This window comes from Crinia signifera, chromosome 7, assembly GCF_055691185.1.
Source record: "Crinia signifera chromosome 7, ASM5569118v1, whole genome shotgun sequence".
In the NCBI taxonomy this organism is placed as follows: Eukaryota; Metazoa; Chordata; class Amphibia; order Anura; family Myobatrachidae; genus Crinia; species Crinia signifera.
The window spans coordinates 123,686,267-123,830,445 of record NC_139223.1 but is presented as its reverse complement, the minus strand read 5'-3'; the positions used below and the strand labels follow the sequence as shown (position 1 = coordinate 123,830,445).

At 45.6% G+C, this 144,179-nt stretch overlaps 1 protein-coding gene, 1 long non-coding RNA gene and 1 pseudogene across 2 annotated transcripts; 1 reads left to right on the top strand and 2 right to left on the bottom strand.

The window, feature by feature from the left end:
- Positions 1-28,213: 28,213 nt before the first annotated feature.
- On the bottom strand, positions 28,214-118,290 carry SLC11A1 (solute carrier family 11 member 1). Its single transcript, XM_083153706.1, has 15 exons — positions 118,086-118,290; positions 76,580-76,680; positions 70,842-70,964; positions 65,819-65,938; positions 62,511-62,617; positions 53,530-53,600; positions 52,739-52,806; positions 48,710-48,865; positions 44,327-44,485; positions 43,331-43,417; positions 40,832-40,951; positions 39,012-39,161; positions 38,823-38,896; positions 34,552-34,705; positions 28,214-28,480 (listed from the first exon to the last, which is right to left on the bottom strand). The coding sequence occupies exons 1-15, from the start codon at positions 118,105-118,107 to the stop codon at positions 28,370-28,372; spliced, it is 1,623 nt and encodes a 540-aa protein (XP_083009832.1). The 5' UTR covers positions 118,108-118,290; the 3' UTR covers positions 28,214-28,369.
- Positions 118,291-132,339: 14,049 nt separating this feature from the next.
- On the bottom strand, positions 132,340-132,501 carry LOC146025477 (U2 spliceosomal RNA; annotated as a pseudogene).
- Positions 132,502-134,749: 2,248 nt separating this feature from the next.
- Positions 134,750-137,539, top strand: LOC146019541 (uncharacterized). The gene is made up of 2 exons (XR_014450595.1): positions 134,750-134,871; positions 137,208-137,539. It is a non-coding gene; the product is annotated as an uncharacterized LOC146019541 (long non-coding RNA).
- The last annotated feature ends 6,640 nt before the right edge of the window (positions 137,540-144,179 follow it).

Here is a 144,179-nt window from a genome sequence, read left to right as displayed (position 1 = left end):
GTCAATGGGGGCAGAGTGGGGGACATACAGTGAATGGAGGCAGTGATGGGCATTCAGAGAAGGGGGGGGCAGGCTGTGGGACATAGAGTGAATGGGGGCATGTAGGGGACATTATGAATGGGAGTCATACAGTAAATGGGGGCAAATTGGGGGACATACACTGAAGAAGGGTCAGGCTTTGGGACATACAGTGAATGGAGGGTCAGGCTTTGGGACATTCAGTGAATGAAGGCAGTGATGGACATTCAGAGAAGGGGGGGCAGGCTGGGGACAGAGTGAATGGGTGCAGAGTGGGGAACATACAGTGAATGAAATACAGAGAAGGGGGGCAGTCTAGGGAATATACAGTGAAGGGGCAGGCTGTGGGATATAAAGTGAATGGGGGCAGAGTGGGGGACCATTCTGATGTGATTAATGATTCAAATAATGTTAGGCTGAATGGTCGGCCCCTCACATTTTCACCTCACCAAAACTGGACACCCCTGGTGTAGAGTGATAAACAACCAGCCAATCAGCTCCTACCTGTCCTTTTTCAAACTCAGCCTGTAACATGGTGGGTAGGAGCTGATTGGTTGGCTGTTTATCACTCTCCACTTTCTGGAAATTGATCCATCTGGCCCTCAATGTCCTTATGAGGTGGTAGAGTGTGCTGTGTCAGTGGCGTAACAATGGGTCCGCAGACCACGTGGCGGCTTGGGTGAGCCAGCATTGGTGGGGAACGCTGGGTCCCGGATACTCTTGCGCTGACAGGCAGGAGTGAGAGACCAGCATCACAGGGGAAAATCAGTGCACCTCCTTTCGCAGGTGACGGAGGCAGAGCAGGATTTGCATCTGTACCGGTTACGTCACCTGCCTCGGTCAACGATGCCTGCTGTTGCTGAGTTTCAGCACTGCACAGAGGTTAGGAGCATGGCTGCTGGGACCTGTCAGTGCTCCTCCAGTCATTGACCAGCACCCAGACAGAAGAGTGCAGCACCACAGCACAGCAGAGAGTCACACATGGTCATGCACTTAAAGTGGCTCACCTCTCTCACTCTTCTCTTCCTGTAACCACAGTCCCCCGGCAGGGCTTAACCCCTTGAGTGGTGGGTTTTCCTGGGGCAGGACAATCCCACCAGGGCAGTTACCTTCTGGAGCAGCCCCTGATCCTGTGGGGCTGCTGCTGCTGGCTTCAGCTGTTTGCGGCCACTTGGAGAGGTTCTAGGCCACCTGGGGGGGCTCGGAAGCACTTGGGTTTTTGGGAGCTAGGCTGTTTGTGAGTTCGGGCATTCGTGTGTTGCTGAACTCGGCCGAACCTCCTCCAGCGATATGTGTGTGTGTGGGATGGGGATTGGCTACAGGGACGGGGGGACGATTGATGACAGGAGGGGATGGTGGTGCGCCAGTGGTTCACCGCTGGAGGCACCACTGTTGCAACCTTTCTTTACAGTGGCATGCCCGGAATTTTCTTGGGAGATCCTGTGCCCGCAGCTCAGGCCAAGAAATTTACGGGCACACCACCAAAGTGGTTAATGATGCAGTTAGTCCAGTCCTGCCTCTCTTGCCGCCCATCTACTTTTCCTCACCAGGCACCTCCCAGATATAAAATCCTCAGTTATGGTATATTAGATAGATAGGGTGAGATTTAATAGGATTAGAGATTCAGAAAGTGAGAGATTTGGTGAGAAATCTCCAGTTTTTTTAAAGCGGCAATCATTTACACTGCAAAACCAGTGTGATTTTGCAGTGTAAATGATTGCCACTTTAAAAAACCTGGAGATTTCTTACCAAATCTCTCACTTTCTGAATCTCTTATCCTATTAAATCTCACCCGTGGTGTCTAGATCGACACTGGAAAAAGGTTGACACAGAAAATGTCAAAATATGAAGGAGGGGGCTGCGGTGCTGAGGGGAAGGATGGTTAGAGGGTTGGAGGAGATTTTAAACTAGGCAATGGGGGGGGTGGGGGTAGCTAGATACTAGTGAGAATAATAGGATTGGGGTCAAAATTCAATATGGGGGAGGAGGAGGGGGGGAGGAAATAGTTACAAGCAATGTCCGGGGTAATAATAAGGGTAATATCATGGGTAATTCCCAGGGTGCTCCAGAAATATATTAAGTAATAACAGTTATCTTACCTCATTACAGCTTTTAGATACAGATGACCTTAGGGTATGGGAAGGAGTACACGACATAGGAAGAAGTTTCAAAACTGTAAATAGGTCAGGCAGTGGGCATGGTGAGGAGGGCTGTAGAGAGTCTACTGAGGGGGAGGTGGGTACGAGGAAGTTAGTAAGGAATACAAATAAGTCCAGAGGAGAAATGAAACACAATGGGCAGTATTCAATGAGAAAAATTCGCCCCGTTTTATGGCGAATTTGTGCTTTTTTCGCCTTGGACGGAGAATTTTGCTCTCCAAAAGCGAGCAAGCCTATTCAATGTGAAATATTCGGCGTCTTTTTAAGTGATTCTCGCCGTGTAGCAATTCTCCATCTTTTCATGGAGAGCTGGAAAGCTAACTTTTAAACTAAAAGGTTTTTTTTTAATTTTGGTGTAAAAAAATCAGGTTTTTTTTTCTGTGAAGGGGCATGTTATTTTTATTCATGTGCTTATAGCACATGAATATATATTTAATAAAAAAAAAAAAAATATTATTTTTTTTTTTTTACACCGAGCAGCCAGCAGGGGGCCGGAGCGCTCGAGCCGCTCATTAGATATTCATATATTCACTGCATCCGATCATTACATATGCACGATCGGGTGCAGTGAATACTGGGTCCCCCGCTGGCTATAGGGGGGGGCAGCTTGTGCTGCCTGGGTCCCGGGGAGCCCCCTCCCCTCCACATATGTTCTGGGGCATCCAGGGAGACTTTAATCTCCCTGGATGCCACCGTCCCACGGCTCCCTGTCAGCTCGTCCGCTGCAGGGGTTAAGACTCGCCGCCACTCGCGGCGAGTCTTAACCACGTTGAATAGAGCGAGCAGGAGAGGCAGCGAGCCCTCCGGAACACGGCGAGTGCATGGCGAGAGAAAAAATCTCTCGCCATGCACCGCAAATTTTTTTCATTGAATACTGCCCAATGTTAGGGACGCAAATAAAAATAAACATAAATTAAAATGCCTACTAGCTAATGCAAGAAGCTTAGCAGGTAAAATCGGGGAACTAGAAACTGTGGTCACTAGGGACTATTATGACATTATTGGTATTACAGAAACATTGTGTAACGAGTCGCACAACTGGGCATTAAGCATGGAGGGATATACACATCACAGAAAAGATAGGGAAAATAGAAAGGGTGGGGGTGTGTGCCTATATGTAAAAAATAACTTAACATCGTGTGAGAAAGAAATGAGCACAGGTACAGAGGAAGATTACACGGAGGCCGTGTGGGCAGAGATAACTGACAATAACAAAAAAAACGAATAATAAAATTTTAATAGGGGTATGCTATAGACCTCCGAACATAAACGAAAGGGACAAGTCTCTTCTTTTAAACCAAATCAAACAATTATCAGATCAGGGTCAGGTATTAATTAGGGGGGATTTCAATTTACCTGATATTGATTGGAAAAACGAAACATGCAAAACAGTAAGAAGCAGTGGGTTTCTAAGCTTAATTAAAGACCAGTTTATCACACAAACGGTAGAAGCTCCAACTCGTAATAAGGCATTATTGGATTTGGTATTAACAAATAACATAGATCTAGTTTCAAACACAAAAGTAATTGAACATCTAGGGAACAGTGACCACAATATGGTTTCACTGGAAATCAACTTCAGTAAAATACATCATAAAGGATCGGCAAAAATACTAAACTTCAGAAAAGCTAACTTCGAATTATTCAGGGAAGCCCTAAAAAGAATTGTGTGGGAAACGGTTTTTGAGGGGGAAAATGCTGAGGAAATGTGGGATACTCTAAAAAATGTACTCGAATCATTAACTATTAAATACATTCCTAAAGTAAATAAGGGTAAATTCAATTAAAAAAAAGCCACCATAGTTTTACAAAAAAGTTAGGTGAGTAATCAACAATAAAACAAGAGCATTTAAATTCTATAAAATTAACTTAAATGAGGAGGCGTTCACCAATTACAAAGAATCAAACATAATTTGCAAAGGGGCAATCAAAGTAGCTAAAAGGGATTATGAAGAGCGCATAGCCACTGAAAGTAAAACTAACCCCAAGAAATTTTTCAAATACATAAATAGTAAATGTATAATTAAGGACAACATAGGCCCACTAACCGATATCACTGGAAAAAGTTTTACAGAGGATAAGGGAAAAGCAGAACTGTTAAATGAGTTCTTCTCATCAGTGTTTACTAAGGGAGAGCAGACTGTGGAACGCACACATACCACAAATGGGATGAACAAGCCGGACCTCAATATTGATTTCTATAACGAGGAAATAATATTGAGGCTCAGCAAAGTCAAAACAAATAAATCACCTGGGCCAGATGGGCTTCATCCTAGGGTACTAATGGAATTAAGGGAGGAATTAGCTTCCCCTCTACATTATGGCCCTTATTCTGATCGGTGCGGCCGGATCCGAATATGCGTCCAGGACCGTGCGTGCGAAACCCCGCCTTCCATACGGATCGCCAACTCCGTCCGTACGCGGTAAGAAGCTGGCTGAACGGACCGCATGTGTATTTTTCACGGAATACGCCTCCTCCATCTCAGGGAACCTCCCCCATCATTCGATGGTCGCAGACCATCGAATGCAGGACCGAGTGGACCACCAGCTCCCGCAACCTCAGACCACACGGACATTTTTCCGTGCAAAAGCAGGGATCTGGGCGGGCAGCTGACATCCGGCGATGTCATATGTCTGCCCCCTACACGTGCGTCACGGCCGCATTACCATACGTACGCCCAGCGTTTGCAGGGGAACACCCATGAAACGCGGGGCGTATGCATATGGTAATGAGCCCAAATAGCCCTTCACGCCCCTCTCCACCCCCTGTTCGGAGTGTTCACATTTCATGCGGGATTTGGCCGTACGCCCCGCTCGCACATGCGCAGAGACGCCTCTGCACATGCGCAGACACAAAACATCGGCGGCACGAACGCACGCAGATATTACCGCACCAACCAGAATTAGGGCCTATATCTTTGTAATTCACTATCATCAGGAAAGGTACCAAAAGACTGGAGAAAAGCAGAGGTAGTGCCATTATTCAAAAAAGGAAAAAAGGAGGATCCCGCGAATTACAGACCTACAGTATTAGTTTAACATCAATAGTGGGTAAACTATTTTAAGTTTTTAAGAGATGGTATCCAGCAATATTTAGACCTTCATAGTTTACTCAGTAATAACCAGCATGGGTTTGTGAAAAATCGTTCATGCCAAACTAATCTACTTTGTTTCTATGAAGAGGTTAGCAAAAACCTTGATAATGGAAACGCTGTAGATGTGATTTTCCTAGATTTTGCTAAAGCCTTCGACACCGTACCACACAGGAGGTTGATAAATAAAATGGAGGACCTGGGATTAGGGGCAAATATCTGTAGATGAGTAGGGAACTGGCTGTGTAATAGAGAACAAAGAGTGGTCGTGAACAGTGCAGTTTCAAATATGATACCAGTACTAAGTGGAGTGCCACAGGGTTCGGTTCTAGGGCCCATTTTATTTAACATTTTTATTAACGATATTGGGATGGGGTAACAGCAATGTATCCATCTTTGTGGATGATACAAAACTTAGTAGAGTTATTAAATCATCAGAAGATGTCACCACGCTTCAAAATGATCTTGACAATCTAGATGAGTGTGAAAAAAAGTGGAAGATGAGGTTCAATGTGGACAAATGCAAGGTCATGCACCTTGTGAGACCTAACCAGTGTGCTAGTTATAAACTAAGCGGGGATAAATTGGTTAATTCAGTACTCCAAAAGGATCTAGGAGTCCAAATAGACAACAAACTAGGGTGTAGTGCTCAATGTAATATAGCAACAAAAAAGGTCAACAAAACTCTAGCATGTTTTAAAAGGGGCATGGAAACTAGGTATTCAAAAGTAATTATGCCTCTGTACAAATCATTGGTTAGACCGCACCTCGAATACGGAGTACAATTCTGGGCTCCACACTATAAAAAGGACATCATAGAATTAGAAAAAATCCAAAGAAGAGCAACAAAGTTTATTAGGGGAATGGAGAATTTAATCTACGAGGAAAGGATTTATCAATCTGGGAATATTTACACTAGAGAAGAGACGTTTAATGGGGGACATGCTCAATATGAATAAATACATTAGGGACCAATATAAGGAACTCTCAAACACCCTTTTTTCTGCTAGAAAGGAATCTAGGAAGAGAGGGCACGAGTTCAGATTAGAAGAAAAAATATTTTGTTCATCTAGTAGAAAAAACTTCTTTACAGTCAGAACAGTTAAACTTTGGAACTCTCTTCCTGAAGAAGTGGTGTCGGCAGACACTATAAATACGTTTAAAATAAGGTTGGATAAACATTTATTGGTTAAAAACATCCGCGGGTACGAATAAGTAACATAATCTTTCTTTAAAATATCGGAACATACTATACAACAAGGGATAAACTATTATAAACATAGGTTGAACTAGATGGACGCAAGTCTTTATTCAGCCTCACCTACTATGTTAATGCTATGTAAATGAATAGGTAAACATGCATTTTATTTGGTGTCAATGTCAACATCTGAGCATGTAGATTTCAATTACTGTACCGATTTCCTAGTCATTCTTAAACTGTCATAAATGTAAAAAAAAAATTTGTCCAATCTAGCTGGTTGGAACAAAGGGGTAGATGTATGAAACAGTGATAAGGGAGGAGAAGTGATAAAGTGCCTGGTACTTTATCACCAGCCAATCAGATCCGAAGACTGCCCACACACTAGAAAGATCTGCGATCATAAGATGTGCGCATAAATTAGCCTTCAAATCTTATGTCCGATCTGGACAAAAGATTTCAGGCAAGTGCACATCTTTACCAAAGATTTTTCTTAAGATCCCGTGTGCGTTCCTATGGATCTTTTGTTAAATCTTCTGATCTTTTGTGCAGCACGTAAGATAAGAAGATTTAGCAAAAGATCCACGGGAGCGAGCATCGGCCGATTTTCGACCGATTATCGGTAAATATCGGCCGATATATCGGCCGATTTATCGAAAATTGGCCAATCGGCCCAAAAATCGTTCTAGTGTGTGGGCACCTTAACTGTCCTTTTTTAAACCCAGTCTGTAACAGTCAGGAGATGATTGACTGGTGATAAAGTACCAGGCACTTTATCACTTCTCCTCCCTTATCACTGCTTCATAAATCTCCCACTCAATTCTGGTAATATCTTAAAGACCATTTGTGACAGTTTTCCAGCATTTTAAAGGAAATGATCAACTTTTAAATGTTCACATAAGTTACCAGCTTTTTGTTCCAACCAGCCAGATCAGACAATAAATCTTTAGTTGTATGATCAGTTTAACAGTTCCCAGTCGGATTCCATGTGTAAGAAAAAGTTTAAAAAAAAATAGAAAAATACCTTTTGATTGTGTCATCCATTTGTAGGCAAGTATGCAGCGCATGCATGTGAAGATACACCTTTATGCGTAGCTTCCTTTTCTGAGCCGAACAGTTCTTTGCTGGATTTGACTTATTTTGGGTGGGAACTGGACTATGAGGGTGATTCAGACCGGATCGCCCAGCTGAGAATGGTCAGGCTGGTGATTATTGATAGACTGCACCTGCGTACGGCGCCTAGTACACATGTGTGAGGCCTTCCTGCAATAAAATCTTGCTAAATTTGTATTGCTGCCGTATGAAAGTTGATTGACATGGAGCCGGCATTTAGGGGTGAAAACTTTGCCATTTTCTGGGACTGTCATGAAAAATGCAAGTGTACCCAGGTGTTTTATGGGCAGTCATATGACGTCAGCTTCAGCACTGATCAGCCTGTTTCTATCTCAGCCACCGAGTAATTCCTGGGCCACGTACAGACTGCACACACTGGAAAAATCTGTACTCTTTACCTAGAACGGCGCCCATCGCGCCCATCGCGACCATCGAATGCACTAAAAAACGGGTGCGATGCGATGCCCGCGATGGCCGCGATTTCCCATAGGGACCAATGTTAAAAGTGAGATTGGACGCGATTTTAGTGTTCAATGCCTCAATGCCCGCGATTTTTACATAGGAAACAATGTTAAATGGGCCACAGAGCCCAAATAGTCACCGTGAAGTCTGAAATGGCCCCCACAATTGTTAACGCCACCCCACGATCAACGTCAACCCGAAGCGTGGCGAGCGCAGCGAGCCCGCGAGGGGCAGCGGTACGCGTCCTCCGACCTTTTCATACCCCCACTATCCACGTCGGCGTGGAGTTGAGAATAGAATAGTGTGGCGAGCGCAGCAAGCCACCGAGCCCGAAGCGTGGCGAGGGGACGCGGATACCTTCACAGTTATACGCGTCCCCTCGCGGGCTTCCCAGGTGTCCATGGCGACGCGGACACCTGTGAAGCCCGCGAAGGGACGCGTTTACCTGTGAAGGTATCCGCGTCCCCTCGCGGGGCTCGCTGCGCTCGCCACGCTTCGGGCTCGGTGGCTCGCTGCGCTCGCCACACTATTCTATTCTAGTGGGGGTATGAAAAGGTCGGAGGACGCGTACCGCCGCCCCTCGCGGGCTCGCTGCGCTCGCCACGCTTCGGGTTGACGTTGATCGTGGGGTGGCGTTAACAATTGTGGGGGCCATTTCACAGTTCAAGGGCACTATTAGGGCTCTGTGGCCCATTTAACATTGTTTCCTATGGCCAAATCGCGGGCATTGAGGCATTTAACAGTAAAATCGCGTCCAATCACAGTTTTAACATTGATCCCTATGGGAAAATCGCGGGCATCGCGTCGCACCCGTTTTTTATGTACCCGCGATGCCCGCGATTTTTTACCCCCGACGCCCGCGATGCAAATCGCGGGCGCCGTTCTAGGTAAAGAGTACCGAAAAATCATTAGATGGTGAGAGGGGCTTGTGAACGGATTTGCAGCTCATCGCCAATCCAGCTGATTTTCACAAGCCTGCTAATGTGGCTCCTCGTCGCACTCTGCTGGGAACAGACGGTATTAAGAGATTACATGTTGTGGGATAAATAGTATAGTATATATAAATTCTGTATTGCATTATTTTATTGTATAATCACATTTCAGGCTTGTTTGCATTAATATCTTTTATTTCTCTCACTTGTAAATATATATTTAAATGTAAAAATATATTTTATTTTGCAGAAAATATTTTAACAAACTCATATGCTTTAGCAGTCAAACATTATGTGTGGCATTGCAATACAGTGTACCAATATATGACCTAGAGCAGATCTGATATTACCAGGAGAACAATACTATGAATACTGCTAATGGTGGGTGAAGGAGGTCCCGGCAAAAAATATGTTTTCTCAAAGCTACATTATGGGGGTATGCAATGTGCCGACGCTATTTCCTATGGGGGACATAGCGGCCGCTTCCTATTCAATGCTCTCCTTAACGACAGCATTGATGCGGGATCACGGCAGAACAGGCCCGACTTCAGAAGCTGTCGGGCCCGTTCTGCCGATAACGGCCGTGGATTGTCAGGATCCAGGCCGCAGATCAACAATCCACGGCCATTTTCGCGGCCACGCCCCCTTTGCACCCATTGGTTGATCTAACCGCAAACGGGCCAGGATCACGGCTGTAGGCAGGGATCGACAGCCGTGATCTCAGATTGCATACCCCCCTAAGACTCAAGCAATTCCATGGGCTTCATTCAAACCAGTTACAGATTCATATGGTATCATGGTATCTGGCTAGGTCGACGCAAGCAAAAATGTTGACATGGAAAAAGTAAACACATAAAAAGGTTGTCATGCATTCGCAGGAGTGAATGTGTAAATTCTGCAGATACTGAAGTGTGCAAAAATCTGCAAATGTCACCTGGATGTATATGGAAACGCTTTGCAAATCCCAGAGGCCAAACAAAGATGCAGGGTGAGATTTAATAGGATGAGAGATTCAGAAAATGAGAGATTTGGGAAGAAATATCCAGTTTTTTTAAAGCGGCAATCATTTACACTTCAAAATCAAACTGGTTTTGCTGTGTAAATGACTGCCGCTTTAAAAAAACTGGAGATTTCTTCCCATCATCCTATTAAATTTCACCCGCAGAATCCATGGTTGTGTAGGGAATAAGATGCCGAAAACATTGCAGCTGGGTATGGGGCCTCAGTTGTTGTTATATGCCTATGATTTTGCCATTATTTGCCACTACCTCCTCCAAATGGTCCTTGGCCATTAATCACTTTGCCAATAAATCCTCTCTTTGACTTTCCTAGCAAGATAATCACAATGGCATTAAATAGTTTGCCTACAGTACATCTCTAAATCAGGCAATAGGACTGGATGCAGAGATGGACATGTACTTAGTTGTGGAATAATTCCAGACACAAATATACAAGATGGCTCAAGGCCCCCAAACCCCCTGGCCCCCCAGCATCGCGCTATCCTTTTAGGGGCTCTGTATGTGTCCTGATCCTAACCCTTCCTTACAGCATCCCCCCCCCCCCAAAAAAAAAACGACCCAAACCATCCCCCTGTAGCCTGACTATGTCTCTCAACACCCTGCGCCTAATCCCTGCACCTCACAGCCTAAACTGGCCCCCCTTCCCACAGTATAATCCTAACTCCCCTACTGTCCACAGCATAATCCTAACTCCCCTACTACCCATAGCCTAGCCCTAAATCCCACTAGTGCCCAAAACCTAATTCACCCCCCTCTTCCACAGCCTGACCCTAACCTGGGATGGTGGCTGTCGAGATTCCGGCGTTGGCACATGACCGCATCCCGTGCACAGAGGTACTAGTGATGTTTTACAGTGCAGTGTAACTGCTAGAGGGGTCATCAATATAATGTAGTGTATAGATTTATTTCTATTTTGTACACATATTTTATGATTGGCAGCCATAAGCACTGGTTTTGCCCAGTATGTTGATTGTAATTAATTTGAATTGGTCCTGAACCACCAATCCGAGGCACCCCTGTAAGGGTCTCAAGACACCCCAGGGTGCCACGGCACACAGTTTGGGAACTATTGGAGTAGAGAATAGGTGTTATGTGGCTGTAATGGGTTGGTTGGTTAATAGCCTGGCTGCTACATTTTGTACCACCTGAAAGCAGCGCAAATGGCAATCATCCACTCCACGAGCTCAGCTAGACAGACATTTACTGTTGTTATTGGGTTATCAGTACCTGAAGCAAAGGACAGGTACAGTTGCATATAATCTGTATAGTAGTGGTAAACCAGGCCATTACATCTGATTATTTCACCTGTGGTAGCATGTACACTGCAGAATCCATGGTATATAGTATAGGACCCTGTGGGACACTACATATCAGTGGCACTGCTGATGAAGAGAATCCTCCAGACAACCAGCTAAGGACTGTGCCATATTATAGTCCACAGAAATCCCCCCCCCCCCCAATTGGGGATATGTGCTAACCATTGGTGAATTATCTCTAAATCAGACACACTGACCCCTTCCACCAAAGGGAGAAAGTGCTGGAAAGAGGGTGAGAGAGCTGATAAGTGAGGAAGACAGAGAGAGAAGGAGCCATATTTAATAAAATAAAGAATCTTTAAGCGTTTCATTTTTTTTTCAAATTATTTTCAATTATTCTATGCCGATATCAGCACCATATGTAATTTCTAGCTGAATCAGAATGTCATATTATGCATATCAGGCACTGTTAATGCCCGATTGCACGTTACAGCAGGTCACTCGAAATACATTCTGGTCAGCTGTGCTGTACAGGCACCCTGAAGATAATTGTGTATGCCACCATGCTACTGGGTGCAGAATAACATCCTATATAACACCATCATCCCATGCATCATGCAATTGTATGTGACAGTGGTTCCCAAACTTTTCCAGGTCAAGGCACCCTTTGGGTCTCCATATTTTTTTCAAGGCACCCTTAAGCCAAAAAACTTACCGAAGTGTTCCCTTTTTTTAAAAAAGTAGTTGGGACAAAATAATGCGATTAGTATTAAGATCAGGAAAAAGGTACTTATTATCAATTTGTTTGCAAAAAAGGATGGCTGGGGGCCAAACATCGCCAGCAGTGAATTACTGGCATTGTTTTCGGTGGCAGTTAGTTCACCTCCTCTATTTCAATTTTGAACTGTGCCGCAGCCACCTCTCTGGAGCCGCTACTGATGGCGTCTAGACATAAGATAAAGAAAAGCCATGTTTTGCAGAAAATCTGGCTTTTCTGAGCTTCGGGCTATTCACAGAGCAGGTTACCGTGGAGAAGTTCTTGACTTCTCCAGTGAGGAAATTAGATCTGCGGTTTCTACTTTTCCATGGTGTTTAGATTTGCCATCACAGGATGGCAGAATCTGCACATCTGTGCAGAAATTGCAAGCAAGCTAAGTGCTTCCCTGCTCTCTGCCCAGCACCCAGCTGTAGCTATGCCCCTTTCCTCCCTGCAGTGTTTCGGGACCTCTGGCCATGGAGCATGTTCAGTGGGACCCACCAGCTGAATCCAACACCACGGAGCGGGACAGCAGGAGAAGGGAGCACAGCTGGAGCCCAAGATACCACATCACATTGTCGTATACCTCCCAACTTTCTGAAAATGTCCAGTGGGACCCCATGCCCGGAATTTTGGGGCATGGCCTATAAATCACGTTACTCCTGCAAAGAGATGGCCCCGTTTTCAACACTCTGGGGGCATGGCCAGCGCTGTGTGCACTCCTGGCCATGCCTCCAGCACCTGTTTGTGGGAATAGAAGGAAAGCTGAAGAGGAATTCAAATATAAATTAAATATACCACATCAAATAAGTAATACCCAGATATTGTTATTAATATGTTGTGTGGTATCCAGGCCACAGATTTTTATGTCTTGGTACAAGCAAATACCTCTTGTACCTGGATTTTACTTATTTGATGTGGTATATATTAAATGTATCTTTAAATGCACTATGGAGCGCCCCTTCTTTTCTCTTTAAGAACACACTTTTAGGAGTTTTTTCTGGCTGACTAGCGAGGCTGCGAATTTCACAGCCTTGCGTCCTCCCCCCCCCTATCGCACGTCGCGATCCCCCCACGCAGGCAATCAAATAGATGTTTTGCGTGCAGGGACAAAATCATTTGATGGTGGGCAACCATCAAATGATTTTGCAAGTGCTCTCAGATCTGAGGTGTCTCAGATCGGCGGGCACCTTGTGCTGGTAGCGGGCGAGCAGCTGATGTCTGCTGCCCGCCCTCCGCGTGATTGGGGAATTACCATGAGAACGTCCAGCGATTTCATGGGAATGCATATGAAACGTTGGGTGTTCTCATGGGCAAATCCCTTCCGCCCACTACCCCAGACCCCCCACTGTTGTGTGCGAGCGTCCGGCGAATAATCTATTTGCCGTGGCCTCTCGCACACAGCGCCTGCACATGTGCAGAAATGACTATGCGTATGTGCAGCCGCAAAAAATATGCAAATGCGCGGGGGACAGATTTAATGAGAATAACCCCCTTAATTCAGCAGCTGCACCTGCATAATAGTGAACTCACTGCATCCACACAGTGCAGCCACGGCTCCAGCGGAGGAGGTACAATAACTGCCTCTCATACTTGCGGCTTACCTTGCACTGCTGTACTTCTAATCTAAACCAAGCTCAGCCAACAGCACAGGAGGAGGGGTGACGCCTGTGATGTTCTCCTCAGCAGGAAGCTATCACGGGCAAAGCTCTCTGCCAGAGTCTTCTCCTCCTCCCCCCTTCCTGTCCGGAGGTCGCACAGCTGACAGCGGGCGCCCGTAGCGGTGTCGGGGGTGAGAAGCCGTGACCTCCCCTTGCGGCGCTGCACTCTCTGTAAGTTTTGGAGACTACATGCATCCCCCTGCCGCTAGCTGACTTCCTGCGCTGGCTAACTACTGTATGCTCACTGACCAGCCCGCTAGCACAAACATATAGGAGAAAGGAGACATGTGGCTGCCAGGCATCCTTGTTAGGGCCACCGGCCGCGGCACCCCTAAGACAGCACTGCGGCGCACAGTTTGGGAACCACTGGTATATGCACTTGCCAATGCAGGATCATTCTAATGTGCACCAGCCTAAATCATGGGAGCATTAGCTCTGATAAGAGCCTTCTATGGCAATAAGTAAGAAGTAAATTGATCTCATATGATCTGCGTACTATGTAGTACCATCCTCCACATGAAGGAATGCCACATAAAACTGATGGCTGAATGAGCACAGAGGTGGCATAAACCACTGAAGGGTTCTGGGATGCTGCACTTTAGTTAGCAGGTTGTTAAATGATGTGAAAGGCTGAGCCAATGGCATTAAGGGGAGGTGTAGGCAGGCTAGGAGTGAGCAGGAAGTGGTGTGATGATTATCTGCCTCTCTGTGGATTTTCCCATCCCTCCCATCCCTATATCTTTTCCTTTCGGTGGTGGTAAAGAACGGTCATTTGTGTAGATGTATAGGGCCAGATGCACTAAGCTTCAAAAGTAATGAAATGGAGAGTGATAAACAGCCAGCCAATCAGCTCCTACCTGCTGTGTCACAGACTGGGTTGTAAAAATGTCAGGTAGGAGCTGATTTGGCATGAGAGTTGTTTATCACTCTGCATTTTATCACTTTTGAAGCTTAGTGCATCTGGCTTATAAAATGTAGATAGTGGGTGATCTCTCCCGACATCGATTGTCATTAAATGTAAAAATGGAATGGAGCGCTCTATGGCCTTTACATACCCTCCAACTGTACCGATTTTGCCGGTACAGTACCGTTTTTTAACAGTCTGTACCGGCAAATTGCAGTTGTACCGAATGTACCGCATTTTCAGTGGTCACATTCGCTGCATAATGTAGCTAACCTTCATCTTTTCCCCGGCTCCGTGGGCTGCCTGGATCAACAGACTGCGCCGGCTGAGCTATCCCCTCTACTCCCCCTGTTTACCCCGTTACCAATAGTACAATGCGCGGGCCGGTGACGTGCGCCATGACGTCACGCGCCGGCAACGCGCACCTGCCACTCATGGGAAAGGCGCGAATCAACTGCATCGCTGACTGAGTGAGGGGTATGGTGGCCAACCCCGGCGCTCACCGGACACAAACTGTGGGGGATCATCTTGCACGGCCGCCAGCGATATCATCGGAGGTCGGAGTCAGCTGCCAGCACACACTGTAAGTGAAGTGCAGCAAGTGTGGCTCTGGCTGTAACTTTCCCCGGCTCCGTGTTTTGACGAGTGACTCTTCTAAAATCGTGGTGTGATGCATGACCTGCTGCAGCTCATGTCACATGTTGGTTTGGTGGGCTGCTGGCATATTAAATAAGTATATTTAATATACTTATTTATTAAATATACTTATTTAATATGCCAACAGCCCACCAAACCAACATGTGACATGAGCTCAGGTGCTGGGCAGGGTGCTCAGCCAGGCTGCACACAAACTTTACTATTGTAAGTATAGGAAAGGAGGCTTTACCACGCCCCTTTCCCAGTGGGCACGCCCCCTTTCACAGTGGTAACGCCCCCTTTCCTATTGTGTACCGAATTCTTCCCCTCAGATGTTGGAGGGTATGCCTTTATTTAGATCTGACCGCAGTACAAATTTGTTTGGAAAATGGGCAAAATCATGGGGGTTATTCTAGTCCATTCTTTCTGACAAAATCCTTCTTAGATGGACAAAACCATGTGCACTGTGGGTGTGGCAGATGTAACTTGTGCAGATAGAATTAGATTTGGGTGGGGTTTTTCTTCAAAGTGAGATCTATATTGAAGTGTAAAATCATGCAGTCAGTATTTTCCCTGCACAGAAACAAAATAACTCACCCAAATCTAATTCTCTCTGCACATGTTACATCTGCCCCCCTGCAGTGCACATGGTTTTGTCCATCTAAGAAGGATTTTGTCAGTAAGAATAAACTAGAATAAACCCCCATGTGCACTGCAGGTGGGGCAGATGTAACATGTGCAGAAAGAGTTAGATTTGTGTGAGTTATTTTGTTTCTGTGCAGGGTAAATACTGGCTGCATTATTTGTACACTGCAATTTAGATTTCAGTTTCAACACACCCCACCCAAAAATAAAGTCTCTCTGCACATGTTTATACCCTCCAACGTGACCCATTCCATTAGGTACAAAATGCTCTGTTTCTGGACTTCCTTGCCAGTCACAGTTACAGAGGTGGGACTGCACCATTGTCCAATATTCAAAAAGGGGGTCCACACCTACTGCCACCTCAAACATCACTGCCTGGACCCACTGGCAGTTGATGTGCCCCCCCCCCCCCCCCCCTCTTTGAATTTTGGACTGTGCTGGAGTCCCACCTCTGTAACTGGCACTGTTAGGGAAGTCCAGGAATAGAGCATTTTGTACCTAATAGAATGGATCATGGAGGGTATGATGTTACATCTGCCCCACCTGCAGTGCACATGGTTTTGCCCATTTTCCAAACAAATTTGTACTGCGGTCAGATCTGAATAAAGGCCTATGTAACAAAATTATATACATGAGTGAACACATGCAATATAAAATGATGGGTTGAAATAATGTTTAGACTCCCTTTGGAGTTTGTTTGGAGTCCCCGATGTGATTACCTATCTGTCCCTAACTTGAGAAGCTGGCGGGACAGCTCGGCGGCTGCAGGTTGAATGATAGCCGCGGCTTCTTAGTTCCATCCGTGTGTGGCGGATTGCAGCTTTGTAAGTGCGGCCAGCGTCCCATCACAGAGTCCTCTTCAGTGACTGCTAGATTTTGCGGTGGGGGTTCTCTCCTCTGCTCCAAGGCATTTCATGCCACTTATGTAGCGCTGGAATGGGGGGGATTGGACAGCAGGTCACTCGACGTGCGCAGCTACTCCAGTAAATCCCTGCCAGCATGAAACATTTAGGTTTCATGCTGGCAGGGATTTATTGAAGTAGCTGTGCACGGCGAGCGACCTGCTTTCCAATCCTCCCCATTCCAGCACTATAGGTTTCATGGTGGCAGGGATTTACTGGAGTAGCTGCAGCATTATAATAATAATTAAGGTACCGCAGCAATAATCTCTGATCCCTGCTGCGATCCCTCCGGCATCCCCCATAGCTTACTATGTATCAACATCGCGCAGCATCGCTTTGTGTCCCTGGGCTTCCACCATTCTGATATGGCTATTGCCTATGGGATTCACACCCTAATTACACCAGGGCAGTGCGGTCGTTGGGTGGTCAGCACTAACTGCCCATTCGCAGACACACCTCCCCCCCCCCCCCCCCCCCCCGGCACCTGGCGTGTGCAGGATAATCTGTGCGATAGGAATGTATATTACAATACAATACTGGGGGTAATAGTATACCCAGATATCATTGTATATGCGATCCCTAATAAATGGGCCCCTAAGTAGCTGAAAATTGTATTAATATATACGGAAAAAATAAGTGCAACCGATTGCTCTATTGGTTGAAGTTAGGAATAATGATGCTAAGATAAATACACCTGAGGTGTATTCTATATATACACAGTGATGACAAATCCATGCAGAGTAATGGAAAGGTACTTCTCTTGTACTGTATCTTTATCTTACATAGTGACATAGTAATTAAGGCTGAAAAAAGAAAAAGATGTTAGTCCATCGAGTTCCACCTATCTAACTTGTAACTACTGACCCTTGCCAAGGCAATGTATATATGTCACATATAAAAACAGAAAAAGTCAAAAAAATTATGTAATACAATAATAAAAATCGATGGATTCCTAAATTCCAATATATAAATGGAAGAAAATGTATGGGTGGAGGCTTTGCCAGAAAGACGCAGGTATCGGGCCTGTCTGATGGTATCTTTATGGTGACACTGGTTCTCTGGATAAAACCAGAGACCAGGCTCTCGTATGTGTGTCCAATGGCTGTTAGGCGCCGAGCGCCGGCGGCATGTAGAGGGGCTCTGCGACGCGTCCCGGCCGCACGTCCCGACGTCACGCCGTCTGGTTGCTTGGCAACCAGGGACGCCAGGAGACGCTACGGCCGGGTGCAGCTCCCGTCCCCCGCGACGTCACGCCCGGGGTTGGCCGGAAGCCTGCAGGACCCGGCACCCGGCAGCAGCATACAGCGTCGCCGTTGCCTAGCAACGGACGCCGTCGCCGGCGCAATGAGGCCGGCAACAGTGCAGACCAGCACATCCAGCCCCTTATTGGGCAATGGAGGTGGGGATGGACGCCCACTTCCTATTTAAGGGCTCCCTATCCCTCACAGCCCCGCCGGTGATAGCCCTTGTCATAGTGGTTTCACCTGCCTGTCCTTCCTATCTGGTCCCTGGGAATCGCCATCTTGGAGTTCCCAGCAGTGGTTCCGTTCTGCCCGCTGATTCCTGGTCTCCGTGAGTACCCCCTTTCAGGGGCTGGTTCTGGTTCTTTTATCCGTGGCCCATCCCTGGGCATTTTGGTTTGTTGTTGCTTATATTCTCCTAAGTAGTCACTGAGAAGTACCTCCAGCGGTCCGCTGGTATTTCAGTTGCTTGTGTGGGTGTCGCCTTACCGGCACCTGGTTCTGTGTTCTGTGTTTAGTCCGTCTCGTTAGTGGTGTGCCTTTTGCGTGGTGTTTATTATTGTGTATGCGACTCGGTCGCTGGTGATTGGTGACTAGGTCGCTGGCGCTTAGCGGCGTAGTTAGCTGGCAAGTTGCCATTTTTCTGTTAAACTGTTAGTTAGCCCCTTAGCCAGATCTCCTTTTGACCGTACCCTTTGGAGGTCCCAGCTCCTTGTACCACCATAACTCCTGGCTGCACCGGAGTTAGGGCGGGCTTAACTCGCCCTTCCAAACGTGGCGGCTACAGGCGAAGCCTAGTTCTAGCAGGAGCTGGTCACCTAACTTTGGGGGTCAACAGAGGCAGAGTAGGGTCTCGCTGTGGCTGTTCTAAACAGCAGTCCCGGCTGCGGGTTCACTCCCGAAACCATAACATTATCACCGGCCATACTAAAACCAGGAAGGGAGTACAGTGTGTCAGGGGTTAATTTTGGTAGGACTTACTATGAACCCTACTACGCCCAATCCAGCTCAGGCTTTTGCCAACCAACTACAAAACCTTACCCAGATGGTACAAGATTTGTCCTTACGTGTGAAATCCCAGGAGGAGGTGTCCCGAGCTCCCTCAGCGGTGACCCCCGAGCCTAAGATGAACCTCCCGGACCGGTTTTCCGGGAATCGTAAAGATTTTTACAACTTCCGAGAAAGTTGTAAACTATACTTCCGTCTGAAGCCCGGGTCCTCTGGGTCCGAGCAACAGCAAATAGGGTTAGTAATCTCCTTACTCCAGGGGGATCCCCAAACCTGGGCCTTTGGCCTCAAATCGGACGATCCAGCACTCCGGTCACTTGACGCCTTCTTTAAATCACTAGGATTATTGTATGACGATCCCGATAGAGAGGCCTCAGCCGAAAGTCATTTACGGGCCTTAAAACAGGGTAGGAATCCGGCAGAGGCATACTGCACGGAGTTCCGCCGTTGGTCCAACGACTGTGGTTGGAATGACCCGGCCTTACGCAGTCAGTTTCGGCAGGGGTTAGCAGAGGCAATCAAGGATAGCCTCATCCAATACCCTGCACCGGAGACTTTAGACAAACTTATGGAACTTTCTATAAAAATTGATCGTCGGCTCCGCGAGCGGAAGTCCGAGAGAGGCTCCGTGCTTCGACCTACCTCGATTGGTTACATCCCGTCCGAGGAGGAAGAAGAACCCATGCAGTTGGGGGCTTTTAGGATTACTCCTGACGAGAGAGCCCGTAGGATGTCCGCGGGTCTTTGTCTCTATTGTGGCAGTAAGGGTCATGTGGTGCGCACTTGCCCGAATAAGTCGGGAAACGCACGGACCAAGTGAATTGTGAGGGGGTTCACCTTGGTCTTCAGCTTATTTCCTCTCGTAACGCACTACTAGTACCGGCCAGTATCAAGGTAGACGAGACTGAGACCCCTGTTTCCGCCTTCATCGATAGCGGGGCAGCTGGGAATTTTTTGGATGTCTCTTTTGCAAGTAAGTTGGGTATTCCTAAGTTTGATCTGGATAAAAAGCTTATCATGCGAGGGCTGGATGGGGATCCTCTTCCCAGTGGTATTATCACGTGTCAGACGCCTCCGTTATTATTTCGAGTAGGGATCTTGCATGAGGAGATGATCTCTTTTTATTTAACCTCCTGCTCCTCGGTGCCAGTTGTTTTAGGATATCCCTGGCTTAAGAACCACAATCCTCAGATTGATTGGCAGGCTGGAGAGATTACTCGTTGGAGTGATCAGTGTTCTGGGTCTTGCATAAAATGTCCTATTCAGTTGGCAGCCGTCTCTCTGGAAGGAATTCCTGCCAGTTACTCAGACTTTGCCGACGTGTTCTCCAAGGGTCAGGCGGACGTGTTACCACCTCACCGTCCATATGACTGTGCCATTGAGCTAATGCCGGAGGTTCAATACCCTAAGGCCAGACTCTATTCCCTGTCCGGTCCTGAGACCCGTTCCATGAATGAGTACATTCAGGAGAATTTGGCCAAGGGGTTTATCAGACCATCTAAGTCCCCTTTGAGCGCTGGGTTTTTTTTTTGTGTCTAAAAAGGATGGATCCCTTAGGCCCTGTATAGATTACAGGGCTCTTAACAAAATTACGATCAAGAATACATACCCGCTCCCATTAATTTCGGTCTTATTTGACCAGTTACGTTCGGCAAAGATTTTCTCCAAAATTGATCTCCGGGGAGCGTATAATCTTATACGCATAAGAGCCGGGGACGAATGGAAGACAGCCTTCAGTACCCAAACAGGACATTATGAATACCTGGTGATGCCCTTCGGGTTATCTAATGCACCGGCTGTCTTTCAAGACTTTATTAATGATGTCCTCAGGGACTTTCTGGGGAAGTTCGCAGTTGTCTACCTAGATGACATTATGATTTATTCCAGTACCCTAGAAGAACATCGTTTTCAGGTGCGACAAGTCCTGCAAAAGCTCCGCGAAAACAATCTCTTCGCCAAACTGGAGAAATGCGAATTCGAAGTCCCCGAGGTATCTTTTCTTGGATATGTCATTTCTACTGACGGTTTTCGCATGGAACCAAAAAAATTGCAGGCAGTCTTAGAGTGGGTGCGACCCTCTAATCTCAAAGCCATCCAGAGATTTCTAGGGTTCGCAAATTATTATAGACGGTTTATTCGGTCCTTTTCTGATGTGGTCGCCCCCATCGTGGCCCTTACCAAGAAGGGAGCTGATCCTACCAACTGGTCTCCACAAACTGAGTGGGCCTTTGAGGCACTTAAACAAGCCTTCTCTACAGCTCCAATTCTTAGGCATCCTGATCCGGAGCAACCCTTCGTTGTTGAGGTAGATGCCTCAGAAGTAGGGGCAGGAGCTGTTCTATCGCAGAGGGATTCCAATTCCTCGTTTCTTTTCCCATGTGCCTACATGTCCAGAAAATTTTCTTCGGCAGAGGCTAACTACGATGTGGGTAATCGGGAGTTGCTGGCCATCAAGTGGGCCTTCGAGGAGTGGAGACACTGGTTGGAGGGGGCAAGCCACCAGATACTGGTGATTACCGACCACAAAAACCTGCAATATCTCGAATCTGCCAAACGTTTAAATGCCCGTCAGGCTAGGTGGGCGTTATTTTTTACGCGCTTTAATTTTATCATCTCTTATAGACCAGGACCCAAGAATGTCCGAGCGGATGCCCTCTCCCGCAGTTTTTTGCCCAGGCAAGAGATACGGGTTCCTTCGGTACCCATTCTTCCACCCTCCGTAATTCATTCCGGTCTTACACAGACGCTTAAAGACTTGCTTCTCCAAGCTCAGGAGGAAGCGCCCAGTCAAAAACCCGTCGGGCGCCTGTTTGTTCCACAGGCCTTGAGAAAAGAGGTATTGGCTGAATTCCATGAAAGTAGAATTGCGGGACATCCGGGTGTTAAAAAGACGTTGCAACTCCTTTCGCGTAGCGTCTGGTGGCCCGACATCTCCACAGACGCTAAGGACTTCGTCTTGTCTTGCCCCGAGTGTGCAAGACATAAAGTTCCCAGGATTGCTCCGGCAGGGCAATTAGTGCCATTGGCAATTCCATCCAGGCCATGGTCTCATATTGCCATGGATTTTGTGGTAGACCTACCCACGTCCCACGGGTTCCAGGTCATCTGGGTGGTTATTGACCGTTTTAGTAAAATGGCTCATTTTGTTCCATTACCGCAATTACCAACAGCCAATGGTTTAGCCAATTTGTTCTTACTTCACATCTTCAGACTCCATGGGCTGCCCTCCGACATTGTATCGGACCGGGGTCCCCAATTCATTGCACGCTTCTGGAAGCTCTTTTGTGCAGCACTTAAAATTAAGCTTAGTCTGACTTCAGCTTACCATCCCCAATCGAATGGCCAGACTGAGCGGCTCAATCAATCCTTAAAGCAGTATTTACGCTTGTTTGTTTCCAAGACACAAAATGATTGGGCAGATTTTCTGCCTATCGCCGAGTTTGCATATAACAATGCTTATCACTCTGCTACTAAGACGTCTCCCTTTTTTGCCATCTATGGAGTTCACCCCAAGGCCAATGCCCTCGGTCCAGAAACCTCGGTAATCAGATCTTCCACGACGGCTCCGCTTAGAGAGATCTGGAAGCAAGTTCATTTAGCGCTCAAGGGTGCTATATTTCGTGAAAAGGTCTTTTTAGACCGTTCGAGGCGGCCTTGTAACTTCAAGGTGGGCGATAGAGTCTGGTTGTCAACCCGAAACATTAAACTTCGACAGCCGTCTGCCAAGTTTGGGCCGAAGTTTATTGGTCCGTATGTCATCTTAAAAAAGGTCAATCCGGTGGCCTTTCGGTTACAAATTCCCAGGTCTCTTAAAATCGCCAATACGTTCCACTCTTCCCTCCTTAAGCCGGCCATTTTTTCCAAAAAATTTCCGCGAAGGATACCGCAGAGGAGATCTCCAGTGGATGTCCAAGGGCATTCCGAATTCCTGGTGGAGAAAATTTTGGATTGCAAAAGATCTCGCGGCTCTATACGTTTCCTCATCCATTGGGAGGGCTACGGACCAGAGGAAAGATCCTGGGTCGCTGACAGGGACTTGCATGCTCCCAAATTGAAAGCAGAATTCTTCCGGAATTTTCCCCATAAGGCTGGTTATAAGGGTTTGTTAACCCTTCCTCGAGGGGGGGGTACTGTTAGGCGCCGAGCGCCGGCGGCATGTAGAGGGGCTCTGCGACGCGTCCCGGCCGCACGTCCCGACGTCACGCCGTCTGGTTGCTTGGCAACCAGGGACGCCAGGAGACGCTACGCTACGCTAAGCCTGCAGGACCCGGCAGCAGCATACAGCGTCGCCGTTGCCTAGCAACGGACGCCGTCGCCGGCGCAATGAGGCCGGCAACAGTGCAGACCAGCACATCCAGCCCCTTATTGGGCAATGGAGGTGGGGATGGACGCCCACTTCCTATTTAAGGGCTCCCTATCCCTCACAGCCCCGCCGGTGATAGCCCTTGTCATAGTGGTTTCACCTGCCTGTCCTTCCTATCTGGTCCCTGGGAATCGCCATCTTGGAGTTCCCAGCAGTGGTTCCGTTCTGCCCGCTGATTCCTGGTCTCCGTGAGTACCCCCTTTCAGGGGCTGGTTCTGGTTCTTTTATCCGTGGCCCATCCCTGGGCATTTTGGTTTGTTGTTGCTTATATTCTCCTCAGTAGTCACTGAGAAGTACCTCCAGCGGTCCGCTGGTATTTCAGTTGCTTGTGTGGGTGTCGCCTTACCGGCACCTGGTTCTGTGTTCTGTGTTTAGTCCGTCTCGTTAGTGGTGTGCCTTTTGCGTTGTGTTTATTATTGTGTATGCGACTCGGTCGCTGGTGATTGGTGACTAGGTCGCTGGCGCTTAGCGGCGTAGTTAGCTGGCAAGTTGCCATTTTTCTGTTAAACTGTTAGTTAGCCCCTTAGCCAGATCTCCTTTTGACCGTACCCTTTGGAGGTCCCAGCTCCTTGTACCACCATAACTCCTGGCTGCACCGGAGTTAGGGCGGGCTTAACTCGCCCTTCCAAACGTGGCGGCTACAGGCGAAGCCTAGTTCTAGCAGGAGCTGGTCACCTAACTTTGGGGGTCAACAGAGGCAGAGTAGGGTCTCGCTGTGGCTGTTCTAAACAGCAGTCCCGGCTGCGGGTTCACTCCCGAAACCATAACATTGGCAATGTCTACCTCTGGCTTTTCAGTAATTCACTGTTCCCTTCCTCTAGGCAGTGTGCCTAGAAGAAGGGAACAGTGAATTCCCGAAATGCGTGGATTCCCGAAAAGCAGACACTGGAGCGTTGGAGAGGTGGACACTTTGCCATTGGACACACATACCAGAGCCCAGTGAATGGTTTTATCCAGAGAACCAATGTTTTCATCACTGTGTATATATAGAACACACCTCAGGTGTATTTATAATAATATATATTCAAATGATCTTTACAATTATCTGCCGGATCAGATAGACATTAGCTCTTAATTACTATTACAGAGGATTACATCCAGATGTTGCAAAGATTTGTAAAAGTAAAACATACAGAAATTAAAACACAGAAGCTAGGTGGAAAAAAAGAAAATGAAAGAAATCTCAATGTGGAAGGTTAAGAGACCATTTGTACCCCCAGCATCCATTCAGTCTTCTGAAATTAATTTATTATCGATATCCTCAAGTTAAAGCCAATCTCTGACACATCATGTAATTGCAAAGTTCTGTTTAAAATCTATACAAATTATGTTATTTACTGTACAGGAGCAACCTCCAACTATTCATTATAACATTTGCATTTTAACTTTTTTTTTTCTATAATGATATATGCAGTTTCCACCACCTTTTTTCTTTTCTTTATTGCAACCCCCTTCCCCAGATAATAATAATAATAATAAAGCCATATTTCCACAACAATTGTTGAGTAAAGCTGGGCACACACTGCAATGATCCCTCGATCCAGCAATAGGTCAAACTGCTGTACATCATATGTTGTCACATCACTTGATTAATATAACCAAACATTGTCATGCCATCTGATGTGCAGAATATCAGATGGGACAATGCAATCACACCAGTCAGATGATGGATTGTGTGCGCACAATACAAGGTGGTTGCGCAGAGTGGTTGCAACCAGGTACACTTATTGCACTAAAATCTCCTAGCATGTACCCAGTTTAAGAGATTTATTAGCTTTGTTGTCTAAATACTGATTATACTCATGCCAAACACTAGATTTTTTTTCTTTTTGTCATGTTTTCTAATAACTTCATTAGTATTGTCGTTGAATTTTGTTGTCCTGATTATTTTAGAAAAGGTGCACACGCTCTAAAACTAATAATGTAGAATGACATGAAACTTTCCCATGTCAATTAATATAGTTTCCCCACTGTTTAGTATATGAATTGTATTTTTGTGGATTTCACCTTTTAAATGACGCCAAAGTAAGCGGAGTCTCTGGATGGGTTTATAATATTATTTTTGTTTCCTTTTGCTATATGTCATTATTTTCTTTAGTATCAGTTATTTAAACAAGTTTGGGATACAAACATTTTAGACCCTCTCAGTTTGTTCCCAGAGAGGCTATTTATCCAGGTTTTTCTCCGCAGGTAATTAATTAATAATTTATTTTATTTTATTGATTATCAATTTTTCAGAGTGCGGAATAACAGGCATATTAATAGAATACACAAAGGGTCTTATGTACTAAGAGTTGAACAGTGATAAAATGGAGAGTGATAAACCACCAACCAATCAGCTCCTGTCATTTAATAAACACAGCCTGTAACATGGCAGTTAGGTGCTAATTGGCTGCCACTTTATCACTCCATGTTATCAATCACTTTTAAAGCTTAGTACATCTGGCCCACAATAAGGTAGAAACCTGAGTTTATTTTCATCTATAATCGTAGAGTATTTTGATGGTCTTTTATTGTGGTGAAACATCAGCAATACACATAATGAATTATTAACACCCCTAACCATCATATTGGCTACACCAAAGTGCATTCAATATGTTCATGGCTTTATTTGCCATATTCTCCATTTATGATTTCTATGGCCATGTTTGATGTTCCTACTTGCCAAACTACTACTCTGATACACAGCACAGATCAGTAATCAAACAGCAATTACAATTATTAATAAATTGACCCTTCAATCAGGTAAGCTGGAGGGGAGTAGTGTTCCAGGATAGGACCACATCTGTTTTGAAAGCGAGAGAAGGGGGTTTATTTACATGACAGTTCTTCTAAAGGCCTCTAGGCATTACCAATATATTGCTGCAATTTTCCAGTCCCCCCTCGATGGCCAGGTTTGGAATCGGGAAATTAAGCATGTTTAAAAATGCAGATTTGGGGGATTTTTAAAATGAAGAGATTCCCTGATTGTCCAGCATATCATTCATCATCGATGGCCATCAATCAACTCTGGGAAATGGGGCTCAGATTTATAGGGCCTTTAGGTATTATGAAATTTATAATCAGTGGTGGATTTTACCCCCCCCCCATGTTAAATCCACCACCAGTGAGCCAGTTGCAGTCTGTGACTGCATTGGCTGAACTGTGACTGGCAGGTACTTCCTATTGAAAGTGTCACCTGCCAGTCACCCACAAGGCAGGCAATCCCATGGGAGGTCTATTTTCCCTCTGGGATTGCCAGACTTGGGATGGCCATCGTTGCCTTTGCCATCGATGGTTGCCATTGATGGCAAAAGTGCAACTGGCCATCGATGGTGTATAAGTATGCAATGGATGACCATCAATGTTTTCACATATCGATGGTCATCCATTTGCTTTGAAAGATTGGCCTGTGGGCCAATCAAAATATGGGTGCGGGGCTTCACTGGTGTTGGGGGCGGAGCTATGCTGAGAACTATTTGACATCGGCCATAAACCATCAATGATTTGTAATCATCGATGGTCGATGACCATCCCTATGCCAGACCAAGCTGCGGTTAGCACAGAGCATGCTTCCTGTGGGGAGACACTACCTGCCTTTCAGGCAGCCCTACCCAGCATCTATGGGCAGCAGCAAATGCAATTCATAGAAGCTGGCTTTTTATGCATGCACAGCCCCACTGCCGCTTATGTGCATGCCCCAGTTACTGCAGCTGCCAGATCCATTGAGCAGGTGCTAGAAACCAAATGTTTGCCAGGGCTCTCCTTACTCATATTGCAGGCAGCATGGGCAGCAGCAACCCACCTCATCCAAAGAGGTAGAAGTCTCTGCTTTTTATAATAATCATTTATATCTCTCCACATGTTCCTTGAAGGGAATTTGAATACTGTTTGGAGTAGAGATGAGCGTGTTCGGTTTTACTTGGATTTACTTGGTTCTTATTACAAATTATCAACATTTTGGATTTGTCTGATTGGTTATAGGTTGTCATGTGTTTTGGATATCCAATAAGATCCCTTTTTGAGATTTGAGGAAATATGAGGAAAATCGAACCCACTCATCTCTAGTTTGAAGAGGAAACCAACATTGTGATAGCTGGGTCATGCAGTATGCAAGGAACAAGTGACATCACTGAGTCATTTTTATTCAGACCACATAGAAGTTTAATCCTTTGTGCATCATGCCTCATTAATGTCACTGAATATTGGCTACTACTACAGTTTGTGGGTGATAGATACACATTATCCCCTGTTAAAGGTGACATATACAAATGAACCATGGTTAGTATTGACAGATACATGTTACCAGTAACAGATACAACTTTACATCCCGGTATTGTTGTTCAACAGATGATGCTCAAATCATGTCAGTGAGGTGAGATGGACTTTGCCCAGGTGCCATTCCAGGTCTGGATTTATTCCCTTTACTTGGCTCTGCTATAGAAATGAAACTTCTCTGTGTATAATCTCTCTCCCAACCATGCATTATAGTCATGTGTAAGACATTGTTGATTTTACGGCAGGATACATTGTGCAATCAGTAGTGTAACTACAAAATATTCAGCCCCCAGCCGGAAAATTTTGGCAGTGCCCTCATCACCCCCAACCCCCTCATCACCCCAACCCCTCATCACTAAACTATGATGTTATGACATTACAATATATAATTCCAAAATGTGAAATGATCACCATTGGATTATCCCGTAATAATGAATATGTGCTTGGTAGAATTACTTTCTCTTTTGGCTCAGACACACACACACACACACACACACACTATCTGTGGACTAGGGCAACACCAACTTTAGTTTGACAATTTTCTCCCCAGTGTGACTTGCAAAATAAGCGCTGGCCACAAGAGGGCAACATTGTTGGCATTGAGATATCCAAATCTAGGATACCTTTATTCAGACAATGTTTAACATTTATCATGGCTATTTGTACAAGTTAGACACATTCTCAAGTTATTTTTCTGAGGTCTAGTGGCAGACATTAAATATACAAAGTTCCATGGTTTTAGGTTGTCACTGTACCCCAGGGGGGTTGTAGTAATCCTCTGGAAGTCCATATGCAAACTGAGAATGCCTCCCACAGGACAGGAATTCAGCACCATGGGCAATGCAGCAGGTCCATAGCTGTGGAAGATATTATTGATAAATGAACTATTACATAAAATTACATATTGCAAGTTATTCACACAGTGGATATTATTTATTTATTTACAGTTTCTTATAAAGGTCAACATATTCCGTTGCGCTTTACAATTGGAAACAACAGTGATTAAACAAACTGTGTAGATACAAACCGACATGGAGGTAGGAGGGCCCTGCTCGCAAGCTTACATTGTATAAGGATAATAGGAGGGATACATAAGGATAGAATTCCATAGCATGGCAGTCCCACCAGATTACAGGACAGTCCTGATGGGATGCAATTAGATATAAATGCTACTGGAGGTTGTGTGGGGGTCCTGAATATGATAAGCTAGCCTGAAGAAATGAGTTTTCAGGGAACGCTTGAAATTTTGGAGGCTAGAGGAGAATCTTAGTGTGTGTGGAAGGGCATTCCATAAGGTGGGTGCTGCCCGACAAAAATCCTGCAAGTGTAAATAGGAGCGAGTAATGAGTGTGGATGAGAGACGCAGATCTTGTGCAGAGTGGAGAGGTCCGTGGGGATATATTTTGAGATAAGCAAAGAGATATAAGTCGGTGTAGTCAGAGTAATGGCCTTATATGTAAGTAGAAGTATTTTATATTGAATGCGGTAATAGACAGGCAACCAATGGAGGGACTGACAGAGCAGACCAGCAGACGATGAATGTGTAGCCAGGAAGATCAGCCTTGCAGCTGCATTCAAAATGGATTGTAGTGGTGAGAGTCTTTTCTTAGGAAGACCGGTAAAGATGGCTATGGATTAGAGCAGGGGTTCTCAATCTTTTTTGCTCTGGGACCCTATCAGACAATAAAAATAATTACAGGACCCCAGCAAGTTACTGCAGAAGGTCATCACATCACATGTTTAGGCAGCAGACAGCAAATACATGGCAGCAATGTGGAGGCACAAAATGACTACTTGACAGATTAGAAAAATCATCAGCCTAGTGGTCAGCAACATGGAGTCGTGACTCCATGCTGAGAAGGTCAGGACCCACTTTGGGGTCAGGACCCACAGTTTGAGAACTGCTGGATTAGAGTTTTTGCAGTGTCTTGTGTAAGGTACGGACAAATTTTGGATATGTTTTTTTTAGATGCATGTAACATGATTTAGAGACAGATTGAATGTGAGGAATGAAGGACAGTTCAGAATCGAGGATGACCCCTAGGCAGCAAGCTTGTGGAGTATGATTAATTGTTGTGTGGGATATCAGGTTTGTAACTACTCTTGGCTGGTGGGAATATAATTAATTTTGTTTTGGAAATGTTGAATTTGAGGTGGTGAGATGATGATATCCAATATGAAATGGCAGAAAGACATTCAAAGACATGGAGCAATACTGATGGTGACAATTCCGGGAGGAAAGATAGATTTGAGTATCATCAGCGTATAGATGATACTGAAATCCAAAAGAGTCCAAAAAAGTTGATTAGTTTTCCAAGTGAGGAGGTACAGATTGAGAAAAGCAGAGGACCTAAAACTGAGCCTTGTGAGCCGGACAGAGGTAGTGAGGAGGAGGTAGAATCAGAGAAGAGAACACTGAAAGCGCAATTAGATAGGTAGGAAGAGAACCAAGAAAGGTCTGTGATCTGAATACCTAGGGATTCTAGTGTTGTATGAGAAGAGAGTGGTCGACAGTGTCAAAGGCAGCTGAGAGATCTAGAAGAATAAGAAGTGAGAAACAGATTAAGCAGTGGCCAGATCATTGACTACTTTAGTCATTTCTGTCTCTGTGGAGTGTTGAGAGCGAAACTCTGACTGAAGTTGGTCCAATAAGTTGTATGAGTTAAGAAAGTGTGTGAGGCGAGTGGAGACAAGTCTCTCAAGTAGCTTGGAGAGGTATGGGAGCTGAGAGATAGGACGGTAGTTAGAGAGACAGTTTGGGTCAGAATTGTTTTTTTTAGAATGGGAGTAATAAGTGCATGCTTGAACAGAGAAGGAAAGATACCAGTAGAGAGAGAGAGAGAAAGGTTACAGATTTTAGTTAAGCTTGGGATAAGCACAGGAGACAGAGCTTTTCTGACTTGTATAGGAGAGTTAGTGGAGTAGGAAGATGAGAAGAGTGTGGATACTTCATTCTCACTTGTGGGGTCAAAAGAGGAGAAAGTGGCAAAGGGCTCAGGAAAGGAAGTAAGCAAGTCACTGGCTAAGAAGAGCATGCCATTTCATCTTGGATTTTAGCAATCTTTTCCTTGAAGAAGGAAGCAAGCTCTTGCGCACTGATATTGGAAGGTGGGGAGGGTGAAGGAGGGTAAAGAAGTGATTTAAATGTATTAAAAAGTCGCTTAGGGTTAGTGGCATGAGAAGATATGAGAGATTGAAAATAAGTTACACCACTGACGTTCAAATCTACGTGATCGTTTTTGCAGGTGCCTTGTTAATTTAGAGTGCCACAGTTGGCTTCTAAGCCTATGTGGTTTGTGAGGAGTAGCTGGAGCTGCTTCATCAAGGGCAGTTTGTAGAGTCTGGTTCAGGTAGGTTACAGCTGTCTCAGGACAGGCAAGTGTAGAAATGGGTGAGAGCAGTTGTTGCAGAGATGTAGAAAGTTGTTGAGAATCAATAGCATTAGTATTTCTGCGGGTTAGAGGAGGCTTGCTTGATTTAGGCATTATTGAGTTTGGAGAAATGGAGGAGGTTGAGAAGGTCATAAGGTTGTGATCTGAGAGAGGGAATGGAGTGTTAGTAAATTCAGAAACAGAGCATAGCCTAGTGAATAAAAGATCACGCCCTTCCATCCTGCTACTTTTTCTATTTGCAAGCTATTCGCAAAGGTCAAACCTTTGGAGCCTCTCATGGTATGTTTATCTATCCCGGGAACACTCTGCATACTACCATCCTAGGCTCCATCGCTACCACTGGGTAATGGACGATCCTCTTGACCATTCCATCCCTCATTGTAATTTTCCATCTTGTAATTTTTTTATCCATTGTCATAATAAATCATTTTGTGAGTACACCTAGTGTGCCCAAGGTCCTTATATACAAATTTTCCATATGTAGTACTAAGAGATACCTATTCATTGTCAGGAGCTGGATGGTGCACATTGCAAGTATCCAACTTGCTGTGGATATTTAATTACCAGAGTAATCAAAAAACCTGAGGTCACCCAAGTGCATAACCAGTGGGCAAACAGTGAGAAAGCAGCAGGGCATTCCACTCGGGTTTCTCTTCACAACCCCGGACCTTTTTTCCACAGGAAGTCACACAACTCCAGGATCAAATGCTATAGGAAGTTCTGGGGGCAAGCAATAGCCTTCATTAGGATTGACTTGGTCCCTGGTGTGTTCGCACTGGGGACTGCTGTATTTGTACTGTGCATACGCATATTTGCATATGCACATGTGCAGGACTGTTGTGCAGGCACCTTCGGCGACTTGCATAGTTGTCGTGGTGCTCGCACAGGGGGAGCAGGATGGAGGTGGGCAGGGGGCATTTGCCAGAGCCGGCCTTAGGCATAGGCCAACTAGGCAATTGCCTAGGGCATTTGGAATGCCTAGGGGCATCAGCAGCTTCTGCTGATTAAAATGATATGCAGCATGCCTATATTCTGTGTGTGAGTGAGGCTGTATCTGCATATGAAATAGTGTATTCATGGAAATCACTGTAACATAGCATTCCGTATGCAGGTACAGCCACAGTCGCTCACAGAATATAGGCATGCCACATATTATTTTAATCATTGGAAACTCCTTGTGTGTGCTGGTCATAACAATGCAAATAAGACGAATTTTCAGCAAAAAAGGCACCCAACGTTAGCAGAACTGGCCAGGAGCTGCATGGCCTATTGAGTCAAGATGTATGAGGAAACATCTGTATCCAAGCAGAGGCAGAGGTCACAGTGTTAGCGGCTGTGCGAGTGCTGTCTGCGGGTGGGTTGGCTGTGCAATAGTGTTCGGCATATGTGTAAGGGGCATTATTTGTGTCAAGTATAAACGCATTATTAATGTGCGACATATGTGTGACAGGCATTATGTGTGTCATGTGTATAAGGGCATTAATAATGTGCAACATATGTGTAAGGGGCATTATGTGTGTCATTATGTGTATGAAGGGCATTAATAAAGGTTGGCATAATGTGTAAGGGGCATTATGGTTATAAGGACATTAATAATGTGTGTTATGTGTAAGCGGCATTACTGTGTGGTATTATCAGGGATGCTGAGAGAAAGGGGTAGGGGGTACAAATTACCCAGGCCAAAGTGTGATGGAAGGGCCCAGTGGGGGCCCCGGGCCCCCTCCCCTTAAGTCAGGAGCAGCTGAAGCTCTTATCCTCTGCCCAGCACACACTGCTTTGTGCTGGGTTGCAGTGTGGCCATGGAGGTGCTTAAAATACAATATTTTCTCAGGATTTTTTTCTAAGGGTATAATGTGAATAATGTGAGGAAAAATGTATATAAGGTAAAGTGGTACTACTGTGTGATGTAACGTGAATAAGGGACACCATCGCATGATATAATGTGAATAAAGTTGCACTACTGTGTGACATAATGTGAATTGGGGGTACTATTGTGTGGCCATGCCCCTTCCCAGCAAAAACACACCCCTGTTTGGGCTGTGCACCAAATGTGTGCACTGTTTCTATTTAAAATATTGCGGGTAGGAGCACCAAAATGATGACTGCTATGATGATTGTTGATGGTACTGGGAAAGGGGAGCAGGGTCAGAGGCGGAACTAGTGGCGGTGGTAGGGGGCACCAACCAAAATCTTGCCTAGGGCGTCATTTAGGCTAGGGCCGGCTCTGGCATTTGCATGCGAATGCCCTGCATTTCCTGGGCATACTCAAGAAATGATGGGTGCGCCCAGAAAAACTCTGGGCGTCCCCATGCGAACACAGGCAGATGTCACAGGACGCCGCAAGTCTAAAGGCCCCCTTACACTTGTCAACTTATTGTCTCAACAAATTGAACCTGATTGACTCGAGATTTATCCTATGTGCAGGAGGTTCAATCTCTTCCAATCTCTTGGTTATACCCAATGGCACAGGATTGTGGATTGTGTCCTACACATCAGGCACATAAGATTTTGTCAGACGGCACATCAGATCTTGTCAGATAAATTGACTCAAATTGGATGAAATCTCACAAAATCTCACAAGTGTAAGGGGCCCTTAAGTCAGCCCAGACTTACTTAGATTTGTGAGCAGTGAAAAAATCATTAGATGGTTGGCGGCCATTGAATGATTTTACCCCCGTATGGTGTCCTGCGAATGGATGCTTATGCAAAACATCCATACTCAAAGCTGCAGGGATGGCCAAAGCGCGAGTTGTTTTGGGATGTTCAGGGGGCATGCATTCCCATGCTCGGCAGCAATGTTAGAAGGCTCGCCAAGCAGGGAATTCACTCTGCTTAGCGAGCCAACCAGAATCACCCCCAATGTGTGTATTCTCTTGCTATCTAGTTCTTACTGGCAAATTCTGAATACTTACTTGCAAAATCTGCATGTGTAACAGGCTCATAAGTGATGATGATCAGGCTTCATAGAGAGACAGCTATGCGGACATAGGCCCTTATTCAGATCTGAGTGCAGTACAATTTTGTTCTCAAAATGGGCAGAATCATGTGCACTGCAGGTGGGGCAGATGTAACATATGCAGAGAGAGTTATATTTGGGTGGGTTGTGTTGAAACTGAAATCAAAATTGCAGTGTAAGAATAATGCAGCCAGTTTTTACCCTGCACATAAACAAATTAACTCACACAAATCTAACTCTCTCTACACATGTTACATCTGCCCCCCCTGCAGTGCACATGGTTTTGCCCATTTTGAGAACAAATTTGTACTGCGATCAGATCTGTATGGAGTGGGTTTACAGGTGCCAAAACTGAATATTGTTCTTCTACAGTGATAGATTGTGAGCTTGCGAGCAGGGCCCTCCTACCTCTTTGTCGGTTTAGACATTGTTTTCTATTGTAAAGCGCAACGGAATTTCCTTTGCTAATATAATAAACTGTAAATAAATACAGTGACATTCATTGCTTTATTGGTAGACATATATATACACACACATCTTCATATACAAACACACACACACTTTTTCTTGTTCTACTTACCAAGTACAATGTGAATATGCCATAAAATAGTATAATTATGGCAATAACTACATACAGGGCAATGCTGTCCACAGTTGGGATGTATACAACCACAAAATACAGGTTTATTGCGATGATCAATACGATGAGTAGAATAGAGACCACTTTACTAATTCTGCAGGTGGAAAATGTACAAACATGAATCAGCGATAGAAGAAATATAAGCATGTGAAATTGTGTACATATAAGTGGCTAGTATCACAGCTGGGAGGTGTAGCACTTGAAAGTTAGCAAATGTTTTCAAATGGTACGGAAACATGTTTTATATTAGCCCTTTGAGTGCCAAGTGAATTTGTAAAAAATATTTTTATTCATCATAATCACCTGTAATGTTTATCTTATATAGGAAATATAAGCTTTTTTTAGATAACATTTTTGTTAGGAACCTCGGATGTACCCACCGAACTTGGACCCTACCTCTGTTTGTCTCTCCCCGTAGTCGATGGATGGGTGCAGTGCTAGGCTTCACCTTTAGCAGCCACATTCGAAGGAGCTGGTTAGGCCAGCTCCAACCCCGATGCCCCCAGGTCTTATGATAGACAACTCGTCCACTGAGACGGAGAGAAGACAAAAAGGATGAACTAAATGAACCTGACGGAACAGCGGAATACTCCCACAGGCAACAAACCTCCGGGGAGAAATCCGGGAGCAAAGCCCCACAGGACCCACGGGAATGCAACAATGCACAAGATGGAACCAAATAACCCGAATACTAAATGTAACAATAAACAGGATGGTAACAGTGGTCTAAATAAACCAACGGAGAAATGAACAACAATGCACAAGATGATACCACATAAGTAATAAATGCAATCAATCCCTGACTTATCTGGAAGATGGGAATCACAGGGAGCACAGAGGTTGAGCAGGCAGGAAAGCTGAAACTTGGAAGCTGGCTGAGACGCTGCACAGGAACAGGCACACAGGAACACTCAATAGCTGGGCACTGGAACCGGGAACAGTCTGCTAGTGACAACACTACACAGAACTATAACCGGCGTCTCTGCCCAGCATGTCATTAGCAGTGAAATCAGTCATAAGATTTACATATGCCATATGTCCCCTTCCGCCACTCCATTCCAGTTCGCTTCTTGCAAGAAGGAGCAAGTGCCAAATATTAGCAAGCAAGCATTGCCACAAAATGCATGCATTCTCTTTGTGGGAATGCACAATGAGCATTTGCACAATGTATGCTACTCAAGCTGGTGTCAGTTCAACTTGGCTGTTCAACTCCCCATTCCCTCTTTATCAGGGTTGGTGACATTTGCATTCTGGACAAAGGAATGCCGACCACCAGATGCAAACACTCAGGACTGGTTGAGGGAATTTTGCAGAGTAATGGCTATATGAACGCTTCCAAATGGCTTTGCCCCGAACGGCCGTATTTTCGGCCCGAGAACTTGGGAAATTTCTAAAGCTGACTAGTTTTCAGGTTTCATATTTGGCTGCTGCGTTTACCAGCAGCGAAATACGGATGACTCTGAAGCATCTCACTGATCAGTCAGATTTGTGCGATGCTTCTCTGTGTAAAAATGAGAAAGAATAAATAAAGAAATAATTTTTATAAATGGCATGGGGTCCCACTCCACGAGTATAACCAACCCTTGGCTCTTTGAGCTGGTCCTGGTTCTAGAAATGCAAGGGGGCAAAATAACTGTATTTAAGAAACCAGCACCAGGCTCTTGGACCGGACCTGGTTACAATACTATGTGGAACAAAAAGAGTAGGGGTCACCTGTAGTTTTATAACCAGTACTGGGCTCCAACAGCCATCAGAGTAATGCCACATCCGGAGGATACTTTTTATATAAGGTCCCCCGGCCAAAGCATCAACCTGTGGCTGTCCCCAGCACCCCTGGGCCAAGGGTGCCGGGATGACAGTCCAATAAAGAGTTAAAAATAGAATAAAAAAGCATTGGGTTCTGCTGTGGAACAACAAATCCCAGCAAGCCTCCCACACCACAGTTATTTTGTCCACAAAGAGAGGGGTTGGTCATTCTTATTTTTACACTGATCCATGCATGCTTTAGCAAATACAGATGAAAAATTTTGTATTTTCCATTCATATTTTGAGCTAAATTCATGGACAAATAAAGGCAAATCAGCCAAATTTGTCTGTTTGTAAATAAGCCGACCACTGGCTCGAGGCTGTGATTAAGATTGAATGGGTATAAAATTCATTCTTAACCATTCGATCTTACTAAATTTCCCTAGTAGAGTTTATTTTGTAGGAAAGACCTTCACAAAAAAAATCTTCAGTGCTGCACCAAAGATCCATCTGATCTGAAGCCGTCAGGGGTCCATGATAGATATGATAAAATCTGAAGTGAATAGAGTGAAAAGTTAGCCCAGGATCTGATCAGATTCCTGGGGGAGTTCAAGGGAAATCTGAAGAGAATTATAGGGTGACATTTAATAGAATGCAATTTTATCGCATTTTTAGAAATCGCACCATATCGCCGCAAATCGCAGTTTTAGAACTCGCATTTTACCCTAGTAATCCGCATATTTAATGAAATGCGAATTCGCTGGGAAAAATTGCGATTTGGTGCGATTTGTGCCGATTTTAGGTCATGGAAATGTGCACATTTTCAGTCATAAAATGTGCACATTTCAAAACTTGCGATTTTTGGTGTGGCATTACCCTGCTGACTGGTTGGGCCCGTGCTGGTTCTTGAAATACGGGGGATCCCTACTCATTTTGTCCCCCGTATTTTGGGAACCAGGACCGGCCCTTGAGCCTGGTGCTGGTTTTATAAAATCCAGGGGACCCCTATTTGGTTTGCCCCGTGATTTTATGAAACCAGGACCGGCTCTTTGAGCTTTTTTTTCCCCGCACATTTAGAGAGTGCGAGTTTGCAGAAGAAAATGCGAAAAACGGGACTCTGCGCACCGTATTAAATGGACGATTTGAGAAAAAAATACCATTTTGCCATTTTGTTTCCTAATTATCGCAAAAAATCCAAAATCGGACTCTATTAAATGTCACCCATAGTTCCAGATACTGTTGGTGAAATTTAATAGGACTAGAGATTCAGAAAGTGAGAGATTTGGTAAGAAATCTCCAGTTTTTTAAAACGGCATTCATTTACACTTCAAAATCAAACTGGTTCCTAACGCGGCGCCCATCGCATACCATCGCATGCCTTAATTAGTGGTATGCGATGGGACCCGATTTTTGGATCCTAAGAGCCGCACTGTACAATTTTAAAATCGCATCGCATGCCATTAAAATGGCATGCGATGCGATCGATGCGTTCAAAGCGATGATTTAATTGTACATGCACCCTGATGGGTGATTAGTATGTTATATGCACCCCCATCGTTAACGCCACCGCCACTATTAACGCCAACCCAAAGCGTGGCAAGCGCGGAGAGCCCACGAGGGGCGGCGGTATGCGTCCTCCGACCTTTTCATACCCCCAATATCCACGTCGGTTTGGAGTTGATTATATATAGTGTGTCTAGCGCAGCTAACCACCAAGCCCGAAGCGTGGCGAGCGCAGCATGCCCCGCGAGGGGACGCGGAATACATGTGAAGTTATCCACGGCCCCTCGCCACGCTTTGGGCTCAGTGGCTCGCTGCGCTCGCCACACTATATAAAATCAACTCCACGCCGACGTGGATAGTGGGGGTATGAAAAGGACGGAGGACGCAATCAAAACGATGTAATAAGATTAAAATCGGTGGCGCCTTGCTAGGAAACAAGTACAGATATATTTTTTGCCAGGGGGGAGCCAAGGTACATGCTCGTCGCCAAGGAGTTCCATTTAAATAGCGCGTCAGCGCTACCTGAATCCGCACTTCCGGATAGCACTGGCCACGCTTTTCTCTTCTGACAGACACTAGAGGTATGGCAGTACCTCTAGTGTCTGTCTCCTCTAAGGCGGCGGCCATTTTTAGAGAGGCCTCGCCTTACGTTCGTGCCTTTAGGAAGCCGGGGTGTGCTGACAAGGAGGTGGCCAGCGGCTGCGATGGTGACGGCTGCGGCAGCACGTGCAAGATGCACATAGCCGGCCCAGCCAGTACATAGTCATACCGGCCTGGGGGGCATGTGGCACCCTGCCCCCCGGCCCAGCACCTCCCTGGTGGCTAGCAATGGTATGGTTGCTTAAGAGCTAAAAATGTATCAGATATTGAATTACCATCACTTTTAAATCAGAATTACATACAACTTAACTTTTTAAAAGTGGCATTTGCATTAAAGTCAGTAATCTTTTGTTGGGACTCACATGCTATTTGTGAAGTCGTGCATCAGCGGGCGCATGCTGGTGAATGTCAGTATAGGGAGCAGAGCAAACGGCAGCTGTAAAGCAACAATGAATTCATGTCAGTGTGAGAGTAGTGTAAACGGTCACTTGCATTTCTATCTACAGTACAACCCCTGCACAGGGGAGCCCTGTACTGTGAGCTCTCCTTACCAGAATGCTTTGCAAAACATTTAGAAAATCATTCATCCCCGTCAGGTGCTCCACATCTTTAAATGCGGCCACAAAAACAGTGGGTATAATGGCACAGGACCTGGTGAACAGTACACGGTAGAAACGGGACCATTTCAGGTTCAGAAAACCCTAAAAAAAAAAAAAAATTATATTTTCCAGTAGGTGAAAGGAAGACAGGCCACAAAAGGAAAAGCTGTCAACACAAAGCACAAACAATAGATACATAAGAAATCAGTAATACAAGGTTTATTTCCAGGGGAGCCCATTAGTATTCGTACAAAAATGATTAATTGTCGGTAGTTACCTAGAAATTGTAAAGTGACAGTATGTCACATCGTGCTAATACTATATTACATCAGGAATACACCCCCCACATCATCCCAGGCACTCACTCAGTGAGTGTGATAACACCAGTTATAACTAGAGGATGTTGAGTTCTACGGATTTCGACTGAGATAATGCGATTATTATTACCATTTAGTGCAGGGCTGGGCAACACCGGCCCTCCAGATGTTAGTGAACTACACATCTTAGGATGCTTTGCATTAGTTTTGCTATGTGGCCATGCTGAAACTGATGTAAGGCATGCTGGGATGTGTAGTTCACTAACATCTGGAGGGCCGGTGTTGCCCAGCCCTGATTTAGTGTGATGAATTAACATGATTTGTGCAATGCTATTAAGTGGTTATTCAGGTGAAGAGAAAATGTAAAGCTGGCTATATACTTATACAATATGGCCCTTTTCCACTGATTTCAATCCATCGGCCGATAAAATGTGTGAAAAGTGGCAAGTCGTGTGTTTTACCTGTAAAGCGCATACATACATACATACATGCGCTGATCAGGAGATCACTATAGCTGCCACAAGGATTTCTCATATCTTGTGGCAGTCAATACGTAAGTGCCATACGCTCCTAGATGGCCAGTAGCCGAGTTATCGCATACTAGGCTGCATTCCTATGGGGGGCTTTAGGACTGTAAATAAAGTAAATGGAACTATTTTGTTGGTTCAAAATAACCATTTGTCATCACCATATTTTATACTGAAACACTATATTTAGGGTCCGATTCTGGTTCACATTGTGTGAACCAGATGGTCGGGGTTTGCACATGCGCATTTCTGCACATGTGCAAACCCCGACTGCAAACTCGCTGGGCAGTTCGCAGAGTGGAGGGAGTAAGGGTGTGGTGGTGGCGCTGGGCCATGGGAATGCCCAGAATTTCATGGGTGTCACCATGAAATGCTGGGCATTCCCATGGGTACGCGGGTGGGCCGATGCCTGCCAGGGGTGGGTGGCTGACGCCACATGACATCAGTCACCCACCATCTCTTTGTCCCAGCGGCCGCAAATATAAGTCGGTCTCAACTGACTTATATGTGCAAAGGACAGGGGAAAGCATTTGATGGTCGCCGCCAATCTAACAATTTCTCCTACTGCGGGCACATGCCAGGGGATGCAACGGTGGGGATTCGTGGGGCAGCGTCACAGGGACTCAGTAAGCTGAAAGCTCGCAGTTTACGGAGTCAATCAGAATAACTCCCTTAATCTATTGCTATTATACCTACATGTGCAGAGATGACCGACAGGAGGCGGAAGAGAGACTGAGCTACATTTGGGTGGTTGAGGGAACTAGACGTTATGGATAACAAATAAATACTACCCCCACACGCAAACAAGGTTATATAAGTATCAATTAAGTCAATCATTAAGTGCAATAAGTATTTGTATAATATAAATGATAGACAATATTTAACAAAGGAAAGATGACATGAAGCATAATAACCACAATAGATTTACCTCCATCACAAACTGTCCAGCATAAGTCCCAGTCATGGTGGAACTCTGCCCAGCAGCCAAGATGCCCACAGCCCAGATATAGAGGGCAGCTGGTCCAAAAAAGCAGCCAAGAATAACTCCCTGTCCAAAGACCGGAAACCAGGCACAGTGGGGTTACATGTTGGTGTTGTGATGATACAATGAAGCCATTTTATTGATAGAAACAATATCTTCAAATTAAAGTATTACTGAGGCACGAGTGATCTAAGGATCTATTTGCTAAGCTATGGGGAGAGCTCCTAACTGCAAAGTTATTGGCTGTGTGGGTCTATGTACTAAGATTTATACCCCTTATACACCAGAGCCGGGTTATTGCCGCTCCAGTCCGGGCCGAGGATTGGTGTAAAATGGGTAAAAACATTTTTAAAAATTTTGCGGCATCCATTCACCTCATGGACGGAGGCTGGGGGCGCACGGAGGCTGGGGGCAGCCCAGCAGCTTGCCTGGGTGCTGCGCTTGCTCCCAGCGTGTCAGTCGGCGGTGCAGGGGTGTCGGTCGGCGTTACGGGGTTGTCAGTCGACGGGTTTCCCGTCGCTTGGAGATCATGTCATCTGCAAGCGCCGGCTCAGGGCCCGTCTTCACCTGCATCGCCCTCCCTGCATAATACCAGGGGATGCCGGTGGAAAAGGGAACAACTGCCGTGTCGCACCTGGGTTCAAAAATCCGGGTAAGACCCGGCAGTTTTTGTGTGAAAGTGGTATATGAGATATTAAAGTGGAGGGCGATAAATTACCAACCATTTCGTAACTCTGTCATCCTTCAAGCAGGGGTATATGTACTAAGCATAAAACCCCATACACACTAGAAGAGGATATAGTAAAATATATCACCCAGAAAGATTTTTTTTTTACAATACTGTATCTTTTAGTATATCTTGTGATATGTACACTCAATATCATTAACAATGCATGGGAGGACCCCTGCCGTCGGCTAAACATGCAGGTCAATTTGGCTACATTGCCAACAACCCACATGTTCAGTGGGTTCTGGTGACATCACTGAACAATATTGTTTACTGATTTCGTTCAGAGTCTAGACTGAATATCGGCCATCCGCGGCAGATATTATTAACTATATTACCGGCAGCCCGGGTCACCTGGTTGGTATGGGGTTCGAATGGTAGATAGAACTGGTAGATCTGGTCCATTCGCTCCCCTACACATTCGCACAGGGGAGTGATGTTTTGCGAATGAAATTTCTGGAAACAAATGACAACTGACCATTTGCTCCTAAACATGGAAAACAGACAAAATGTTCATTCAGACAAACAGGTTACATCAATTTATGCAGATGACTGCTGTTGTCCATTTTCCATCTTTTGGGATGAAATGGTTGATTGTAATTTGTTCCCAGAAATTTCAAGATTTTTTGTTCGCCTTGGACGGAGCATTTTGCTCTCCAAAAGCGAGCAACCCTATTCAATGTGAAATATTCTCCGTCTTTCTAAGTGATTTTCGCCGTCTCTCTCCGTGTAGAAATTCTCCATCTTTTGATGGAGAGCTGGAATGTGAACTTTTAAACTAAAAGGATTTTTTTTTAAATTTTGGTGTAAAAAAATCAGGTTTTTTTTTCTGTGAAGGGGCATGTTATTTTTATTCATGTGCTTATAGCACATGAATATATATTTCATTTTAAAAAAAAATATTTTTTTTTATTTTTTATTTTTTTTACACAGTGCAGCCAGCAGGGGGCCGGAGCGCTCGAGCCGCTCATTAGATATTCATATATTCACTGCATCCGATCATTACATATGCACGATCGGGTGCAGTGAATACTGGGTCCCCCGCTGGCTATAGGGGGGGGGCAGCCTGTGCTGCCTGGGTCCCGGGGGGGCCCCCTACCCTCCACATATGTTCTGGGGCATCCAGGGAGACTTTAATCTCCCTGGATGCCACCGTCCCATGGCTCCCTGTCAGCTCCCTGCCGCGGACGCTCGTCCGCTGCAGGGTTTAAGACTTGCCGCGAGTGGCGGCGAGTCTTAAATACATTGAATAGTGGGAGCAGGAGGCTCCGGAACACGGAGAGTGCATGGCGAGAGAAAAAATCTCTCGCCATGCACAGAGAATTTTCGTCATTGAATACTGCCCTTAGTGCCTAACCCTTGCTGCTTAACCCTATTGCTCCCCCCTCCGCAGCCTAACCCTAACAACCAATCCCCTAATGTCTAAAACTACCCCCCCCCCCACAGCCTAACCCCAACCCTCCCCTGCATACTTACATTCAGGATGCCGACAGTTGGGATTCCAGCATTGGCATTGTGAGTTGCGTCAGGTTTCAACACCCATCATCTTACCAGTGTCCCGAATGCTGACATCCCAAGTGCCATGATGCCAACTACATCCACATTAAATGCATAATGTATTATCTTATACAAGTCTATTGCTAGATCTGCCTAGCTCGGCGGCTCTGTGATTCTAGCCATGTATTTATGTCATCAGCAGACTTGTATATTTGACTTACCCCTGTGTAGATGTCCACAGACAAAGATTCGTTGTTAGGGGGGAACACCCCAGCGTGTGGGCTACTGCTGTTCAGACAGACATCAAGCTGAAACACACAATCAGTCATTGCCTACCTGCTTCTATAGCAGAGAAATATCTTATCACATGGGAATTCCACAATTGCTTTTCAAATGTATTGTTTCTCGCTCCTGCTCAGATCAGTCAAGTGATAATGTTTTGCAGTGGCAAATAAGTAGATTCTTATTGGTTGCCCATAGCAACATCCCATGTGAAATAGAACTAACATCTTAGCAAATCTCTTCCTATGTGTGCAAAGTTGTATGTATGTATGTACAGTAAATGTGTATGAATAGACGTATGTGTGTGTGTAGACATATAAAATGACCACCTTCCCCTCCTGATTTTTTAGCTGTCTAAAGAATTGTACCCTATTACATCTCGCCCATAATGTGGTTTAACTTTTCCTCATATTAAACAATTGGTTTAAGTATGCTCCGGTCAAAGGGCCAAAAAACCTAAGTAACCTCTGCACAAGTCAATGACACAGCAGAATAAGGGCCGTGTAACAGCCCCTGTATTCATAACAAACTATTCTTGGGAACATTCTGACATTTATAATTGCTTCATCTTTTTGAGTCTCTCTGCAAACAGATTCATATATGTGAGACTTTTATTTCTTTTATTTTTGATTACAACAAAATGACTTGCCTAAGGCAATCTTTGCATGTTATTCTTAATACATGTTTTGATTCATATTTTAAGCACTGTAACTTACTCATATTAAATTTATTTTACTAAGATTAATTACTGTAATTCTTATTGGATCCATTTTGCCTGTGGATTCTGTTAATCCATGGTAAACATCTGTTCTGTAAATTGGAATAATTTTGAATCCATGCAGACAGAGCTTCCTGTGCATCTGACTCAATAATGCGGCTGGGTGGACTGAAAGATTGAAAGAGTGGTCATTTGGAAGCTATTGTAAAGTACTCACTGCATCCTGGTTGGTCTTGTTGTAAAATGCCTCAGCAAATACGGACATCACAAAGAGATTAATGATGAAGGACACAAGCAGTGCAATGGTGGACTCGATCAGGAAGTACTTATTGGCTTCTCTCACTTCATGCTTCTTTTGCCGGTTAATATCCCTAGTCTGAGAGATTATAGAGCGTGAATCGGCAGTAGACAAGAAGAACCCCTACACACTCACAACAGGTCTTCAGAACACTTGGTCTATGTGTAAATGTGATATACACGGTCCGGGTAGGATCGTTTACTCCAGGGAATTGGTACACAATGGATGATTATGGATTTACGGAGACAGGTGCAGTTGAACAAGGTTGATTTTATTGCTTACCATTAAGCAAAGCAAACAGCTTCCACCTTACAGGCCTACAATTGAATGGTTTCCAAAAGGTCAGCCCTGCAAATTACCATAACCAGTAGTAACTATCGTAGCATACAAAACTCAAAATAACAATGGTGTCCTATCTAGCACACGTTAGCCTAAATAAAAATCTTGGCATAAATTTGGCTATATTAACCAGATAACTAGTACGGGTTTAACTAACACTGAGGTCACCTTTAAACTATCAAGCAATCAGGGAAATACTCTGAAGAACCTCTTCCTTCCTGACTGATGTCACCTCCGCCCGCAGGCTGCTGTGTGCGGCTCCGACACCTGCCGCTGCTGCCGGGTTAAGCCGTGGGGTTCCACACACTCCTGCTCTGGCTTCAGCCCGTCTCCTCCTTCCGCTCCACGTGAGCTTCCTCCTCAGTTCCCTGCGGCTCAGCCTCTTCTGCGCCAGCCACCTCTTACCCCACTTCTTGTCACCCTCGGCATTGGCACCTTGAGAGGGGTTAACCCCTTCCCTGCATTTTCGTGGGACCCGCTGCAGGGTGCCACATAAATGTGGCATTTCTCCCCATCTACAACCATTCAGCAACAAGTGGAGATGCTATGACTCCGAATCAGAGCTGTACTTAGGGTTCTGGGCTCACCAGGCCAGGTGAAGGACTTGACACCCAGCATCAACCATATGATAATTTTTGCTTATAACTTGACCACCTGTATGGTACATCTTGTTGCAGATCTTGTCCATAAATATGTACAGTAAACTATAGTAGGAGTGGTAAGATACATCAAGGGAAGGTGGGACGATAGTTAAAGTAATAGGAAGGTATGGGTATTATGAAGGGGGAAAAAGGCAGGCAAGGAAGATGTAGTAGGATAGGGGAGAAAAGAAAGGTAAGACTGAGGAGCAAGATATGAGTAATTTTGGGATATATACACACATCAAGCAAATTGTATATTTTATCAATGTATATTATTTAAAACTATGGGCCTAATTTAGAAGGTATTCAATTTCACAAACACACTCAGAGAACGCCATTACTCCATCCCTAAACACTGGTTTCCTGTCAATCAAACTGTCGTGATTCTGCATCTTCTATGCGAATGGATATTTCTTTGCTAATTCACCCTATGCCAAAAGACAGCACTTATCTGGGATTTTATTTTTCCTGCCACCGGGCAGGTGAAACAAAATCCCAGATAATGCCGGTTTTCTGGGACAATTGGATTACTGCCAAAGGACCAATTATCCATGGCAATTTACTGTAGTTAACTGAATTGGTACTTGTGTAGTTTCACGGCGGCAGTTACGTCGTCAGCGTAGCATCCCTGTCAGAATCAGTGTAGTGTTCCCACGGCAAGCGTAGTTAGTGTAGTCAGTCAGAAGTAGCATAGTTTTCCCACTGCCGCTTAGCATAGCCAGTGTCCCTGTCAGAGCCAGTGTTCCCGCACCCAGTGTAGTCAGTCAGTGGTACGCAGTTATCATAGTCAGCAGCACATTGTGTCAGTTATGGCTGCCGACAAATTAACTAATTTTAACCTGCCGCAAACGGAGGAGTCGTGATTTTTTTACAGCGTCACCACTTTCTCCCAGAGACAATGCCATGTGCAAATGGGCATCGAATGAGACTGAATGTCAAGGAGCGGATGTGGCGCTGCCACATTTGAAGCTGCGGCAAGAAGGTTAGTCTCCGGGCCGCACAGTGGTTTCAGGGATGCCATCTCACATTTATGACGCTTCTATGCTTCGTGTTTTCTTCGGCGGAGGAGCTAACAAGTTTCACATTTTGTGAGGGCCACCTCCTAATTTCAAACAAAACCACCTTGCTGAATAATAACCTTGTGCGGGAGGCCTGCACCCTGGATTTATTGTCGCAGTACCAACGCCAGATTGGCGGTCCGGACAAAATAGTGGAGGTGGACGAGAGTCTCTTTTGACGCGTCCTGCCTCAACAGTGGTTGTTTGGAGGCATATCCTGAGACACCGGTGAGTGTTTTGTAACGCTTGTGGCCAGCCGTGAGGCCAGCACCCTGATGTCCGCCATCAACAAGATACATAGAACCGGGTACCACTATATATTCCGATGGGCATGTATAAACCACAAGTATCATTTTGGGGACCCGGAGACTGGGGTTCATACCCAAAACATCGAACGGCTGTGGGGATCTTGCAAGTGGTGGAACAAAAGGCAAAGATGCACTGCGCACCAAAATCTGGACTCATATCTTCAGGAATTTATTCTTGGCGCAGAAAACCCTTTCCAGCGTATTCTATATGCCTAACTCTGCTCCCAACGGCCGACAAACCAGCCGACACAAATGCAGAAACTGAAGGATAACTGTTTTATTATTTTCTTTGTCTTGTTATTTGATATTATTGTACTTTGTTAAGTTTTTTTTTCTTCTTTATTGTTCACTAAAATCCAGTTACCAGTTAACACATGTCGTCATTACTGTCTCAGATGTATGATATGGCAGGTGTGAATGTTTTCTTTAAACACCTCCCTTATCCACGCCAGCCTGAAGCAGCGAGCCCCGCGAGGTGATGCGTTACGCGTCCTCCCAACTTGTTCATACTCCCACTATCCACGTCCACCTGGAGTTGATCTTATAAAGCGTGGCGAGCGCAACGAGGAATACATGTAAAGTAATCTGTGTCCCCTTGCGGGGCTCGGTGCGCTCGCTACGCTTCGGGCTCGGTGGCTCGTTGCGCTCACCACACTTTATGAAGTCAACTCCCCGCCGACGTGGATAGTGGGGGTATGAACAAGTGCACAGCTCTGTGCTGCCCGGACACAGGTGAGGTGGCGATTCGGGGCGGCGGGGGTCAGTGCGGGGCGGCGGTGGGTTCGCGTTAAAAGCCCATTGGCGATGCCCCCCGCCGCAGTAACCCGGCGGGGGATGCTTAGAGCATCCCGAAATGCGGTAAAAACCCAGATAACGGGGTTTTTACTGCATTTTTACTTTAGGGAATCTCCCCCTTTATCACAGGACAGAATAAAAAAGGACACTGAGCACATTGCAGCAATCTGGTTAGAATAGGTTTAGGCATTTAAAATAAGAGGGTTAGGCCGCTGGGTGGTGGAGGGCAGGGTTAGGATGCTGCAATTCTCGATTGAAAGCATTTACAAATTTGAACTTTGATAGAAGGCAACATATATCAAATAAAACTGGAACCAGTGACATCATGAGATTATGAGGGTCACAGTTAAGAGTATTACTATTATTCGGTAAGCCTGGACCTTACTGGCACTATGGTGGTAACCAATTATAGTGATGGCCGGTTGGGGCTCTAGAACAGGGTCAGCAAAGTGATGCCACGGAACAATAGCTAATTCTTGGTCGGGAATCACACTGCTCCTAGGCTGCGCGCAGCACATATGAATTTGTTCAGCCTAGGGTGGGTCTACATGGTCACACACCTCAAGGCATTATGGCAAGTGTTGGGCCCAAGAAGTGTCATCACTTGGGCCTGAGCTTACTCTTGGTGGGCATGTGTGCAGTACCCCACATTTATAACTCCCACTACATCTAAGAGCAATAACAAATCTGACACTGATGCAGAGAATCAATGCTCATCAGAACACGAGCTATATACAATAAGCCTAATACATTAAAGAGGAACTGCACAAGGCAGGATGGATACAGCCACTGTGTAGGCTTACAGCTATAATCTTTGAATCCCTATTGATTCATTATAGCCCCATAAACAGCAAAGCATAACATCTGCTTGCATAATTTACCACGTGAAAGTCCAAAGTTTTAGCTGCGTGTCACGGTTTCTCTTATTGACTAGGTGCCCAGTTTATTGCGCTTATCCTGTATATTGCTTTCACTTCTCTCTATTCTCACGCTCTGGCTAATGATACCCTCAGACACCTGCATGATTTTTATTATTAGACCAGGAGAAAAATTCCAGAACCTATAAAAAATCTTATTCAAATCAAGCCATTCATTGCTGCAACTTACAGGATATAGGTAAATAGTCCAAATATATGTAGACAGTACATTCAGGCACATTACCTTGACAAGAGAAGAGTGCAGGTATATGTTATGTGGCATGATAATGGCACCTATGATCCCAACAGCCTGGAGCAGCTCAGGTCTACCGCAGCCAGAACAGTATGGATAGAACATTCCCGTTACCACCTCTCTTTGGTCAGGATTGACCACCACATACTGAGGAATAAAGCATACGATGGTAGAATTATACAGATGTCCTCAGGATTCGGGTTTGTTTAACTATGAGCATTTTAGAGTTAAAAACATGAATTTTATTTGATGGAATTTATTATGTTAACAATCCATAAAACTGGTATTAAAATATAGAGAACATGTTCTACTAGTTGATGCAACCCAGTGTTGAGTAAGATATTGCAAAGCATGTTATTTTCCAATGTGGGGCCCAGTGGTGTAACTATAGAGTGTGAGGGGATGCAATTGCTATGGGGCCCTGAGTCTTAGGGGGCCCGGCAGCCCAGCAGGCTATCCCCTGCACCCTTAACCCTTTAGTTATGCCACTGCCTTCCCCGCGTATGGTATCCCATGTGTACCTGCTCCGGAGCTGTCTATTGTGGAGAGTGACGCGAGATGATGATAATGATGTCATCATCTCACAAGACCGGAGGTAGCTCCGTAGCGGTGCGACTGATGGCGGGTGCCTCTCAACTACCTCTGTGATTCCCCGCATCCTCCTCCTAGTGAGATCTGCAGCGGCAGTCCCGGTGAGTTAGTGGCACAGTCCACAGTCAGCCCCCTTCTACACTGCTCTTTGCGCACATCAGGTTTTGAGGGGAGACGGCCAGCGGAAGCCGTCTTTTGTGGTTCAAATCTTACAGCAGCAGGGGCATAGTCTACTATATTTAATTAACCCAAACACACAGCTCACTGCCATTTCCCCTTCACAATATTGGCTTCTCCTAAAAGTGCAGCAGAAGCATGCTGCGAGTCCCTCTACTCCTCCAAGGCCTCCCAGTTCCTGATGATTCTGTCCCCCCCCATGCTTGTCTCCATAACCCCCTCTGCCTGTCTCCATACCCCCTATGCCTGTCTCCATACCCCCCTATGCCTGTCTCCATGCCATCTCTGCGCCTGTCTCCATGCCATCTCTGTGCCTGTCTCCATGCCATCTCTGCGCCTGTCTCCATGCCATCTCTGCACCTGTCTCCATGCCATCTCTGCGCCTGTCTCCATGTAATCTCTGTGCCTGTCTCCATGCCCCCTTTGCCTGTCTCCATACCCCCCTATGCCTGTCTCCATGCCATCTCTGCGCCTGTCTCCATGCCATCTCTGCGCCTGTCTCCATGCCATCTCTGCGCCTGTCTCCATGCCATCTCTGCACCTGTCTCCATGCCATCTCTGCGCCTGTCTCCATGTAATCTCTGTGCCTGTCTCCATGCCATCTCTGCGTCTGTCTCCATGCCCCCTTTGCCTGTCTCCATACCCCCCTATGCCTGTCTCCATGCCATCTCTGCGCCTGTCTCCATGCCATCTCTGCGCCTGTCTCCATGCCATCTCTGCACCTGTCTCCATGCCATCTCTGCGCCTGTCTCCATGCCATCTCTGCGTCTGTCTCCATGCCCCCTTTGCCTGTCTCCATAGCCCACTCTGCACCCATCTCCATGCCCCCTCTGAGTCCATGTCCATGTCCCCTCTGCGCCCGTCTCCGTCTCTATGTGTTGATCTGAGTTTATGTGTTTATCTGTATTTGTGTTTTTTTTCTTAATGTGTTTATCAGGCTGTGACCATGGGCATAGTTTGTAATGGGTCTTGCAGTGTCTTGCATAATGTGTAAGGGTATTACAATGTGTCACACATTGTGTAAGAGGCATTGCAGTGTTTTGTATATTGTGTAAAGGCCATTGCATATTGTGTAAGGGTATTATGGGGTGTCGCATATGGTGTAAGGGTATTGCGGTGTGTCACATTTTGTGTAAGGGGCATTACGATGTGTTGCATAATGTGTATGGGGCCTTGCGCTGTGTCTCATATTGTGTAAGGGTATTATGGTGTGTAGCATATTCTGTAAGGGGCATTACAGTGTGTAATATAATGCGTAATGGCCATTGCCGGGGGGGGCCCCATTATAAATTTTGCTATGGGGCCCACAAAGTTCTAGTTACGCCTCTGATGGGGCCACCAATTATATTTCTGGTTACACAATGGATAATGGCTAGCAAGTTTCAGCTGCTTATCTAATATTAGGGTGTATTATGCCCAGTGTCATCTTGTCCATATACATGTAGCTGAAGTCACTATTGCTACATAGGTAAGTAAGCCTATACTTACCAAGCTAATCAATTTTCCATGATATCAATACACCTGGTATCCGAATCAGTAACATGGCCTTAGATCTATTAGGTAAGCATCAGTCATGGGCCAATAGCCACCGGAAAAAAGTGGTGCCTTCATTAAGCAAACTAGGACTGTTAACTAACATACAGAAGTGGGAATAATGCCTAAGACATTAAGGCCATTATTCTGGTTCACTCGCAAAGGCAAATTCTTTCTCAAATGGACAAAGCATGTGCATTGCAGGGGGGGGCATAGAGTTAAAGATTTGGGTGAGTCATTTTGTTTCTGTGGAGGGAAAATACTGACTGCTTTATTTTTTACATTGCAATACAGATCTCAATTTGCCGTAAAAGCCCACCCAAATGTAACTCTCTCTGCACAAGTTACATCTGCCCCACCTGCAGTGCACATGTTTTTGTCCATTTGAGAAGGAATTTGCCTTTTGCGCGTGAACCAGAATAAGGGCCTATGTCACTTAGGGCCTTATTTTGGTTCACACTTTCTGACAAAATACTTCTTAGATGGACAAAACCATGTGCACTGCAGGGGGGCAGATGTAACATGTGCAGAGAGAATTAGATTTGGGTGAGTAATTTTGTTTCTGTGCAGGGAAAATACTGGCTGCTTTATTTTTACACTTCAATATAGATCTCACTTTGAAATAAAACCCCACCCAAATCTAATTCTCTCTGCACATTTTGCATATGCTCCCCTGCAGTGCACATGGTTTTGTCCATCTAAGAAGGATTTTGTCAGAAAGAGTGAACCATAATAAGGCCCTTAGTCACAGCTCTGCAATCTGTTATCCGCCACTTGTGTGGCCATTACAAAATACCTCACATAAAATAAATATTTTTGTACCTAGCATAACTCATGTGACTTAAGGCCCTTTACACTAGATAAAATCAGAATCCAGGGTACTTATGTAGTAACTGGGCTGCCGATTTTGAAATCGGGTCCATCGCATCGCATCGCACCCGACCAAATCGCATGCGATGCGATGCGATGCGATGCGATGCGATGGACCCGATTTTTCCATAGGATTCAATGTTAAAATGGACTGAGTCCATTTCAACATGGAATTCAATGGGAAAATGGGTCCTTTTCATACCCCTACTATCCAAGTGGGCATGGAGTTGGATATAAACCTGTGGCGAGCGTAGCGAGCCACCGAGCCCGAAGCGTGGCGAGCGTAGCGAGCCCCGCGAGGGGACACAGAATACCGTCCCCTCGCGGGGCTCGCTTCGCTCGCCACGCTTCGGGCTCGGTGGCTCGCTACGCTCGCCACAGGTTTATATCCAACTCCATGCCCACTTGGATAGTAGGGGTATGAAAAGGACCCCTTTTTCCCATTGAATTCCATGTTAAAATGGACTCAGTCCATTTTAACATTGAATCCTATGGAAAAATCGGGTCATCGCATCGCATCGCATCGTATCGCATCGTATGCGATGCGATGCGATATCGCATCGCATCGCATCTGATTGTATGCCTTAACTTAAGGCATACAATCAAAAAATCGGCAGCCCAGATACTACATAAGTACCGAATCCAGTAGCCTCATGTCAAGAATAATCCATAAGTAGAATGTTTTTATGTTGTAAGAGGTTGAGGTAAACTGTTCATGTACAAAATGTCACATAACACATAACAATCAATGCAAAAGCAATATATTAGTCATCTTAATGGCAGACACTTATTTTATTTCTGGATATGTTATATATACATTTCCTGGGCTTATATCTGTAGTGCCCTCACCTCGTAGCCAAATGTAACCGCCATTATAGTGATGAGGAGGGCAAAGAAAGCTTCTAGTTTCCTGAGACCTAGAAAGACATAAACATATAAATATATGGATTTATGTGACACCTGAACTACACACACATACACACACACACACATACACACATACATGGGATACATACGATATCCTGTCAGTTGGAATACTGGCGGTCAAAACACTGACCCTGAAATCCTGATTTGGAGACTCCCAACATTGATTCTGTAAGAACCTAACCCTCTCCCCCTAGCCTCCTAACCCTCCCTCCATTCAGCCTGACCTTAACCCTCCCCGCTTGTGCCTAACCCTAATCCCCGTACCTCACTGACTAAACCAAGCCCCGCGGGACCACAGCCTAACTCTAACCCCCACTCCTTGTAAGTGCCTAAACCTACCCCCCCCCCCTCCCTACAGCCTAACACTAACCTCCCCTAAATTACTCTCCTTGTGCCTAAATCTAACCAGCCCGGCATACTTCCATTCGGGATGCTGGCAGTCTGTATTCCGGTGCTGACATTCTGTTGTCTTTTGGTGTTCCGGCGCAAGTGTTCTGATGGAAGTAGGTAAACTGACCACTGGTATCCTGAGCGATGGGATGCTGACCGCATCCCATATATACATACATTATATAAAAAAAGTAATTTGTGTAGTGCAACAAATTGTAAATGAGAATCCATTCATCATTAACTCATGCTCTAAAGGAGCCACTTATATGATCACATCATCAACATTCAGAAACATTGAAAGTCTCACATCTTTGTAAACTTACCATATTTATCTAGGAACAGAAAGAATAAAGTATCAATGATGGTGATAAGGACACCACCCCAAAGGGGAATTCTGCAAGAAACAATAAGAATATTGAGAAGTAAATTTATGAAAATAAATATTAAAGGGATTATAGCTGGTGTGGTATATTCAATCTTCAATCTCTAGGTAGACAGTCAACAGGTTGACAACATATGGTTGACATGCTTTAAGTCGACAGATACAAAAGATTGACAGAGAAAAGGTCAACAAGTTAAAGTCAAAAGGCACAAAAGTTTGACAGGATGAAAAAGTACCATATCACGGAAGTGATAATATATTCTTACACTGCCAACTGGTAAAACAGTCACGGTCAGGGTTGAACAGTATAATACGGACACCTACTACACACATAAATCCAACAGCATTGCCACATACCTGGTACTACATATAATTATAGTTTGACAGAGAAGCGATCTGGAGGAATTCTCAATCAGACTCACAGACACAGATTTGACAATAGAATACCAAGAAGATAGAAAGAGACACTTTTCCCAATATACAGATTTACTTAATAAAGGAATATCAAGTGCCATCTATAACCAATTAAATAAACCAAGTCAAGGCAGGAGCTAGTTGACCCCGCATGTGCTTTTTTAATATCTCACTGTGGGGGAGATTCTCTATCACAGAAATGCGGTAAAAACCCCGTTATCGGGGTTTTTACCGCATTTCTGTATGCTGTACTGTCCCTCCACAGAGACCGCGCTGTGGAGGGAATCGCCAGCAAAAGCTGGCGATTCCCTGCAGAAGCCTATGGGCTTCTTACCGCAGCGCTGTTTGAGGGATCCGTCACGGATCCCTCCCAGCGTGCCCTGCGGCCGTCGCCGGGGTCTGCGCATGCGCAGATGGACTCCCGGGTCACAGACCCGGAAGTCCAGTGCCGGCACAGCATCGCAAGGGACAGCTCTTATCGCAAGAGCTGTCCCTTGCGTTAATAACAGCATATGTTACAACATATGCCGTTATTAATAATGCAATGTCCGGCGAAGGGGGGCGGCGAGTTTTACAACATCCCACCCAATATCCACTTTTGTTTATGTTACATGTTGTTTGAATAAACAATAAAAAGTAGTTTTTAATATTGTCATTATTCTTTAATTGTAAAAAAACAAGTGGTGTGTAGTGCGCAATCAACAGCTGCTGGCACAAGGTGGTCAGACCCTAAATGGAGATTATAGAAACAAGAAGATGTGTGCCAGCGCTGGCTGATTCAATAATTACATGGTTCTCTATAACAATAATTTTAATAAAAATGATTTACCACATAGTACATTTGTACGAAATTTTATATAAAAATAACAATATGAATAAAAGTGAATCGTTTTGAAAAAAGGGAATCGCTTGGATGATGATAACGTATGGATATTCCCTTAAATAGGGGAGAGATGTTTAGAGCTGACAGGTGTAATGAAAAATTACCATCCAATACTTCTGGTGAGATGTATGTCCAGGTATCTGTGACTTTGTTGTTCTGAGTTGCCCTATATTTTCAAAGGCTCAAGGTTCCCATTCGACGATCTTCCTTTTTATCCATGATTTAGGAACAAAGCAGATATCCCACAAGATTTTATACAGATGTTTCTAAAGACGTCAGAGGGATGATAAACAGGTAACTTTTCAATGGATGAAGTCAGCAGGTTTAGTTGTGCTCAACGCGTTTCCCCGGAATATACACCTCCGGCTCCAACACTTGCTCCTGAGGAAGCCGGAGGTGCGTATTCAGTCGGTTCGCTATAATTTTTGCATACATTTTTATGTCTGTATTTAACAAAGCTATTGGTCTATAATTTTGTACATATTTTGGTTCCTTACCCTCTTTTAGAATTGTCACTAATCTGGCCTCTAGCATTTCTGGTGGAAATTTTTCCTTTTTTATAGCTTCTTCAAATGTGAGTATTAAAATTGGTCCTAATTGTTTCTGGAATGTCTTATAGAATTCATTACTGAATCCATCGGGTCCTGTAGCTTTTTTTAGTTTTAACATTTTAATTGCTTCCCTCAATTCTTGGTCTAGTAAGGGTTTATTCAGTTTTGTAATCTGATCCGTAGCTAATTTTGGGAGTTTTATTTTCATAAAAAAAAATATTTATTTCTTCTTCTGTTGGTTAAGCTGTTCCTTTATCCATTTTTAGATTATATAAGTGTTTGTAATATTCTGCAAATACATTTGTTATTTCCAATGGATTTGTAATTTTTGCTCTGTTTTTGTTGTAATTTCTCTTATTTGTTATCTCACGTGCCTACCTTTTATTTTATTAGCTAATAATTTGGATGCTTTATTACCCTCAAAGTATAGACTTGGTTGAAATTTCAGCATATTTCTTTTTAGTTGTTTTATATTTTTATTTCCTATTTCTGCCCTTAATCTATTTAATTTTCCTAATATTTTATCTTTTTTTTGTATTTCTTCTTTTTACTTGGTCTTGTAGCTGTGTCTGTATATCCTGCTCCCATTTCCTCACTTTGGAGTTTATTTGGATAATTTCCCCTCTTAACACTGCTTTTAAAGTACACCAAAAATTTAGCTCATTGGTTTCTTCTGGTGAGTTTGTGCTTCAAAACTGTTCTATGGTCTCTTCTAGTTGTTATTTTTATATCAGGTCTTTGTATCAAATAGTTTGGTATCGTCCAAGTTCTATGCTTGGGTATCCTTTTTTTATTGTCCCAAATTATCATTACCGGAGCGTGGTCGGACCATGTTTTTTGGTAAAATCTCTGCTTTTTTAATTTGTAGTAGTGTATTTTTATCTGTTAATATTAAATTAATTCTTGAGTATGTCTTATGTGTATTAGAAAAGAAGGTATAATCCCTAGTGGTTAGGTTTTACACCCTCCAGGTATCGTTGGAGGGTTTGGAGGTTTTTTGATATTTTTAATTGCCGATTTATCCATCTGTGGGTCTAACATAACATTCTGATCCCCTAACATAATTACTGTTTTTTTTATACTTGTTCTAGTTGCTTCAGTACTTTCTTCAGGAAAATATCTTGGGCTGAGTCAGGTGCATACATTTCTATGAATGTTATTTCTTGACCTTCTATTGCTCCACTCAGTATAATATATCTACCTTGTTTATCTAAGATTTGTAGTTCTAATTCAAAATGTATAGGGTTTTTTTAAAAAAGGATTGCCACTCCTCTCTTCTTACATATGTCACTTGCAATGTAAGCTTTAGTATAATTATGATCTCCCATTCTGGGCGCCTTAAGTCTGGAAATATGAGTCTCTTGTATTGCTGCTACCTCTATTTCCTGCGTATATAAATATTGGAGAACTCTTTTCCTTTTCTGAGGTGAGTTCAGGCCTTTTGCGTTAATCGTCAATATCTTAACCATGCTTCTTTCTTTTACTTTTGCTTCTGTCTCTCTTCCTTTTATCATCCTTATCTGGGTTTTTCAGCTTTCTTCCTATTTCCAATCCCTGAGTTTCTCTTCTTAACCTTCGTACCTGGCATTTCAACATACTCTCTAAAATCTGAAACTTACAACATTTACATCTACATTTACATTGACACATATTTTGTGCTCTATTGTTGTTCTTAGAGCCGTTTTGGTCTCTATACATTGAGACTCCTTTTGTTTTCAGGAGGTAGTGGTTTCCCAACCCAACGCCTATATTTCACAACTTTATGTTTACATGCACCTTATGTGCTCCAGAATATATTTTACCATACTGTCATTCTTTTTCCTACCCTCCATCTCTATCCCTATTTTAGATCTCCCTCTCCTCCCCACTCCTCCCTCCCACCTCTTCTAAAAAAAACAAAAAACACTTAAACCACTACACAATTAAATACATTTTCCATCAGGTGCATCTTGGTGCTCTAATGCGGCAGGTCAACCCCCTCAGACCACAAACATGTTGAAATACAGACACAATTAAAGTGTCGACCTGTGTCATCAGCACACCATTAAACATATTTCTATATGATATGTGGCACTGATAATAATATCATTCTCCTATAAAGGAGTTTAATTTACCTAATAAAACATATACCCATATCCCTCTCTTCAACCATTTAATATATCGCATAATAAACCTATACATCATTAAATACATTTCTGTATACCTCTACCCACTTTATTATATTTCCCTCAAAAGCACCTTGGTACACTGATGCGGCACGTCAGTCCCCCCAGACCGCAAACCTATTCCAATATCAACACTGTTAAAGTGACGACGTGTCGCATCAGCGCTCCATAAAACATATTTCTATATTAGACGCGGTAGTGATAGTAATATCATTCTCCTATAAAGGAGTTCAATTGCATAATGGAACCTATATCCCTCTCTTCAACCATTTTATATATCGCATAATAAACAAATGCATCATTCAATATATTTCTGTGTAGTTCGTGACAGTGTTAGTGATATTAAAAAAAAGGAATTAATGTGCATAGTAAAACATGTATTTCTTATTTCAATCGTGGCTTTTTATGTTACATTTTTATATTCTTAAAATAGGAAAAAAGATATAGTAAATAAATATAAAACATATATCTATGTAATTAGTGCCAGTGATAGTGATATCATTCTCCTTTGGGAACTTTTAGTGTATATAATAAAACATATATTCCTCTCTCTAACCGTGACCTTATGTGTCGCTTTCAATGATGTAGAATTATTATATTCTTATACTTTATTTTATATTTTATTCTCTTACAGAGAGAAAGGAATAAAAGGGGAGGGGCTTTTCCTCTTCCTTTTCTTCCACTCTCTCTCTCTCTCTCTTTCTCTCTTTCTCTCTTTCTCTCTCTCTCTCTCCGCATGGCTTTTTAGGGGGGAGGGGGGGATATGGGGAGCTATGTTTCCTCCAATCCCATCCAATTTAATGACTACAAATTTTACACAGATTTTGTTTTACTGTCCAACTCTAGTCCATTCCTCACGGAATGGTTGGGGGACACCACTCTTCTCTCTGGGTATCTAATTCCGCATTCGTTAAGTGCATTAAGTCCTTCTTCTTCTAAGTTAATAATTTTGAAGGACCCTTGATAATGGATTATCAATTTCACTGGGAAGCCCCATTTTTACGCGATCCCTGCGCCTCTTAGTGCTGCTGTAATCTTGCTTAGGGATCTTCTTTTCATCATGGTTTCAGCTGATAGATCATTACACATCTGCCATGTACCCAGAGTCTCTGTCATAGCTTTATCTCTCGTAGCTCTCAAGATTTGGTATTTTATTTGTGGATAGTGTATTTTCATAATCACATCTCTGGGCGCATCTTTAGGAGCCCTTTTTGCTTTGGGTAATCTATGTATCCGGTCTATCAATATTTTTGAGGCCGGTGTGTCAGGAAGTAGCTTTTGGAATACTTTTTGGACATGCTGTTCTAAATCCTCTGTTTGTATGTCCTCTGGTATTCCTCTTATTTTAAGAGTATTTCTCCTTAATCGATCTTCTAAATTCATTGTCTTTTCCCTCAAAGCTCTTAATTCTTCTTGAGTACACTTTTGTCTATTTAGGAGTTTGTTGTGAGATTTTACTATCTCTGTAATTTTAATCTCCATTTGGTCCGTTCTACTTCCTAAATCAACAATCTCTTTTTTTATTTCATGTATTGTGGATGAGAGTTCAGTGGTGATATCTTTTTTCAATTCTGATATCAATTGGAGCATCTTTCGCAATGTAATCGATTCATCCATTTCATCCTCTCTCTCAGGTTCTGGTGATATTGGATTTGATTTTTGTGGAAGTTATTTGATTGGGCAGATATAGACAAGTCTTCCTGTCTTCCTTTCTGATGTTCTTTTTCTTTCAGGGTAGAGGGTTTAAAGAAATTAGCTGAAGTGCCTAGAGGGGGGTTGGCTCTTTTTGGAGACATATTTTATTTCCTCCTCTTTCCACTGTCCCTCAGTGTGGATGCGATAGGGGAAGGGGGGCTCAGCGTCTCACCTCTATGGCTGCATGCTCTCTCTTTTCTCCCGCAGGCGGCTGTTCCCGGTGCTCCGTCTCTCCCCTCTTGTTGCTGCAGGGGTCTGGAGCCGGTTTCTGTGCGGTCTGCGCCGCTCCCCACGCTCCTTTCCGGGCACTCGGTGCACAGCATCCAGTGTGTCTCCCTGTGCGTCCCCCTGAACTGTCCGGCGCCTATACTTGTTTCCGGTGCTTCGCCTCCTTATCATGGGGTCCCACCTGCCACGTCACCTCTCCATAGCTGTCCAACCATCAAGTCTGCTGGGGGAAGGTAATGTATCTCTCTCAGCACCTAAGTCCGGGCAGCTGAGGCATGAGTCCCTCTTGCTGGATCAAACGATAAATATACCCCCTGAACAGCAGAGGGGGATTTGGGCGCTAACTGACCACTCAAAAAAAACAAAATGTTTGGAAAAATATAAAATTGAATGATGTATATATTTTTTATATATATATATATGTGTGCAATAAGCTGCAGCTCTCAACAAATACACTAGTGTTTGTATTTAAAAGCAAATAATTTGCAATTTATTAATAAACATTAAATAAACAATATATCTAAATAGGCGGCCACCTAAAGCAATATATGTACTAGTGCATTGTATCAATATGTGTACACAAAACACAATAGAAAAAAATACATAAAAATATATATAAAAATATATATAAAAAATATTGTAAACACTTTGAATAATGGATAATGCAAAAGAGCCACGTGACTTTCAGCAGATATTTGTATACTCCGTATTGGATGATTTATAATTTCAAGAGAGCTGATTTTAGCCCGTTAATTGTCAAATGGCCACAAATAAAAGAGGAATAAAGTAAAAGGAAAGTAACTTTTTATATATATAGGGTTTGTATGTAATTGCGTGCATTTAGCACGTTAGTCTCACCCTTGGCGATCTGATGGCGGTGATACGAGGAGTGTCCCGCTGGGAGGAGAGGGGTAGTGGCAGCGTGTTGGTCCGTGCGCTGGAAGCGGCGAGCGGGTCTCTCACTCCCGCTGCTGCGATGTGCCGTACCTTTACCTCCCGGCATTCTCCCGATTGATGTGGCTTATGCTGCGGCTTTGAGTCAGCGTGAAGAAGCTGGAAGTGGCGTGGGTGTCACTGCCTGAGTAGATTATATCAACAGGGGATGTAGGTTGACTGAGGCTGTGTCGACACTTCCAAACAGGTTACTGGGTCCAAATTCTAACGCGTTTCGCCCGACTAGGGGGCTTTTTCAAAGAAGGGAAGGGAGGTAGAGATACGGCACTTCGCCGTCAGTGCTTGTCCACTAGCCAGCAGCAGCGGGAGTGAGAGACCCACTCGCCACTTCCACCGCACTGACCAACACGCTGCCACTACCCCTCACCTCTTGCTGGATCACTCCTGCCTACTTCAACCGGCATGGCGTGACCTGACTTTTTTTTTTAAGCCAAATATTTACTCCATGTCATGTTACCACCATCAGTACAAATGTGTATGATTGCCATGCTTCCAGCTTCAGGCACTATTCCCTATAGGTGACAATGTCAATAGTAAATCAAGCACATGTTGGGAAAACATGGAAAAACCCATAAAACATCTGTCAACCTTTTTGTCAACCTAATGCATGTCGACTGTATGGTGTCAACCATGGTATCATCTGAATACCTTTACAGCATAATTCCAATGGTAAATGAGAGTCGTTTTTGAGTGTGTTAAAACTGAAATCAAAATTGTAGTATAACAATAAAGCTGTCTTACATTTGTGGGCTACATTCAAAAACAGACAGTATATACACTGCACAGATTATATTTTTTTTTATGTATTAGTTCCCCTTGAATGGCAACATTGTTTGTTTTAGACACAAGTTGCTTGCTTGCTTTATTTAGAAACATAAATCAGACCCAGGGCCAAATGTAATAGGGAGTGAGAATTAAAAGTAAGAGATTTTAGAAACGTTTTCCCATTTTTTTTTTAAGGCGGCAATCATTTACACTGGGGAAAAAAAAAACAGGTTGATTTTGCCATGTAAACGATTGCTGCTTTAATGTCACTTTCTGATTCTTACACCCTATTACATTTGGCCCCAATATCAGAAATGCAAAAAAATCAACGGCACAATGAATGCTAAATACTGTCTTTATGCTGCATCCGGTTGACAGTGTTTAGGTCTATAGGTCGACATGCACAAGGTCGACACAGACAGCACTTTGGCACAAGCAAAATGTCGACATGGCAGTGGTCGACACATGGAAAGGTCAACGTGAGTTTTTGGGAATTTTTTCCTTTTTTGGACTTTTTCATACTTTACCATCCACATAGACTCTGATTGGTAATGTTAAAGCTTACCCGAAGCATGGAAGGAAGCCATGCGAAGGGCCACAGTAAACTAATTTGGATTCCATGTGATCTACAAATTGACACCAAAAAAAGATGATAGGTGCACATAGAGAGGTAGAAGTCAGAGACCCTCTCACATATGGGAAGGGAAGATTATAGGTGCACATGGGAAGGTAGGAGGAAGATGCACTCATGGGTTGGGTTAAAGGCACAATTGAGTAGACAGGGGTCACCCATGGTTAATACTTGCCTATAATATTTGTGACTTATGGAAGCAGATGAGAGAGGAGCATTAAGGAGAGGTTAGGGGTTGGGGATATATGTGAATGATGAGCTGTGGTAATTCTATGAGAGGGCGGAGGGACAGGGAAGCTAATGTTAATCACCCCTGCAGTACAGTTACTGTGGTACAACTCTTGGTCATTGTGCACAGTATAGCGCACTACCAGTCTTCTCTGAGTGAAATTGTCACACTTTCTACAATTGTCACTGTTTACCTCCCTTTTGTCACTGATTAATGTTTCATACACGTCTACCTACCCCAACAGATGCTCTCTAAAACTGTGAAAACTCCATCAGAATCCATCAAGCAGTTCTAGAGATTAGCCCTATCAAACAGACAGACACTTACCAGGAATATTATATATTCTATATATTAAAATTATGGTGCAAAGAATAAACCATAATGCATTGTGGGAAAGGGCATCTTACCGACCAGCAGACAGGAGGCTGAATGCAATGGCTGTCCCAATCACTTCCTGCATGTCTGATCCAATTATGGCTATTTCCACTAAAAACCACAGTATCCAGCGTGGGGCCTGAGAAGAAACCAGTAACAATCTAAATACAGTATCATAAATGTCAGCAGAGTGACAATCTCAGGGGTGTTTGAAAATATCTGAACCACACAGAGATCAGGGATATATAAAAACTGTAAAGACACATATATAAAGATGAGAACTAAAAATGTAGGTTAATAATAAAAAAAAGTGGAAACATTCATAACCTGCGATTGATGGACATATGTGTAGCACATGATCTTCTGCACAATTATAAAAAATATTTTTTTTTCCTTGCAATAGAATAGGGCAGCGGTTCTCAAACTATTTTGATCTGGGACCCTGTCAGACAATAACAATTATTACAGGACCCCAGCAAGTTAGCACAGAACAGTCATCACACATGTGCGGTAAGCAGACTGCACATGCATGGCAGCATTGTGGAGGTACAAAATGATGCAAGGATTCTGAAGTAACAGACAATTCAACTGATTTTTGAAATTACTTGGATCACTGGCTGAGAGATTAGAGAAATCTAATCTAATCAGATTAGAGAAATCATCAGCCTGATGGTCAGCAATATGGAGTCGCGACAACATGCTGAGATGGTCGCGACCCACTTTGGGGTCTGGACCCACAGTTTTAGAACCACTGGAATAGGGCATCCTCAGTCATCCATAAGCACAGTCATGCAATCTACACCCAGCCTTAGGTATCATAATATGGAAATTATATTTGAAACAGGACAAACTCTAGTCAGATTATTAAAGGGCTCTCCATACATTTTTTTTTTCAAAACTGGTTACATGTACACCCTGCAGCTGTAGCATGGCCTTTACTGGTAAACAGTGGCTTAACCATTTGGTACAAGGTGCAGCAACCGGATTTCTATAGCAGTGCTGCAGGGAGACAGAGTGCCAGTCAGCTCCCTCCCGCTTCTGTGGTTCTCTTCAGTTAGCAATAACCGGCCAGCCGCTTTAGTTTATCTGTACCATTTTTTTTACTGAGAAATGCTGGAGAGTATGTACATGGCAGTAACTAGGGGTTTGCAAGCAGCGCTGTCACCCAGGGCACAGGGGCTAGTTTGGAACTAAAAGTGGCCCTGGAAAAATTGCTAGAAATGGCCTCACAAATCAAACATAGGTGGAACAACACCAAAATAAGCGGGATTAAATACATAAATATACCTGCATGGAAGCTGTTGGTTGGAGGTGTTCCTTCCCTCTGGGATGCCTCTCTATGCACAGCTGCGGGGCAGCCCCTAAAAATGGGTTCTGCGCATGCACAGTACCACAGACGATACTGCGCATGCGCTGGACCTGGGACTGTCAATAACATTCAACGGGTTTGCTCCCGAAGCAGCTCCATAGAAGCTGGGGCCAGCGCATGCACAGTACCAAAGAGGGTACTGTGCATGTGCCGGTCCCGCAACGATAATCGGGACCAGCAGTGGCGGCACTGGAGGGGGCAGCATCGCGGAAGCCCTTCTCCTCTGCCGAGGTAAGAGCCGCGACTGCCTGCCCCTCAGTGTGATTTCAAGACAACATTTGCCCAAGTGGCCGGCCAGCACAGAGTGCACTGCCTTCCTGTTACAGCACTGATACAATGCTGAATCTTTAATAATCCAAATGTTGTGATATTCTAAGTTGTCATTTTAATAGCTCTAACAATAAATCTGTTACTATAAACGGATCAAGAAATATAACCGGTATAACCGGTATTTACCAATAGCAAGAGCCTTTGTCCAATTCAATGTAAAACTAAGTAAACTTCTTAAACACAGTTAAGTTTCACTTTGATATCAATTCAATATGATACAATTTAACCCTTAAGGGTTTACATAATTTTAACATTGAAACCTGATTACTTGTTGAGAGGGTGTGGCCTAATCATAGGAGGTGTGGTCATGCACCCTTAGAATAAAATACAGACAAAATAGCACTTTAAGCACCTTCCAGGCCACACTGCAGCCCCATCAGGCCCCTTAATCAGACCTGGGCCTGGGTAATTATTCACCCTCTTTTGCCATCACTGCTCGTTGTCACTGACTTGATTCTATGAGAATAACTTAGTACTTACTTGCACCTGCGTGATATGGATGTGATAGACAGAGTTAATGGACAGAGTTAATGGAGGGGTAAAAAACACCAGGGGGTACATTTACTATCATTCGCATCAACAAACTACCGATAATTCAGTTCAAAATATAAATTTCAAATAGACCACTTTTTGGCAGCTGAGTTTGGAGAAGCATGCACAGATCAGTAAGATCTGTAGAGTACTTCTGTATGAAAATGAAAAGAAAAGTTTTTTAAAAAAAAAGGAGGGTGCCCCCTCCTAAGCATATGTAGTGAGAGACTGTTTAACATCCCTGAAAAAGTTGCTCAAAGTCAGACGCATCTTGGTGTAAAATTTGTGAGATGTTGCATTCTATTTGCAAACAGAGGGGGTTATTCTAGTTCACCCGGAAAGGCACAATTACTCTCTAATGGATACATTTTTTTGACATTCTAACTTCTGAATTGGAGCGATTTTTTTTTTTTGGACCTGACAAAATCAGCCCTCATTTCATCCCACCCTTCATCTTTATTTCCACTGTATTTATGGAACCTGTATCAGCTCAAGGAGCCTGGAGCAGGTTATGCTTAGGAGGGATGACCCCAATTATTTTATTTTTTTAAACTCTTTCTTTCATAATTTATATATAGAAGCATCAATCCGATCCGTGCAAGCTTCATGTTCAACAGTGGTTGGCTAATGGCAAGCTCAGCAGCCAAACACTAATCACTTCACTATTGGAAAAGATGAATGCTGAGAACACAGCAGCTTAGTAAATAAGCTGCTTTCTTTTCACACAAAACACAACCGATCACGTTCGTAACCAGCCGAGTAACTCAGATGGAACACGGCAGCTTAGTAAATTTTGCCCTTGTTCCCTCTAAGAAGAGATACACTGCCTGTTATCACATAGGCAATTAATGTTCAATTTCTCGCCTACTCTCCCTGGAATTCCCGTGAGGCTCCCGAAAATCAAGTGGCACTAATGGCCACCTGAAAAAGCTTGTTGTCCACACCTGGTCACGGAATAAGACTTTAATATACCTGTATAGGCATTGTAAAGTAAGAGACAGAGCTACTATGACACAATCAGTCCAAATACTATAGTCACTGAAATATACATAACCTCTTATGGAATTCCCACTTAATATTATATTTTTTTGATACATATCATAATCATACCTTTGGATAGTAATTACGGCAGACTTGAGCCAAATCTTTGCCAGTCACCACTCCGAGCCGCACTGCCAGCCTTTGGCACAAAAGACCTAGAAAGGTGGCACCGAGGAGAACCCACAGCAACTGAAAGAGCACACATAAGATTAGCTATAACAATTTCATACAGAGGTGTCCCCTGAGCCACATAGCCCTCCCACATTAGGTTTACTGCAGCAGATAGATACGTTCTTATTAAAATAGGTGTGCCATACTATGTGTTATATAATAGTAGCGGCATAGGAGCTTTTAAGTTGTGTTGAAAAGTGATTGTCAGCCAGACAAACTTGAAGAGGATCTGATGACCAACCTTTAAAATGGCAGCACATTACCCTGCTCATTAAGTAAAAAACTATCAAAGGGTGGATACCTTTAATGTGTACAACACTGCTGGGAGTTGCATGAATATATATATATATATATATATATATATATATATATATATATATATATATACAGGGCTATTTTTCTGTAGGCTCCAGCAGGAACTATGGCCCTTATTCTAGTTCACTCTTTCTGACAAAATATTTCTTAGATGGACAAAACCATGTGCATTGCAGGTGAGGCAGGTGTAAAACCCCACCCAAATCTAATTATCTCTGCACAAGTAACACCTGCCTCACCTGCAGTGCACATAGTTTTGTCCATCTAAGAAATATTTTGTCAGAAAGAGTGAACTAGAATAAGGGCCACAGTTCCTGTTGGAGCCTGCAGAAAAATAGCCCTGTATATATATATATATATATATATATATATATATATATATATATATATATATATATATAAAAACACACACACTAGTAAGCCCGCTCAAAGCAAAAACTTTGAAAGCTAGTCTGCTACCTTCTATGTTTGTGCATGTGTGAGAAAGAAATGTAGTTTCACTTTCAGCCAGAAGATGGCAGTGTTTCGGAGACTCGCGGACACTAGAGATATATTTATATATGTGATACACAGCACACTTCTCTCTGAGCTTCAGAAAAATCTGCATTTCTGTTTGTGGAGTAACATCTGCTTATTAGTGAATATCTTTTTTGGGAACCTAGACCTCTTGTGAACTAGGTGATCATAAAACTACCTACTATAAAATTTCATCTACCTGTTCTACTGCAGCATATTACTGCATGAAATAGAGGAATAGCAGTTTATATCTATACTATTCATACTATCATATTAGATACATTCACTTCCCCTGATGAAGTCGCGTAGGATGGCGAAGTATTTCTGTATGTGGCACACCGTGAAAAATGGAAATGCATGACTGAAGATATATATATGTGTGTATATATATATATATATATATATATATATATATATATATATATATATATATATATATATATATAAAGGAACAGTTTGGAGCCCCGAAACATTGGATAAATAAACCACTGTTTTGACACTATTGAAAATTCCTGTCGAGTGCCACTGCTTGCTTGTGAGCTGCATTCTACAATCACCCTCGGAGGGCACCCAGGTGGCTGTTTCTAGTATATATATACATATATACAATGTAGGCAAGAAGGTAGCACTCCCGGTTTTAGCAAGTGAAACAAAAAGCAATTTATTGCTAGTACAGGTCCTCCGACATGTTTTCGGGATCCCTGAGGATGGGCGGATTGTGCCCGAAACATGTCAGAGGACCTGTACTAGCAATAAATTGCTTTTTGTTTCACTTGCTAAAACCGGGAGTGCCACCTTCTTGCCTACATTGTATATTCAAGGACAAGCTCCTGACAGGGAGGCACCAGGTAAAAGTACTATTGGATCGACGCAGAGGTAGTGCCGGTCACTGTGGACTGTATATACATATATATATAAATATATATAATATATATATATATATATATATATATATATATATATATATACATAAATACAGGGGGCCCAGCACTCACTACAACAAACTGACTCACCTTAACATTCAAATAATCAATTAAATAAATAATGGGGCTTTAGTTCATGAATTGATCAATGCATTGATCAATTCATGAACTAAAACCCCATTATTTATTTAATTGTGTTTGTATTTACTAGAGTGTGTGGTCAAAGGCCACTGCACCCCATCCTGGGAAGTGGGTGCTGTTCTTAGGAATGGCGAGTGTGTTGGTACTTCTGTATCTATATATATATAAGAATACCCGATTGATGTCTTGTTTCACCAGAGGTAAAAACATCAGGGATTGGGTTGTCGGACGGACATCTCCAAGAGACCCCCCCCCCGGTACCCAACGGAAACCAGCTGGTTGTTATCGGTGCATAGGTTGCACGACTTGCAGCGCCCTGATTGCCTGCAAAACCTTCAATAATCCCCACACAGGATGCAAAATACCTATTAAACATGTTCTCACATGTTCGTCTTCTTATGTGGTCTATCTCATAACATGCCCATGCGGTCTTGGGTATGTGGGTAAGACCATCAGGACGTTCAAGGAACGGATTACCCTACACCGCACTGGCATACGGGAAGCCCTATCAAAGTAGTGGAAAAACCAGTTGCCAAACACTTTGTGACAGCTAAACACAACCTGGCTAACCTGCGTTACACCATCATCGACCATGTCCCGGATGACATGCGGGGCGGAGACAGAGGCAAACGCCTTTTACAAATCAAGACACAGTGGATATTCAAACTGGATACAGTGAACCCCAGAGGATTGAATGAACAATTATCTTTCAATATGTTCCTTTAAATACTGTATCGTCATATCCCCTGTCTTGTTGTACCATACTTCTGATCTGTGCAATTCTTGTCATTCAAACCTCTACCTTCCTGGCTTTTTTCTTATCTCTCCCTTTTCACCCCTTTTCTTTATACCTCACTGAGTGATGTTTAACTCTTGTGGCATTTTTCTTAGGTGTTTACTTATTGCTTCAACATATATATATATATATATATATATATATATATATATATATATATATATATATTGATATTATATTGATATTATCAATTGTGTCTTATCACTGTTGTTTCTATATAACTCGAGGGAGCTTATATTATGTGATTGACTGTAGTGTAATACATTTTCTAGCAGTCGTGGCTGCTACCCCTGGGTTGTAGCTCTGACCACACATTGCGGGGGGAGCCTTACCCAGGGAGCAGCAGCCTCAGCTGTTTTTATTACTGACTTGCCAGCTGCCGAAGAACAAACAACAGCACTCTGCTTCTCTATGCCAGCCTCCTGTGAGTTGGTAGTGTGTGTGTGTGTGTGTGTGTGTGGGGGGGGGTGGGTCTATGGCAGCCGGTAGGTTAGTGATACACACAGCTGTAGATGCTAATCACCCGGTTAGGCAGCAAGCACATATATTACATATAACATCACATGTGTGTTTATATGTGCTGCCCCGCAATGTGTGGTTAGAGCACCAGCCTAGGGGCTACAGCCATTGTTTTCTAGTTTACTATAAGTTGTTCATATAGTTAAGTAGTTTAGCTACTATGACATTTAGCACCAATAGATTTCTTTCCATTATTAATTAAAGGGCGTACGCTTGATTTGGTTGGCTGCTCCCAATCATTGCTGTTCTTTTTGTGTGCCCCTGATATAAAATTATTTTAAAAAGCCATTAAGAATAGCCATTTCTAATTTTTATAAATAAACTCTCACACTGACAAAGTTTAGGATTAAATTCTAAAACAAAACATAGGGGGGTATTCAATGTGTGTCGTGCTCACGCAGCCATCTCCCGACGGGGGAGATGGCTGCGGGGCCCTATTCAATGCTGTCTTTCCAGACAGCATTGAACAGGGGTTCTTGGCAGAACGAGAAAAGCCGGAAATAGTCGAGATCCCGGCCAGAGCTCGTCTATTTCCGTCCTCAGCTCGCGGCCATGCAACTTTCTTGCCGCTCGGCAGCCGGGACATTGCATCCCGACCGCTGAGCTCAAGTCGAGCAAAGCGAGAACGGGACAGGGGCACGGCTGTCGAGCTTGCTCGACAGCCGTACCCCTGACATTGAATACCCCCCATAGCGTTTATATGGTACTTATATGTTAGTTGGGCGCCCACTAAGCTATTTGCTTAGTTTTACGAGTCCCCTCGCAGGGCTAGCTACGCTCGCCACACTTTGGGCTCGGTGGCTCGCTGCGCTCGCCACACTATATAAAATCAACTCCATGCCGACATGGATAGTGGGGGTATGAGTATACTAACTTTAGTGGGCTCCCAACTAACATATAAGTACCGTTTATATTTTACCCACATGCAAAATAATCCAAATAAACATTGTTATACAACTGCAGGGGTTAAATTTACTCAGGTGGGAGTTTTGTTGCAGATGGAATATTGCGGATTGCAACCAATCAGATTTTAATTCTTATTTATTTTGCACTCACTAGAACAGCGGTTCCAAACATTTTTTCTCTCCCGTACCCCTCCTCTAAATTTGAAAAATCCTTTGTATTTACATGTGTAGTTGAAGTGAGCGGTATGTGTGTCCTTATACGTGTTCTTATATTAAGGAGTAGTAGAGGAGTAGTGTGCAGTCAGGAATCCGGTCCCTCTATGTCTGACGCTGGAGTTGTACAGTCTCCAGGGTTCCAGCTAATGCCTTTAGGATTAATGACTATGCTTCCTCCATGTCAGGGTGGTGGAGATGATCACTGATGTCTGAGGGCAATGCGGGTAGCTCCCAGTGTATTGCTGGCTGGGCAAAAGCACAAGGAGACGCTGACAAAGGTGCAGACGGAACTGGAAGTGACACAACGTGGTTCACCTCCATGGCAACAGGAAACCTCTTCCACCATCGGTAGACATCTTCCACTTCTTTCACCATTAATAATATTATTTTTAAGTACCCCCAACCATTCTGCAGCGTGGCCCCAGGGGTACACGTAACCCAGGTTGGGAACCACTCTAGTATATAATAGATAGATTCTTATTGGTTGCTATTGGCATCATGTCATCTTTAATCAAACTCTTTTTGTGTAGATCTCTATACAACTGTAAATTAATCTCCAGTTGCTATTGGTACACAAGTCTCTTGTTTACCTTGAATCCAGCAATAGAACCACACTGAAGGTCAGATTCAATGTTCCCAGGATCCAGGTATGCAATGCTCATCAGGAAGCCAGGTCCAGTGAAAGCCCAGAGCTTCCGGAAGCTGAAGCTAGGCTGTGACAGTAAGAAGTATAAAATATAAAATAAATAAAAACACAAAAAAATCTAAATTTATGTTAATAATTTAGTCCAGTCACTGTTGTTTAAACAAAGTCCAATATACATAGACTGGTGTGATACCTCACTTAAGGTGATGTTATGGATGGTGTGGAGTGGGTACAAGTTGGAATTAACTCTCTGAAAAATCAACCTTATGCCCTTTTTATTTTCTGATAGGTGGCAACTTTTAACTCAGATTACATCCCAGCAGAGAGGCAAGGGTTCTTCATCCAGGCATAGTAAATACAGAAACAGACTAGCATGCACAGGAATAAAATATTAAATGTAAAATGACCCAGGTGAGAATTGCAATGGGACAGAAGGCTGGTTGTAATGAATTAAATTAGATTTACTTTTACATATATAGTATATTAAGTTCACAATAAATTGAATGCATTGTCACAGTCATTGGTAACTATCACTATATACTATATAATATATCCATATACACAATAACTGGATATTTACATAAACATAACATCAAATGCATTCTGCTGGCACTCTTAAAATGTCCCTTTAAGGAATGAAATCTGGTGAAGACATTGGAAATGATGTGAATGCTGGTGATCCTTGTCACATGCCGTCCTGTGCATGTTTCTGTCCATAAAGTGTTCACACATACACAACTAGCAGTTTGATAGAAATTTGCTGCAGTGATATGTATGGAAAGGTAGCGCACACTATGAGGCATATGAATCAAGGCTCGGAGAAAGATAAAGTCAGGAGAGATACATTTCCAACTAATCAGCTCCTTTCATTTTTCTAAAACATAGAACCCCGTTTATCAACAAATCTTAATATTTCCCTTTATGCAAAACATCCATTTGCATGCCTGCGGGAACATTTGCCGTCCAGCGGGGGGGGGGGGGGGGGGGGGGCGTTCACACGGGCGGAGTTTAGTTGGATTGCAAAACTGTGAATTTTTCAGCTTTGCAAGTCAACCAGAATGACCTCCATAGATTGTAAGCTCCACTGGGGCAGGGACTGGCGTGAATGTTCAAATATTCTCTGTACAACTCTGCGGAATATATGTGCGCTATATAAATAACTAGTAATAAATAAATAATTGTAATTTAGGAGCAGATTGGTTAGTACTTCATCTCTGTCCAAATATTGATGCATATCCCCCATAATCTGTTCCACAACCATGGATGCTTATGGACATAAAAAAATGGTTTCACTTTACCAATGTACTGTAATGTCAGGATGATACTTCCCCTCCAAAAAGCAAGCACAGCTCACATTTCAGTGGGACTCTGCAGGTCTCAGGCAACCTGCTTGCTGTAGTCTTTCCCTCAGCTGCTTATCAGTTTATCTGCATCGTTCTGCTAGGTAGGGATGGCCATCGACCATCGATGATTTGAAATCATTGATGGTTTATGGACTAATGTTGAATACTTTTGCCATGGATGTGGAAGAACCAGATGGTTTCAGTAGAACCGGTGTGTTCCCCCCCCCCCCCCCCAAGGTGCATGGGGTATAGGTCAGCCCCCAACAAACCCTGAAGCCCCATCCTTACATTCTATCATTCTATCACTTTCGGAATCTCTCATCCTATTCAATTTCACCCTATGGGGGTTATTCTGGTTGATTCGCAAGGCTGCAAATTCGCAGCCTTGCGAGTTCACCAAACCCCGCCTTGCGAATAGTGGCCTGGCCGCCACCCAATCACAAGGGCGATTCCCTCACAGGGCCTACGAATGGATGTTACACAGTAACATCCATTCGCCGCCTAGTGGGATCCACCCACATCATTTGATGGTCGGCAGCCATCGAATGATGGTGAAGGTGCACGCATATAAAAGTGACTCTGAAGTGGCCGGGCAGCTGGCATCTGGTGATGTCAGCTGGCCGCCCCCAGCACTTGCGCAATCGGGGCGCTGGGCATTCTCATGGGAATGCCCATGAAGGCTGGGCGTTCCCATATGTAAGTGGCCCGGCCCACCGACCCATGCCCCTCCCCACCCTGTTCGCCGTGGCTGCACGAACCCTGCGTCTGTACATGCGCAGATGCAAAACATCGCTCCCCCGTGCGAACACACAGGGGAGCAAATTAACCAGAATAACCCCCTATATTTGTGACCACTTTTGTACATGAGCTGCATGACCTCAGTTAGGTTCTGCGGACATTTAGGGGTGTACAAGAAATTCTAGGAGTATTTTTGCCAAGACTTTGACAACTGAGAGGCAGATGATAATAGAAGGGGTCTCAGCAAAAATGTGTGGTCAGCAAAAGGTAGAATAAGTGAACACCATATTGCCTAAATGGTTGGTGGGATTTCTGTGCAATATATGGGCAGGAATTTGGGTACTTTTTGTGCCACATTCATCCAGCCATTTCTGAAGGAGAGGGGTGTGTAATATATTGGTAGCGGTTGAGCAGAAATCTGTGCAACACGTTGACAGGATTGTGTGCAATTGGCAGGATTTCTTGTAATTGTGGTGACGTTTGTGTAATGTAATGCTTGCTGGATGCATGCCATATGTTGTTAAGTGAGTGGTTACAAAAACTTATTTTGAATCATGGAGTCCTGTAGTATCAGAATTTTCATCACAGCAGACCTAGTTTTTTTATTAAGAAATTTAGAAAAAAATATTAAATCAAGTAAATTATGTTTATATGTCATCCTTAGGGTCAGTTATGTGGTGAGGCCGGATTCACTTCTGTTTGTCCACGTTATGATTAAAAGCCACAACCACTGGTATTGCCTATTACAGTGACCATAAATAATTTGAATTGGTCCTGGACCACCAACCCAGGGCACCCCTGCAAGTGTCCAGAGTCCCCCTAGGGTGCCACGGCACACAGTTTGGGAACCACTATATAACCCTTAAGAGAAATGGACAGAAATGTTGCCATATATTGATTGTTTGTAAATAATTCGCAGTCATCTCCCATTACATCCTTTACACATATCAGAACTGCACGCCCTGGGTTGAACCATTTGGAACTGCAACTGACCCCATGTGACTTCATAGACACTCTGCTCTGGGAATATATAGACCTCAGCTTGTGAATAACTATATTAATGTTTTCAGGATTTCGGAAACACAACAGATCCTTTTTACAAAGTTTCACCATAGGCGGATGTATCACAAGGGGCAATGTAACCTCAGGGATACAAGGGTGTATATGAGCTCATGAATACATCAACATTCCAATGAAGAAGGGGGGCTGGAGAGTTATACATTTATTCCACAGTGACAAATACTTTTGGGGACATGACCACTAAACAGGAAGTTTTGGGGGGGCATGATCACTAAACAAATTTTTTGGGCAGAAACAAAGGTCTAAGGGGTGGTAATTTACTGCAGCTAATAAACCCAACCAGGGTTATTCAGTGACCAGCGGCCCTTTATCATTTATTTAGCTGAGGCACTATTTCCTGCACCCTGGGGTTACCAATGGTTGAATATATTTATTTCACTCTGCACTGTATCAAGGCGCATTCGTTGTCTGCTGAGGTATGAGACCATGAGTGCAGTAGCGCTATTTCAGAGGAGTAAAGAAAGAGGAAAAAAACTATTGCGCTTTGAGAAAAGAGGTCAGCTGGGTATGTATGACCATGTGAATACTGAAAGTGGAAAGCCCGGCCATGGGTTAATACAGCCATGCACAAGCACATTATGGGTTTGTCACATGTGCATCAGGACTACATCGCTCCACTGCATCTGCATTCATTATTGGGTTCACTTCTGAATCAGGATTATTCAGTGCCAGTTTTTACCTATGGGCTAGCTCTGAGCTGCAGCTGACTTCTAGTTACCTCAGCCACCTGCCACCAAAAGTCAGGTGCCCACCCGCATTCACATAGGAATGTCCAGCGGTTTCCTGGGTGCACCCAGCATTTTGGTTGGTACACCCAGGAAACCAGCAGGCCTCTTCCATCCCCCCCCACACACACACACCTGGTATGAGGGCAACAGAGACTGTGCAAGTCTCTGAAGCAAATATGTGCAGGCCTTCACCATCGGTTCCCATTGCGAATTTGCAGGGGACAGAATCAACCAAAATGACCTTCTCTGTCTCTATGACCTTAGGTCCACTATTCTAATCATTTTCATATAGGGGGGTATTAAGTTAAGTCAGGTTTGTTTTGCGGCTAGCCAAACACAAACAAATGGACTTTACTATTCAACTGTCTGATTTTGAACAGTTTTTAGTATTTAGAAACTGCATCCCCAAAAATTACTAAAAAACAGTCCAAAGCGGCCACAATTTTCACCGAAACACATGGATCGGCAAGTAATTCACTGATGCACAGGTTTTTGACCATGACCAGATTTTTGGACTATTCAAAGAATTGTCACTTTAATTGAATAGCTCTCCAGCTGTTGTAGCACTACACAGTACCCTGTCACATTGTGCTGGGAGGTGTAGTTTTACAGCACCTGGAGGGTCGCATGTTGAACACTCCTGATTATACACAAAATGTATTCTCTGTTTTTATGCAGGATGTACTAACCATTTGCAGTACATCCCATAACACATAGCATTGATACTAATCACATATGTGTTAACATATGCAATAAGCATCGCAAAGGACAGATCTTCTGATAAGAGCTACAGTTTGCGATGCCGGCAGTTTAGGGTTTTGGCCTCAGGAGTCCTTCTGCCCATGTATTCAGACCTGCCCATTACAAGCTGCGTGAATGGCTTGTTTCCTTGGACTGCTCCCCCACCCCCTTCCCACCAGCTGAATATCCATCACTCTAGTAATGGTCATCGTTCATTGACAGTACATATACATAAATGGTTCATGCCCTATGTAGAATAGTTTTGCCATCGATGAGGAAAAACCAGGTGGTTTCCCACCATCGATGACACAGCATAACTGAATACTTTTTTCTATAATCCCCAGGGTGCCAAGATATGGAGCATAGCTCCGCCCTGACACCCGTGAAGCCCCGCCCAAGATTTAATTGCTCCACAGGCCATCAGTTAAAGAGAAGGGATGACCATCAATAGGTAAATCCATCAATGGTCATCCACTATCAACGATGACCATTTGCCCTATTGTCATCGATGGTAACAATCGATCATACTGATGGCCATCAATACACACCACTACTTTTACTCACTTCCCTCTTTTTTCCACCCCTCTCCCTCTCTTAACCCACTGCACCCCAAACCCCCCCCCCCAACACACACACACACACACACACACACCTGTTTCTCCCTCTCAAAGCTTTCTCTCCCCCCACATCTCTAAAATCCCCCCTCCCCCTATCCACGGCACCCCCCCCCCCAACACACACCCCAGTACCGCTCTCACACAGCTTTTTCCCCTCACATCTCTTAACTTCACCCTCCCATGATCCACAGCATCTACGACCCCCCCCCACACACACACGCACACACACACGTCACCACCACCAGTTCCATACATTTCTCCCTATCTAACATAGAAGGATGTACCCTGTACCCATGTCCTGCTCCCTGTACTCTCCAGCATTTTTCGTAATGGATGTGCCTTGTTGCTGCATGAGTTCTTCATCTTTGTTAAGGGTCCACAGGTGACATGCCAGACTGTATTCTGTGCTTTATTTCGTCAGAATTCATAACTTACACTTTCTGTCGATGGAATGGTAATCAGCTCAGCCATGTACTCCGGTGCTGGATCATTAGCAATTTCTCTAATAGCTCCATATGTCTGATTTCTTCGTTCATCTTAACAAACAAATCACAAATTATGACATAATATAAATTAGCAATTTTTTTAAACTTTTTTTAATTGAAGCTTATCATACAATGTGCCAAAAACATTTTTATAATATTATAATATTAACATTTTAATAGAAATGTTGGCATATTTAATGTCAATAAACTGAAAAAAAGCAAACCACAATGTAGATGCACACAAGTCGGACACAATGGCACCTGCATTGCATGTACGGAACAAACTCATATTAGATACTTGTCTGTATGAGAGCTGCACATTATGTGACTACATCACTGAGCTTTGCCTATGTCCTATAATCATGCAGCCACAGGTGAAGATATAACTGGTTTGTATATGATTCTTTATTTCCCAAAGTTGCATACACTGAAAGTGGTGCTGGGAGGAGGGTGGGGTGGCAAGTACTAATTTCTGGGCCAGATGCCTGTCACATGCGGTGAACTGCGGCAACTCTGGATGTGCGATACTTTCATATCACCTCTTTAAGGCCCATTACACTAAGGGGTCAATTTACTAAGAATTGCGATTGATCTGAGTTTGCTCAAGAGGCATTGTCGGGAAAGAGATTTGTTTTTCAAATCGCAGGAATTTACTCGTAATTGTGATTTCATGAATACTATAGTGTTTTTAATGGTGTATGAGATCGTGATTTCTCTCTTGTGTTTATGTTGAATCTCTACATTTTCCAGGTTTCATCTAAAGTTTCCCGCTTGCATCTAAACTTTGAACCCAAGTCCACAGTGATCATGTAGGATCTGCCTTCTTGGTGTCTTTGATTGGTTCAGGATGCCACGAGTTCTGCAGGGCTCAAAAATAGTATAAACTCACTCACAAAAGGAATATGCCACAGGGTGTAGTTTAAGGAGTTTGGAGAGAGGGTGATATACTGTAGGGCGAGTTAGGTGTATTTGGTATTCTGAGATAGCGACTTTTGACTGGAGTGTGGAAGTTGTCTTGTGTATTTTGTCGTTTTGTGTTTTTTCAGTTTGTCTATATTTTATGTCTGTAGTGTTTTTCTATTTAGCACTGACAATGTGTGTGTTTGTTTGTGTGTACTTGAGTACTGGCGGGAGTGGCAATTTATGTTTGTTGGTCTTTATTTGTTCTATGTTTTGTGTTGGGAGTGAAGGATGTCTGGTAGTCAGGAGTAGCAGGGAGAGAGTGAGGTGAAGGAATGACTCCTGTCCAGGGCAATATTAGCTCTGATGACGGTGATGATGTGGTCCCCAGAGACAAGAGAAGAACAAGGTGCAAAGTATACATTTGAGTGAGGTTATAAAGCACCACCAGTTGCTTTTTGCCCCAAGCCTGCAAGCACCAATGCAATGCACAAGTCCATCATTTAGGGGAAAGTGGGGAAAGCTGTTAAGGCAGAGGGCCCGATTCGCTGAACAAAGGACACTTGCAAGAAGTGCTTCTCTGACCTAAAATGCAGGGCAAGAGCGTGGGAGCTGCTCCGGGTACTTATTCCTCATGAGTTGGTGGAGCAGAGTTATGTGCATGGCTCAGATGCCCCCAGGTGTCCTGGTAAGTCAGAATCAGAATCAACTTTATTGGCCATGTGTGCTTGCGCACACTAGGAATTTCTTGTGGATTTACAGTGCAGCATCAGCAGGGATGAAGGGGGTGGGGTCGAGGCATTACATACATTAAATTGAGACATTACACAGCCAGGAAACACACACCCGCCAAGCAGCACACTGCCTAGGCAGCCATCAGCGGCGCCACTGGTCGCTGCATTAGCCAGGTAGGTAACAGTATAAGCAGAAACAGTATAGTTATCACACAGGGAACACATACCCACCGTGCTGCACAGCGCCTGGCAGCTATCAGCGGTGCCACTGGTCGCTGCAGCAGCTAGGTAGGTAAAAGTATGAGCAAGACATCGCAGTTATAGCAGAGATAGCAGAGACAGTACAGTTATCACACAGGGGACACAGGGTTACATATGGCTGAGTGCATGGATCCTAGGCAGCCATTTGTGGTGGTGGTGATGGTGGTGGAGGGCCGTGGGTGAGAGAGAGTCACTGAGGTCTGGGGTGAGACAGTGAGGCCTGGGGCTGGAGTTGGGCCCTCCCTGGGCGGAATTCCATGCTGCTGCCCCAGATAGTCTTATCATACCTCCTCCCTGGGTGGGTGGGGGGCACCACCACAGAGTAGAGGGCTCCCGCATCTGCTGGTGATGGGGGTCAGCGGCTGATGCCTGTGGGCCTGATCACTTCCAATGTGTCCGGGGGCCTTTGTTGGGAGCCACGGCTGAGCAGTAGGCCAGGGTGTGAGACAGGGGGGTCAAGGCTGGGCCTGCAGTAGGCCAGAGTGTGGGACAGGGGGCCCCAGTCAGCTTGTTATGCCTAATAGTTCTTAAAACATATTTTGTTGTTTATTAATTATGGTGCAGTGTTTGAATAAGACCTGTATAACATTGTTCTTTGTGTACTTTTAATGCTGACACAAGCTAGTATGGTATTTGTTGCATGTGCCATTATTTGTAATGGGAATGTCTTATTTTGGGTTAATGTGAATAAAAGAGTCTTGTAGTCATATGTGAGTTTTATCGTACTGTTTCTGTTTTCAAGCTGTTTTCTGTATGCACCTTAAGGCCGATATCCTATTACCCACTGATTGCAGGTAATAGGCTCGCCCGGGGCTATCTACTTAGCCGGCATGAACTGTGGTTTATTTGGGATTTGTTTCAAGTGCCTCAGGCAGGAGTAGCATAATCCCCAGAAGCAGCCCAGTTTTCAGTGACAAAACAGGGCTCCGGCTCGCTAAAAACACAAGGTTTAAGTGGGTATTTTTTATCAGGTAATCCAAATAGAAAACATCTGGAAAACTGCTAATCGGGAAAGTCCTAATGTTTTACGAGGGTAATAGGATACCTCCTAAGTATGTGTATCCTATAGTATGTGTATTAATATTAAATAACACATATGTTCCTGCTAAGATTATCTCTAGTCTAAACGACTCCTTTTTGTTTTGGAGCTAGAGCTCTCCCCCTATTCAATGCGTCAGGGGCTTGCTGCCCCTGACAGCGAATTTGTAACCCCCGGCGACTGTCGCCGGGAGCCGGGGGGAAGGCAGGGAGATGGAAGCCTCCCTGCCTGCGCGGCATGCTGCACACAGCAGCTGGGGGGAGAAGGAGGGCTGGCAGGGGGACACAGGAAGCAGAAGCTGCCTCCACAAGGAGACTGGGAAGACAGGGAGGTGCTGGGAGCGCTGCGCTGGTCCTGCTTGTGCATATGAAATGAGCGGGACCCAGCGCATTAAATATTAATGAGCGTCTCCCCGCCCCCTGATGATGTCATCTTATAAAAACTGTTACAATTTAAATATATATTCATGTGCTGCAAGTACATGAATCCAAATAGAAAGACCCTGAATAATATATTCAAATGTATAAAAAATTGAACAATATTGTGGCTAACAATGGACAAACAAGACTTACAACATATACTAAAATTAGTTTATCCCCATCTCTGGAACTGGTTAGTAATCATGCATGCAAGGACTGAGATTTTTCCTGTTAAGGCAGTCAATTAGTAAGGTTAGTAAAACCAATATTAGTCCTCACTCAATGTGCACATTAAAGTGGTTCTTTATACTTAAATGGTTTCCAGTGTTATAGCGGTGGTATACACCTCCTGTGAAAGCCGCAGAGAAATATTTAAGGCGGAGAAACGCGTAGAGGACAAGGGGATACACCTGGCTACTATTGGACACTACCCACGATACATTCTCGGATATGACCGCATGGTAGGACTGTACCAGTGGTCGGAGGAAATCAGAGGTACCTGCAAGCCAAGCCCCACCACCGCTATAACACTGAAAACCATTTAAGTATAAAGAACCACTTTAATGTGCACATTGAGTGAGGACTAAAATTGGTTTTACTAACCTTACTAATTGACTGCCTTAACAGGAAAAATCTCAGTCCTTGCATGCATGATTACTAACCTGTTCCAGAGATGGGGATAAACTAATTTTAGTATATGTTGCAAGTCTTGTTTGTCCATTGTTGGCCACAATGTGCAGTATTCAATGGCCAGGGGTCGTGGGCGGCAGCGAAACCTGTGTAGGACTTGCTGCACTTTCGCCGTGATTCTCCCTTCCGGGAGATTCGTCGGCAGCCGTCCATCCGCTGTATTCAACGCTCTCCGCCCCTGAGCCCCTGATGGCGAAAATTACCCCCATGACGAATTGCGTTCCTTGCTCTCACCCCTGCTTCTGTGGCTACACTGCCACTACAGGGGATGGAGCATAGTCCCGGTGGGGGATCTGACTAATGCCACCGGGAGCACCCGCACAGTCTGAGTACAGCAGTAGTATCAGTAGAAGCAGTATCAGTAGCAAACCTCCGGCTCCAGCAGCCCCGGCACTGACATCTGCTATCACCGCGTTGGGGCTGCTGGAAGTCTGCTATTGCTGCTGCTGCTGCTGGAGCCGTCTCTCCCTACTGTCAGCTGCTGAGGCAGAGGCAGGTCAGTGTCCCACCTGTTGCCCTTCTGGGGTCGGGGAGCAGAGCGGGCTGCGTGTCGGGGGTGTCGGACCCCGGCGGAGAGGTGCCGGGGCTCCTGAGCGGCATCTTCCTCCAGGTGCCCCCCCTTTCCCCTCCGCAGAGGTCCGCACTTTACTGAAAGTGCGGGGGGCGCCGTTGATCTGACAGAAGGGCTGCAGGGACCCCCTGTCCGCTGGTGGGTGGCATGCAGCAGGGTCTGGCAGGAGGTCCCTGCGGTGTATGTGAGATCAGCAGTGGGGTCCCTGCAATGGATGAGAACTACTAGTTCCCATCCACTGCAGGGACCCCACCACTGATCTCACGTACACTGCAGGGACCTCCTGCCAGACCCTGCTGCATGCCACCCACCAGCGGGAAGGGGTCCCTGGAACCCTTATGTGAGATCAGCGGGGCCCCCCTGCAATATGTACTTGAATCAGCAGCACAGCATATGTAATGTGACCAGCAGCGCACCCCCCCCCCCCCCCGAGTATGATATGTTAAAAAAAAAAAAAATTACAAATATATTTATGTGATACTTGTCCCGTTAAAAAAAAAATAGAAAGACTTCAAAAAATTAAATAACAGATTTTTTTACACCCAAAAAAAAGAAAAAAAGAAAACATAATTTTAAAAGATCACATTCCAGTTCACCTAAAAAAGATGACAAATACAAAACGGTGAAACATGGCAAAAATCATGGCAAATTGCAGCGAATCACACACGGCGAATCGACAGATATTCGCTGTTAATTTCCACCGAATTGTCTCCATTGAATAGGGCGAATTTTTTTATAAGAGAAAATTCGCCATTACCCCATTGAATTGCCAGATTCGCTGTAAAATATGGCGAATCTGAGGCATTGAATACTGGCCAATATTGTTAAATTTTTAATAAATTTGAATATATTATTCAGCACAGCGCTGTTCCATAATCTTTTTTCTTTATTTTAAAAGAACACATTCCAGTTCACCTTAAAAAGATGTTGAATGCAAAACTGTGAAACACGGCAAAAATCACGGTGAAAGCAGTTCTCCATCCTAGCATTGAATATACTCCATTAAAATACACCAGCGAACTGCAGCGAGCATGACACGGAGAACTGGCTGGCATTCACTGTTCGCTTTTGGCAAACAGTGATCGTTGAATAGGGTGAATCAGATTTGCAGTGAACAGATTCACTGCAGAGCCTAAAAACAGCCCGATTCGCCGAAAAAAGCGGTGAACCCAGACAGGGGCGGATCCAGGATAAAATTACAGGGGGGCACCATAATAAAAGATGGTTTAGGTGGGGGAGGGGCGGTGTTAGTGGTGCCAGTGTACAGTGGTGTAGCTTGGTTCCACGGTGCCCGGAGCAAGGGCATGTTTCGCGCCCCCCCCCCCCCCCTGCGCGACGAAAAGGGGGACTGTCCTTGCTCATTGCCAAGGGGGACTGACCTTGCTTGTTGCTAAGAGGACTGACCTTGCTCATTAATAATAATAACAGGACCCCACAGGCTGCTCCCCCTGTATAATAAAAGGACACCACAGGCTGCTCCCCTGCATAATAAAAGGGCACCACAGGCTGCTCCCCCTGTATAATAATAATAGTAAAAGGACTCCACAGATTGCTCCCCCAGTATAATAATACGGCTGCTCCCCTGTATAATAATAATATTAATAATAGGACCCCACAGCGCTCATGCCTTGACACCTGGATAGGGTCTCCGGTGCCAGGGATGCAGCGCCATGATGTTGATGCCCGCTGTGCCCGGCATCAGTCAGTGGGAAAGTTAAAACCCGGCGAGTGCTCTCACATCGCGCATGCGCCGGTTTGGGACGCCGGAAGCAGGGATGCGGCGCCATGACGATGATGTTGTGACATCATGGCGCCGCATACCTGCCTCCGGCGTCCCAAACCGGCGCATGCGCAGTGAGAGCGCTCGCCGGGTTTTAACTGTCCGCAGTGCAGACTGATGCCGGGCACAGCAGGGAGCGGGCGAGCAGGGCTGGGGAATTGGACGAGATGTTGGCGCTGCCTATAGGTGGAATAGTTGAAGTAATGCACACTCCTGAATGTCAGTGTGATGCAGCACTATATGCTGAATCAGGATCTAAAATTGCTAAGGGGCTTCTATTGGGGATTATGTTGATGAACAGACATTGCAATGTGAATTAAATGTGAATTTTTTATTTTGTGCAAAGAATTACACATATGGGGAAGGGGCTGAATGTGAACAAGTAAAGGTTATTAAAAGTCAATGCTGTCTCTGTGAGCAAGGGGGTCGTGTTACAGGGAGCTGGCGTCCCGACTCCCTGTAGTGCACGCCCCCTGATGGGTACCTGAGAAAGTTTGTGCAAAGCGCACAATGGCAAACAGGTCCCCCGCTGCTGGATCGGTCCCTCTGTGCCACTGGCACTATGCTGTGCTGCGGGGTCTCACAGATGATGGCTATGGCGTTTTCTTCACCGGAGCTCAGCGCTGCTCCGTCCGGCTGCCCAGCGCGCTCCCACTGATGACGTCACCCGGCATCAGACTTCTCTGCATGGCTCCGGACTTTGGAAGCCGGGGAATGGTGATGATGTCGGCTGTATGTGAGGAGCGATGAAGTTGTCTCGCAGGGCTGGGTGCTGGGCAGGGTGCTGGTGGCAGAGCTCCGGCGCCAGATGACATGTCTGCGCCCGGAGCTGGTGCTCCGCCGGCTCCGCCCTAGCTACGCCTCTGCCAGTGTACATGCTAAGAGAGCAGCAGAGAGAGGGTGGGAATGGGATTAAAAATAGGCCCTGGCATTTAAAGTTCGCAGGCCCACCATGGTGACAAAAGTGAAGGATGTAGTTGTGCACGCGGCGAAAGCACGCTCCGGAAAATGGGGTGTGGCCACTCAACAGGGGGCGTGTCCTTGAGTGTAGTGGACAACACCATATACAACTTCTACACATTATGCAACAAAATACTAGACCCCATTATATTTGCCCCTTACACATGATGCCAAATGGATTGAGCCAAAATTCACATAATGCCAAATGGATTGAGCCAAAATAAACATAATGCCCTATGGATTGTGTCAAAATTCACATAATGCCACACGGATTGAGCCAAAATTCACATAATGCCACACAGATTGAGACAAAATTCACATAATGCCACACGTATTGAGCCAAAATTCACATAATGCCACACGGATTGTGACAAAATTCACATAATGCCACACGGATTGAGCCAAAATTCACATAATGCCACACGGATTGAGCCAGAATTCACATAATGCCACACAGATTAAGCCAAAATTCACAATACGTTTCATAAACAGGAACATTGTCCACCAAAGGCGCGCATTAAACATTTACACCATAATGTCCATTACACGTTATGTCCATTATGTATTATGTCAAACACCATAATGCCTATTAAAAATTATGCTACATAAGTGCTGCTTATCTACATGCTCATTGCCAAGGGTTCCATGCTCATTGCCAGAGGTTCCATGCTCATTGCCATGTGGGATTACATGCTCATTGCCAAGAGGGAATACATGCTCGCTGTAAATGGGGGACAGCCGCCAGGCAGAAGTGATAGCCACTGACAGTGGCAGAGCCTGGCTGTATTCAGAGCACTGCAGGTCCCAGCTATTTGAAATAATACCCCTTTCACACCAGAAAATGCATTCCCAGGTTGGCCCCTTTTACACCAGCCTAGTCCCTGCATTTTCTGGTGTGAGGGGGAGAGAAAACCACCCCTCCCCCCCTTTAACCAGTTATCTTATTTAACCGGCTATATCTTCAGAACCAACTAATCCATTTACATGAGACAAGTATCATATTGAAGAACTTTTCAGTGGGCTTTGAATGATTTTGGTCCAGTGAAACTGGAACGTTTGGTTCCAGAGTAATCTGCCCTCAAAGAACATGAACAGCCATGAAATTACATTTCAAAAATAAAAAAAATAGTTTACACGTAATATCTCTGGAACCGATTGACCGATATGGACCAGCCTGGTATCACATTGAAGGCCCAGCGATTTGGAATTGATTGAAATCAACCCCAAGCTTCTGTGATGCCAGGGGGGGAACTGGCAGCCGTCAGAACCGGAGGTGGTCGGAATTGACGGGTCCCATATTATCCTATGGGGAAAAAACGTTACAGCTTTGCCAGGCGATATCTCTGGTTCCCGGGGGGCTAGAGACACGAGGCTGGGCTCGTTGGAAAGTCCTGGTCCTCAGCTACAAAATAAAATAACAGGGGGGGCACGTGCCCGGTGCCCCCCCCCCCTGAACCCGACACTGAACCCAGAGCATTGAATACTGGCTTACGAGTGCAAAGTCAAACTCTGTCACACCATACTGAGGGGTATTTAGGGAGGGGTGTATTAAATACATTTCACCCCTCGCTGCCCATCGCACCGATGTTGATCACATATGTATTAACAGGTGACCTCCCTGGACTCTATGCACTCCCCCCATGCCAGGAAGCAGAAGCATGCTGTCCCCGGAGCCTCCTCCTCCCCTGTGCAGCCAGAAGGACCTCTGGTTGCGTTGCTAGGGCGAGGAGGAGTTTACCTTCTCTTGGAGGAAGGTATGCCAAAGGGAGGGGGGTTGGCATCTGAGGCAGGGGTCGGTTATGGCGGCAGGTTGCAGCGGCCGACGATAAGAAGCACATAGGCTTCTATAGGGTACTGCCCCCCAAAGGTGGCGATCCCTGGGCGGCAAAAACATGGTGGCCGGGTCTTAGCACTTGTGAAAATGCGGTAAAACCCCCCAAAACAGTTTTAGTACATCTGCGGCGGGGGTCGGTTGCGGCGGCCGGCGATAAGAAGCCCTAGGCAGCAAAAACACTGCAGTTTTACCGCATTTTTCCCTTAGTACACCCGCCCTTAGTCAGCGGTTGAATGTCTTCCTTTTAAAAAACCCGGTTAAGGTGCTTACAAAACATGTTTGTATATTTTCAAGGATTTACTATTAAAATATATTTAACGTGTACTATTGCTGGGCCATACTGTAAAAGTAGGCCACAAACCCTTTTACTTCTTAACATCAGTAACCCGCCATATTATGAATATGTAGTGGAACTGTAAATTCACATTTAGTGAAAAAAAAAAAAACCCGAAAAAAAATACACATTTAACATAATTACAAAACACATAATTTATTGTTTGTAATTGTATTTAATTTTTCACAACACAACCCCTCCCATTCCAGAAATGCATTACAACACAGAGGGATGCTGAGGATTCAGATAATGCCAAAACAAATATAAATTCCTATGGCCTTGACATATTGGGGGAAATTTACCAACAAAAATTCATGGGAAAAAATCGTATTTTCATATGAAAATTATCATATTCGTATTGATGGGACATTCGTATTTGTATTTTATTGTATCGATAGAATACGACAGAATTCGACAGAAATCCCCATTCAAAAGAATGGTGGTTTCTGATTTACGCCCGCTAATTAGTGTAAAACATCCAACGAATCGCGGGCCAAATACAGCAGGAAAATACACTTTATTTTCCTGTCGTATTTGGCTTTAGCCTGCACGGATCAGTCAGATCCGTGCAGGCTTCAGTGTAAGAAAATAGAAAAATAAATAAATAAATAAAGCTGCGTGGTGTCCCCCCCTCAGCCGTAACCAGCACCAGGCTGAAAGAGCCGGGGCTGGTAATAAAAAATCAGGGAACCCGGCAAATAGGGGTCCCCCTGATTTTTTTAAAACAGCCCCAGTCTCCAGGTCCGGGGCTGGTTCCCAAAATACGGGGGACACAATGACTAGGGGGTCCCCCGTATTTTAAGAACCATCCCCAAGCCAAACCAGCCAGCAGAGTAATGCCACAGCTGGGGGGGGACTTATTAGATAAGGTCCCGCGGCCAAAACATTAACCCTACTGACCAGTCAGCCTGGCCAGGGGCTCTGGGGGAGTGGGGACCCCCCCCAATAAAGGGGTACCCCCCCTCCTGGACTTACCTGACCAGGCTAAAGCCTGGTGCTGTCCCCGGTGACCCTGTGCGTTGGTCACCGGGCTGATTGAGTGTAAAAAAATAGAATAAACTATTGTTTAATACTGTGGAACTATGTGTCCCAGCAAGCTGGAACTTGGAGAACCACAAGTCCCAGCATGGCACGTGTAGTTCCTGCTGGCCCGTAGGCCTGTAGGGCCTGCTGGCACTTGTAGTTCCACAGTTGTAAAAATAGTCAAATAAACACAGGGACACACAAGAAAAATAAAACTTTAATACATACAAAGCCCATACATACTGATAATTACCTATCTTGAGCCCGTAGGTAGGTTCCTAGGTCTTGGTCTGGTGTCCTGGTCCGGGTCCATGTCGGCGTCCGGGTCCATGTGGCCACGTCCGTGTCGGCGTCCGGGTCCGAAGTAATCCATAGGGACCTGTGGAAGGAAATTCTACTTACATGTCTCCTGTGGCGAAGATCTGGTCCTCTTCTTTCCTGAAGTAGTCCAGGTCTTCGCAAAATAACAACACGCAAGTGTCCCGGCGATCAGCTGTCATGGACTGAGGAGAGGTGCAGACTCACAGAGGCTATTCCCCCTTGAGGAAGAATAGAACCTGTGGCGAGCGTAGGGAGCCACTAGGCCCGCAGCACGGCGAGCGCAGCGAGCACGCAAGGGGCTTCTTTGTGCTCACCCCCCTGTCAGAGCACCGGCATGCAGGATTTCGACATTGGGATACTGACTGTCGGGATCCCCACTGTCAGAGCCCCATACCACACCCATTGTCTGCAACTGCTATAAGTATTCTAAATTTGTTGTATTTGGATTTTCACTCCAGGATGGGACTGCCGGATTGGCACAGTAGGTACAGTCACATGGTACTGGTGGCATGCAAGGGGTGCTACAATGTGGACACACACCCCCTGCTAAACAATGCTGAAATTACTGGCTTTGTAAAGCAGGAGTGGGGCTATGGTGACAAGAATTACCACACTCAGCAAAGTAGTCATGCCGGACGGATTTGGCCAGCTCCCGGAGACTTGATTACTCTTCTTAGGTGGCTGGGAGCACCACGTCAGATTTAAAAGCCTCCTGACCATTCCAGGAGAATAGGTAGCAAAGGGGAATTGTATCATGCACAGGACAAAAACAAACATAGAGCAAGATATTTTATAAAAACCAACGTAACCTATTTAAATATCGATAGTGTACGATAGTTACTTAATGTTGGAGGTGCCCCCAGGAATCAAGAACCAGGATACTTAGAGGGGGGAGAAACAGCCAAACACTTAAATAGTGGGTAGCTGTTCACAGAAAGGATTCCTTGTGGGAGGCACTATTCCAGGAGAATAGTCAAATATGTCTATAAATTTTACAAGACACTCTATACAGGACTGGCATTCCTATATTTCTGCATAGCTCTACCCCCCACTATACAGCACCATAAAAAAGACACTGTATTATGGGAGGAGGGGGCTATGATTTTGCAATTCAGCATACATACAGAACCATGACTTAAGGCCCCTACACACATAGCGATTTTTTGCCACTGTCTAAGCGATTTTGCTAAGTTTGGCTATGTCACAAAGAAAAATTGCCTACATCGCTGACCTAACCGGAGAACACTGGCGCCGACAGCTCGCTCAGCACACAGCTCTGACACTTCGCGTGTGTGCGCTGAGCAGCAATGTGTGCTGAGCAATCAGAGTGACCTATCATTGCTCAGAATGCTCACACACATCACCATGTGTGTAGGGTCTTAAGGCAGTGGGAGATGTGCTACCACTGAAGGTGACTGCTGTTGCACGCACCAAAATAGTAGAAATGGGGGGGGGGGGGGGCAGTATTCTTTCTGTGCTGACTTAAGGCACATAAATATGAATTCTAACACAATGAAGGATGCCAGTGGAGACACAGAGCTTGATGCAAAGCAAAGTTTTATATCAAACAAGGAAGTATCACATTTCTAGTAGCACTAGTAATAGTATCAGGTGAGTCACCTGTTGCAACATCAGTAAAGTTTTGATAATCAACGAATAGTCACACAGAATATGGGCCTTATTCTGGTTTACACGCTCCCCCCGCAGGTTCACACGGAAGAGAGATGTTTTCCTTATGCACATTTCTGCGCATGTGCACAGGCTGGGTGCGAGCAGGTGCGGTGAACTGCTAGTTCGCTATCCCATTCGCACACACCAGTGCGGGTGGCGGCCACAGGCTGGACCAGTGGGAACGTGCAGCGTTTAATGGGTGTTCCCATGAAAATGCTGGGCGCTCCCATTGAAATTAGGCAGTGACGCTGCCGCCGGGGGCAGACATCTGACGTCACCGGATGTCAGCTGCCCGCCCTCTTCCCGTACAGGGATCACGCAAAGCTAAGATACCAGTGAGAGTACCTTCTAAATCATTCGACGGTCGGCGACAATCAAATGATTTTGCCCAAGCACCCAAGGCTTGTAATGCTTCCCAAGGGTAAGTATAAACCCGTTTAGGTAAGTATCTTATTTCTTCTTTTCAGGTGTTAGAGATCTTTATCCAACTAGTATACAGTGAGATACCGATATCCACAGTTTCACAAATCAATGAACAATTTATTTTTAGAACAATAGATATTATCCAGATTCACAGAATCTCAGAGCTGGCAGTGATTTTTGGCATTCCCACCCCCTGTCAGATCCTCTCAGAAAACACTCTGAGGTGATATTCTGTCATGAGAAGAAGCATACATCAGAGCTGGTGGTGATTTTTGGAGATTCTTTACTATTTGATTGCGATTACCGAGATGGCTGGATCTATGAGCGTATTCTCGCTGCCGCAGACGGAGGAGGAGGCTATCGCTTTTTTCCAAGCACATGATCTGCTTCCGGTGGCGTAGAATTGCGCAAATGGCCACGTGATGCGCCTTTCTATAAAGGACTCGATGTGGCGCTGCCATGTGAAATTGTGCCGGCTGAAGGTGAGTCTGAGAGCGGCACACTGGTTTCCAGGGCTCGGTGGCTCGCTGTGCTCGCCACACTATATAAAATCAACTCCACGCCGATGTGGATAGTATGGGTATAAAAAGGTCAGAGGACGCGTTCCGCCGCCCCTCGCGGGGCTCGGTGCGCTCGCCACGCTTCGGGGTGGCGTTGATACTGGGGGTGAGGCAAAACAATGCCATAGGTGCTTACAATTGTAAGCACCCATCACATGTAATACTATGCACAGATCACATCTCATTGCATCAGATCTCACAGTAAGCACCCATGACATCTCATCGCATGGGTGCTTGTAAAATGAAATATTGCATCGCATCGCATTTGGTGCCATGCGATCCCATGGGTTATTTCATTGTATAAGCACGCCTATGCATTTAATATGGACATCACATCGCATCGCACAGCACTATACACGCTACGCAATGTGATTTCACTACGGAGAATAGCCCAGTACAGTCCCGGGCCGGCCACCTGTTACATTGACATTCTTGGCCAGATTCCTGGCCAACCACTCGTGCCTCTAGGGGGGAAGGGGCAGGCCGCGGTGGACGAAGGACTGCTACTCGGTGGATGGAGCCGCAGCGTGGGGAAGCAAGGCAGGGCAGAGAGACGGGAGCCGCAGCAGTGGAGCACGGACCCGGGCCTAAAAGCAAGTTACAGTACTATGTATTGGGTGTTATAATGGGGGTGGGGGATCTGCCTGTGGGGTCCTGGTATAATTATACAGGGGGAGCAGCCTGTGGTGTCCTGCCAGGACACCACAGGCTGCTCCCCCTGTATAATTATACCAGAACAGTCTTGGTGTAATTATACAGGGGGAGCTGCCTGTAGTGTCCTGGTATAAATAAACAGGGGGAGCAGCCTGTGGTGTCCTGCCAGGACACCACAGGCTGCTCCCCCTGTATAATTATACCAGAAAAGTCTTGATGTAATTATACAGGGGGAGCTGCATGTAGTGTCCTGGTATAAATAAACAGGGGGAGCAGCCTGTGGTGTCCTGCCAGGACACCACAGGCTGCTCTCCCTGTATAAATATTCCAGAACAGTCTTGGTATAATTATACAGGGGGAGGAGCCTGTGGTGAAAGGTATAATTATACAGGGGGAGCAGCCTGTGGTGTGCTGCCAGGACACCACAGGCTGCTCCCCCTGTATAATTATACCAGGACAGTCTTGGTATAATTACACAGGGGGAGCAGCCTGTGGTGTATGGTATAATTATACAGGGGGAGCAGCCTGTGGTGTCTTGCCAGGACACCACAGGTTGCTCCCCCTGTATAATTATACCAGGACAGTCTTGGTATAATTATAAAGGGGAGCAGCCTGTGGTGTCCTGGTATAATTATACAGAGGGAGCAGCCTGTGGTGTCCTGATCTTTGAATATAGGGGAGCAGCCTGTGGTGTCTTCTTGTTATTATGCGGGGGAGCAGCCTGTGGTGTAAGGTATAATTATACAGGGGGAGCAGCCTATGATGTTCTGGTATGATTATACAGAGGGAGCAGCCTGTGGTGTCCTATTCTGTTATTTTAATACTGGGGGGCAGCCTGTGGTGTTCTGATATTATACAGGGCAGCAGTCTGTGGTGTTCTGTTATTATACAGGGGGAGCAGCCTGTGGTGTCCTGTTATTATACAGGGGGAGCAGCCTGTGGTGTCGTTATTATGTTTTTTTTTTATTAATACATATTTTTTTACCGAAAAGCCGCCATTTAATGATGCGTTGTTACTTATGGGCCAGTGCTCTGGACTTGCCCCCCAGGCTAAAAGTTGCCAGCCAGCCCGTGCTTATTGTCCAGTGGTAGCACACCCCAGAAAAATGACTCATGATCTGTGTAGATAGACACCAATAAAGGGGTACTTTATAGGTGATTAGTATCTGTGCAATTGACAAACCCAGACCAATGTGTGTATATACTCTGTATGTGCATTTCCATGTGGCTCTGTACAATCCAGTAGTCCTGGCAGCAGATGTGAGATAGTTTGAGTATATGCCTTAAAACACCCTGTTCTTGGTGGTTTCCCACCTGTCCCCCTGTGTAACATAAGAGGGAAGAGAATAATGTGGGGTATACTGTAGATGTGATGTGCCGCATGACCATCACCAACTGCCGCCCGCATGCCACATTGCAATCCTCAGTGCACAGCAATATCACTGGCATTTCCTGGACAGCAGCTGATGTGGACGCCGGAGAAAAGGCCTCTCAGGTGAGAACAATTTGCAGGCGATTATTTTCTGACAGTGATTCTCCTAGTGAGTTATCAGTGAGTGGAGCTCAGCGCACAATTACATCTGTGCTTTATCTTTCTCTTTTTCCCCCCTTTTCTTTTTTTTTTTTTTCATTTGATCACCTTCTGCCTCCGGCTACAATGAGCCGCCGAGAGTTATCCCAACTGATTGGAAATGAAGGTCAGTAAAATGTTTGTTTAGTAAATTAAATCTTAGACCAATGTCTCATCTCTAGCAGTTGGCCATTGTAGTGGGAGGGATTATAGTAGTGGTGGCTGGCCAGTGTCCCTGTGTTACTGGCTGGCACCTCCCATGCTGTCAGTTACAGATCAGGAACCGCTAAGCATTGGGGCCTGCATCCATACACTCATACTGTTACAGCTCTGTTTTTCAGTTGTATAGTAATATAATATATAAATCATGTTACTGCTGGAAGTCTTATTGTACACCAGCAATATCTGATTCTCACATGTTACATATGGCTATTTGTTATATCTACAATATATGAAATATCGTTTTAGATGGACCCAGCCAGAACACCAGAGAGCCATGGCTGAGGTCAGGACGCCGCAGACCATCCCGTGGGAGTCAGTCAGCAAGAAGATCTGGACCAACATTGAGAAGAGGAAGATCTGGACGAAGAGGAAGAGACCATCAGGCAGTTGCAGACAGAGTAGATCACCTCCTGCTGGACAGCATCATGCGGCTCGTCCTGTCCCATCTCCCCACCTACAGCAGGCGCACCATTGCAGACGGAGAGGAACCAGAGTACTGCTCCATCTGCATCTCTGACATTGGGGTAGGTACAGAAATGGCTGTATCGTACTGTCACCACACCTTCCATGTTCCCTGTCTGACAGAATGGCTGCAGGTCAACAACATTTGCCCTCTGTGCCGCATGAGACTCTTGAACCCAGATCATTTCTCCCACCTTTACTGACGGCTCCCCAGCAAAGCAGAACAACCAAACATAAGATCATGGTCTAAAGCGGTAAGTTCCTGTTTAATTTTAAAGTTCAAAATATTTTACACTTTTAGAGTGTTTTTATTTTCAATTTACAGTTTTTGAATTTTTCAAACAATTAAAAGACTTGTCACTGATCCCTCCAGTTCCAACAATTGTTGTTACATGTTTACAGTGTTTTTCTCTGTTAATTATCTGTTTTGAAACTGGAGGGAATTGACGTGAACAAGCTGGGGATTAGGGCTACTGGCGACACCCCAAAAAAAAAAACGACATTGAGCAGCCACCTCATGGGTGTGTTGGAAGAGCTGCAAAGCTGCTAATTATTTTTAAAGTGTTGACAATTAAATCCAACTCATTGATAATTTAATAATTTGAACATTTAAACTCTGGTAAACTTCAGCTATTAATTAGTAAACCTGACCCTTTTCATCGCCAATATGTCTTCAAGTCATTATTTTACACTTATTATTGTTTACATATGTATAAATGTGGGATAACATTAGCTGATTCAGTATAACATAATATTTTTATCATGATTTATAGAGCTCCAAAATATTACATGATATTGTGGGTCAGTGTCACGGGTCTTGCGATACATCTTGGAATTAACACCACATGATCTTCAGAAAAACAGTGTAGGCTGAATTTCCCAAATTCTGCAATTACTGTCCAGGGTTTAAGGATGTCCATGTGATAGAACAGAATTACATCAGTCAACTGAATATAAACAACTGGACTCAAGCCAGGATATCCTTAAAACATGGACTGTGAAGGTGCCCATAGGCAGCGGCGGATTGGCATGCCGGGACACCGGGTCAGATTCCGGTGGGCTGGCCCTAATGCCCTGCAGAAACGGCCGCTCACCCTACTTGGAGGGCCGCAGAGTGGGGACCGCAGCTACGTGTCTGCCTCTGAGATCCCCTGCAGACAGCGCTGGGGATTTCCATTAAAATGTGTCTCGTGTATGGTGGCTAGGGCCGACGCTACCCGCACAGCAAGGTATGTGGTGCTGGTGCAGGGACGCGCAGGCCTGGAGAGCCACTCCCTGCATCCTCTGACAGCACTGCTGCTGCCCGTGTGACAGGCGCCGCAGCAGCGCAGACTGGCAGCCAGTAGCGCACGGGGTATGAGAATACCCTGCTGTGCGCTACTGGCTGCCAGTCTGCGCTGCCAAGGCGCCTGTCACACAGGCAGCAGCGGCACTGTCAGAGGTCTCTACTTATCACCCTGTCTCAACTGTAAGGTACTGACATACATGCAAGACCATCGCCCGGCCCTCCCCTCTCCCACGTCTCCTTTTCCGTCATTTCCTCCCCTCTCTTGACTCACATGGTGCACAGTCACTGGAGACTGGACTGGAGGAGCCCAGCTGATGCGACGAGTGGAGCAGCTGAATAGCATGCACAAAAGAGACTCTGGTAAAAACTACTTTTTGGGGGGTCCTGGTGGTGATTTCTGCAGAGAGTGCCACAGATTAGTGTAGTGGGGGGAAGACGACGACACTAACAGAGTGTGCTAAGGGAGTGTCAGCTTATTTTGCTGGGGGTCACAGAGTAATGTGCGCTGGAAGGGATGGGTGGTGTATGATTATGTGCATTGGCTGTGGGTGTTTATATTTATTTGCACTGAGAAGGGAGGGAATGGTGTATAATTATTTGCGCTGGGGGGGATGGCATATAATTATGTGTGCTGCAAGGAATGGCCTATAATTATGTGCGATGAGAGGGGGGATGGTGTATAATTATGTGTGCTGGCAAGGGGGGTATATTGTGTTCCGGGAGTGGGGTTAATGGCGTATCATTTTGCCACAAAATTTCTGGACACTTTCGCCATTCTGCCACTGCCTTCTGAAGGCTGGAGCGGCAACAAAAACTCCTCAACCTGCCCTGCCATCACCTCAAACAAGAGGTGGTGACGCGCTGGAACTTCACCCTCTATATGCTGCAGAGGATGGAGGAGCAGCAAAAGGCCATTCAAGCCTACACGGCCACCTACGACATAGGCAGATGAGCCGGGATGCACCTGACTCAAGTGCAGTGGAGACTGATTTCAGTGTTGTGTAAGGTTCTCCAGCAGTTTGAACTTGCCACACATGAAGTCAGCTCCAACACTGACAGCTTTAGTCAAGTTATTCCCCTGATCAGGCTGTTGCAGAAGCAGCTGGAGAAAGTGAAGGAGGAGCTAAAGCATTGCAATTCTGCAAAGCATGTAGCTCCTATGGATGAAGCCCTCCATACGCTTTGTCAGGATATGAGGGTGGTCTGTTAGAGGAATACATTCTGGCCACTGTGCTCGATCCTCGGTTTAAAGAGTATGTTGTGTCGCTGTTTCCGGCAGTCTCAAGTCTACAAAGGTGCAAAGACCTGCTGGTCAGGAGATTGTCATCTGAAGCGGACCATGACACGGCAATAGCTCCTCCCTCATTTCTCCCACACCTGTGGTTGCGAGGAAACAGCTGAAATTTCCAACACAACCCGCTGGCGGGGATGCCGGGCAGGCAGGAGCAAGTTTGGACATCTGGTCCGGACTAAAGGACCTGCCAATGATTGCTGACATGTCTACTGTCGCTGCATTGGATGCTGTCACCATTGAAAAAATGATGGAGGATTACTTTGGTGACAGCATCCAAGTAGACATGTCAAGCAGTCCATACCTCTACTGGCAGGAAAAAAAGGCAGTTTGGAGGTCCTTGTACAAACTGGTTCTATTTTATCTGAGTTGTCCCCCCTCCAGTGTGTACTCTGAAAGAGTTTTTAGTGCAGTAGGGAACCTGGTCAGTGAGCGGTGTAGAAGGTTGCTTCCACAAAATGTGGAGAAGATGATGTTCATCGAAATTAATTATCAATTCTTGAATGAAGACCAGCAATTGCCGCCAGAGACTACAGTGGGAGTCTAGCAGGGATGAATTGATAATCTGTGAGGATGAGTAAGTACACACTGAAGAGGGTGAGGAATCAAAGGATGAGGACGACATCTCTGGAATTGAGAAAGCCACCCTGGAGTGGAGAAATGAGTTTTCCTAAGGAGTCTGGTCAAACTGACACCCGGCTGCCCGCATATTTATTGCCAGAAGGGACCCGACTGGTGCGTTCACATCTGCGCTGCCGGCGCTGTGGCAGAGCTTCCGACAGCGCTTCTGCACAATGTGAGTCCGGCAGGAGAAGCGGTGCTAGCTGTTACATCTCAGCTGGGTTAACAGATATCAGAGCCGGGTGACCTCCATGTGGATAGGAGGAGAACGGCACAGCCTACGACACAGACTGCACTAAATTGGTGAGCCGTGTGAGCTCACAGATGCAGGCACTCCTTTCCATTTACAAATACACGGACACCTGCTGCCTGGACTAATTACCTATGTGGAATCTTGAGAGGTAATACACATTCTTATTTGGAGCTAAATATTCGTATTGGTCCATTGAGCAGACTACACTGGATGCTGGATAGATTGAGATTATTGCACTTTACAGCTGAGTCTTGGTCCTACTAATTGAGCAAGAACTATTCAGCCATTGCAGTATATTGTGATACTTACCAAAACGGACTAAAACTGCTAATCCAGCTATTGGTTTATCGATCAAATAAGAGTTATTAAGCCCATATGTGCATATATGAACCTTTTATCATTATAAAACATTTTTTAGTGTAATTTTATGTTATTTTGTGTTTTTAGATTTAATAAATGTTATTAAATATGTGTGTACCGTTGAGCGCCCCACGCTGTTTTCTTTCTTGTGGTACTTTTTGGAGGTTGACAGTCCTCCAGCATAGTGGCTGCAGGGCTACACTACACACTGCGAGACTCCCTAGCGATTTAGACAACTGTTTCTCTTTACTGCCCATAGCAACCAACAAGATTCTATCTATTGTCTTCTAGATTCTAAAAGCTGCTAAATTAGTAAGAAGGAGACTCTGATTGGTTATTATATGCAACATCACATCCTCAATAGAACTTCCATCTTAGTAAATGTACCCTTTACCCTCCTATAGCCTATACTTAACCTCCCATCTCATAGCCCAATCCTACCCATCTAGTCCTTGCAGAATATTAACATTTTCACATGTCTACATTTCAGATGCTACTAAGACGCATGTGACCAGGTGGCTCACTCATCACGTGCTGCATGGCGTGTTGAGGCTGGATGTATGAGGACACATCTGTATATTGCATTTCACTACTGTTTTAAGAGGCATACACACGTAGAGATGTATGCTAAGCAATTTTGCTAAGCTATTTAGGGTAGGCGATTTTCTGGTGTACAGATCGCCCATGGGGAGCACATACAAATGCAGAGATTTGTGCTGACATTAGTTGGGGGAGTGGTAACTCCACTTGAATAAATACAAGAAAAGATACCGACAAATTCTTGGTGCCAACAGAGATTTTTTTCACGTTCATTAATTTTCTCACCCAAAATAAAGGAACAGAAAAACCACAATAGTGTAATGCAGTTTTTGCAATTATGCATATATTTTCATTTGGAGGAATTTTGAAGTAGATGAGACTCATACCCTATAAGGTGGTCTACTGTTTAAGGTAGACACAATTCACTTGTTAGGGAGCAGTAACGTCAACATCAAGTCACCAATGCTTCCAATTCCAATTGTAGTATATGAAAGAAAATGAAGCTGGTATAGTGTAATACCGCTTTTTTATTCACAACAAACAATTTAACATAAAAACAAGAGTGTATCACAGCAGACTCTCACCGAGTAAAATTGTCCACAAAGCATTTGTAGACAAATCAGGCACTTGGTTTTATATCACAGGCGTCCCTGGAGCCTTTTTCCCAGTGAAGTCCAGTGTTGTCCACCCTTCTCTCCACGGCCAAAGCGTTTCTTATTCAAGGCATGTGGAGAGGCGGACCTACTTCCTATATTCATACCCCAAGTGGGGAAATCTTATTTCCAGACATGGAGGGTGACATTTAATAAGATGCGCTTTTTGGGGGTTTTTTTGCGATTTTTAGGCAACAAAATGGTGTTATCGCACTTTTTGCCGAAATCGCGTACTTAATCAGGTGCGCTAAATCCCGTAATTCGCACATTTTGTGTGATAACTCGCACTTTCTCACTTGCCGGTTTCAATTCACATTTTTATCGCATCCAGATGTTTTCCCATACAAAAGTATACATATTGCTTATTTTATGGAATGCGCAAACGGAATTCGCATTTCAAAAGTGTCTAAAAATCCCCACTGGTGCAGACCAGGTGCTGATGGGCCAATTGACCAAAAAGCAACTTTGGTCAAGTGCAGAAATGATTAATTTTCTCACAGGTGTCCTCATTTTTAATCATAAACTCCCCTACATATACCCCAACATCATTAAGGACACCTGTGAGGGTTTGAGAGATGGAGATTGTGCAGAGTGGTGTGGAGCTGGCTGTTTGTGACTTTCATCATTTGGAGAAGCTGTGCAGAAGGAGGGAGCAAGCTGAGCGCCAGATCCAGGCACCCCGAGTACTGCGTGCTTCATGTAGGTATTGTGCTAGGCTGTACCTGGACTCCCTCTCTGATCAACAGGTTGTGGGGATGTTTGGGCTGAACCGCAATAACCTTTTGAACTTATATGAGCAGGTGAGAGATGATTTGGGCCCTTATGGGGGTGCCAACTATGCAGTGTCTGGGCTGCAGAAATGAATGTGTGCCCTCTACTTCTTGGCCACAGTCTCCACTCAGTCTGTGACCTCATGGTCATTGGGTGTCTCACAAGCCACTTTCTCTTAGCATTTCACTCAAGTGTTACTTGCTTTCAAGAAGTTGTGGTGCGCATATATCAGATTCCCACGTTGTGAGTCCGAGTGGCAGGACCTTAAGGTGGCTTTCTATAGGCTCTCAGCATTCCCAAATGTGGTGGGAGCCATAGATGGTAGCCACATTGGGCTTCGGCCACCGCACGTGAGGGGACACATCTACGTCAATCGGCATGGGTGTCACTCTCTGAACGTGCAGGTGGTATGTGATGCCAACCTAAAAATACTCAGTGTGGTTGCAGGCTACCCAGGGAACTGCCATGATGCCTATATTCTGTGTCACTCAGCCCTCTGGGACCGATTCCAGGACCACCCCAATGCCGGAGGGCTGGCTATTTTGGTATATTTTTACGATGCTGCATAGCAATTATAAAAATTACATACCAAATTAGTTCAACACCCTCACTGCACATTACCATAGTAGGTTACATCATTTCAGCTTTATTATAAAAACATTAGGATTGAAAAAACCACAGACACATTTTACAGTAAAGGAACGTCTTTACTAATGCAAAAAAATGATTTTAGGTCCTATTACTGGACCATACATTTTCACAAAAATATTCTTCATGATAAAACTGTAAAGAACAAAAATAGATACGTGCAACTTGTACAATCACTTTTTAGGTACCTGTGTACGCGCACATCCCCCCTTTGCCCCTGACCCCAGCTCACCCCTGGTTCGCACACTCCTACGTGGTGGTGAAGTGGATGAGCCGCTCAGTGGTGTACTTGACACACTACTAATAGTGGATGTAGCTGTACCTAGTGCATTTAATTCTTGAATTTAATTGTGCCTGCATGGCAATCAAGGCATTAGTCTGTGCTGATATAGCTTGTGTTTAGGTTGGCTATATTATTGTTTTGTACCCGTAGGCAGAGCCGGATTAACAATGGGCCTGATGGAGCTATAGCTCCTGGCCCACTCTCCAAATAGGCCCATTTTGTAGCTGAGGGTCAGGGCTTTCCAACGAGACCAGCCCCGCGTCGCTAGCCCCCTGGGAACCGGAGATACCGCCAGGAAAACCTGGAACGTTTTCCCCATAAGATAACATGGGACCCGCTAATTCCGACCTCCACCCGGTTCCAACGGCTGCCAGTTCCCCCTACAGCATCACAGAAACTTGAGGTTGATCTCAGTCGAACCCAAATCGCTGGGCCTTCAATCTGATACCTGGTCCATATGGGTTCATTGGTTCTAGAGATATTGCAGGTAAAACTATTTGTTTTTTTCATTTCTGAAATGTAATTTCATGGCTGTTCATGTTGTTTGAGGGCAGATTTCTCTGGAACCAAACGGCCCAGTTTCACGGGACCAAAATCATTCCAAGGCTACATGTAAATGGCTCAGTTGGTTTCGAAGATATAGCTGGTTGTTTAAAGGGGGCGTGGGTGGTTTTCTCTCCCCCTCACACCACACCAGAAAATGCAGGGACTAGGCTTGTGTAAAAGGGGCCAGTCCGAGAATGTCCCTGCATGATCCTGGGACCATATTCGCTGCATTTTTTGGTATGAAAGGGGTATTATTTCAAATAGCCGGGACCTGCAGTGCTCTGAATACAGCCGGGCAGCCCCCTGCTCTCTGCCCGGCTGTTAATGGCTGTCATTTCTGCCCGGTGGAGACTGTCCCCCAGTTTCCGCGAGCATGAATTTCCCCTTGGCAATGAGCATGTAATCCCACATGGCAATGAGCATGGAACCCCTGGCAATGAACATGGAACCCCTGGCAATGAACATGTAGGTAAGCAACACTTATGTAGCATCATTTTTAATAGGCATTATGGTGTTTGGCATAATACGTAATGGAGATTATGGTGTGAGGGTTAACATGTAATGAACATTATGGTGTAAATTATTAATGTGCGCCTTTGGCGCGCAATGCCCTTATTTATGAAGCATATTGTGCATTATTGCTCAATCTGTTTGGTATAGTGCAGGCATGTCCAAACTATGGCCCTCCAGCTGTGAAACTACAAGTCCCATCATGCATTGCCACAGTTTTGCAATTAGGGAATGCTAAAACTGTCAAGGCATGCTGGGACGTGTAGTTTCACAACAGCTGGAGGGCCACTGTTTGGACATGCCTGGTATAGTGTGTATTTTGGCTCAATCCATGTGGCAAAATGTGACTGTTGCCTTAATCTGTGTGGCACAACGTGAATTTTGACTCCATCTGTGTGCCATAGTGTGAATCGGTGTGAATTTTGTCTCATTCCATGTGGCATAATGTGTAAGAGGCAAGTACATTATAAGGGGGTTACTATTGTGTTGCATGATTTGTATAAGGGGTATATGGTGTGGTAAACTTAGGTTACCACATAAAAGGTGCTGACATATTGTCTACCAAGTTTCGGTTTTCAGTATTTTTTTATAACTGGAGTGCCGTCTCACCCCGCAAGTATCTTAGGACATCGGCGTCCTGCAGGTGCACCTTTGGAGTGTACCCGCCAATATATCTCCCTGGATTTTTCTTATGCCAGCCCCCTGCATTTTCCAGGTATATATAATTAGTTGAAAGTATTTACACAAATAGAGACACACCCATGAGCAGACCACCCAAACAGAACACTGGTCACATCCCCCACATTATTAGATGCTGGCCGCAACCCCTATTATTGCGCATAATAGGCCCTTGATCATTTTCAGCTCCAGGCCCATTTAGACCTTAATCTGGCTCTGAGTACCCTAAATGCGTACTGGGCGCCCTGCTAGGAAACAAGTACCATAACTCCTTCCTGTATGTCCTCTGTGAGAAAAGCTTATAAATATGCAGTCTCTTCCAAGGAAGTTAATATACAGTAAATAAATATACAATGTTTTCTGATGAAGTCCAAATAAATTACATCAATAAATACATTTTAATTATTTTTATAAGCGCTTTAACCATTATTTACATAGTAAACACAGCACGGATGGTGTAATGGTTAGCATTACTGCCTCACAGCGCTGAGGTCATGGGTTCAATACCCACTATGGCTCTAACTGTGCGGAGTTTGTATATTCTCCCCGTGTTTGCGTGGGTTTACCCCGGGTACTCCGGTTTCCTCCCACAATCCAAAAATATACTGGTAGGCTAATTGGCTCCAAACAAAAAATTAACCCTAGAATGTCTGCGTGTGTGTGTACATGTGGTAGGGAATATAGATTGTAAGCTCCACTGGGGCAGGGACTGATGTGAATGAGCAACTATACTCTGTAAAGCGCTGCGGAATCTGTATGCGCTATATAAGAAACTGTTAATAAATAAATAATAAATAAATAGTATATACATATCTTCAATAATGAGGTTACAGGAAGTCACAGGCTGCGAATGGATGTGTATGCAAAACATTCATTTGCAGCCATGCAGGGAACTCGGTGAGCGGGCGGCCGCCTGTGTGAGCGGCGGGTGGCATTTGATCCACGCCGCAAATTTCGCAGTGTTGGGTGTGGACCAGAGTAAGGTCCATAAGCTTCTATATCATACATACAATTAGATAGGTAATATTGTTTCTTAAATCACAATTTTTGGAATCATGGGAACATTTGTGGTTTCGATTAGCTTTTTTGGTTGAGAAGTTATCTAGAGGAGAACTTGCAAGGATTGGGAAGTGGTGTACGATAATCACACACCTATTTGTACACAGTGGCTGTGTGATATTATGCAAAAGGCACAGGAAACACCCATTGCTGTTTAGGGATGGCCATCGTGGCCATTGCCATCGATGGTTGCCATCAATGGTAATAGTGCAACTGGCCATCGATAGTGGTATACTATTTAATGGATTGCAATCACTGTGTTTGTGTCCCAGCCCCTTGGCTTGACATTGATGGAGGGAAACCATATGGTTGTCCCCCATCGATGACAAAACTATTCTACATCGACCACAAAACATGGCCATCCCTTTTGCTTCGATTGAAGATGCAGCATTGGATAACCCTTGGACAGGCATTGTCCATATAAGTACCTGAAGAGCTACTCAGAATGGCACCAGAACTCCACTGCAGAGGCTAATAGATCTGTATTACAGAGTGGGTTTAGATTCACAGATAGTGCGCTCACGGGTAGGCAGCAAATGTGTTAAGGGGATATGAGGAGGCGTGTCCACAATCCCTCCATGGTAAATACAATCGCATTAGTGTTGGGGGTTGTTACCTTTCTGCTAATAGATCTGTGTCAGCACACCTACAAAACAGGACTGACAAGTTGCCTTTTTGTCGAATGGTCCCTATCACCGGTAAGTACCCGAAGGGCCACAGCCTGTCAATCAGGCTTTAGGAGCATAGGGCTCTGTGATCGAAGTCACAGCACCATCACTGGACATGTGCACTGGCTTCAGTGCATGCCCAGTTAAAAAATAAATTGTCCATTTGTATAGAAATTGATCTAGCGTCCACCTCTGAATCAGCCCCTGGATCCGCTTACAGTCACGCATGTACATATTAATACTGGCTGAACATTTTATAGGTTCTCCAGATTATAAAACTTGGTATTGAAATCTTACTAATGTGAATTGTGGTTGAAATAAACAATAACTCTAAAACATAAGTTCCCAAATATAATTGCAGCAATGGGGGCCCAGGTATAATCCTCCTCCCATCTAAGGTGCTGATCCAGGGCAAAGAAAAATCAGAAACTTATGTGGCCCAAATATCATTTGGACTAATCCCTGATTAAACCGCTGAGCGCTGAGTGAATATTTTCAAAATTGGTGTGATAATTGCCAAACAAACATTTTTATTTATCATAATGACCTGTAATGTTTACCTTCTATATCAAATATAATATTTTTTTTTTGAACGCAACATTTTTTTATTGAATTAATTTAAAAAATGTGAGTGACGCTGGAATTTTTAGGCGATATTTTGCCACTGTTTGAGCCGGGCAGCGCTGCTGAGTTAATAGCTGAACTCAGGCAGCTTCAGAACTGCCCGGCTCCCTCTCTTCCGCCGCGCCTCCTCCTGCCCCCTACCCCTGGCTTTTCTATTGAAGCCTCCGGCTACTGACACACCGCGTTGCTGAGTGCAGAGCCGTGGCCCCGGGGCGCAGGGCCTGGTAGCAGCTGGCATAGTGTTCAGTGGCGCTGCCCAGCCCAGGGGGAGAGTGTGGTGGGGTTTTTAGGTAGTGCTCCCCCAAAAAAACTTGCCCAGTGGGGAGCGCTACTTTAAAAAAAAAAAAAACTGAAGGGGTTAATTGCTCCCCTGAACTTAACATATAAGCTGCATTATGTGCACACTGCAGAGGAGATGCAGTGATGGGGCTAAAAAGCATTTCTGCTCACTAACCTGGCTATTGTCTGTACTCCTCTATTTCTGCTCCATCTTCCTACTCCTCCTCCCCTCCGTGGCACTGCTCACTGCCTCCCTGTGCCCTGAGACATATCAGTGGCACCTGGAAGTGCCCCACTCGGAACCATGTATAAAGCTGTGTACACACGGGGGCGATGATATGGGCTATAATCGCTGGGAATATGGTCGCAGGCGACCATATTGCCAGTGATGGAAGTGTGCCCCAGCGATAAATCGCCGGGTGCGCGCTCCCGTTTTCTGTCCCATTGTAATCGCTCCTGCGACCAGCTGATTACCTCTGTGGCTCCCCCAGCAGAGGTTCCTTTTCATCAGCGACCATCTCTGGTCGCTGATGAAAAGGAGACACTGGGCAATATATTGCTCAGCCAAATATTTTAAGCAATATATGGCTGAGCAATATATCTCCCCCCGTGTGTATGCACCTTTAGCTCTACTAATACAGGTGGACCTATCCCCTTCATTGCTCCCCCCCCCCCCCCCATTCTGAACTTAACTCCTTAACTGGCCCCACTCCCAAGTTGGAACTCACCTCACAAAGAAGCAGAACGGCCATCTTTTTTGCACATGAATGTTCTACCCATCGGTAAAATCATTACGGGTACATAACCGTGCTAGTAATAGTAATAGTTTGTTACCATCAGCGGTTCATTGCACCATTGTCATCAATGATGGAAGGTGATCCATTGGTCAAACCTGGCATAAATCCAATGTCAGAAATAGTGTATACATTTATATATGGTACATGGAAAGAGATTTAAATAAACCTGGCCTTCTATTTGCAAATTGGGAGGACACATCGTGGTGCCTTTACTCTGACTGAAGAGTGCAGTAAACCTTGTTCACAGTATCAGGATATAATGACTTTCTCAAATATATTTGCATGAACAAGGCTGAGGAAGTGGCAGCATAGCAGTAAAAAACATGTTACACATTTATGCAATCTCCTTACACAAGTCATATATATATATATATAAATTCATGCTTTACTATACACCATTTGTGACATTGGATTTATGCATCTTCATTTGAGCTGAAATTTCTATAAACTTGAAGTTCATTTTAATTAATTGGTATCAACTCTTCAGTTGGTAGAACCTGCGTTAGAAGGAACTTTTTAATAGAGATATACGGGTTCAGATTTACTCGGTTCTGTTCTCCAAATTAGCATAAGTCTGGATCTTTCATAAGAGCCAATAGCCAATAAGATGCTGTTTTAGAGATCCAAACAAAACCGTGTAAATCTGAACCGCACATCTGTACTTTTTGAATTTGGATGCAACGTATTGTACTTACAATATCCCACATTGACTATTGGACATCCATTTCTACTGGCCAAGCCTAGACAAGACTTTCACCTGAAAGGCAAAGTTGGATGCAAATCTGTTTTGCACATTGATCTTGCAATTGTTCAAACTGCGGGCAGGATTCAGGGTTGATCGCTCATCTGCAAATTTGCTGAAAATTTGTCCTGTGCAAATCTGGATTGCTATTTACTATTATCTGCAAATCCATACACAAATTCCCTCACCATTGAATTATTTTCCCAGTCTGTGCAAATGTGAGTAACTCTGACTCTTCCACAACAGAATCAGGCTAATCTAGGCCAGCGCTGATGCCTTGGGATGCCTGAGTTTTGCCTGATACTCCCAAAAAATGTCCGGTTACCACCCACAAACAGCAGCTTTCTGTCGGTCAGATTGCGAGGGGATTGCAATAAGACATTTTCACTATTTCTGTCGCTATTTTGGTTCATGCATGTGCGAAACGATCTGAATGCATGTGGAGCCATTCGATAATCGATAGGATTGTGAATTCGCACAACAGCGATCAACTCTGAATAACCATGTGTCTGCTCCCAAGCCAAGTGTATGCATCTGTGGGTGATCCAGAGTTGTACACAACTCAGGTACATCTCTACCTGTGACTGAATGAGAGTAACTGGGTGTTGGTGGCGCTTTGGCCTATAGACATAGTTAAGTAATGGTTTGTGCTGATGTAATTGTAGGGTTGTACTGTACTTACAGTAGCTGTAGATACACCCTATTTTAGATAAAATATTGCACCAGCTGATGCAATGGGCCTAATTCAGCTGTTCGGGACCTGAGCTGACATCAAACTTTTCTCTAAAATGCCTGGGCACGCCTGCATTTTTCCTGACAATCCCAGAAAATGGCCGGTTACCACCCTCAAATGCTGGTTTACTGCAGGGTTGCCTCACGGCCCCCCCGGAAAGGTGGGCAACCCTCCCGGATTCTGGGGGACCAACGCCCCCCACGATTGCGGCTTCCCCCACCCCGGCCGCGGCGTTTAAATGACCTTTTCTGACGATCTCCGGAGAAAGGGCGGGGCCAAAGTGTTATCATCGCGTCGTTTAGCCCCTCCACGGAGATCATCAAATTGAGGCACTTTACTTCATGGGGGCGGTGATTAATGATGTCACGTTTAAGCCCCACCCCCGAACTCCTGCTGAAAGTCTCCTCTCCGGCTTTCTCCCAGAGAGTAGCTTTCTAAAGTCGGCAACCCTGGCTAAATGTCAATCATCTTGCCTACAGCCAGAAATAAAAAAAGTAGCAGGATTTTATCACAGGACCAGGGCCGGCGCTACCCGCTCAGCAGAGGATGCAAAGCAGGTAGGCGCTGGGCAGGATTGGCGCTTTCCCTGCTCTGCATCCCCTGCTGTCCTCTGTGGCTGCCGGCTGCTGCTGCGCCTGTCACACTGCATGACAGGTAGCAGCGCCGACACCACAGAGCTCCCTCCGGGCACCTAAACATCAGCCTGGTCACTCAGCTGCAGCTCAGCAGCACGGACCGATAAGAGGCGGGGCTACACAAACAGAGGGGGAGTGGCTACACTGGGCAGAAGGGGCGGAGCTACAAGGAGCCAGACTGGTGGTGACAAAGGGAAACAGGATGATGAGGATGAACTGCAGCCTGCCAGGAGAGTAAACTGTGAGTGCAGTGTACTCTTGTCAGCAGCAACTGGTGTGGGCATGTGTATGGGCAGCACTACTACTGTGGGTATGTGTATGGGAAGCACTACTACTGTGGGCATGTGTATGGGAAGCACTACTACTGTGGGCATGTGTATGGGAAGCACTACTACTGTCGGCAACTGGTGTGGGCATGTGTATGGGCAGCACTACTACTGTGGGCATGTGTATGGGAAGCACTACTACTGTCGGCAACTGGTGTGGGCATGTGTATGGACAGCACTACTACTGTCGGCAACTGGTGTCTGCACATGTATAGGCAGCACTAATAATGTCGGCTAATTGCTGTCGGCATATGTATAGGCAGTCCCGCTACTACTGTCGGCAACTGGTGTGAGCATATGCATATGCAGCATTACTAATGTCGGCAACTGGTATGGGCATATGGTTACACAATGCTATTAATGTCGGCATTATGTGTAATGGGCATTATGGTGTGCTGCATATTGTGTAAGGGGCATCATGATGTGTGGCATAACGTATAATGTGCATTATTGTATGTGGTATAATGTGTAATGGGCATTGAATTGTGAAGCATAATGTGTTATGGGAATGACGGTGTTAATGGTAATTTTATGTGACCACGCCCCTTCCCCATGAAGCTACGCTCCTAAATTTTTGCGCACTTTCCCTGTTTTTTTGTTGTTGTGGTGGGGTAGTCACCAATTCCCTTTATGACACATGGCACCAAAATGGCTAGTTATGGCACTGGTGCTGTGTAATGTAAATAAGATTGTGTGGTTTAATTTGGAGTTGGAGTACTATTGTTTGGCCATGCCCCTCCCTTGTGAGATCACACGTCTTTCTTTCGGTGTGCGCTGTCCCTTTGTAAAGTATGGGTGGGCGCAAATTTATAGTTTGCAGGCGCCGAACACCCTAGCACCGGCCCTGCACAGGACGTCCTCGCGCATACCTACTATGGACCATGCTCATGAGCAGTCTATCGATAATTGCCCAGCCTGCGAATTCAGGCCTAATATTCGCATATACTTCCATGCTCACAATGTGGGAGTATGTAAAGTAGATGAGCATTCGACCATCATTGTTCTTTTGCTTCCGGGCCCGAACTTCCGGCTGCGGTCGCCAGGCAACCGCGACACAGACCGGCTCCCGTCTCCCCGCTGCCGCAGCGGTTGCCTAGGCAACGGAGACGCCAGGCAGCCGCCGGCAGGCGGGAAATAATTACACACATGGGGGCTAATTAATTAGAGGCCGGTCCCCGCTCTAAGATAATTGGTCCAGGCCCCTTTATATACCTTTTCCTGACCTCAGACCGACGCCGGATATAGTGAGTCTTCCTGGTCTCCAGTCTGTCTTGCTGTTTCGTGTCTGGCTTCCTGTGGGTCCTAGATCTGCTGCATCATCCTTACCCTGAGAAACCCGCTGCTCCTGTCCATACCTGGGAAGGAAGCACTGGTGCCGTGGTCCTTGTGAGTCCCCGTCCAAGGCACCCGTCTCATTGTGAGTCCCGGTAGGACGCCCTCTGGGGTCCTCCCACATATACATATATCCTTTTACTCTTGTACTTCAATTGGATATTATTATTATTATTATTATTATTATTATTATTGGTACCAGCTTTTTAGCATTGTTGCTATTTTTCTATTGGGGTAGTCCATCTAGGCCCTCTAGTCATTTGGTATACTTTATAAGACCTATATGCATTGTTGGGTCCACCTGTACTCCCCGTAGTCAGGTCACTAGGGGATCTACCACTGTGTCGCCATCTTCCTGTGTCGACCATTCTGCAGGGGCTCTGAGGTTCCCCGCCATTGTTGGTTCTAGTTAGCTATCCCCTTGTCCTCTCCTGGCCTCGGCGGACGTGTTGTCCATACCTAAGACCTGCCTGTAGCGGAGTGGGGCGGACCTAATTCGCCCTTCAGCCGAGACGGGCCCAGGTGAAGCCTAGCCTTGCACACTGCCGTCGATTCCAGCGTGAGGCAACGGAGTTAGGGTTGGCGGGGATACACTCAGATCCTAACATTATATCCGGCCATAACTGACACTATCACCTGGGAAGATGGATCCCTCTCAGTCATCACCTGCTCAGGTTCTAGCCGGCCAGATGCATAACCTTACACAGAGGTTGCAGGACCTCACCCTCCGGGTTAATGCACAAGATGAAAAAGTGTCCCATTCACTATCTACATCCCGTGCTGTAGAGCCCAAAGTTAATCTCCCAGATCGTTTCTCAGGAGACCGCTCTCAGTTTTTTAATTTTCGAGAAGCTTGTAAATTATATTTCAAATTGCGACCTTTATCTTCCGGCTCCGAGACGCAAAGAGTCGGTATAATTATTTCCCTCCTTCAAGGGGATCCCCAGACATGGGCCTTTGGCCTCCCCGCGGATGCCGAGGCTCTATCCTCGGTAAACAATTTCTTTTCAGCCATGGGTCTCTTATACGATGACCCAGATCGTACTGCCTCGGCTGAGGCTAATCTGCGCTCCCTTAAGCAGGGTCGGGGCCCTGCCGAGATATATTGTACAGAATTCAGAAGGTGGGCAGTTGATTCCGGCTGGAATGATCCCGCACTTCGCAGCCAGTTTCGGATCGGACTATCGGAACGTATCAAGGACTCCCTCGTACAATATCTAGCGCCCACTTCCTTGGATGAGTTAATGAAATTAACCATTAAAGTCGACCGACGTTTTCGGGAACGGCAGAGGGAAAAAACCTCTGGGGTATGGCCTTCCAAACCCCAGGAGGAGAATCCTTCTGATCCTGACGAGGAACCCATGCAATGCGGTTGGCCATGGCTGAAAAGAATCGCAGAAGAAGTAAAGGCCTATGTCTCTATTGTGGTGGCCAGGGCCATCGGGCCATGAGCTGCCCTCTCAAATCAGTAAAAGATCAAGCCTAAGTGAGGGTGGGGAGGACTTATTCTGAGCACAGATTTCGCAAGACATCACAAACTGGTATGCATCTTGGCGAATACTAGGCCACCAGATGGCTCTGGAAAGGGATTCAAGAGTCTTCCTTATTCCAGGATGGCCAGAGACTTCGGTGGAGTGGAAATCTTTGAGGACTACCTTGCGCAGATTTCTTGGAACAAAAGGCGTCCGGCTGGCGTGTTTTTAGGACCTTTAGTTTGAGACGCTATGACCCGAGAGGCCAAATCTTGAGTGAGCCCTGCCATAATAACGGAAGGTGGCACAATCGGTACTTCAACGGGTCTGGGTTCTTGGACAGGCTGAAAGCTACAGGACAGGGCATCAGCTTTAATGTTCTTAGGACCTGGCCTGAACGTGATTACAAAGTTAAACCGGGTAAAAAATAAGGCCCACCTGGCTTGTCTGGGGTTCAGACGTTTGGCGGCTTCAATATAGGCCAGATTTTTATGGTCGGCGATGACAGTGACAATATGCTTTGCCCCTTCTAGCCAGTGACGCCATTCCTGAAATGCCCACTTAATGGGTAAGAGCTCACGGTTGCCCACATCATAGTTCCTCTCCGCAAAGGAGAATTTACGGGAGAGATATGCACAAGGGTGGACTTTTTGGTCCCGGGGATCCCTCTGCGAGAGGACGGCCCCAGCCCCGATTTCCGAAGCATCTACTTCTACCAAAAAGGTACCTTAGGATCAGGATGCCTCAAGATGGGAGCCGAGCAGAAGGCTCTTTTCAAAGTCTCAAAGGCGGCCATGGCTTGTGTAGACCAATTTTGTGGGTCAGCTCCTTTCTTGGTTAGGTCCACGATGGGAGCCACAATGTCTGAGAATGAGCGAATGAAGCGGCGATAATAATTCGCGAAGCCCAAGAATCGCTGAATGGCTTTAAGACTAGAAGGGCGAGCCCAAGAGAGAACGGCCTGAACCTTATTCGGGTCCATAGAGAATCCCTCAGGAGAAATAATGTATCCCAGAAATGCGACTCGGTCTACCTCGAACTCACATTTTTCCAACTTGGCGAATAAACCATTCTCACAAAGTTTTTGGAGCACCATTTTCACATGTTGCCAATGTTCCTGAAGGCTCCTAGAATAAATAAGAATGTCATCGAGGTAGACCACGGTGAAGAGCCCTAGGAAGGGCCAGAGGACTTCATTAATAAGATCCTGGAAGACGGCAGGAGCATTGGACAACCCGAAAGGCATTACGAGGTATTCGTAATGGCCTGTATGCGTGTTAAATGCCGTCTTCCATTCCTCTCCTTTGCGGATCCTAATGAGGTTGTATGCCCCTCTCAAATCAATTTTAGAAAACACCACCGCCTCCCGGACTTGATCAAAAAGCACCGAAATTAAAGGTAAAGGATATGAATTTTTTACGGTAATTTTGTTCAGGGCCCGATAATCAATGCATGGGCGCAGAGACCGGTCTTTTTTCTCGACAAAAAAAAAAATCCTGCCCCTACAGGGGATTTGGACGGGCGAATAAAGCCTTTGGCTAGGTTCTCCTGAATGTATGAATCCATGGCTTGGGTTTCCGGGATAGAGAGGGCATATAAGCGGCCTTTGGGCAAGGAAGCACCAGGGACAAGTTCAATGGCACAATCGAACGGTCGGTGCGGAGGTAATATGTCTGCCTCTTTATTAGAAAAAACATCTGCAAACTCTTGATACTGCGGAGGTAACATGGGAAGAAGAGGTTGAGTATAGCGAAGGGGAAGAGACAGACACTTCTCTCGACAACCGGAACTCCATCCGACTATCTCTCCTGATTCCCAGTTTATGTTGGGGTTATGTTTTTTCATCCAGGGCAACCCCAATACCAGTTGTGCCATGGGGTAATGGAGAAGCAGAAAGGAAATGTCTTTGGAAGGAAGCGCCCCAACGAACAATTTAAGGAGCGGGGTTTGTTGGGTAATGGTTCCGTTGACGAGAGGTAGACCATCAAGACCGCAAACTGAGATAGGAGAGTTCAGAGGTAGAGGTGGGATACCTAATGTGAAGGCTAGACCTAAATCCATAAAGTTACCAGCGGCGCCACTGTGCAGAAAGGCATTGACCTCCCTGGTGTTTTCAGAAAAACTAACCTCTACGGGCACTAGTACAGAGTTTAAGGGGGAGAAGCCTGCTAAACCCAAGTGAAGCTCCAGAAGGTCACCTATTGGACAGCTCCACCCTTTGCCCATTCCGCATAGACCCTGGTCCCACGTTTCGATGGACTTTATTGTTGAATTGCCTCCATCTTCATCTTACAATACCATCTGGGTTACCGTAGATCGGTTCAGTAAGATGGCGCATTTCGTGGCATTACGGAAAATTCCTAGTGCTCAAGAACTGGCTCACCTGTTCGTCCGACACATCTTTCGTCTCCATGGTCTGCCAGTGGATATAGTCTCAGACAGGGGATCACAATTTGTCGCCCGATTCTGGAAATCCTTTTGTACTACTCTGGGCATTCATGTAAGTCTCTCTTCTGGGTATCACCCTCAATCCAACGGCCAGACAGAGAGGGTGAATCAAACTTTAGAACAGTACTTAAGGTGTTTTATCTCTAAATGCCAGAGTGACTGGGCTGAGCTACTCCCGCTGGCAGAATTTTCCTACAACAATTCCTGCCATGCAGCGTTAGGAAAAACCCCTTTTTTCTGTAACACAGGGATGCATCCTAAACACAATGCATTTGAGGTCTCTTCGGATGCTCCTTCTTCTTCTTCTTTCGTAACTCAGCTAAGGAGGTCCTGGAAGAAGATTCATGCGGCCCTGAGACGGGCATCACTCGCCTCTAAAGTATACGCAGACAAGCACAGGAGACCGTGTCGGTTTAGGGTGGGTCAAAGGGTGTGGCTTTCTACCCAAAATATTAAGCTCCGTCAGACCACCTCGAAACTTGGTCCCAAATTCATTGGGCCATTTTTAATCCTGGAAAAGGTGAATCCTGTGTCTTTCAAATTATTGTTGCCCAAATCCCTGAGGATCAATAATGTGTTTCACTCTTCTCTCCTCAAACCCGTATTTTCCTCTACTCAGTCTAGTGTCAGACAGGTTCATAAACCCAGACCAGTCAGTTCAGGGACACAGAGAGTTTGTGGTAGAAACATTTTTGGATTCCAAGAGGGTGCGGGGGCAGCTTAGGTTTCTTGTACACTGGAAGAACTACGGGGTAGAAGAGAGGTCCTGGGTTCCGGAGAAATTCCTCCATGCTCCTAGGTTAAAAGAAACCTTTTTCCGACAGTTTCCTTGGAAACCTGGCGCGGGGGTACTGTTGGGACCCGCGGCGTCAGCTTCCCTGATGCTCCGTTGGGTCCCGGAGTATGCGTCCCGACTGTTGCTAAGCAGCCGGGACGTCAGCATATTTCCGGGCCCGAACTTCCGACTGCGGTCGCCAGGCAACCGCGACGCAGACCGTCTCCCCGCTGCCGCAGCGGTTGCCTAGGCAACGGAGATGCCAGGCAGCCGCCGGCAGGCAGGAAATAATTACACACATGGGGGGTAATTAATTAGAGGCCGGTCCCCGCTCTAAAATGATTGGTCCAGGCCCCTTTATATACCTTTTCCTGACCTCAGACCGACGCCAGATATAGTGAGTCTTCCTGGTCTCCAGTCTGTCTTGCTGTTTCGTGTCTGGATTCCTGTGGGTCCTAGATCTGCTGCATCATCCTTACCCTGAGACACCCGCTGCTCCTGTCCAGAGAACCTGTTACCACCTTGAGCGTTCCACACCTGGGAAGGAAGCACTGGTGCCGTGGTCCTTGTGAGTCCCCGTCCAAGGCACCCGTCTCATTGTGAGTCCCGGTGGGACGCCCTCTGGGGTCCTCCCACATATACATATATCCTTTTACTCTTGTACTTCAATTGGATATTATTATTATTATTGGTACCAGCTTTTTAGCATTGTTGCTATTTTTCTATTGGGGTAGTCCATCTAGGCCCTCTAGTCATTTGGTATACTTTATAAGACCTATACGCATTGTTGCGTCCACCTGTACTCCCCGTAGTCAGGTCACTAGGGGATCTACCACTGTGTCGCCATCTTCCTGTGTCGACCATTCTGCAGGGGCTCTGAGGTTCCCCGCCATTGTTGGTTCTAGTTAGCTATCCCCTTGTCCTCTCCTGGCCTCGGCGGACGTGTTGTCCATACCTAAGACCTGCCTGTAGCGGAGTGGGGCGGACCTAATTCGCCCTTCAGCCGAGACGGGCCCAGGTGAAGCCTAGCCTTGCACACTGCCGTCGATTCCAGCGTGAGGCAACGGAGTTAGGGTTGGCGGGGATACACTCAGATCCTAACAAAGTTAAGGAACACGATCCCCGCGATGGACCCGATTTCCTTTGAAATCAGGTCCATTTTGCCGGCAAAGGAAAAATCGGGGGCATCGCGTCGGTCGGGACCATTAACATTGGTCCCGACGCGACTGACGCGATGCCCCCGATTTTGCCATAGGCTTCAATGTTAAAATATTTTTTAACATTGAAATCGGGTGCATCACGTCGGTCTTGTGCCATTATAATGGCACAAGATGAGATGGACTTGATTAAGTCCATCTCACATAGGAAAAAATTTGAAAAAATGTGAAATGGGTCAATATGACCCATTTCACATTATATATGGCCCCGTCGTCACGCCGCGATAGATGCCAACCCGAAGCGTGGCGAGCGCAGCGATCCCGCGAGGGGCAGCGGTGCGCGTCCTCCGACCTTTTCATTCCCCTACTATCCACGTCGGCGTGGAGTTGAGAATATATAGTGTGGCGAGCGCAGCGAGCCACCTAGCCCGAAGCGTGGCGAGCGCAGCGTATACCTGTGACGCGTATACCTGTGAAGTTATACGCGTCCCCTCGCGGGGCTCGCTACGCTCGCCACACTTCGGGCTCGGTGGCTCGCTGCGCTCGCCACACTATATATTCTCAACTCCACGCCGACGTGGATAGTAGGGGAATGAAAAGGTCGGAGGACGCACACCGCCGCCCCTTGCGGGCTCGCTGCGCTCGCCACGCTTCGGGTTGGCGTCTATCATGGGGTGGGGTTCACGGAGTTAAATTTGGGGGTCTAGGGAATAGTTTACATTGAATCCAATGTAAAATCGGGTCCCAGGGACCCTATTCACATTTGATTCAATTAAAAAATCGGGTCGGTCGCGTCGATCGCATCGCATGCGACCAAATCGCATGCGATGCGATCAACGCGATTTTTCCGACACGACCACCCCGATGGAAATCGGTGTGGCCGTGCTAGGAAACAAGTACCGTATTTAAATTATAGGACACCTGTTAAAAAAATGGGCTATAAAAAAAATTCTGTTTCCTGATATTGATATTATTATAAATGGGCACTGCTGGGCCGGATTAAGGGGAAGGGGGGAGAGGGGCTAAGGGGGTCAGGGTCCCCCTGTAGATGGCATGAAATGTAAATAAATAAAAAATATAAATATATATATATATATATATATATATTATATTTCTTTTAGCTAAAGGTTTGTGGGGTAATGCTGCAGCTTAATCTGTCTGCACATGTGACAATGATTAATGGTGCTGAGCATCAGTAGCTGAGGCACACTGAGTGTACAAGCGTACAGTGCATTACTGGGAGTTGACTAAGTCCCATGAGTTCTTGCACAAGAGGTCAGAGGCTGACAGGCTTGTGCTGAGCTCTGATTGGTGGAACCCATCATATGCTTCTCAGGCCTATGGAAGACAGCAGCAGCCTCGTCATGTGAGGGTTTTTAATCAGAGACAGTGCTGAGCCTGTGAGGTCTCCTGCAGAGCAAGGTACAGAGGGCCAAACACAGGCTTTTCATGTGGTGTATATATATATATATCCCACTACTGCAGTTACCTATTGACCATTGCTCCTTTAACCTTATTGGCACTTCCCCATTAGAGCTTTCAGATTATGGGTGGGATGTATTAATATACGCTTGACAGTCGCCATGATGCTGCCGCATATGTACTAACATATGCGGCTAGCATCGGGTTGCAGTGACGGAGACCCCCGCGATACCTGTGATGTGGTGTGCGGGGGTCTCCGTCACATCCCGGCAGCTGCCAGTGTCCCCCTGCGTCTCCTCCTTCCCCCTGCAGCCGGATGTCCTCCCGGCTGTGACACCTGCTGGGGGAGGAGGAGATCAAAGGAGGATGGGGGGAACGTGCAGCCGGCGGACGGCGATAGAAGCCCATAGGCTTCTATAGGGTATCCCCACCCAGAGGGTGGGGATACCCTGCCAGGCGAAGACTGGCATACGGGTATTGGTACATAGGAAAATGCGGTAAAACCCCTATTTTACCGCATTTTCCCTTTAGTACATTCCGCCCTATCAGCCTGTTGTTCATTCTAGATCCCACAAGACATCTAATACCAACTTTGTACATACTCTCCCATGTCATTTTTCCCTATTCATTCTAACCACCTCCAGTTGTAGACCACATATATTATGGGTACAACTCTGATAATTCAGATGCCCTGACTAGCATGCTTACCCATACTCCCAACAACTTTAGGGTTTACATGTACTCTAATGTTCCTACCTTTGATTTATAACATGTCCTTACATTTGAATTTACCTCCTAGTTTATTTGAACTAGTAAGTGACATTATACATATGTATGATCTACATGCAAGTCTTTGCTGCTAATATTGGCACTACTTTTATCTGATATTTATATTCTAAGTTTATACTGCCATTACTCTGTGTTTTGACAATATTCTCCTGTGCAGTTAGCGGCCAGTAATGACAAGAGGGAGAGTGACCCCCTGTCTAAAGTGACCCGGGCCCCCCGAAGGCTTAATCAAAGCGGGACAGACAGTTGGGAGGTATGAAGCTTAATGACAATAAACTACATAAGCCCTGTAAGAATGGAAATGGGTAAAAACCAGAACTGGACCTAACCGGACCCCAGAACGCTGGACTGGACAGGCTCCATTCATCAAACTCTGTTATTCTGGAGCTTGCAATGCTCCATTTGGGTAGTTCCTGTCCGAGGGGTGTCCCATCCAGTGGGGGTACCTGTCACCAGCGAGATGAGCAGGGAGATATAACAGCCTCCCTGTATGGATGTAATAAGAACCGTAATGGTTCGGACCATATGGGAGGATGTAATCTTTCCTTCTCCGTCTCCCTGGTGACAGCTGTCACAGACACCCCTGGACCGGACAGCCCCCGAACAGGCACTACAAGCTCAGGAAAGCAGAATTTGATGAATGGCTCCAACCCAGTCCAGCATTTGATCCTGTTCCAGTTTTTACATAGGGAGTAATAACATTATGGCCAAGGCTGAATATAAGAGTATCAATTATTCAATGATAATTACAGTAAGCATATATTTTTATAGCAAAATATTACAGCTCATTGCAATTGAGGGAACAATAACAGAAAACCGTTAGCAAAAGAGTTTAAAGAATGTCGTTACCTTTTCCACATTAAAACAACTATGAACTACAACATTAATGGTGATGTAGCATTAAAGTGATATGATTAAATGGCAATATCCCTTTAATCCCTGATTCGCTAAACAGATCAGCAAAAAATAGCAGCTACTGTACTGTAGCATGAGTACTCCAGTCATGTAAATACTGCATACTGTAATACAGTAGTGTATGTACATCCATAATCTGCATCTCCATTGGGAGTATCTTCATTTAAACCACAAGGAATAATTGTTCATTCATTCTTATTACACTACAGATCTGCATTGTCTTTTATTCATGTACTCTGCTGCAATAAACCACACCTAACCAGGCAGTCACACACATTGTAATGTTACTAGCTGACAAAGTAAAAGTTTTGTTAACACTCCGAGGAACTATTAACTTTTAAGTATAGGTGCAGCAAATGTGCACTGTTCTGTAAACCATCACGTTTAGTAAGTTTCTGTAATAAGGCACTCACCTTCCTTTGCAGAATTCCCCATTCTCTGCTTCTGTCACCCTCAGCAGTGACAGTGTACAGTCCGGCTGGATTAGTGATTAGCTGGGTACTGATTTGGCAATAGCAGTAAATTGTATTTCTTTCGTAAATGAGGAATTTCTCATGAGCGATCTGTACCAGTTATCTCAGTGACTCTGCTATACTGTACATTCAGTACTTCCTCTTTCAGTCTCATAACAAGGGTGACACCAGGAGGACTGAACACTGTGAACAGCTTTATGCATCTGAAACTGAAAGAGGCTGTAGGACCTGGAAGTGGTGCTAAAAATACACTTATGAGCACTAGTCATTTGAAAAGTGGGTACTCTTTACCTAGAACGGCGCCCGCGATCAGAATCGCGGGCGTCGGGGGTAAAAAATCGCGGGCATCGCGGGTAAATCGCGGGTACATCAAAATCGTGTACCCGCGATCACCGCGATTTTCCCATAGGGAACAATGTTAAAAAGCCTAATTGTTCAAGATTTTAATGTTAAATGCCTCAATGCCCGCGATTTTCCCATAGGAATCAATGTTAAATGGGCTACAGAGCCCAAATAGACCCAATTAACCCTTAAATGTCACCCCAATTTTTTTACGCCACCCCACGATCCACGCCAACCCGAAGCGTGGCGAGCGCAGCGAGCCCGCGAGGGGCGGCGGTACGCGTCCTCCGACCTTTTCATGCCCTACTATCCACGTCGGCGTGGAGTTGAGAATAGAATAGTGTGGCGAGCGCAGCGAGCCACCGAGCCCGAAGCGTGGCGAGGGCAGCGAGCCCCGCGAGGGGACGCGGATACCTTCACAGGTAAACGCGTCCCTTCGCGGGCTTCACAGGTGTCGGCGTCGCCACAGACACCTGTGAAGTCCGCGAGGGGACGCGTATAACTGTGAAGGTATCCGCGTCCCCTCGCGGGGCTCGCTGCGCTCGCCACGCTTCGGGCTCGGTGGCTCGCTGCGCTCGCCACACTATTCTATTCTCAACTCCACGCCGACGTGGATAGTAGGGCATGAAAAGGTCGGAGGACGCGTACCGCCGCCCCTCGCGGGCTCGCTGCGCTCGCCACGCTTCGGGTTGGCGTGGATCGTGGGGTGGCGTAAAAAAATTGGGGTGACATTTAAGGGTTAATTGAGCCTATTTGGGCTCTGTAGCCCATTTAACATTGATTCCTATGGTAAAATCGCGGGCATTGAGGCATTGAATGCAAAATCGCGATCAATCTGACTTTTTAACATTGTTCCCTATGGGAAAATCGCGGTGATCGCGGGCATCGCGTCGCGGCCGTTTATGTACTGCCCGCGATCCCGCGATCACCCCGATGGGCGCCGTTCTAGGTAAAGAGTACCGAAAAGTGACATTTGTACATATATCTTCATGAGGCATAGAGGGGCCTGCACACGGGGAGATGCGTGTTTTGAGCTATGCTAGATCGCCCAGAATGCTCAGTTCGCTCAGCATACAGCGCTACACAGCGATGTGCCGCTTAGCGATCGGTCTCTGTGAGAACAGTGGCCCTTGCACAGGCAATTATAGATTTATCCAGCTTGTTCAATATTAATCGCTGGGGCTATAGCGATGTGTGGGACTGCGCATTGCTATCGCAATGCCCCTACACACACGGCGATGTAGGGGTATTTTCTAAATGATCTAGTGAAATCGCTCAACAAGGAGTGAATGCGCAATGCACCCATTCTTTATTTGTGCAAATAATAAAAGTTAATGATGGAAAGAATGTAAATATATTTTCATCCATCCTATGATCACGTTAAAACCTTCACCTTTATTAGTTCAATTCTGAAGTATGTGGTGGATTTCCCACCAGGCATGTGAGGCATGTGCCTGAAGTGACACTTGCTGTGTGGGCAGCACTGCATTCCTACTTGCATAAGAGCCCCACTAGGCTGATGGCCAGGTGACTTTTTTTTGTCATTACGACTTTTTAAAAAAAAGTTTAGTGGTGATTCTGATGATGGAAGAGGGGTAAAGGCCAGGAAATTGTGGTGGTGAAGAAGGGGTGAGGCTGGTGGCTATGCTGTCCCTGGGTAGACATTGTTTAGGTCGAAAGTCACTTGGTCAACCACTAATGGTCGACCGTGACTAGGTTGACATCTTGAAATGGTCGACATACTCAAGGTTGACATTGACAAAGGATTGGCACAAGCTTATGGTTGACATAGACATGATCAACATGAGTTTTTCATGTTTTTATTTAAAAAAAAAAGGTGTTTTTTCATACTTGGGCATAGAGTGGGAATATTATAGTGCCCGAAGCATGGCGAGTGCAGCGAGCCGTGTGAGGGCCGGATTAAAGGGGGGGGGGCAAAGGGGGTCAGTACCCCTGGGCCCCCCTCTAGCTATGGGTCCCCTGTGGTTGGCATGTATTTTAAAAAAATTTAGCTAAAGGAGTGGGAGTGGGGTAGTGCTGCAACTTCACCTATCTGCCAATGTGACAATGATAATGGTGCTGAGCATCGGGTGCCAAGGCACACTGACTGCACTTGTGCAGTGCATTACTGAGAGTTGACTAAGTCCCAGGGCCGGCGCCACCACTAGACAGCCTTAGGCATTTGCCTAGGGCGCTGGCCACTGGAGGGCAGCAATTGTGAAGAGGACCCCCCCTGGATGGAGGTAAGTGCCGCCGCTGCATCAAGTGTGACGGCATTACAAGGTGACTAACTTCACAACCATCCAGGTTAAAACCTGATTCTGAACGTTTATTGTATATATTATTAATAAATACACACCATTTCTTTTCAATCACAGCATACCCTACAACTGTACCGAATTTGCCGGTACAGTACTGTTTTTTTACGGGCTGTACCGGCAAATAAAGGTAGTACCGAATGTACCGAATTATGTGTCTTTGCTCCCCCTGACTCCTGCGGCGACATCATCATTGGACGAACCACTGGCTCCTTCAGCTGTCAAACTCTCCACCAATCACTTTGCAGCTCCTCTTGACATTGACCAATAGCCGCACGCAGCGGGCGTGGGTTTTTATTGTCAATCATTTTGTTCATGTTCACAATAGATACCCGTTTACAGCACTAGGGGCCTTATTTTGATCGGTGCGGATATTCCCGAATTCTTTCGGTGCGGGCCGCACGCATCGCTGTGCGGCAGCGTGCGGCCATCGTCCGTAGAAACGCCCACGTGTCCTCCGCATTCGGACGGACTCACTCTGTAAGAACAGGGCGTGTGTACGGACGACATATAAACCATGCGTGTGTGGGGGAAACGTACAGATTCTTGCACGGTCTTCCCGCACAAGCACGGTCTTCCCGCACAAGCACGGTCTTACCGCGTGAGAACGTACGGAAAGCTGTCCGTACGCCCCGATGCGGAGTATTTACGCACAACCCAACACAATTTTGTACTGAGTACACACAGCGATCACATGACCCACTTAGGCTATTAGGCAACCTCCTGCAAAAGGGATTGTTAGCAATTGCAATCAATTAAATGCTCATCTATACTGACCCACATTCCTACTACATTCAGGACACACATTAACCCTTACAGCATGTGACCCAAACATACATCTATATACACTATGTACATTTTGCTTATTTTAAACATTTTAAACAACTTACACATATACTTTAGCATGTTAGAAAAATACACTGACAACTTTCAACTTTAAATAACCATTTATTAATAAACCAATGTCAAAAAAATAAAAAATTAATCTTCAGCATCTATTAGCCGGTCCATTTCTTCCAGCATGAGGCGCATCAGGCCTCGCAGTCTTACGAGGGCCCCACGGCGACCCTCCTCTGCTTGGGCAGGCTCATCTGTTGAGGAAATTCAAATTTAAAAATGACTAATGATATTCCTGCATACATTTAACATAGTCAAACCTACATTTGAAACATGCATTCTGAGAGGTGTGTGTGTATATATATATATATATATATATATATATATATATATATATATATATATATCTATATATAACTAGATATATATACACACATATCTACCTATATATATGAGACATACACCTATACATACATGCATACATACTACATAGAAAGCCTGATTTTGGCCCTCTACCCTTTACTCTGTAGAACACCTCACAGTCATACTGCTCCTTCTCCATCCAAACCCACCATGACTAAGCTCTGAGAAGCATGCCACGCGCAGCCCCAATCACAAATCGGCTAACAAAGTTCAGTGTCTCTTATATGATGGAGCCTGGCAGGGGAGTGACACAACTCTCAGGAATGCTCAGTACATTTGTGCAATCAAGCATGGCTTGGCTGCTGATATTTTGCTCCAGAAATCATTGTCAGAATGCCAGTTAGGGGAAGCTGCAGCACTAACCCACTCCCATGCTCAAAAGCATTACTAACACCAAATACACACACAATTATGGTGCAAAACATACATGCAGACCGCAGGGGGTGGTTAGCTAGAGGAGGGCCCAGGGGCACTCACCACTTGTTACTCCAGTCTAAGCCACGCCTGGCCATACTCCATTTATGCCATACGGAATCTAGTTTACAAAGATCATTCACCAGTAAACTCTACTCACCTATATGAGCCTACACATTGTATGCAACCAGCAGGGACATGTAACCCTTACATGAGCAACTCATCTCTTTCTTCCTGGATACAGATTAACTACACAGGTTCAGTGGCACTTCAATTCGACCTGAAAGCCATCCGCACAACCTGTGTCATTAATATGTGTCCAGGATGAAAGGTATGGTTTGGGCACCCTATCTAACCCCAAAGTGTGTCTGTTGCTACCCAATTTGTTGTTTGCCTTTATAGTATTTTCAAACACATTTGAATCAACAGTGCTACATATCAAATAGTGGATGACAAAAGGAAGATCGAATCTTTATGTATACATACCACTTTCTGCCGCCTGCTCCACCACACAGGCCTCCTCATCCTCCCCCTCTTCCTGGGCCTCCTCGGCCACCACGACCTCCTCCTCGGCCGCCACGACCTCCTCCTCAGCCACCAGGATCTCCTCCTCGGCCACCACGACCTCCTCCTCGGCTGCCACCTCTGCCTCCACTGGCCACTCAGCCTCCTCCACTCCTTCACTTTCCTGGGCCTCCCCTTCGTCCTCGCCCATCGCTGGCTCCGCCTCCTCCTGTGCCTGGCCTGCCTCTGCCTCCTCCCGGGCCTGCCTTGCTCGTGCACGTTCTGTGTTTGGGAAAAACGATAAAAGTGCCAATTAGTGGTAATTTGTATTAAGCCTTATCAACCTATAAATGCAAAGGTTAGAGGTACTGATACTTGTACATGCAAACAGCTCCTCAGTGGCCTTTACAAAACACAGCCTGTAACATGGCAGGTATGCTGTGACATTTGGCCCATTGTAAGCATCACAAGCATTAATCCTCCCCAATAACATATTTTATGACCATTACAGGGTGTCAATCAGGAAGTAGCACTCATATATTGTATGGCATGTTTAACTCATGATCAGGCTGCTGACCTTAGTGGATGAAATAATGTCAGGTAAGCAATCATGTACAAATACTGTTGAAATACTCACATCTAGCAATGCTGGCCCTTATGCTTTCAAGCCTCTCTGGCTCCCTGCGCCGGAGGTCGGACCACCGCCGCTCAAGCTGTGCGATGGTCCGCCGCACATGGGTGCGGGCGTATATCCACCGGCGGGCCACCGCATAGGCAGAACGTTTCTGCCTATTTGTAATAAACGGGCCAGCACGGCCCAGCCTGGTCTCCATAACGGAGACCAGTGCCCTCAGTTCGGCTGCAGAGAAGGGTGCTGCTCTGCCATAAGCCGCCATTTTAGGAGTGGCACAAATTTAACAATCATGTGCTGTCATTGGTTGATCAGAGTGATATTTGGTATTAACTTTATTGTTCATTTTTACACTAACAGCGTGTATGCGCCCGAACAGACGGCTAACCCATTGCATCGCACACCCATCCTAAACAGTGTAAAATAAGATGGCAACATATATCTAATCTATAACATGCACCAAACATGGGTATAAGCAACAGGTGAAATAGTGTGCATCTCTAGACACTTACACCTAACTCAACAAGGTACCAAACAGCTAATGTATAATGAAGGCAGACCTTTTCCCAAAATGAGCCCATGCAGCCATGTGTACACTTACCTTCTACTGGGCCATACTACAGAGGTGGAATGAAAAGTAGCTAGCATCTAACCTGAATGTGGAGTGCTTTCACATGTGATTTGGATGCTAGCACTGATTACTTGTGGCTAAGTGGTGGACTGGATTGACATATGGAATGGGTAGTGTCAGTTGTACTACATAGCAAACAAGTGCACAGTACAGAAGTACATTCAAATATACATGTCATGTTTGACCTCAGTTGTATTTGGTCATTGGTGTTGGAATCTGCATTTAGCAAATAAATCAGACTTACTGAGTTTGCCAGGTTTTTGGAAATATTTCTCTACACCAAGGGGCGGGACGTATGCGCCGCACGGTTGACGCTGGCGTACGGGACGCGGCCGTACGGAACGCAGGTTGCAGCTGATTAACGCCAATTACAGAAATAGTATTTAAAGTTGACCTAGAAAGGCAAACAGTTGTTGCTAACATGCCAGGCTCAGGCTCAGAGGAAGACCAGGTGGTGCAGAATCTCTTGGCACGCATGGAGGCCAACACCACATATGTACCCCTCAACCCAGAGGACCGAGCTGGCCCATCAACATCAGGCCAATCAGCAGCTGGGCCATCCTCAGCAGAATCCTTGGGAACCCAGCAGGTGCCTTCCCAACAGAGTAGCCAGCCCAGCACTTCAGGTACAGCAACCGGTGCCCGTGGCCGTGGCAGTGGCAGTGCCCGTGCCCGTGGCCGCAGTGGGGCAACATGGGAACCAACAACACGAAACATGGCATTTGAACCGCGGGAGCTTGACATCATGGTGACCCGGGCACTTGATTTAATTGAGTGTCCTGCGGTGAAGTTGACACACACAAGGAGATGGAAGATCTGGGAGGAGATAACGGCGGAGATTAATGCAGTGGCTCCACAAGTTCGTCAGACGGAGCACGTTAAGAAGAGGCAAGTACATGTGTGTAAAATTTGAGTAGGACAAGTCCAGTAATGTTTACATTCAATATTAGATGGAGTTGGCCAATGGGTGTTCACGTTGCTTGGACGCACAGACATGTAGGCCATGACATTGAATTGATCGTTATTGGAGGGTGACTGTTTTTGTATCTTCTAAGGATTGGTTTGAAAAAAGAATATAAGTACGTTTGGTGTCAGTAGGCACATGTTGTATTATGTTTCAGATTGCAATGGGTGCTACAGCAAACATGAGGAGTTACATGTATTAATATGTACACTTTGATTGCAGGTGGCACGACTTCAAAGGCAACCTCAAGAAGAAATTGACCGACCGGTGGCAACACAGCCAGACCTCTGGGGCTGGCCCCATGCCTGGCAAGCTGGAGCTCACCCCCCTGGAAGAGATGGCCCAGTGCTGTATAGCAGTGGAGGAGGTCCGGGGGGTGAGCACTATAGACAGCGAGTCCCCAGCGGAAGTGATGGCTTCTACTCTTGAAGGTAATTATTTGCCAGGCCATAAGTAGATGTTTTAAATGTTGCATGGAATGTGTGGTAATTTGAATTTTCTTGTTCAACAGCATCGCCACCGCTTGGTCAAGATTCTCTTGAGGAGGTTGTGGAGTCTGTGCCACCTGGCCCCAGTAGCAGGCCCGTGCAGCAGCTGCCAAGATTGTCTGCGGCTGAATTGTCCATGTGGGGCCGTGTGCTGGATAGTATTGTGCAGCAGGGAGAGTCAGCATTCGAGCGGGTGCGTAGGGCCGAGGAGGTGCTGCAGGGTTTGACCACCAGCCAGCAGAGTATTGCTGAGAGCCTGCAGGCTATGAGTGCCAGCCAGCAAGCTATGGCTGGCAGCCACCAAGCTATTGCTGGTAGCCTGCAGGTGCTGGCTGATCAAGCCCTGCGGCAAAACGACCTCCTCCTCCGCCATAATGAACTTATGGTGGAGCTAGTTAACAGCAATAGGGCCCTAATGTCACCCGCTTCGGGTGCATTACCAACCTCATCACTCCCTGCTGCCAGAGGGGGAAGAAGATCCACTCCCTCACCAGCACGTGCTCCACATGAGCCACCATCTGACTCTGGCCGTGGACGAGGCAGAAGAGCTGCTGCACGTGGCAAGGAGCCTGCCAGGGGCAAACGTGCTCGCAAATGAACTTGTGTCCCCATTAATCTCCTCCGTTATGTCTTCCCAAATCTTCCATTGAGCTGCGTGTGTCAGCATCCTGTGTCCAAATCCGTGCCCAGGGTCACCACTTTTGCCCGCGGTTCAAATGTCATGTTTGGTTCCTCTGTTGCCCTGTTTCAGTGTGCTGTACTTGAAGTGTTGGTGCTGTACTTTTGTTGTGAAGCCACCTGATGTGTTCCCAATGATTCTGCTGTGGCTATTTATTATTTATTATGTAATTTTTGTCCTGGTATGGTACCATTTGTTTTGTTACGTATTTTCAATTATTGCCAAAGTTTGTGTAATAAATGTTATTTTGGCCCCACAAATGTCTGTATTAATTTAGACATGCAGAAGTGGCATGTGTATTAGTATTAATATTATTAAGTTGTGTGCATTATTTGCAGTGTTAAAGTGTGTGACAAGTGCAGCATGTAATGTTCCCTTTAAGCTGCAATGCTTCCAATTGTAGCAGTGAGAAGCGTGTAATTAACAAGTCATGGGTAAAGTATGTGATTGTATTGGGTTCAGGTGACATTGGTTGAGGTGCGTCCGTCCTGATTAGGCGTTCCGATTGCCTAGCGCATGACCGAGTGGTGTCCGCAAAGCAAAAGTAACCTTTTGGACACCGCACATTTCTTCCCTTTTTGTTCGCGTGCATTCGGCGTGCTGTCCGAATGCACGCCTACCAATATATGTGTACTCCCCCGTGTCCGCCCATGTTTCCGCCCAGTTTAGCCCACTTTGAAACTACGCCCCTGTGTCTTTCCGCATGACGCCCATAACACACCCCTATTGCCCGAATGTATGCGGTGCACAGTTCTGTACGGGATTAGTGAGAACAAGTACGGAGACCATGCGTGGCACATGCGCCTAGCGATCGCCACGCATGCGCAGACGGCTAAAAAACGCCATCCGAAAGAATTCGGGAATATCCGCACCGATCAGAATAAGGCCCTATGGTGACTGGATGTGTGCGCCGTTTCCAGGACAACAGGCGCAACGTCTGATGGGAAAGAGGCGGGACGGAGACGTGCGCCGACCAAAGACGGCTGGATGGCTGTCCAATTGCATATGTACTGTACTGTCTGGGAGCGGGAACTTGAAGTGGTGACAGGCAGCTAGGCTGAACATGGAAGAGACCAGTCAGCGGTATGTACCGGTCCCCCACACGTAGTGGCCAGTGATGTGCCCGGTGGTGGTCCCCATTGGATAATGTGCTGCTATCCTTGCTATAGTCCATCACCACAGGCACAGGCCGCATACTGTCCTAATACCATACAATTGTTATATATGAAATTGACTGTACCATTGAAATTATTGGAAAGGGGGCTCGGCCACGCCTCCTTTCCCAATGGTCACGCCCCCTTTATGATTGTGTACCGATTTCTTCCCCTCAGATGTTGGAGGGTATGTCACAGTTTTCATATTGACCTTCTTACACACTTGTATACTTTGTTATACCCTCACCCACAACACTAGTAACTAGGTGAGCGCTTGACGAAAACTTAACGGGCAATGTATCCCGACTTTGAGTGTGGACAACTCAGTTAAGCTGCCCCCACATACCAAGTGATAAGAGTGCTGTAACCAACGACCAATTTCTACATTTATATGGTACATTTATATGTATGTTTACATATGGGGACATAGACACCAAAAAATGTGAAAACAATGGCAACCCTAGTAATGTCAACCATAAGCATGCTTGCAGTCACTCCTGCATTTTGCGGGAGGCTTGCGCTTTAGCCCCCAGTCCCCCACAAAGCCCTCCCAATCCCCTGGAATGCCAAAGCCCAGTCTGGCGCAATGGAGGTGGAGATTGGCACTAGAGAGAGCGTGCTAGAGGTCAGCCCACTCAGCCACCAGGGAAGTTTTACCAGCAGCAGTGGCAGCAGAAGCAGATCCCTCCCCTCTTCCCCTCTTCCCAGCATGCAGATCTGATCAGGAGAGGAAATGATGGGGAACAAGCACAGAATGCAGCTGTGGCTAGATTGACCTCCCAGGCCAGCTGGGAGCTTGGAGGAGAGGCCTGGGGTTTTCCTTTTTTTTTACATTTCGGGGGTGGTTGTAGAATAAAATAGTGTTCCGAGTGCAGCGATGCACCGTGCCAGAAGCTTGGCAAGTGTAGCGAGTGCACCTTTTTAGTGGCTGTCGACTGTGTCGACATTAAGGACAACTGGCAGTGAGAGACAACTATAGAGGATGTAATGATGGACAAGGGATTTGGTTTGGATCCCAACAGTCACAACTGGGACAGCAGCATTATGCACAAGTACCAGGGTTAGAAGTCAGTGGGTGTCAGCTGCCCGCCCTCTAGCAGTACAGGAAGCCCAAAGATCTAAGACACCAGAGAGTGTCTTAGATCTGTGTGCACTGTAGAAATCATTCAATGGTCGGCAACCATTGAATTATTTCTTACCCACACACAATCTGCGAATGGATGTTTATGCAAAACATCCATTCGCATGCATGCAGGAACATTCGTGGTGCAGGCAGTGTTTAAAGGACATGCAGGAATTTGCAACTTTGTGTGTCAACCAGAATGAGGGCCAATTTGTAAGGTGCGTTGCTGTGTGGCATTATGTGTATAAGATTCATAATTATTGTTTGACCTATTTGTATCAGGTGCACTACGGTGCAGCGTAATGTGTATAAAGAGCACTACTGTGTGGTGCAATAGGAATAAAGAGCAATACAGCATGGTATAATGTGAATAAGTAGCAATACGGTGGTGTGTAATGAGAATAAGGAAAAATTGGCCAGGGATGGTTGCATCTCACCTATGGATAACAAGGGCAGAGAGTTGCAGGTAAGGGGTTAATCAACTCAAGATTATTTATTAACCAAGTTATTTTGTTTCTGTGCAGGAAAAATGCTGGCAGCTTTATTTTTATACTGCAATTAAAATTTCAGTTCAAACAAACCTCACCCAAATCTAAATTTGTCTGCACTTTACATTTGCCCCACCTGCAGTGCACATGGTTTTGGCCACTAAAAGTTTTACTTTTAAGATCCCTACTAAGTAATCCCCTATGCCTGATGTACTGTAGAAATTCAAATCACATATTTAAATTCAGAGTTTAAAACTCAACTAGAGTCACTATTCAGTTAAGTCTTGTGAGAAAAAAATCATGCTGACCACACAAAAAAAAAAAAAACACACAAAGTGGATACGTGTGCTGTTAAATTTTCAAATAATACAATTACATCCAACACATAATAACGGCTGCAAGTTGCTTTGTAGTGATTTGCATGTTCCTGTGGTTAGGACACAATCCAGGTGTGGAAATTTAATAATTTGTGTTAGTAATGATTGCTAATGCAAAGATATGGAGTTTATCCACTTGCGCATGTGGCCCAGGACTATTTGGAGGTGTGCGAAAACTCCTCCCTGCGGTTTTTCTTGTACACCCCCTATGTACGCCCTCATTGAAGACGCTCTTCGCAGGAATCCGAAGCCTCGCCCATGGAAACACCCTAACCACGCCTTACTTTCGTTAGGTGGATGTGTGAGTATTTTGGCTCATAGGGCTGCAAATTTTGACATACTAAGAATTTGGCGTTGGTCACCGGGAAGCTGCCAGGGGAAGTTGCTGGTCTCATGCTCCTGCATCCATTAATCACTTCAGGGCTAGTCGCAGGAGCGCGCACCAGGCTACCATACCTCCCAACTGTCCCACTTAACGCGGGAACGTCCTGGTATTTTGGGACGTTCTCGCGTCCCTCCCGCGGCCGGCAGTGTCCCACGGCGGGGGGGGGGGGGCAGTTGAGAGTCCCCCCTGTAGTCCGTGAATAGACACTGAGGGGCTGGGGGCTGGCCAGCAGCTTACAGAGCTGCTGGGCATACCCCCACAGCGGCGAATAACGGGGCGTGGCATCGCAGCAGCGCCGCAAGTATAAACCACACCCCTTTTCGGCAGGCCACGGCCCTAAAAATTGCCGCGCGTCATCAGCGCGCATCCTGTCCTGGGTTTAGCATCTACAATGTTGGCAGGTATGGGCTACCGTTGTCCCGTACACGGGGATATAGGCTGAAATTGCCCCGTGTGTATGGGGCTTAAGTCTGACCCTTTCACAAGTCTGTGACAGAGGCAGGGTGATTGATTCTTGCACTGACATCACACACCCTCCCTTAAACTGCCAGGTCTGAACCCATAAAAATGCCTCTGACAGGGATGGAATTCATTTGGTAGCAGTCACTCTTTGTAAAGTTGTATAAGAAATACTAATATATATATATTTATTTTAAAATAAATTGCACAGCACATCTGACCACACAATAATAATAAACAAATTTTAGAAACCAAACAGGAAACAAAACAGGAACCAATCCTTTACAGAGTCACTGCTGCTATATCTGTGTTTCTGAACTTATATTTCTACCGTACTATGACCCTGATTCAGTTAGGTGCGCATAAGATATGCTGCTCGTGAGTGCATGAATCAAAATGTGCTGGGGGGGTGTAGGACTTTGGACCCCCTCCAAAAGAAAAAAGGCCCCGTTACTCCCCAGTCCCAACAGAACCAAAAGGCCTACTGAGAGAAAAAGAGTTGATGTGTCCTCCCCACTGAAGCTCTGAGAGACCCCATCTCTCAACCCTTGATGGTGTTATGGTAGGTGGGCTTCCCTCTGACTTATGGCTTGGTGTTGCCCAATCTTCCCCAGAGATGGCCACAGTGTCCCGCTGGGGAATGAGGGCCTCAGCTCTCACCGTGACAAGATTGCCTCAGTACATGGGGAGCAGGGCAGCGATAAGGGTCATGCCTACATCCCCAAAAAAGTGACATTATCCCAGCCAATAGGCCGGGGGGTGTAAAAAATTGTCCCTGTCCTACTCGGGGCAAGAGACATGAAAATGTGATGTGCACAGTGCAAGTGCCATACCAGTGAAATGGTGAGTAACTAGCAACAGGGCATGTTCAGGCACCCCTGGCTCAGAGTGCACATAACACCTTTGAGACTTCCAGCCCTCCAGCATCAGACCAAATGGTTCTCTGTTCAACATTTAGGGTTCTTTCCAGCCCCCAAAATAGGAAGGGATACTAAACTGGGCCTAAACTGGTCCTTTTGCTGACTCTCCATCAAGAGCAATCTACTCTCTGGGGGCAGGATGCACTAAAGCAAAAATGCAGTAAAAACCCCATTGTCTGGGTTTTTACTGCATTTGGTATTAACTAAAACCCATCAGGTTACTGCGACAAGGGGTATCACCAGCAAAACCTGGCGATACCCCATAGAAGCCTATGGACTTTTTTATCACGAGCCCTGCCATACCGCACTGACCCCACCCCCCCCCCCGCCCCACACCGATGCACGCTGCCCCTCTCCCCCCTCACCTGTGTCTGAGCAGCCTCCTGCTGTGCTGGCCGAACCAGTGACATCCTCCTCTCTAACACCGTACTTCCCCTTTAGCGTGCAGGGAGGAGGAGGAGCTGGCAAAACAGGGCCCAGGAGGAGGAGGGAGCCCCTGGGACAAGCTACCACATTGCCGGCTGCATCGCAAAAGGCAGCTCGTAACGCAAGGTGGGTCCTCTTCGCCGAAGCTTAGAGAGACCCGCTTTTCTCAAAAGGGTTAGGACAGTGGGTCCTCCGCACCTGAAGGTTTCCCTTCACCTTGCGGCTCGGGGTCGCCCTCGAGGGACCGAAGCTCTCCCCAAAAGCATGAGAGGTTCGGTACATTAGGGATCGGATGGCCCATAAGGGTCAACCACACAACCCCAAAAAACTTGACAAAACTACAAAAAAAACAAAGAACATGAAAAGTGAAAAATGTAGGGATGGCCATCGACCATCTATGATTCGAAATCATCGATGGTTCATGGCCGATGTCAAAAATGTTTGCCATCGATGGGGGAGAACCAGATGGTTTCCCTCCATCGATGGAATAGCAAAATGATGTTTTTTTTCAAAGCCCCAACACCCGCGAAGCCCCATCCCCGTGTTTTGATTGGCCCCAGGCCAATCAATCAAACACAATGGATGACCATCGATATGTAAAAATATTGATGGTAATCGATTGCATAGTTAAGCATTATCGATGGCCAGTTGCAGAATTGCCATCGATGTCAACCATCAATGGCAACGATGGCCATCCCTAGACAAACGTGAGAGGGAAAATAAATAAATAAAGAGACCCCAGCCATAACAACAAATACTACACTTGATCTTAGCCAAAAGGCCAAGCAGCAATCTAGGGTTACCACAGTCAATCATTCATTACCAGAGAAGTCCAGGAACAGAGCATTTTCTCCCTCATGGAGAAGGTCATGTAGGCAAGTATGACTATAATGTATATTAAATTCATCTTTTCAATTTTATCCCAGCAAATTAATTCTAAAGGTGCGTACAGACGGGGGAGATATATTGCTCAGCAATAAAGTGCAGCAGAGGTAATCAGCTGGTCACAGGAGCAAGCTCCTGCGACCAGCGATTACAACGGGCTGAAAACGGGAGCGCGCACCCGGCGATTTATCGCCGGGGCACACTTCCATCACTGGCAATATGGTCGCCAGCGACCATATTCCCAGCGATATCAGCCCCTATCGCTGCCATGTGTACACGGCTTTAGCATAACTAGTAAGAAGAAAGAATAACGTAATGTCTGCAATAGGCATGGAGTGGGTTAAACATCCAAGACTGTTGTGTGACCTAGGGAAGCATGTGACTCGGTGGTCCAATAAGGACTTAGGGAAGGGTAGTGTTAGCTGGGATATCAGGGCAGGAAAGGGAGGAGTATTTCTCTCTTTCCTGAAAGTTTTCCCGCCCTCCCTCCCTTGTGTTATTATGGTTGGGTGGGTGTTAATCGCGTTGGCTGATAGGCGGGAAAGAACGGCAGGTGAATAGAATTAGTTCTTATTCAAATGATGATGCTACATATATGTTTGCTTTTCGGTGCGCTCGCCTCTCATTGGCTTAGGCCTTCGCTCGATGTCCCGCTCGGGGGCCAGCGAACCCATCAGATGGGTGGGTAGTCAATGCAGTAGGTTGAGCGGATACCGCTTGTTAGGGTAGGCTTGATTACGTATGCAGATTGTGTGGGTGGAGCTTAGTTAATTAGCCGTTCTTTCTGGGCCACCATTAATTAATTAATTATTAATAAATTAATCTAGCTTAAAAGTGCTAAAATAAATCAGCTAACAATTTCTGCCAAACCTAAGTCTCCGAGTCTTTATTTCAGGTTTAGTTTGTAAGTTTTGAAATGTGATGTATACACATGCTAGAGGTCACACACATCAGATGCTAGGATGTTTAGAATAGAGCCATCAGCAGTAATTAAACAAATGGGCTGGGGAATAATAGAACCAGGTGAAACCAAGTGATACAAGGCTGCAGGGAGTGGTCACTGGCTTTATAAATCACCTGAGTGAGCATCCATTAGGTACTGTGGGTGAGGTTTGTGCTTGTGTAAGGATCAGGTAAGGAGTTGGTTAGGGGAGTCTTACAAATTCTAGACATTTCATACAAGCAGCAAAATTCTGGGTTATTGCAGCAACATGTTACTTTGCTTTGTATGAAAGCAAACCACCTGGGACTAAATCCTGGGTACCTAAACCTGCGACTGACAAGTGTCTGGGAACGGAGAGCTGAGAATTTGCTGGCTGTTAGATGTGGCAAGTTTCTGGGTCATGTTTAGTGTCAGATGGACTTCGTAGGAGCCCATGTTTAGGGTTGTGCTACCACACTGATTTACCTAGTCATGAAAGTGCATACACTGGGCCCCTTTGGAGATATATCTATTAAATACTGTTAGTACATGCATGATGTAACACTAATAACAGCAATTTACTGTAGAAAATACCCCATAGTCCTGTGCATTACAATGTAACACATGTATAGTATAGTATACTGTAAGTGTTAAACTGCTTCTCTAGAAGAGATGGGCCCACTGGGAAGGCTTCCCTTGTATTGATATAGGCCAGTGCAACCATGCAGCGGCGTAACTATAGCACCGCAGCCCCCGCCACCGGGGGGGGGGGGGGGGGGCGCTGTGTATGTGGGGGCGCCCGGGGTTGCGTTGCTATAGTTAAACCGCACCCTCAATCCCCCGCAGACTTACCTATCACGCTGGTCCCGGTGGCTCCGGTCTTCTGCTGAGGACCACCAGAAAATGGCTGCCCCCCATATAGCACACAGTTCTCTGAAACTGTCTGCTGTATGGGGGCGGCCATTTTCTGGTGGTCCTCAGCAGAAGAACGGAGCCGCCGGGACCAGCGCGATAGGTAAGGCTGTGGGGGATTGAGGGGGGGTTTGCATGGGTGACGGGGGGGGGGGGGGGGGGGCAAAACGTAGCTACGCCACTGTAACCATGGTCACATATTTGAAAGTAACCCAAAGAACTCCATGTTGACCTAGATACCGGTCGACCTTAGTGTGGTTGACAATACGACCGTATCCCGTCTACTCAGTGTATACTGTATTTATGTTTCTAATCTTATTGAAGATAATGAAGCCTGTTGCGTTGTTGAAGAGAAGTGGACAGAAAACCTGGATTCATCTGGAAAAGGGGATAGAGAAGCCTAAAAAGAACTACAAGAAATACCTTGGTAGAGTCTTAAGCCAGGTATTGTCATCCTATGGTGCAATAGACTTAATCAGTTGACTTCTTTATTGGTACATGGGAAATGGACTACTGCAGTGATAAATCAGAACTTGCATGCTTTGCGGTAAGCCTATGGGCCACATATCGAGCTTCAAAAAGTGATAAAGTGGAGAGTGATAAACAACCAGCCAGCCAATCAGCTCCTACCTGTCAATTTTCAAACCCAGCATGTAGCATGACAGGTAGGAGCTGATTGGCTGGCTGTTTAGCACTCTCTACCTTGTCAGTTTTTGAAGCTTGATACTTCTGGCCCTATGTCTGCTAACTCCTCCAGCATTCTGGGGGTGCTGGAGTTTGATGTTTGCAAAACTTGCATATCTTTGCAGTAATATACAACTGCAGTACCAAGAAGTCGGTGGTCATGGCCTATCTTCAGAGTTAGGGCTGCAGCCAGGGCCGTCTTGAGAATATAATGGGCCCCAATGGCAAAATAATCTGAGGACCGACCCCCCTCCCCTCTGTGCAGCGGCGGATGGAGGGGTCCATCCAGGAAGCAGCTACTCGGACCTTCATGTAGTGCTGTTTGCCGCTGGGCAGAAAGCGCTGCAGATTTTGGAAAGACTGGCTGGGCGCTGATTGGCTGAGCTTCTGGCCAGTCTTTTCAAAATCAGCACTGCAGCACTTCCCGCCCAGCGGCAGACAGCAGTACATCAAGGTCTCCGCTTCCCGGGCGGATCCCGCCACAAGCCGCTGCCCGGGTCCCCTCCACACGCCGCCTTTCCCTAGGACAGTGCCGTCTTCCCCGTTGTGGTGGGCCCCTGGGCAACTGCCCATTAAGCCCAATGGGAAAGACTGCGCTGGCTGCAGCACAGTTGGTGTGGCTCCCCTATTTGAATATTGGGTACTTGTGGATTATCACAGCTCCCATCGCATGCCATCTATAGTGGCATGCGATTTTTGCCGGTTTTTGACGAAATCGCATGGTATCGCATGCGATTTTTTAACAGAAAAGCATCCAAATGCATTGAAATTGGTATGAAACATGTTCAATGGCCCCCAAATGGCATTTTTGAGGCTGTACCACCACCACTATCAACACGAACCCGAAGCGTGGCGACGCGGATATCTGTGAAGCCCGCGAGGGGACGTGGATACCTATGAAGGTATCCACGGGGCTCGCTGCGCTCGCCACACTTTATTTTCTCAACTCCACGCCGACGTGGATAGTGGGGGTATGAAAAGGTCGTAGTACGCGTACCGCCGCCCCTCGCGGGCTCGCCATGCTTCGGGTTCGCGATGAGGTGGTACAGCCTCAAAAATGCCATTTGGGGGCCATTGAACATGTTTCATACCAATTTCAATGCATTTGGATGCTTTTCTGTTAAAAAAAATCGCATGCGATTTTTTATTTTTTTTTCCCCATGTGCAATGGCTATCATGGGAGCCGTGATAATCCACAAGTACCGAATATTGAACTGCCATTCCAAACTGACTTGCTGGCAGTTGGTGTGGCTCCCCTTTCTTTTCTTTTTTTTTTTTTTTAACTGCAGCCCCACCTGCGATGACACTGCCTATTTCTGATCTACAAAGACATTTCTAGTGTCCACAAGGACAGTCGACCAAATTTTCTTGCATGTGAGTTGCATGGTATAATACATTAGCAAATCATTCAGAGCTACAGCACAGAGAGACCTGTAATGGTACTCTAAGGGTGCATACACACTGTACAATTTTTTGACCAATTTGGTTGAAAGACATTTCCATTGAACCCAGTGTCCTGGACTAAAAATGTTGACGAAAAATATTGACGACAGACGAAAGAAGAAAGATCTAGCTACAGTTTATAGGCTCTTTTTGAAAGATATTCAAATTGAGCTGCATGCACAGTTGATGAACAATCTTGATGAATAACTGGCGGTATGCGCATCATCATTCATCGTTTGTTTGTTGACAATATCTTTTGTCAACATCTTTCGTCCAGGACACTGGGTTCAATGGAAAGGTCTTTCAACCAAATTGGTCAAAAAAATTGTACAGTGTATATGCACCTTAAGAATGTGAGAACGATTTTATTTAATGTTGTTCATTTAGGGAATAAGGGCCAGATGTACTAAGCTTCAAGTGCTAAAATGGAGAGTGATTAACAGCCAGCAAATCAGCTCCTACCTGTTATGTTACAGGCTGTGTTTGGAAAAATGTCAGGCAGGAGCTGATTGGCTGGCTGCTTATCATTCTCCATTTTATCACTTTTGAAGCTTAGTGCATCTGGCCCTAGAACTGAGGTGTCTTTCATACAATGTATATTCTCAATTTTTTTTTTTTTTTTTTTTTTTTTTTTTTTGTTCTTTCTGCCCCAGGCACCGCAGAACCAGAGCCTCTGGGCCCTGGATCTCCTCCTTACAAGACAGAATATCAGCAAGGATGGCTTCAGGCTGATAGCGACAGAAGCTGCGCGACTCTCCCACTGCAGCCGCAGGAACACCATAACCAGACAGGAGATCTGCAATGCTCTGCAGTACTGTACTCAACCAAAGACCAGGGACACCCAGTGAGGGATGGTCTGGGCTGTCTTCTGTATCTAATAATCTGTATCTTGCTTGCTAGAGCTGTTTTAATGGTGGTACTGAAATGAATAAGTTAATGTATAGCTTCTGTTATTTGTACATAAATAAAATATATTTTTACAATATGCCCTTAATGTTCCAGAAACTATTTTTGCACTGTTATGGCAGACTGACGTCAACTGTGTAACATGTCTGTTTTTCAGGCATTCTCCCTTGAGCATGAGAAACGCAGAATTAACTGCTTTTGAGCAATTTCCTTCTGATGAAGATAAAACAGGATATGTGGGAACAGGAGTGGCACACAGAAAAGCCAGGCCCCATAAGACAACATTGCTAGGTCCCAGCAATGCCAATGCAGCCTCACAGCCCAGTTTGCCAGGTCCTGCTCACCACCAGTCTCTGTAATGCTGGGAAGAATAGTTGGTTTGTCTGAGGGGTTAAAAATCTACCTGCACAATCTGATTACAGGGGTTTAGGTGTAAGTGCTGCTCACTTACATGCTCATTGCTAGGGGTTCCATGCTTGTTGCCATGTGGGATTACATGCACCTTGCCAAGGGGGAATACATGCTCGCAGCAACTGCCTGGCTGTATTCAGAGCACTGCAGGTCCAGGCTATTTGATATAATACCACTTTCACACCAGAAAATGCAGGGATTTACCTGGGAATATTATGGTCGCAGGGGGGGGGGGGGGCTGTCGGAATTAGCAGGTCCTGCGTTATCCTATGGGGAAAAACGTTCCAGCTTTGCCCGACTGTATCTCTGGAATGAGAAATATTTCTCCCATCCTTTCAATAGAGGATCCAGTTAACTGGAAAGGGGTTCATTTGGTAGTGACTGTGTATTGGGTGGGTATGAGAAATGCAAAAGGATGGAAAGGAATTTACTATTGAGGGATGTGTATGATGTAATGTAAATTCCAATATGTTGTATCCATGACCCTTCAATTGAGTGTTTACTCGGTTTTTTTTTTTTCAGCATATATAACCAGAAAAAAAAAATCTAGTTTGAAAAACAAAACACCTCACCCCTTATGAAACAATGTGGTGTAAAACACAACATGGGCCCCACTGCCCGCTGGTGTGTGTACTTGCCGGTACCTTCAGCCACCGATATTGGCAACTATGGTTGTAGATGTGTGTGTGTGTGTCAATCAACTCATGGACACCTGTGCAGCTTGAATCAGGTGTGTCTTTATTCTGCTCCGGCTAACACTGACAGACTGTCCGGCCTCATGACCGAAAGTGAGTCACCTAGAGACTACATGTACCAATATGCACCTACAACGGTGATCTTAGATGTGTACAAACCTACACATAAAGCTGGGTACAAACCTACAGATTTGTCTTTCTGGCAGGAACAAAAATCTGCTCCTAAATGCAGATAAGTCATTCAGGCAAATTGGTGGTTTGATAACAAACCAAAGCTGGATACACACCTTAAGATTTATCTGACTGGTGTGAACAAAATTAATGTTCAGGGGAAGGGGGACCAGTGCACAGGTAAATGAAGACAGAGGGCAATATTCAATGAGGCCAATTCGCCATGTTTCATAGCGAAATTGTGCAATTTTCACTTTGGAAGGTGATTTTTTGTGTCAGAAAGTGAATCACCCTATTCAACGTGCACTTTTCGCTGACTGCGAACAGTGAATGACGGACAATTCGCCGTCTGATACTCTCCGCAATTCGCTGTGGTTCAATATGTTTTTCAATGTGATTCGCCGTGAGTGTATTCAATGAGAAGATGGCGAATTGCTTTCTAAGTGATTTTCGCCATGTGTCACAGTGTAGCAATCGCCATCTTTTCATGGTGAAGGGGAATGTGAACTTTAAAAAAAACAAAACAGGAATTTTATTCTGCGAAGGGCCATGCTATTCATGTGCTTACAGCACATGAATATATATTTAATTTGAAAAAAATATATTTTTTTACACATAACAGCCAGCAGGGGGCCAAGAGCCACTCATTACATATTCATATATTCACTGCTCCTGATCATTACATATGCACGATCGGGAGCAGTGATAGCGGCTTCTACCAGGTCCCCTGCTAGCTCTCCCGGGGGGTCAGCTTGTGCTGCCTGGGTGGATGCTGCCTGGCCAGAGGATTCGCTGTACATCGCGATTATGGTCATTGAATACTGCCCAGAGAATCAAAGGAAAATATATGTTTGGCCCACAATAGCTTAATGATGCGAGAGGGAGCAAGCACGCTCTAGACGTTAAGGGAGTCTCAAGGGCCGGTCCTCGTTCCCAAAATAAGGGGGGGTTGGGGGTCAAAATGAGTAGGGTCCCCTGTATTTTGAGAGCCAGCACCGGTTTATGCCCAACACCATTATGCACATTACACATTATGAAACACACCGTTATGACCATTACACATTGCCACACACTGTATTGTCCATTACATATTATGACACACACCGGAATTCTCATTACACAGTATGGCACACACCGTGATACCCATTACAGACTATGACACAATACTTATGCCCATTACACATTATTATGGACCATGGCATTTATTACTGCTGGGTGCAAAATTACCTGAACCCCAAAATTGGAGAATCCTCTGTCCGTCCAGGGATCCCCTTTTGTCTCTGGTTGAAGGGTGGCCCCATTGGAGGATTTTAAATGGCTTACCTACTAGATGATATAAGGTGTGGACGGTATCTCTACCATTATAAAATGCTCACATGTGGACCGACTGGTGCACGGCAAGCCAGTCCTCCATGCTCAGTGGCGTGTCGGGCAGATGCAAGTCATCTGCACCATGCGCTGCAAGAGGAATAGCCTCCACGTGTCGGGACAAAGCGCGCATATGTAGGTTGCCATTGCTGTCAGGCAGTGAGTATCTCCGCCTCCTGTTGCGAGTGGCTAATTACCGGGCGTGGTAGATGGATACTGTCGGCCACAGGGTGCTAGCCGAAGGGTGGCTGCACATGTGTATGCAGGTCCGATATTAGGACTGAGGTCACCGCAGGGAGTTTTAAATTTCTTCAGCGTTGCCGGCATGTGGAGGCTATGGCGGCAGGTGTAGTACTCTGGAGTCAATGGCAGAGGGTGGCACATAATGACTGACTGCCAGGAGGCAGCGGGCTCAGGAATGAATGCATCATGATGTCATGACGCTGTGGCGTCATGGTGTTAATATGCAAATTACGCGGGAGCGGCGTGGCAGCGGGCTCAGAGCTACTACAAAAAGTTCTGAGAACTTTTTGCACAAAATCAGAACTGGCTGAGACCTTGGGGGAGTGGGTCCCCCCTCCAGAATTACCCCAGCATGTGCTGAAGTCCAGGGCTATCCCCGGTGCCCCAGGGCGCTGGGCACCGGGCTGATTTAAGTGTGAAATTAGAGGGAAAACTATTTTGGTATGTTGTGGAACTACAAGTCCCAGCAAGCCTGCAGTCGGGGGAACTATACTAGTTCCCCCAACCAAAGCACTAACCCCCTGACTGTTCAGCCTCAGGCTGGGACCCTGGGGGAGTGGGGACCCTCCCAATGAAGGGGTCCTCCCTCCAGAATTACCCCAGCCGGGGCTGATGTAGTTTGTCTAAAATTAGAACATAAACTTTTATGGTAGGTTGTGGAACTACAAGTCCCAGCAAGCCTGAACTGCATGCAGGGACTTGGAGAACTAGTCCCAGCAAGTGGGGCATTAATGGGCCAGCTGGTACTTGTAGTTCTTGAAAATAACAAATAGTTAAATAATACACAGACACATAGGAAAGTAAAAGTTTATTACATACTACAATCAGTCACACACTATACACACCTATTGTGTCCAATGATGGCCTGGCCCCAGTAGAAGTCCTTACGGTACCTGTGGAAGGAAATTATACTTACCGAGGCCTCCAGTGAAGAGCCCGTCCACTTTGTTTCATGTAGCATCCACGGCAGGTAAAATAACAAACCAAGGAAACACATAACCAGCGGACCGGGACTAGCCGGGAATGTGCTGTTTACATTCTCAGAACCTCCCCTGAACTGCGGGATTGGGCTGCCGTTTCAAGAAACTCAGTTTCTGATTGGCGGAGTGCAGGCCAATCCTGCAGCTTGGGGGATGAGCTAGGAATGTAAACAAAACATTCTGTGCTTGTCCCGATTCGCTGATTACGGATGTCGGTTTGTTTTTTTACCTGCCGTGGATGCTTTATGAAACGAAGCAGATGAGATCTACCAGAGGTCATGGTAAGTATAATTTCTTTCCACAGGTACCCGTACGGACTTCTACTGGCCTTCTACTTCATATAATCCTGCCCTCTTCCCCCTATCTCTCACATGCACACTGCACCTATTTTTTAATACTTACCCCTCCGGAGTCCCCGGATGAATGCAGCAACACTGCAGTAATCGCCAGAAAAATGGTTGTGGCGCCATTTTTTTCAAAGTTCTGTGCATGCACAGTGGAGTCTGAGCCCTCTAGTGCTTGGAACTCTATTACACTGTACACTAGTGTGGTGCAGCAGCAACGGTCAAGAGAGAGGAGGGGTCCCAAACAGAGGAGAATCAGAACGGGCCTCCTCCTCTCTTAAAGGCACGAGTGTGTGTGTGTGTGTGTGTATATAAAAATGTGGTTTGTGATCAATTTTTCCACTAACTCTTATGATTCTTTTATGGTAAAACAAGTGATGCTACTAACAGAAGACAATGCACCTATTGATGCTTAATAAATATGCTCTACTAACAGAGGATATCAAAATATAGATTGAGAATTAAACAAGTACCTTTGGCTGCAGAGGCGTAACTAGAACTTTGTGGGCCTCATAGCAAAATTTGTAATGCCCCCCCCCCCCCCCCCCCTGGCAATTCCCATTACACAATGTGCGACAAACAACAAGGCCCCTTACACATTATGTGACACACCGTAATACCCTAACACAATATGTGGCACACTGCAAGGCCCCATACACATTATGTGACACACCGCAAGGCCCCATACACATTATGCGACACATCGTAATGCCCCTTACACATTATGTGACACATCGGAATACCCTTACATTATGCGACACACTGCAAGCACAAAACCACATTATGCAGCCCACCGTAATGCCCATTACAATCTCTGCCAAACACTGTAATACCCATTACACATTGTGCCACACACTGTACTTCCCATTATATATAATAGCACACACCGTACTGCCTATTACATATTATGCCACATAAGTGCCACTTACCTACATGCTCGTTGCTATGGGCTTCTTGCTCGATGCCAGGGGTTTCATGCTCTGACTGGCAGAGTAGGAGGGCCCTGCTAGGGCCAGGCAGCAAGGGCCAGTGGGGCAACGTAGGGCCAGTAGTCTGAAAGCTGAGGGTCCCCTCTTTCCATAGGTACAAGAATTTAAAAAATCGGCCCTTGGGAACCAGAGATATCTGACTTCAAAGCAGTGGTCCCCATCCAAGCCTGTTAATTGCTTTTCCCAGTCAGATATTTCAGGTTCTGTCTGACATACAGTTTTTCTGAGGGTATATTCCAAAAGCTGGGACTCTCCCCCTTTGATGGACACTAGTAGCTTTTCTCTACTGTTCCCAGAACCGGAGATATCAGCCTTCCAGCAGCTGGTTACTGCTCCAGCTCCACACACCTGGTATGTAGTTTTATATTCTCGTTGGCAGATTGCTCTGCCTCCTGAACTCGGATCCCCTAGTCCCAAGTACCATTTGGTAGGTGGGATTATCTAGTTTTATAATTTGCAGTCAAGCAAGCTGTCCACCCACCAGAAAATTATGAATAATAAGCCCACTCCACTATAAACCCCTCCTCTGCGTATTAAACATCCTCTACCACCCTGGAAGTTATGTATCAGGGCCCCTTCATTCAGCCCAGTGCCCTCTTCTCCCACCCCATCTCCCACCATCTGTGGAGTAAAGGGGTAATTAGTGGAAATTACTGATCCAGGCCCTACATGCTGAGCGGTTGATATAATACCCCCTACCACCCGCGGGACATCAAAACTTCCCCCACCCCTACCGCTGGAGGATCGGTAGGGGCCCCAATACATTGCTATGCCCAGGGGTCTACACTGCTGTTTATGCCCCTGTATGTATATATGTATATATATTTTATTATTATTTATATATATTTGGTCTATCTATAATACTTTAACTGACTGGGTCATCTAAGTGTCCATCTCTGTGCTTTGCTCCGCCCCTCTGGAAACCCCCTTCTGAAAATCCTGCGTTTGCCACTGTAGGGCTCATCAGGGACAGCCACCCAGTGGCAGCCACAGGCCGCAAGAGGGTGGAGCCAAAAACACAGGACTGGAGCCTGTCCAGGCCCTGCTAGAGTAGCCTGACCCCTGGGCAGCAGCAGGGACCAGGGGGGCATAGGTTCCTAACAGCCTAGCAGTGCCACACCGTAACGGCAACTGAGGCACTGGGACTTGCTGGCTGGAGACAGTGACAGAAACGCTGTGTGTGTGCAGCCCCAGCATCCGCACAGGCTGATTCACAGCTCCTGAGTGCGTACCCACACAGTGCTCTCTGCCGCGTCTCAGCAGCAGCACTGAGCCACACGGAAGCCCAGGAAGAAGGTGCATCACTTATACACCGAAACAGCTGTCGGTATGACCGCATTCAGGGATGCTGCGATGGTTAATTTCTGACCTTGAATTCTGCTAAGTATTCCATCTCATCCTTGCACTGATTTTTGCTATGTCTGTCACGTTGCACTTTAATATGCCATTAAAATATTTTTGATATTTTTCCATGAAAAAATCGGATGTTGCTGGCTTTCTAATACTGTATGTATATAT

What these genes read in the sequence shown, in the direction of transcription:
- SLC11A1 (XM_083153706.1), bottom strand. Translation starts at nt 118,107, where the DNA reads ATGGGGAATTCTGCAAAGGAAG. An exon ending in GCCGTAATTACTATCCAAAG is followed by an intron (nt 62,618 to 65,818) that starts GTATGATTATGA and finishes GTTTCTTCTCAG; the next exon opens with GCCCCACGCTGGATACTGTG. An exon ending in ATGTTTTGCAAAGCATTCTG is followed by an intron (nt 38,897 to 39,011) that starts GTAAGGAGAGCT and finishes GTTGCTTTACAG; the next exon opens with CTGCCGTTTGCTCTGCTCCC.